Here is a 144,179-nt window from a genome sequence, read left to right as displayed (position 1 = left end):
ATCATACCTCTCCTAAGTTTCTTGAGGACAGAGATTTTATTTCCTTTTATACCTCTTTATCCTTATCACCTATACTTGCTTTGCATAGAGTGGGTGCTTGATACATGTGGGTGGGGTTAAATTGAATCCATATATATATTGGAATGGCAGTTTAGAGATTCCAAAGCATTTCAAACCTTTTTTTTTTGCTATTTAAGTCAATTCTGAGAAGGAGTCACATCATGGGCCACCATGTCCATTTTAAAAATGAAGGACCTGAATGACATTCAAGTCAATATTTTCAACTAATTAAAGGCAGAATCAGGACTAGAGCACATGTGATCAGACTCCTCATCTTATATTTCCTCTACCACATCATGGAGATAACTAGCTAATGCAAAGCACATACCCACATAGACACACACAGACACTAAATGAGGCTCATAATATATCAATACATAAAGTCATGCCTCAATCACAAGAGATCAGGATATTATTGCTCCCTTTCTCTTCCTAGTGTTCATTTTAGCCTCCTTTCATCTAGATGCAATCTTGAGGATTGGAAGAAAGCTGAGAAGTTCTTGTTGTAGTAGGGTGAGTCAGTATAGTCACTGACCTGTCCCTTCCAAATCATGGGTAATTGCCCCAGTTTGCCCAGTTTTGGTTTGATTATATCTGTAGTATTTTTGCCTACTTTAGAAAGGAGTTAAGCATTCTTAGTTTAGGCTAGAAGTATAATGGGAAATAGCAGATTCATTACACCAGGGAAGAGCAATCTATTAACCAATTATCACCTACCAAACACATTAGCACTGATTAATTTACCAGAATAACCCAGGCCCTTAGGACATGGAAAACAGGACAGGTAAAATTGGATGGAGAAAGGGGAGAAGGGGGAGGAAGAGAATGAGAAGGAGGAGAGAAGATGAGGAGGGCAGAAATCAAATGCCCATATTTCACAGTATTGCTTTGTGTTCCTTTTTTTTTTTTTAGGTTTTTGCAAGGCAAATGGGGTTAAATGGCTTGTCCAAGGCCACACAGCCAGGTAATTATTAAGTGTCTGAGACTGGATTTGAACCCAGGTACTCCTGACTCCAGGGCTGGCGCTTTATCCACTGCGCCACCTAGCCGCCCTTTGTGTTCCTATTTCTAACATCTGTTATATGAAATTGTCTCTGAGTGAAGTTGGCACCAGACTTGTGGAATTTAGTTGTCAAATTGAAAAGAAAAATGATTCTGTTTCAAACATATTTTAAAGTACTTCATTTTATTTTTTTATTAATTTTGCATTAAAACATTCTTTTTTATATTTGAGTTGATGCAAAATGTATGAGTATTTAAATTCAGGCTAATAAATGATAAATTATTTAAGCATGATCTTTTGAAAATCTTATTCTGATATCAGCTTTTTAAAATGCCAGCATTTGAATAGGCAAATTCCAACTTTCCTAAGAAGAATCTTTCCCCCAAATAGGCAAAAGTCTTTACCCAAATGAATAATATGTGAAATCTGCATGAAAGCAAAATGTTACAGTAGGCAACCTTGCTGTTGGCTTCTCTCTAACCACTCCTTCTCCACCTACTCCTCGTTGTTTTTTTTTTTTATGAAGCAAAAAACCAACTAGACTCTCCTCTCCTCCAAATCCAATTCAAATCCCAAACAGGTAAACTTCATGCATGGTTTCATATTCAACATTCTATCACATTTTATAGACAATGTAGCTTTTAAAGTTCAGAACAGATTATAAACTCCTTTTTTTTTGTCTGTTTTTTTGCTTTTTGTAAGGCAATGGGGTTAAGTGACTTGCCCAGTCATACAGCTAGGTAATTATTAAGTGTATGAGGCCAAATTTGAACTCAGCTCCTCCTGACTCCAGGGCTGGCACTCTATCCACTGTGCCACCTAGCTGTCCCAGATTATAAACTCTTAGATTTAAAACTTTAAAGGCATTTAGAAGTCATCTAATCCCAACCCCTCATTTTACAGATGAGGAAATTAAGGTCTAGGGAGAGTAAGCTATTTACAGAAGGTAGCAGAGATAACAAGTGTCAGTAGTGGGATTCCATCTCAGACACTATTTACATTAGTCTGGACCATTCACTTAACCTCTTTGAGCTTCAATTCCTCATCTGTAAATGGAAAAAAAAATAATCACAATTATCTCAGAGGGTTGTTGTATGGATCAAATAAAATAGAATGAATAAAGAATTTTGCAAATCTTAAAGCTCAGATGAATAGCTATGATGATGATGATGATGATGAGAATGGTAGTGAGAATGGTGATGATGAGGGAGTTTCTTCAAAGGAAATTCTCTCCTTCAGTGAAAGCACAGGTCTAGATATTACCATATAATTGCCAACCTTGGTTCATTTTCCCTAACTTGGATCTTTCTTCTTTCTCCTTTCTGCTTCTCCTTGCCTCCTCTGTCCTTTCATTTTTTCCTTATATTCCTACTTTCCTTTTTTAGACCTTATTGTACCCACCCACCCTTTCTTTCTCCTGAAACTGGTGACAGATTGAAAGACAAATCAATGCAGAGAGATAGCATATATAGGACACAGGGTAGCGGTTGTCTCTATTTGCCATTGCTGGAAAATGTACCTTCAAGGTTAGTATTTGTTTCTTTGATTTAAAAATGTATTGGTTTTGTTGGATTATTTTTTGTTGGGGATGTGTCAGTGTATTTGCAAGGGACTGTTTTTGTTTTGTTTTGTTTTACTCTTAGGAAAGACAGTAATGGTGAGGTGGGGGAGAGAGAGAGAGAGAGAGAGAGAGAGAGAGAGAGAGAGAGAGAGAGAGAGAGAGAAACACATTTTCCTTTTTGCTGTACTCCATGTTGCCTGAGGCCTATTTATCTCCCTTCACACTATGGGGCCTCTTTTCCAACTCTTTGTAAACCTTAAAGTACTATATACATGTGAGCTATTATTATTGTTACCTAATATGGAGAAGTTATTTATGATGAGAATTTCAGGTCAAGCAGGAAAGGAGAGTTTTGCTGGTGGGGTATATTCTGGGGGCAGGTTGAACCTTGCAAAGTGATGTTCTTCAGATTACACCATATAGATAGATATCTGTTTTGCTTCAGCCCAGGGTCATTGACCTCTCTTCTCTAGCTATCTCTATCTTACCCTAAGGTGTTCTTTAACTATTTCTATGCCAAGAATATATTAAAAGAACATGTTCTTTTTTAAAATGCATAAATCTTTTATATATATACATATATGTATATATATATATAATATATATATATATATATAATATATATATATATATATATTCCTAATCCTTTCTGAACTTTCATTTCCTAAAGCAATCAAAGAAGGGGTTAGAGTCAGAGAGCCTTTTCAAAAGCTTAGACTGTTCCTTTATTCATGTGTGACCTTGGGTAAGTCACAACCAATCTAGTTTTCTCATTAATAAAATGAAGGCATTGGATTAGACAAACTCCAAGTTCTCTTTAAGTTCTAAATTTATGATTCCATTATTTTATTGTAGCCCTTAAGGATATCACAGAAGGCAGTTGGCCATATCTTCCCCTCAGTATTCCAGAGACAACCAGAAGAGTATTTGGGGATTTTCAAAACTAACAGTTTTAAGTCTCCACTATCATTTAATCAGTAAACATCCATTTGTTTTAACAAATGGCTATTTACTGAGAGGACATAGCAAGAAAAAATGTTACAAAGCATTTCCCATAAGATGAGGGGCACACCATTCTCTCTACCACTTTGGTCTTAGGGAATAAGCAGGCTTCAACATACTCCAACTACTTAAATCAGAGAAATATCAAGTGACTTTTTTAAGTGATCTTTGTAGGCACACCCAGTTCTGACTCAGCGCCAGTCACAAGCTTTTCTTTGCCAAGAAATAGTCACCAATTAACTATACATGATCTAGAGTGGAGAACAGGACCCTTAATTACCCATGACTGAGAGCAGGTTTATCTAACCTCCATGTAGGGCATCATAGCAGGCAAAATAGTGCATACTCAAAGCCCCTTGGCCACCCCCTCACCCCCACTATACTGTGATCTATTCTAGCAAAAAATATGTGATCCTGGAACCATAATAATCATCATCATCATCATCATCATCACCAAGTCTTCTTTTCTTTACTTTTAAAATAGTTATTCTGAGGTCATCTGCTGAGTGACCTGACATGGGAATATTAGAAACTATTGATATTATACTTAGTATAGAGAAGTCATGGTTCCTTCCTCTAGTTTGGCTTCTTCTGGCTCTTAACTGTCTTCTGTTGTCCTCTCCCAGCACATCTTTTGTACTTTCTCACCTCCCTTTACTCCAGGAGAACAGTAATCATAACAGAAGTGCTGGCAAGCAGGTTCTGTAGTGCAGTTTTAAGTATGTTTAATTTCAAAAGGAAACATGTGGAGGAGAAGTAGCTCAGTCACTGTCCTTGGTCATGTGTAAGGTCATCAAGGAAAGATAGTGTGTCAGAATACTGGATTTGGCTTTAAGAAGATCTGAGTTCAAATCTCACTTCTAATTTCTCCTAGTTGTATAGCCATAATCTTTCTGAATCTGAGTTTCCTCCTCTGTTAAAAGAGGATAATAATATATGTAACATTCATCTCATGGGTTATTGTGAGGCCTAGTTGAGCTTATGTATGTAAAATACTTAGCAAACTTTAAAGGGCTATGCACATGTTGATTGTTATTTTAATTATAGAGTAAGAAAAATTTCAAATGGAGCAGCATCGTCTTTTACATTTTAAATATTCAATAAATATTTGTTAATAAATTGAGTCATAGAAAACTGGAGAAGGGACCTATCTCTCTGAGGCAAGATGGGATTAGAATCTTGAAAACAAACTTTGTTCAATAACAGGACAAACAAATAGTGCAGTGAGATCCAACTGAGTAATTCATTCAGCTCTGGCAAAAGTACAAGGTCATTTAATTGAGGCTTCTTGAAAATAGCTCGACGAGACTCCCCATGACATACTGCCATCTGGTGGAGCAGGGTTTGTTGATCAACTTTCCAAGTCTTGGCTCTCTGAATTGTAACATATGCTCATTCGATATTTCCTGCTGATTTTTCTGATGCCTGTCCAACTATCCAGGAGATGAAGGCAGACAGGACTAGATTTCTGCAAAATCGTGAAGTAGGTAAAGTTTGTTTCTGGCATTTTCCCAGTTCCCCAGTTTTTCAACCATCTTTTCCCCCCAGCCCATCTCCCATTTACTGGAAGTCTTTCTCTTTTATCCTATTCCCATTAATGCCTTTGAAATGTCATTTTAAGGTGTTATATCTTTCAGTTGTAGCTTGACTTTAATAAGATACTCTTTTTTTGTTTTTTTTTCAAGGTAATAGGGTTAAGTGATTTGTCCAAGGTCACACAGCTAGGTGATTATTAAGTGTCTGAGGTCAAATTTGAACTCAGGTCCTCCTGACTCCAGGGCCAGTGCTCTATCCATTGTGCCACCTAGCTGCCCCAAAAGACATCACATTTACCACTTAACCATTCCTATCACAAAATTCTGTGGTGCTAGACAAGTGATAAAGTGGAAGGCAAGATACACTGGGAACTATAGCCACAACCCACCAGGTGGCCTAGGCCATAGGGTTATTTATCCACAGAGCAGCAAAAGGATAGGTGCTTTATCCACTGGGCCTCCTAGCCCCCCCATAAAATGCTCTTAAAGATCAAAAAAGCCTTCAAGACTTACTGTATTGAATTTCAATAAACAGCAAGGACTACAAGTCTTTCCATAACAATTCTTTAATTGATGCAAAAATATTCAGGGCAAAACCCTGTCTAGAAATCTCTATAGTTCACAAATATGGGAGCCCCAAAGGAACAAAAGACAAGCAGTATTGCTTAGCAAAAAGAGCACCAGACTTGGAATCAGAAAGGACTTGAATTCTACCAGAAATTTGTGAACCTGGAAAACCCACTTCAACTTTCTAAGCTCAGTTTCCTCATCTAAAAATGTAGATAAAACAGGGAGCAGACATGGTAGAGAAAAGGCAATATCTCACCTGAGCTCCTCCCAAAACCTCTCTGAACATTTGAAAAGAATGTATGAGACAATTCTTGGAGCAGCAGAACCCACAAAAGGACAGGATAAAATAATTTTCCAAAGACAACTTAGAAGATTGACATGGAAAGCCTATTGTATGGGAGTGAGAGTGAAACATAGTCCAGTGCAGGCTGTGCCAGCAAAGGCACAGCATAGACACTGTGCCAGTAAACCAGGAGCAGATCTTAGGAGCCACCGAAACAGAGTGGCAGCAACTTTTTCTGGAGCTTTCAGTCAATAAATGGTAAGGGGGTTGAACAACCAATTAGAAGATTGTAGGAGTCTCTTTGCTGGTACTGGGGGCAGGACTTTGCTGCTTTGCCCACACTCAGAGCTAGCTGGAAGTCTTGAGTGGCAGTCTCAGGATAAGGAAGAACACCAGCACATTAGAGCTTGTAGGTCACAGTGGAGTAGAGTCCCTTGTCATAGTTCCAAGAAAGAAAAGAGTGTTTGTGATTACTCATAGATCAGAGTAATACGATACCAGATATAAACATATTATAAAACATCAATCATTAAAACTGGTATTAGTTAAGAAACAGAATTATGGATCAATGGAATAGATTAAGTGCAAAAGAACAGTAGTAAATGACTATAATAATCTACTATTCGATAAACCCCAAACTCCAGCTTATCCAGCTGGGATAAGAACTCACTCTTTGATTAAAAATTGCTGAAAAATCTGGAAGATAGTATGGCATAAACTAGGCATAGAACAACCTTTCATATCCTATATCAAGATGAGGTCGAAATGGGTCCAGTATTTAATCATAAAAAATGATATCATAAGTCAACTAGGAGAACAAGAAATAGTTTATTTGTCAGATCTATAGAAAAGGGTGCAGTTTATGATCAAAGAAGAGCTACAGAACATTATAAAATGAAAAATGGATAATTTTGATTACATTAAATTGAAAAATTTTGAACAAATAAAACTAAGATGAAAAGAAATGCAATTTCTTATAGAAATAATTTTTATAGCTAGTATTTCTGATAAGGATTCATTGCTAAAACATATAGAGTAAAATTTATAAAAATTCAAGTCATTCCCCAATTGATAAATGGTCAAAGGATATGAATAGGCAATTCTCAGATGAAGAAATTAAATCCATCTATAGTCATATGATTAGAGATTATTAAAAATGCAAATTAAAAGAACTCTGAGATACCAACTCACTCTGATCAGATTGGTCAATATGACAGAAAAGGAAAATGATCAGTGTTGGAGGGGATGAGGAAAACTGGTATACTAATGCATTGCTGATGGAGTTGTGAACTAAACCAATCTTTCTGGAGAGCTATTTGGAATTTCATCCAAACTGCAATAAAACTGTGTAAATCCTTTGATCCAGCCAAACTACTACTAGGTCTGAATTCCAAAGAGATCACAAAAAGAGTAAAAAATCCTTTTGTACAAAAGTATTTATAGCAGCTCTTTCAGTTTTTTTTTTTGTAAGGCAAATGGGGTTAAGTGGTTTGCCTAAGGCCACACAGTTAGGTAATTATTAAGTGTCTGAGGCTGGACTTGAATTCAGGTACTCCTGACTCCAGGGCCAGTGCTCTATCCACTGTGCCACCTAGCTGCCCCCTATAGCAGCTCTTTTAACAGTGGCAAAGAATTGAAAATCAAGAGGATGTCCATTAATTGAGGAAAGGCTAAACAAATTGTGGTTTGTGAATGTGATGGAGTACTATTGTTTTGTTAGAAATCATGAGGGATGAGACTTCAAAAAGCCTGTAAAGATTTGCATGAACTAATGCTGAGTGAAGTGAGAAGAACCAGAAGAATATTGTACACATTAATAACAACATTGTGTGATGATCAACTACGGTGGACTTGCTCATTTCAGCTATGAGATAATAATAATCAAATACAATTCTGAATAATCAAAGACAATTCTAAAGGATTTGTGATGGAAAATATCATCCACATTCAGAGAAGGGATTATGGAGTCTGAATGTGGACCAAAGCTAACTATTTTTAATTTTTTAAATTTTTTTTATGTTTTATTGTTTTATTTTCCTCTCATGGTTATTTCCCCTCTTGATTTGATTCCTCTTTCACAACATGATTATCATGGATATATGTTTAACATAGTTTTGCACATATAACCTCTATTAGATTGCTTTTTATTAGGGGGAAGGGAAGGGAGAGTGAGAGAAAAATGTGAAATTGAAAACCTGAAAAATGATTGTTGAAAGTTATCTTTGCTTGTAGTTAGAAGAATAAATAAATATAGAAAAATAAAATAAAATAGTGATTAAAAAAGCATTGGTCTGCCTGGATTTATGATTAAATAGTCTAGGTATCATCTTTCAAGAGATTATCAAGGAAAATTGTCCTAATATGGTGAAAAAGAAATGGAAAGAATCCACCAATCACCTCCTGAATGAGATCCCAAAATGAAAACTCCCAGGAATATTATAACCTAATTTCAGAACTCCCATGACAAGGAGAAAATATTGCAAGCAGCCAGAAGGAAACAAAGAATTCAAGTATCATGGAAACTCAGTTGAGATAACACAAGATTTAATAGATTCTACATTAAAGGATAAGAGGTCTTGGATATGATATTCTGGAGGACATTGAAGCTAGGATTACGACCAAAAATCACCTACCCAGCAAAGCTGAGTATAAGTCTTCAGGGGGGGGAAAGTGGATATTCAATGAAATAGACAATTTTCAAGCATTCTTGATGAAAACACCAGAGATGAATAGAAAATTTGACTTTTAAAAACAAGGCTCAAGAGAAACATAAAACAAACAGGAAAGAAGAACAATAAAGGACTTAATAAGATTAAACTGATTACATTCCTACCAGGGAAGATGATACTTGCAGATCACAAGAATTTTCTCATTATTAGGGCAATTAGAAGGAATACATATTCAAAGACAGAGGGCATAGCTATGAATTGAATAGGAAGGAATGATATCTAAAAAAAATAAAATTAAGGGGTGAGAGAAAAAAAAGAAAGGGAAAGGGATATTGGGGTAAATCATCTGACACAAAAGAGTCAAGAAATAACATTTACAGAGGAGAGGAAGATGGGAAACATGAAAAGAACTGAGTGAGCCTTATCCTTATTGGAATTGACTCAGAGGGAATAACACATACAATCAATTGAGTATAAAATTCCATCTTACCTAAGAAAGTAGAAAAGAGGAGGGAATAAGAGATAGGGGATGGATAGAAGAGAGGGAAGGGAGTACTCACAGTAACTATAATAATAACTTTTGAACCCAAGAAATCCAAATTAAAATTGAGATATTATTACAATATAAAATCATGTTTTTACCTAAGTATGAAAATTCTGAATATAAAATTATCATACAATATATAATAAATGCAGATATTTTATGTGTGACATTTTGCAAAGAGTGAAAGAAGTAATTCAGGAAGAACTCATATGTACTATTATTTGCAAGACTTCATATTAAATGTCTTTATCTTCCAATTGAATATTGGAATGCTATTGAATATCAATAGCATTTTAAGTTACAATTTGGAAGTTGTCTTGTATAATATGATAATTTAATGTAAACTTAATTTAGATTTGGACTTTTCTTATTTGAATAAAAGCTTTCAAACTTTAGCTGAACTCTAGACAAACATAAACTTAAATCTGGTTCTGCACTGAATTTATTCCTCGATCTGGATTTATAGTAAAAATGCTTGCTCACTGACATATCTGGTAGAAAATGATAGGAGAATTTTATAAACTGTCTTTCTGAGAGGTGGAAATTCATTTTTCATTTTTAACCACCTAGCCAACTGATAAAAATGAGTAGCTTGTTTTGAAATATAATAATATATTTATTTTTCTTCTGACTGATAATTAAATGATAAATTCATTTAAACTTAAATTGTATATATTACTTTTTAATTTTTTTTACATAAAACTAACCTTTATAAGGAAAGAATTCCATTAGAAATAACTTTCTTGTTTTCTATTACAGATGCACTATTTTTATTCTTACAGAAACTCTACAGAATGACTGACCACTATTGTCAGTCAATTAATTTGAAAATCCCCCAATTGGAAAGACTAACATAAGTTAAGAATAAGTTTAAATCAGAAAATATTCTTAAAACTGCAATGAGAGGCAATGTAAAGATTTTTTAACAGAAAGTTGATGATGGTCCATGTTTGTTTCAAGATGACTTGTAATATGAATGCTCAGTGATTATAGTTTTCATACAGCCTGATATTTATGCAACAGAAATGTTCTGTTCAGAACATCTTGGTGATTACATAGCTGATTAATTATGAATATAGAGTAACAGAGTAAATGAGGGAGCTACTTTAGTTCAGTGTTCATAACAGAAATGAGTGTGTGCGTTTGTGTGTGTGTGTGTGTGTGTGTGTGTGTGTGTAATGTGCTTATCTATTAGAAATTGGTTTGTGCACTAAGGTCAAATCTTTGTGGCAGTTTGGCAACAATTTGATGGCAGGTTGGAAAACTGCAAGAACATGTTAAGATTTGATCAGAAGTGGTCAGAATTTGATGAAATAGCTAGACAAAAACTAAAACAATTGTGAGTATGATTATGATGGTTTTAACTTCTTGAAGAAACAAACCAATATTGCGTGTTGTCACAGACAAAAATATTTGTAGCTTAATTGGGCAATTATTTACTAAGATATCATTTTAGAATTTTCAGATGATGGTCTTGTGAACTATTATTTTGAAATCACTGGATTGGATAATTTCAAGATTACCTTCTTGGGGGCAGCCCTGGAGTCAGGAGGATCTTAGTTCAAATCCAGCATCAGACACTTAATAATTGCCTAGCTGTGCGACCAGGGGCAAGTCACTTAGCCCCATTGCCTTAAATAAATTTTTCAAAAAAGGTTACCTTCCAACTCTAATAATCATCTAAAATAAGAATGTTATGGATATAATTTCCTTAGATTTTAGCAAAGCCTATGGTAAATGTTATTCTTTTGGAAAGAATGGAGAGGATATCTAGATGATAATAAAATCAACTGGATTCAGAACTGGTTAGGTAGGTCCTTATGGCAGAAGGTCTCCTATAGAGAGCCTCAGAGAACTGTGCTGAGTCCTATGCTATCTAGCATTTTTATAAATGATTTTGATAAATTCATACATAGAATGCTCATAAAATATGCAAATGACATAAATCTGGGAAAGATAACTCCTGAACTAGGTCCAAGGTGAGAGCATTGACTTGAATCTAATAAGATGAAATTCAGTAGGGACAAATGTAAATTCTTACATTTGGGCACAACAAATCATCTTTATAAAGAAAGGATATGGGGAAGTTTTAATTATTTATTATAGTAGACTATGAGTTCAGTGGGATGTGGTAGACCATAAAGTTAATGCCATCTTGGGCTGCATCATCCAAAATAAATTGGTGATAACTCCTTTATATTCAGCTCTCATCAGACCTCCTCTGGGACATTAAATTTAATTCTGGGCACCATAGTTTGGAAAGTGTCCAGAGTGAGGCAAACAGGATAGTGAAGGGCCTTGATTTCATTTGGTATGTGAATTGCTAGAAGGAAGTAAAGAGTACCAGTCTGAAGAGAAAATCCAAGGGGGAAGCAATAGTTATGCTTAAGTATTTAACAAATTTTCATGTAGAAGAGGGATGAGGTTTGTTATGTTTAATCTTCTAGAGTGGAACTAGGAGCAATAAATGTAAACTGTAAAGATATAAACATAGGCTTGATGCCAGGAAATGTTTCACTTCCTAATAATGAGTTTAAGAAAAGTGCAATGGACTTACTGGGGAAATGGTGGTCTCCCTGTCTTTGGAGCTGCTAAACAACTGCTTGTCAATTATACTATAGTATAGATTACATCTGGGTATGGATACCTAGATAGCTGCTTAAGTAACTTACAAATCTCAGATTCTTTGATTTGATTCTATCTATAAGAGATCAAACTGAGATTTTTGACATAGTATAAAACTAATCATCAAACCACTACATTTTTTTCTAGTAGAATAAATTTGCTAACTTTTACCCATAGAAGTGGAAAATTTAAGTTATTTCTCTCTTCACAGGCAAAAAACTGGAAGATAATAGAACATTGAATTTAACACTAATGTTCAACTCGAAAATTGCTTTATAACTCTCAGAGCTTTCAAAAAGACCAGCTTATTGTGAAAATACATGACATTCCTAGCCCCCAAAGTAGATCTCCAAGTCTTCAGCATAGAAATGTGTTGAACCCATGGGAGCTGATGAGATCACTTAAAAAAGAAAATAAGGGGCAAGGACAAATCATGCACCTATGCATAAGAAGAGGACATGGATGACATCAGAAGAGAAGGAATGACCAAATGGGTAGGAGAAAAATTATGACAGAGAGATAAAAGACACACACACACACACACACACACACACACACACACACACAAACGCACAGGAGACCATTTGCCCTCTCTGTTCTGTCTTCTCTTCCTCCTCATCTTCTCAAAATCTTTGACATTACCTCAAACTTTTCCCTTTTTTCCTTCAGTCTCTGATAATGAGATTATTCTTCACCTCAACAGGGTCAGTTCCTCTCTATGTTTGCCTTCCATCTCTTTCCTGCTGTTTAATGGACTTCTTTCTCTATCACCCCGTTCCTCTTTCCAATCTTTAGTCACTCCCTGTCTACTTATCTACTACCAAAAGACCTGCCTAAGTTTTCTCCTCCTTAAAAAACATTTATTAGACTCTATTGTCCTCTCAAGCTATCATGCCATATCTGTCTCTCACTCTCAAACTCCTAGAAAAGGCTATTTATATGCCTTACCTCTACTTTCTTTCTTTCCACTCACTTTTTAAATTTTTTTTGCAATTAGACTTCTGACCTTATTATTCAATTAAATATGTAAAGCATCTTGTTAATTGATTGATTAGTTGGTTAATGATAGATTTGGCCTTCTTAGAATGGGACTTATATCTTTTTCAGTAGTTTACACAATAGAGGGAGCTATTGCACCAGCAGAAGTGAATAAAGAGTTGAATTCTTGCCAAGGAAACTTGACTACTGTACCAGTTTTCTCAAAATTCTTTCCTTGAGCTCCAAAGGGTGTAAAATTGCATGTATGAGGGTATCAGCAACAATAATCAAAATTTACCAGTTATCATTTATTTCATTTCTCTTTTTCCAATTTGATAAGCTTTTATTATATTGCCTATTGTGTGCAAAATATTATATTAGCCTCTGGGAATAGTGCAACCAAAAAAATCTATGTCCTCAAGAAACTTACATTCTAAAGGAATAGAATAAAAATAAATACATAAATAGAAGGAAATACAAATTATATACAAAGTATTGCAAGGTAATTTTGAGAGGAAGAGTGATATTAACTATTGTTTCTTCACTTAAAATTCTCTAGAAACCCTGCAGCCTATGCCATGATAACTTCTTCCCTCTTTAATGACAGAAGTGGCAGTGAATGCTCCTCTTTTCAGATGTGATATTACAAAGAAATCCATCTTTGAGCTTTATACATTGTTTTTTATCTTCCTCCACAGGGTAATTTTTCTTTCTCTTTTTTGACTATTCTATTAGGAAACTAAGACTTTGAATTATTGGGTAGAGAGAGCTAAATTTAATTCAATAAACTATTAGTAATTAACTACAGTGATCTATATTTGTCTACACGTAGCACTCCTGATTTTCCTCTTACCTCTACTTTCTTCCTCAAGTACTGGATTTCACACAAGGCAAGTACCCCTATGGTCTCTCCTTCTGATTGGCTGGTTCCTCTCAGAGCCTCCATTTGAAGGAGAAAGCTCAGCCTAACCATGTCTTCATTCTTCTCTTGGCAGCACTCTTGACTCTGCTTTATTTGTCTTCCAATCATTGCCTGGAAACATAGTAAGCACTTAATAAAGTTTACTATGTTCAAGACTTGGTTGTCTTGCCTGAGAATTAGTACCAGTGGCCAGTCCTCTGTTTAGATTTTATTGTTTTTAAAATTCATTTGACTTTGTAGAGAAAAAAATCCATCTTTTATAGCAAAGATTCTTAATCTGGGGCCCAAAGATCCAAATTTGAAAGAGTTTGGATGTGGAAAAAATATGTCTTTATTTTCACTAGTCTTTAACTGAAACAGAATTTCTTTCAATTATGAATCCATAGGCTTTACTTCTTATGAAAGAGGTCCATGACACACAAAAAGGTTAATAACTTCTGATTTAAAGGTTACCTTCCAACATCATTTGTTTAATTCATATGGAGATATGCCATACAGGGTAGCTAGATGGTGAAACAGGTAGAGCATTGATCCTGAAGTCAGCAGGATCTGTGTTTAAATTTAGCCTCAGATACTTACTAACTGTGTGACCATGGACAAGTCACTTAACCCTGACTGCTTCATATTTAGGGTCATCTCCTGTCCTCCTGATTCATATCTGACCACTGGGCCCAGATGGCTCTAGAGGAGAAAATGAGTACAGTGACTTAGCACAGCACCTCCTCATCAAATCCAATTCATATACTTGCCATGGCTTTACCTCCACATCATCATAGTCTTCTTCCAGAATGAAGGACAAACATCATCATCATCATCATGGACCTGGAGTCAATTACTTTAATTACATTAACTATGTATCATGATTAAGCAACAATCTCTCTGAATTTTGGTTTCTATATCTATAAAATAACAATAATACCTACACTGTCCCACAGGTTTGTAGTGAGACTTAAATGGCATAATGTAAATGACTTTCTTAACTTGGAGACATTTTGAAAATGTCTCTTTAGATACAAATAAAACAGATCTGAAGTAGATTATTTAGCAGATTTCAACACAACTGTACATCTTCTTTAAACACAAGTCATTCATTCATTTATTAAATATTTATGATATGCCAAACATTGTGCTAAGCACTTGAGAGTCAAAGAAAGACAAAAAAAATCCCAGTTCTTGAAGTACTCACAATCTAATGAGAGTGAGATAACATGTGCACAACTATAAACAAACAATCTACAAGAAAAATGGAATTAATCAAAAGAGGGAAGGCACTAGTATTGGGTTGGGGAGTCAGGAAAGGTTTCCTGTTGAAGGTTTAAGGTAACTTTGCTCAAATATCTAAGTGCCTGCATTAACTCCTTAAATCTTATTAGATAAGTCTTAGACTGGTGATTGAGAATTACTCCAAAGGACTGATAACATGAAAAAATGTAGCAATAGAACTTAAGGTAAAAACCCTTTATTACTTTAAGAACCTAGTTTCTAACATATTTCTTTTAAATATTTATTATTTATTTTATTAAATATTTCCTAAATTACATTAAAATTTTTAAATTTTTAGTCCCAAATTCTTCTCCTCTCCTCTCCTCCACTATTATTGAAAAAACAATCAATATGATATCAATTTTAAATATAAAGTCATGAAAATCATATTTCCATATCAGCCATGTAACAAAAGAATACATAAAACAAACAAGAAAATAAAGTGAAAAAAGAATTCTTCAATGTACATTCAGACAGAGTTCTTCAGATCTTTCTCTGAAAGTGTATAGTATTTTCATTCTGGGTCCATTGGAATTGTCTGATATCATTATCTTAATCTGAGTAGCTAATGAATTCAGTTGATCACTGTTACAATGTTGCTGCTGCTGTCTACAATGTTCTGTTTCTGTTCATTTCTGCTCACTTAGTATCAATTCATGTAAGACTTTCCAGGTTTTTCCCAAAATCATATAGTTTTGTCACAATATGATTCCATTACAATCATATACCACAACTTGTTCAGCCATCTCCCAACTGAGTGACATCCCCTCTGCCACCACAAAAAGAGATGCTATAAATATTTTTATACAAATAGGTCCTTTCTCCCTTTTTATTTCTTTGGGTTATACATCTAGCAGAGGTTTCTTTGGGTCAAAGGATATATAGATTACGTACTCATACACACCTTTGATGTCCATCTGAGCCACCTAACTCTCACCTGAGTCTACAAGAAATTGTAGCAAACACAACAGCCACACACCAGTAAGCCATTTCAGCAGGCAGACTAGTTGCGGGTAATTAAGAGATTCTCAACTCGGTGAGTAGTAGGGGATGTCTAACCCAAACATGTGAGGTTTTCCTCTGACAGAATGGACAGAAGAGAACAATTTGTTCTAATGGCCATGAAACCAGATGAAGCAGGTACTGTGAGGCCCTTGGAGCTTGGTTAGACAACAAAGATGCCAAGGTCATCCATTGCATCTAGAGTCATCACCTGTTGTCTTGACTCTTGTTGGATCATGATGACTTTGGAAGAGAGATTGAGGCTATTGACTTCTGACAGCTCTACCTCACTTAAATCCAATTTATGCAGGCAACAAAAGATATTACTCAAAAACATTTCTCAAAGTCCTGTGGTGACAGGCAAGTGACAAAGCAACAGGTGAAGATACACCGGGAGATTGTCACTTTCAGAAAAATGCCATACCACCATCATCAGTGCCTATGCTCCCACCATGACAACACTGATAAAATCAAAGAAAAATTTTATGAAGACCTAGAGACCCTTATCATCAATGTACCAAAAGAGGACAAGTCTATAATTCTGGGTGATTTTAATGCTAGAATAGGGTCAGATCACCAGACATGGCAAGGAGTCCTTGGGAGAAATGGAGCTGGAAACAACAATAATAATGACCACTTCCCACTAAAGACTTGTTCATCTGGGAAATCTTGGGAGCGTCGTCCACTATCCAGAACTTGGGCAAGCTTGCTATCATGAAATTGACATACAATACTGATGAACTTGGCATTTACTTAAATGCAATGAACTTCCTGGATGCACCCTCATGGCAAACATTGGCATCTAATAGACTATGTGACTGTAAGGAGAAGAGACAGACAGGATATGAGAGTGACAAATGAGATGTGTGGTACAGAGTGCTAAACTGAATTCAGACTCATACTCCTTAAGCTAAATATTCACATTCAACCAAAACAGTGATCCTAAGGCAAAATGACTACTAGAAGAATTAATGTCAAGAGATTGGAGTGTCTCTCTATGAGGGGAAACAGTTCATTGCTAACTTGGAGGGAAAACTGAGCTAACACACAGTTGGCAACAGTGGAGCAGAAAAAGAGTGGATAACTTACAGAGGTATGGTGTACAGCACTGCATTTGCTCATCTGGGCCAGAACACTCACAAACACCAAGTGGTTTGATAAAAAATGATGGGGAAACACAGAAGCTGCTAAATGAAAAGCAAGAACTTTGTAGGGTTTACTAGCAGGATAATTCATCTATTTCTAAGAAGACAGCATTTGATTCCATCAAAAGTAAAACACAAATGAAGCTTAGAGAGATGCAAGACTCTTGGCTCAGTAAGAAGGTAGATGAAACTCAACATTATACAGACAGTAGCAAACCAAAATGCTTTTATGATGCCCCAAAGGCTATTTATGAACCAAAGACATATGTTGCATCTCAATTACTTAGTATTAATGGATCCACATTGATTAATGATAGGGACATGATCCTAGAGAGATGGGCTGAACACTTCCCTAGTGTTCTTAACATACTATCAACAATCAATGCAGAAGCCATTGACTGTTTACTTCAAGTCAAGTCAATCAGTTCCTAGCTGAAATTACAAATGAAGAATAGGTTTTGAAGGCCCATTGGGCTCCTTTCAAGTGTCAAGGCACCTGGTGCTGATTCTATTCCAGCTGAGATCTACAAGGTAGGGGGTCCATTGCTCATTCAAAAACTGACTAAAATTTTCCAGATTATATGGCATGAAGTGGTTATCCCCCAAGAATTTAAGGATACCTGAATTATCCAAGGGAATACATTGCCCTGTGACATTCACAGGGGTATTTCTCCTTTAGTCATTGCTGGCAAGATTTTTCCCAGAATCCTTCTCAATAGGCTGATCCTTCACCTGTCACCTCCTTTAGAGCCAGTGTGGCTTCAGAAAGTGTTTGCTGCCCAGCAACTCCAGGAAAAATGCCAGGAACTGACAGAGGTCTGCATGTATAGATCTGACCAAGGTCTTTGATACCATCAGTCATGATGGTTTATGGAAAATTATGCAAAGTTCATCAGTACTGTATGTAAATTCCATGACAACATGCTTGCCCAAGTTCTGGATAGTGGAGGATGCTCTTGAGATGTCTCAGTCACCATTGGAGTGAAACAAGGATGTGTCCTTGTTCCCATACTTTTTAGAATGCTGTTTTCAGCCATGTTATCAAATGCTTTCACTGAAGATGAACATGACATCAAAGTCAGTTATTGTACTGATGGTAGATTCTTCAGTCATAAAAGGTTATAAGCCAAGACCAAAGTGGAGGTGGTGTTGGGGCATCATCTTCTGTTAGCAGATGGTTGTGCATTTAATGCAGCCTCTGAAGTTGAGATACAACAAAGTATGGGTCAATTCTTTGCTGCTTGTGCTGATTTTGTTCTAAAAATTTGTTCTAACAAGAAAACACAGGTGCTCCATCAGTCAGTACCATAACATCCATATGTGGAACCATTGATTACAACAAGTGGAGAAGTTTTGAGTACTTTGAACAAGTTCTCTTATCTTGGCAGTATCCTTTCCAGGGAGGTACACACTGGCAATGAGTTTGACACACATATTGCCAGAATTAGCTCAGTATTTGGGAGGTTCTAAAAGGAAGTAAAGAAGAGAGGAGGTATTAGACTGACTACCAAATTGAATGTCTACAGAGTCATTGTGCTGATCTCATTGCTATATGTCTGTGAAATCTGAACAATCTAAACAACCTACCAGTGACTTGTCAGGAAACTGAATAGTTTCCATTTAAATGATTTTAGGACGATTCTGAGGATCACTTGGTAGGAGAATATACCAGACACTGAGGTCCTTTCTTGAGCTAAACTGCCTACAGAGAGCTAAACTGCCTACAGCTAAACTTACTACAGAGAGTGCAACTACAAAGGGCAGGACACATTGTGGGAATGCCAGACATACTATGCTTGCCAAAAAAAAAACCTATTTTATGAAGAACTCACACAGGACAAGTGCTCACAAGGGGGTCAGAAGAAGCGTCTGATCCTGAAGGTCTCATTGAGGAACTTTAGAATTGATTGTACAGCATGAGACGTACTGGCACAGGACTGCCCAGTATGGTGTTCCCTCTTTAGTGAGGGTGCAACATTATATGAGTAAGTCAGAATTGAAATAATTCAAAGGAAATGTGATATACATAAGTTTAAAGTATCCACCCCAAGTATTCTCATGGACTATTTGTGCCCAACCTGTGGTAGAGCATTCAGAACTCATACTGATCTGATCAGCTACAATTGGACACACTGTAATTTGTCTCAAGCATAGTGATATCATTTTTGTCTTCTCCAATAACAAAGGACAAGAACCAGTTCTTGTGTTTGAAACACATTCACACTTCCACCTGGAGTATATATTAGTGTGCTCATTTTTCCATATCCCCTCCAGTATCATAATATTCCTTTTCTGTCATGTTAACCAAACTGATAGATGGGAGGCATATCTCAGAATTGTTTTATTTTGCATTTCTCTAATCATTGGAGGATTTTTTCAGGTGACTATTGATAAATTTAATTTCCTCAACTGACAAATACTTGTTTATATCCTTTGACAATTTGTCAATTGAGGAATGGCTCTTATTTTCATAAATTTGACTCCATTTCTATATATTTGAGAAATGAAGCCTTTTTTTCAGAGAAATTTATGGTAAAAATTCCCCCAGTTTCCTGTTTTCCTTCTAATTTTGACTGCATTGATTTTGTTTGTACAAAAGCTTTTTTTAATTTTATATAGTCAAAATTATTCATTTTACTTCCCATGATTCAATCTCTTTGTTATAAAGTCTTTTCTTATCCACAGATTTGATAATCTTTTTTCCTTGTTCCCCTAATTTATTTATGATAGTATCTTTTATGTCTAAATCATTTATCCATTTTGACCTTATTTTGGAATACAGTGTGAGATGAAGACCTCTGCCTGGTTTCTATCAAACTGCTTTACAGTTTTCCCAGTAATTTTTGTCAAATGGGGTGATTTTTTGCCCCACAGGCTCAAATTCTTGCATTTTTCAAACACAAGATAATTTACTACTATTTGTGTTTTTAATATATTCCACTGCTCACTCTATTTCTTAGGCAGTACCAGATTGTTTTCATGATTACTGCTTTGTAATGTAGCTTGAAATCTGGTACTATTAGTAATAGATATTATTAAATAATTTCCACTAACCTCCTACTTTGATGACTCATTGTGACTAATGGAGGACTAAGAGTACTACCAAGGCTTGTCAGGTCCTAATAAGTGGAAATATTCAAGGAGGGGCATAGAAACTAACTGACAGCTGAGGACTAAACTGGTTCAGTTTGGCAAGGTTGGCCACTAGGTGATGAATTTTTTTTTAATCCTAGTAGTTCCAAGACTTTTAGAATGTATAATCTGTATTGGTGAAAGGAATAGTTATAATAATGAAAACATGGATCTTTTAAATTATTGAAGTATTCCTTAACCAAAAAATCCTTTTATGTTCTAGATAGATAAAGTAGTGCTGTGACATCAAACTCAAATGAAAACTAGGAGTCATTATTCCAAAAATAAGTTTCCCTGTTAGCCAGAATGACTTCATTTTAAAATGTAATATTTTTAATATTTAAAATGTAACCATTTTATAGATGAGAAAATTGAGACTTAGTGTAAATGATTTAAATGGGGGAGTTTCACAATAAATATAAAAAATCTGAATTCAAACTTATGATTACAAATAATGCTTTCTATCTATTATACCACACTTCCTATAGGATGCTCTAGGAGTGGAGTGGAGGGTGGCTCAAGGAAGACTAGTACCTCTGATATGAGGGCTGTTGAATCTTTTTAAGACTGTGTCTTTGAGGTCCACCTGAGTCACCTAACCCTCACCAGTAGCTCCAAGAAGATATAGCATACACAGAGGCCATACTCTGGTAAATTGTTTCAGCAGGGAGGCTAACCCAGGTTGGGGGTAACTGAAGGAGTCTCAAACTCATCAGTGAGTTGGGGGGGGGTAGTGTCCACCCCAAACAGGTGAAGTCTTCCACTGGTGGAATGGGCAGATGAGAATATTTCATCCAACAGCCATGAAGGCAAATGACACAGGTGTTGTGGAACACTTAGAGCTTGATTAGATATCAAAGACATCAAGGTCATCCACTGCATCTAGAGCCATCACCAGTTGTCTTGACTCTATCTTGCCACTGGATCATGATGACTTTGGAAGAGAGTGAGATCAACAGCTTCATGCAGCTCTGTCTTACTTGAATCCAATTCACACATGCACCAAAAGACATCACTCTTTTTTTAAATTTAAGGCAATGGAGTTAAGTGACTTGCCCAAGGTCACATAACTAGGCAACTATTAAGCATCTGAGGTCACATTTGAACTCAGGTCCTCCTGACTCCTGGGCCAGTGCTCTATCCACTGTGCAACCTAGCCCCAAAAGACATCACATTTAACACTTAACCATTCCTATCACAAAATTCTGTGGTGCTAGGCAAGTGATAAAGTGGAGGGCAAGGATACACTGGGAGCTATAGCCACAACCCAGCACCTAGGTGGCCTAGGCCATAGGGTCATTTATCCACAAAGCAGCAAAGGGATTTGGTACCTCCTCAGTGACTGAGCAGCCCTTTTTAGGATGACACTGCTCACCTACTGATATGAGGAAGGGGCTAGAAAAGATGCCCTAAAAATTGTTTGTTTACTCAACCCTGGCTTGATTACTGTGGCAGGTGGGGATTCCCTAGTGCAGTCAAGACACAAAAATATCTACAAAAAACTTCTTCAAAGAAGATTCCACTTACCATCAGATCATGGAATGTGTGCACACACATAGACAACAGAAGACCCAATAGACCTAAAAGACAAACTGCACTTGTTGCAAGAGAACTCAGCAGGTATCATGTCCAAATAGCAGTCCTAAGTGAAACAAGGCTGGAAAATTTACCTTATTGAAGTTGGAGTTGGATACATGTTGTTCTAAAGAGACCACAATGAAGGGGAATGCTGTGAAACTGGGGTAGATTTTGAAATCAAAACTAATCTAGTCAACAAGTTAGAATACTTAACAAAAAGAGTGAATTACAGATTCATTATAATGAGATTGTCACTCTCAGGAAACATCATGCTACCATCATTAGTGACTATGCTCCCACCAGGTAGAACCCTGATAAAGTCAAAGAAAAATTTTATGAAAACCTGGAGACCCTTTCATCAATGTACCAAAAGAGGAGAAACTGATCATTCTGAGTGACTTTAATGCTAGAGTAAGCTCAGAGTACCAGACATAGTAAGGAGTCCTTGGGAGGAATGGAGTTGGAAATAGTAATAGCAATGGTCACCTACTACTGAAGACTTATGCATTTCATGACCTTTTCATCACAAACACTATCTTCTGGATGAAAAACTTCCTGGATGAAACCTCCTAGTAACACTGGCACTATTAGACTATGCGATTGTAAGGAGAAGAGACAGAAAGGATGTGTGAATGACAAAGGCAATGTGTGGTGCAAAGTGTTGGACTGATTACAGAACTTATCCTATCTAAGCTAAATACTCACTTTCAACTGAAGGGGTGACCCCAAGGCAAAATGACCACCAGAAGAATGTATGTGAAGAGATGAGAATGTCTCTCTGAGCAGGAGTAGTTTTTTGGCTAACTGGGAGGGAAAAATGAACCAAGACACAGTTGGCAACAGTGGAGCAGAAAAAGAGTGGGCAACTTTAAGAGATTTGGTGTATAGCACTGCATTTGCTCATCTATGTCAGAACACTCACAAACATCATCAAGACTGGTTTGATGAAAATTATGGGGAAATACAGAAGCTGCTAAATGAAAAAACAAGAACTCCACAGGGTTTACCAGCAGGATAATTCATCCATTTCTAAGAAGGCAGCATTTAATCCCATCAAAAGTAAAATACAAACTAAACATAGAGAGATGTAGGACTCTTGGTTTAGTAAGAAGGCAGATGAATCTCAGTTTTATGCAGATAATATCAATCCAAAGTGCTTTTGTGATACCCTGAAAGCAATTTATGGACCAAAGACCTATGATGCATCTCAACTACTCAGTGTTGATGGAGTCACATTGATTAATGACAGGGACATGAACCCTGAGAGATGAGCTGAACTTCCATAGGGTTCTTAACAAACTATCATCAATCAATTCAAAAGTCATTGACCTCAAGTTTAAGTCAATCAGTCCCTAGTTGAAGTTTCAACTGAAGAAAAGGTTTTGAATACCATTAGGTTCCTTTCAAGTAGCAAAACACTTGATGCTGATTCTATTCCAGCTGAGATCTACAAGGTGGGGGAGCCATTGCCCATCCAAAAGTTGACTAAAATTTTCCAGGTTATATGGCACGAAGAGGTTATCCCCCAAGAATTCAGGGATGCCTCTATTGTCCATTTCCCTAACAGTAAAGGAAATAGTTGTGACAACTCAGTGATGTTTCTCTTTTAGTTATTGGTAAGATTCTTGCCAGATTCCTTCTCAATACACTGATCCTTCACCTGTAAGTTGATCACCTCTCTGAGAGCCAACTTGGCTTCAGGAAGGGTAGAGAAGCAGTAGTTATGGTGTTTGTTGCCCAACAACTCCAGGAAAAGTGGCAGAAACAGAACAGAGATCTGTATACGTTTGGAAATCTGACCAAGGTCTTTGATATCCTCAGTTGCTAGGGCTTATGGAAAATTATGTCAAAATTTGGTTTCCAAGAGAAGTTCATCAGTATTGTACATCAGTTCTATGACATCATGCTTGCCCAAGTTCTGGATAGTGGAGGATGCTCTTGAGATTTCCTAGTCACCAATGGAGTGAAACAAGGATGTGTCCTTGTTCCCATATTTTTTAGCATACTGTTTTCAGTCATGTTATTAAATGCTTTCACTGAAGATGAACATGGCATCAAGGTCAGCTTTTGCTCTGATGGTAGATTCTTCAACTTGAAAAGGCTACAAGCCAAGACCAAAGTGGAAGTAGTGTTGGTGCATGTTCTTCTATTTGCAGATGATTGTGTATTTAAGGCAGCTTCTGATGTTGAGATGCAACAAAGTATGGATCAATTCTTTGCTGCTTTGTGCTCATTTTGTTCTAACAATTATCAACAAGAAAACACAGGTGCTCCATCTATCAGCATCACACCATCCATTGGTTAGATCAAATAAAAAAGTTTTGAGTATTGTGGGCAAGTTCATTTACCTTGGCAGTGTCCTTTCCAGGGAGGTACACATTGACAATGAGGTTGACACACACACATTGCCAGAGCTAGCTGAAGGTCTACAGAGTCCTTGTGCTGACCTCATTGCTGTATGCCTGTGAAACCTGAACAATCTACTAGCACCATGTCAGGAAACTGAATTGCTTCCATTTAAATTGTCTTTGGAAAGGGGCAGTTAGGTGGCATAGTGGATAGAGCACTGGTCCTGGAGTCAGGAGTTCCTGAGTTCATATCCAGCCTCAGACACTTAATAATTACCTAGCTGTGTGGCCTTGGGCAAGCCACTTAACCCCATTTGCCTTGCAAAAACCTAAAATAAATAAATAAATAAATAAATAAATAAATAAATAAATAAACAATCAAACAAATAAATAAATAGTCTTTGGAAGCTTCTGAAGATCAAATTGCAGGAGAAGATACCAGACACTGGGGTTCATTCTCAAGTTAAACTGCCAAGCATTCCAATATTACTACAGAGAGTGCAACTACAATGGACTGCATACATTGTTAGAATGCTAGGATAAGCTTGCCAAAAATACTATTTTATAGAGAACGCACATAGGGCAAGCCCTCACAAGGGAGTCAGAAGGAGCCAAGACACCCTGAAGATCTCTTGAATGAATTTTAGAATTCATTTTACAGCAAGGGATGTCCAGCCTGGTATGCCTTTATTGGAAAGGAAACTGGGCTCTGTGAGGAAGGCAGAATTGAAGAACCCAGAGGAAATGTGTCATACATAAGTTTAGAATAAGCACCCCAGCTATTCACATGGGCTATTTATGCCTGACCTTAGAAGAGTATTCTGAGTTCATATTGGTCTGATAAATCACAGTCAGACACACTGAAATTTGTCTCAAACATAATCATGTCATTTTGGTCTTTTTTGATAATGAAGGAACCAACCAACCAACTTGCATTTGAAAGCATAGGAAAAGAGGACCTGGTAGGTCAGGAGATTCTCAAACCCTCATCATCAGGGACAAGTAGAGGTTTATGGTTTCCTTTGCTGTGAGAATACCAGGATTATCAAGATCTTTCTTTCTGTTGCTGTTACTCTGTACCACTGGAATTGACATTGCTAACAGAATCTTTCCTTCTAGGGGATGCCCACTAAGGCCTCAGGAAATGAGATCAATAGAGAACTAGTTGGGAATTTTAAAAAAGAGTAGATGGATCACTGAGAAGGATAGGAGGAAGGAGGGGAAAGTTGAGAGTACTTGTTGGAGGAAAAGGAGAATGAAAAAATGTTATTGGATTTAGGGACTTAAATTAACTATTTCTTAGATCCAGATCAGAAAATATGAAGGGCACAGCAGAGAGGGTAGTTATAGTAGAAGGTCATTCTTTGGAATGGGGGGGATACACACAGAAATACATGGATAGATTATAATAATATAACTAATAATAATAATAATAACAACAAGAGCTAGCAGCACTAAGGAGTGCTGGGTCTGGAATCAGAAAGACAAGTCCTCCTGAGTTCAAATCCTACCTCAGATACTTAGTAGCTATATGACCTTGAGCAAGTCACAACCCTATTTGCCTCAGTTTCATCATCTCCAAAATGAATTGAAGAAAGAAATGGTAAACCACTGCAATATTTTGCCAATAAAATCCAAATAGGGTCACAAAGAGTTAGACACAGCTGAAATGACTCAACAACAACAACAACAATGATGCTATGTTTATATAACATTTTAAGGTTTTCATAGCACTTTCCAAACATCTTATTTCATTCTCACAACTGTAAGAGGTAGGTAATGTGATTATTATTTCCATTTGTAGATTAAGAAACTGAGGCAGGCAGAGTTTAAATGACTTGACTAGGGTCATACAGCTAGGAAGAGGAATATATTTTATCTTTATGTCTAGTAGGGGATAATCTCTTGTTCAGCAAAGGAAGGCAAATTGTATTCACAAATTTTTGTTGCTGTTCAGTTTCAGTAATGTCTGACTCTTTGTGACTCCATTTGGGGTTTTCTTGGCAAAAATATTGGAGTTGTTTGCCATTTCCTTCTCTAGCTCATTTTACAAATGAAGAAACTAAAGTAAATACAGGAGAAAATAAAACATTTAAAATTTTTTTTATTGTATTTAAGAGGTGCTATAGTGCTGGTGAAACCCAGACCCATGTAGTTTCAATATATATATAAATATATATATATATATATATATATATATTTGATCCATTTATAATCATCCTATCCCTTGCCCAAATTCTGAAAAGATTATCTCATTGGTGAAATATAATTTGTAGACTCAATTCAGCAATCAATTGAGCACTTTAGAAACCTTTGGGTTGAGCATTTGATGACAAAAATTAAATTGGTATCTAAGCAGGTTCTAGCACAGTAATCGCCAAGCACTTTTAGCCACCCCAAAAGTACTGATGTCCAGGATGTTCTCCACTCATTCTCACTCCTAATCCTAAGGAGGCTAGAGATTTCCCATGAGCTTTAACATGGTGCAGTTCTCTCCTCTCTGACCTTCAGGTGGTGATATTATTCAAACCATAAGTAATTTGTGAATATGAGCAGCTAGGTAATGCAGTGATTAGAATGTAGGAATTGAAATCAGGGTTCCATGATTCCAGGTATTCTAAGTAGCTGCCTTAGTTATAAGGGACAGATGCCTCAGAAAGTAAAAGACTGACTGTAACTGATCAGTTAGGTTTTTAGATCACCAGTCTTGAATAGAGCTCATGTTACTAAAGCATCCTGATAATAACTCCTGTGGTCTTTCTTATATAGCTTTAGTACCAAGAATTTCTAGGAAAAAGTCAAGGAGATTAGTGATTGAGATTTTAAAAAAAGGAAGGAATTTGGGGGAAATGTATCATGCTAGAAGAGTTCTGCAATCTTCTTCTGACACTTGGGCAGTGTTGGCAGTGAAAACCTAGTCAATCCATGTCTTGTAGGAGAAAATTTCATTCATATAGTTACTGGAATAAGAAAGGTCAAAATGAAAAAATGCTCTATAGGAGGAGTCAACCATGGAGGACACTTTTATGAGAGTTTAGCATTAGGTAAAATTTATCTGTAGAACATTTTGATCATTATAATCATACTGATTTCCCAAAATACCCTAAATAGTGTGGATATTGACTCAATGAGAAATGATTCCATGAAAGGAAAACCCCAAAGATAAATGCTTTGCCAGTTCCACATGGGAAAAATGGGGAGAGGACAGAATTTTTGTGTTTTGACTTGATGTTTGGGTTGTTGTTGCCAGATCTGAGAAGGATCACATGAACCAGATAAAATACCAAAGTTGGGTGTATTGATACTTTTTAGCTTATTTCTACTATTCTTTTAATTTATATATATTATGCTTTTTAAGTGAGTTAAGTAGGGTAGAAATAAAGGTCAAGAGCTTGTAAAATGGAGCTCATACCTTTAGATTTGATGGAATAACACACAAATATAAACCCTAGACCAATGACACAAGGGGAAAGAGCCAATGAGCCCTCTGAGAGATAGAGAACACTTACTAGTTACTCCCACATCACCAGTAGTGTTACAAGTGTGCATGGCAGGTGGGATGGACATTTGATAGCATCTGGTCCTGAATACTGAATATGGCCCAAGCATTGATCATAGGTTACCTAACTGTTACGGAAACATCTTGAAAATTACCAAGACTTCTTTTTATTTGTGGTTACCTCTTAAGAAGAAAATGGCAGGCATTACCTTTGAGAACCAGAACTTGCTAGAAATCTCTTATCAGGAGTGGACAAACTAGCTATGATCATAATTATGATGCCACCATTGATATTCTATTGGGACAGATAGATCTTATGAGAATATATTCAAATACATATCAAAAGGGGAGTGTATTTTATCTTTATGTATCTACAAGGGGACAATCTCTTGTTCAGCAAAGCAAGGCAAATTTATCCCCCAATTTTTGTTATTCAGTCATTTCAGTAATGCCAGACTTTTTGGGACTTCACTTGTGGTTTTCTTGGCAAAAACATTGGAGTGGTTGCCATTTCCTTCTCTAGTTCATTTTACAAATGAGACAACTAATGCAAACAGAGTTTTGTGACTTGCCCAGGTTCACACAGTTAGTAGGTATTTGAGACTTGAACTCAAATCTTCATGTTTTCAAATCCTACATTCTATCCCCTGCATCACCTAGCTGCCCATCTTCACAAATTAGTAAGGTTTGAATGATATCACTACATGAAAATGTCACTTCCCATACTCTTGATTTCAGGCTGAAGGTCAGAGAGGAGAGAACTGGTTTGTGGGAAATTTCTATCCTCCTTAGGATTAGGAGTGAGGATGAGTAGGGAACATCCTGGACATTGGTACTTAGATAATTTTCTGGATTGCCTAATATTGTTGTGTCATTTAGAATTTAATTTTTAAAAGTGTTTGGTGATTAGTGTGCTAGGATCTGCTTAGATATCAGTTTATTTTTTTCCTAGTGTCACCAAGTGCTCAACCCTAAGATTTCTAAAATATTCAAATGACTGTTGTATTAAGTTTACAGATTATATTCCACCAGTGAGATAATCTTTCTTGAATTGGAGCAGGGGATAGGATGATGATGATGATGATACATATATTGAAACTACCTGGGTCTGGGCTTCATCCACACTATAGCATCTATTAAATATAATAAATTTTTAAAAAATATTTTATTTTCTACCCAATTACATATAGCAGCAATCTTTAACATTCTGTTTTTTGAAGTTCTGAGTTCCAAATTCTTCCCTTCATCACTCCTTTCCTCTGTCCCTGATATGTTAATCTGATATAGGTTATAAATGTGTAGACATATAAAACATCTCCAAATTAGGGGAAGAAAACTAAACAAAAAAGAAAGAAAATGAAAAATATTAAGCTTTGCTCTGTATTCAGATGCCATTAGTTCTTTCTCTGGAGGTGGACAGTATGTTTCATCATGAGACATTTGGGATTATCTTGGATCATTATATGATTAAAAATAGCTGTCATTCAGTTGTTAAGTGCACAGCATTGCTGTTAATGTTCTCCTGGTTCTATATACCTCATTCTGTATCAGTTCATGTAAATCTTTCTAGAAACATAGCAATTTTTTTTACCCACAATTCATATTGGATTTCCAAAGGTTGACTGAATGGCTCTTACATTTCCTGAGAAAAGACTGGGGTACCCAGTTACTGAGGACCCTCCAAACATTGAAAAGAACGTTTATTTTATTATCCCTGACAATGCATATAAAAGCCTTTTCTCTTTTTTTTTTGAGACAGATCCTTTGGAGGCTTCCTTGAATCAAAACTTAACTGAAGTAGAGGCTGATTCACCTGCCAACTGATTACAACTTTCACCAATTGGCTTCAATGGAAAGACATTAATTGCACTTGTAATTTTTGAGTTGCTTGATATAAAGGTTGTACTAGAGATCTGGAGGCAACCATGTACCTTGTAAAAGTCTTTTATTTTTGGTTTTTATTACAAGGCAATGGGGTTAAGTGACTTGCCCAAGGTCACACAGCTAGGTAATTATTAAGTGTCTGAGGTCATATTTGAACTCAGGTTCTCCTGACTCCAAGACTGGTGCTCTATCCACTATGCCATCTAGCTGCCCCCTCAAAGTCTTTTATTTTTGGTTTTTATTACAAGGCAATGGGGTTAAGTGGCTTGCCCAAGGCCACACAGCTAGGTAATTATTAAGTGTCTGAGACCAGATTTGAACCCAGGTACTCCTGACTTCAGGGCTGGTGCTTTATCCACTACGCCACCTAGCCGTTCCCCCCCCCCAAAAGTCTTTAAAATTTTTTTTTAATTTTTTACAATTTTCCCCTAATCTTGCTTCCCTCCTCCCACAGAAGGCAGTATACTAGTCTTTACATTGTTTCCATGATATACATTGATCCAAGTTGAATGTGATGAGAGAGAGATCATATCCCTAAGGAAGAAAAATAAAGTATTGTACCTGATTGTTGCACTAATGGAATGGGCAAGTCCATCACTGTTGGTCATCACCTCTATGCTGTTGCCAGGGTGCACAATGTTCCTCTGGTTCTGCTTATCTTGCTCAGCATCAGTACATGCAAATCTCTCTGGGTTTCCCTAAATTCCCACCCCTCCTGGCCTCCAGCAGAATATCCTGTACATATACCACATTTTGTTAAGCCATTCCCCAATTCAAGGACATTTATGTCAAATTCCAATTCTTTGCTACCACAAACAGAGCTACCATGAATATTCTTGTATAAGTGATTTTTTAATACATTACTAAAATATTCTTGTTTAAGAGTAAACATAATACCCCTCCCCCCCCAAAATATAGACCCTCATGAGAAATAAAGGAAAGGAAAGGGGGAAAATGTGTTTCAGTTTGTGTTCTGATACCATCAGCTCTGTCTCTGGTGGATTACATTCTTTATAATAAGTCCATCATAAAAGTTTACTTCCATATTTTTGCACTGCTGCTGTTGCTGATTGTAATTTCCTCCATTCATTCCTCCCCACTACCATATATTATATTTTCTCTCTCCTTTCACTTTGTCCCTCTTCTAAAATGTACTGTAGGGTGACTGAGTAGTGGAATGATCACCGGCCCTGGGGCCAAGAGGCCCCGAGCCCACATACCACCCTTGAGACCCAGCAACCACCTGGTCCCATGGTCCTGGACAGGCCACCCAATCAAAAAAGAAAATGTGTTATATCTGACTGTTCTCTCCTATGATCTACCCTCTCCTCTATCACCCACACCCCCCTTCCCCTTTTTCCCCCTTCTCTCTTTTTTACTCTAGATGTCTATACCCTATTGAGTATGTATGCTGTTTCCTCTCTGAGCCATTTCTAATGGGAGTGAAGGTTTCCTCATTTCCCCTCACCTTCCCCCTTCCCATATCATTGCAAAAGCTCATTGTAAAAAAATAAAATAAATTATCTTTTATATGAAATATCTTGGCCTATTCCACCTCTCCTTTCTCTTATTCCCAGTGCATTTCCCTTTTAGCCATTAACTCTATTTTTTAGGTGTTTTTTAAAATGTTTTTTAGCATTTTTTTCTCTCTCTTTATCTAAACAAAAATACACTTACAGCATGCAGGTTAAATTAAAACTATATATGGCGTCTTCCCCAAACCAATTATCTTTGAATGTATCTTCACGCACTGAAATTAAGCCAATGTATTCCACAGGTAGATTTAGACTCTTTTGTCATCTCATGTCAAATTTAGAGTTACACACAGTAGTAGTGAGTCAGTAATCTTAAATTATGCAAATAATTTAACTGATCACTATGAATAAATATTATTCTTTTATATCACTGAGTTTTTCTTCTAAACCATTTAACAAGACGATTCAGTGGAACATAAAAAATAAAAACCACTCCAAAAATGGTATACTGCAAAATGAATTAGCACTGCATCAGGGTCCTAGAGGCTGAAAACATTCATTTACAAAAAGTAAATGTTCTGTTCCACTGATCTACTGCAGCAGAACCGAAGAGTGGTTCCTTTTAAAAATTTTAGATTTAATTCTTGGTAAACTTTGCAAAAGGTTTATAATTAGAAATTTAAAAATTATTAAGATATAGGTGTTTGTTTTTTGTAAGGCAAATGAGGTTAAGTGGCTTGCCCAAGGCCACACAACTAGGCAATTATTACGTGTCTGAGGTTAGATTTGAACTCAGGTCCTCCTGACTCCAGGGCCTGTGCTCTATCCACTGCGCCATGTAGCTGCCCTTCATTAACTCCAGTTTTACAATATATTATATCTTTGGATTCAGTTCTCTCCTATGCTTCATCTATAAAAGTTCCTTCTACCTGTTCTATTAAATGAGAAGTTTCATATGAGTATTATCAGTATCATTTTTCTATGCAGAAATACATGCAGTTCATCATCATTAAATCCCTCATATTTTACCCTTCTCCTCTGCTCTCTATGCTTCAGCTGAAGTCCTGTACTTCAGCTCTGGTCATTTCAACAGGAACAGTTGAAATGCCCCTGGTTCATTGAAAGTCCATCTTTTCCCCTGGAAGAGGATGTTCAGTTTTGCTGGATAGTTGATTCTTGGTTGCATTCCAAGCTCTTTTGCCTTCTGCAATATTAAATTCCAAGTCTTATGAACTCTTAATGTAGTTGCTGCTAAGTCCTGTGTGATCCTGACTACAGTTCCACAATATTTGAATCGTGTCCTTCTGGCTGCTTGTAGTATTTTCTCTTTGACTTTGGAGTTCTGGAACTTGGCTATAATATTCCTGTTGGTTTTATTTTTTGCATCTCTTTCTGGGGGACATCTGTGAATTCTCTCAATTTCTATTTTGCCCTCTGCTTCTAGGATATCAGGGCAATTTTCCTATAGGATTTTTTTAAAAAAAATGAGGTCAAGGCTCTTTTCCTGATCATGACTTTCAGGTATCCCAATAATTTTTAAATTATCTTTCCTGATTCTGTTTTCCAGATCAGTTGTTTTTTCAATGAGATATTTCACATTTTCTTCTAATTTTTTATTCTTTTGGTGTTAAAGTATTATGTCTTGACTTCTTGTAAAGTCATCAGCTTCCTTTAGCTCCATTCTATATCTGAAGGATTTGTTTTCCTCAGAGAGCTTTCTTATCTCCTTTTCCATCTGGCCAATTCTGCTTTTTAAAGCATTCTTCTCCTCAATAACCTTTTGAACTGTTTTATCCATTTGGCCTATGCTGGTTTTAACATGTTATTTTCTTCAGCATTTTTTTTTTTGATTTTCCTTGACTAAGCTGCTGACTTCATTTTTGTGTTTTTCCTGCATCTCTCACATTTCTTTTCCCAATTTTTCTCCTATCTCCCTTACTTGATTTTCAAAATCTTTTTTGAGCCTTGTCACTGTCTGAGCCCAACTTCCATTTTTCATGGAGTCTTTAGATGCAGGAACTTGTACTTCCTCATCTTCAGCTTGAGTATTTTGATCCTTCTTGGGATCATAGACAATGTATTTATCAATGATGTTCCTCTTTTTTCTCTGTTTACTCATTTCTCCAGCCTGTGCCTCTCAAAGTCTTAATCCATAAGAATTGGTTTAATTGAAAAAGTTGTATCTTATTAGGTTGTCATGAAACAAGGTAATTATTATTTTTGCTGTTTAGCTAGTCATAATCAGCAGAGGTTAGTAGGCAGGAAAGTTCTTAGCTATAGTTCTTTTTTGGGGTAAGTTGAAGTGGTACTAAACTTAAGAGACAAAATGTAGCAGGATCACTTTGATTCAATTTTAGCCTAACAAGCTGGGGAAGTGAGGACCACAAATTTAATCCAGCTGTTCTACTTGTTCAACATTTTTTTTTTACTAGTGACTTGAAGGGTTTCCTACCTCTTGCCAGAGAGGTATTGAAATACAGGTATATAGTCATGTATTTATAGATATTGCCAATGTGTTGATTTTTTTATACTTGAATATATTTATTGGCAACTAGAGGGGACTTCTATCTGAGATATTTATGTATATATTTAGCAACTAGAGAGGACTTCTATCTAGGATATTTGTGTGTGTTTGTGTGTATGAGTGTGTGAGTGTGTATGTGTATGTGTGTGTGAGTGTGTATGTAACAGAATTAATGAGTAATGAGAGATACAAATGAAAAAAGAAAGAAGTAAAATCACAAGGGGATATAGATGAGTAGGGTAATTTTGTTTCTGTTGTATTAATATATACTTTAAAAACTATAAGTTAATTTCATATGTAGCCCTCTTTGCTGAAAAATTTATGTGGATTGATGCTTATTAAAATCATAATAAAATAATGATAGATGCATGTATAGATGATATGATTATTAAATTTGCAGATAACCTAAGGCTGGGAAGGATACCTGATACATTGAAAGATAGAATTGGAATCCAAAAGGATCTCATCTGACTAGAATTATGGTCCAACTTTAATGCAATGAAATTGAATATGGGTAGACATAAAGTAGCCTATGCTCAGCCATATGCAGGTCAATGCTTGAGGCAATTATTTACTTTAATGAACATTTTACAAGCCCACACATATACTTTTATCAGATCAAACTTGATGACCATGAATTGAAAGCAAGGAAAGAAGTGGAAAAACCGGATAAAAACAGGGAATTGAATCATGCAATAAAACCCTCTTGAATTGATCAAAAAACAACTGCCTCCCCCTCATAGATTCCCAGTGAACTACTCTGTATCCTCAATTCTGTAGGGAGGAGGTTATACCAGTCACCTATGGGAAACTGCTAAAGAACTCATAACAGCTCTAGAGAATGCTGATATTCTCTGAAAAGAAATTGAATGATCTCTAAAACCTTGAGTAGGTTTTAAAGAGGGCTGCTTTTCTACAGGAAACAAAAAAAGGTGGCAGAACAGAGAAGAGAATTGCCAAAATTTTATTATCTTTTTTTTACCTTACCCACCCCTTCTTTAATTCCAAATTTCTTCCTTCATAAGGCTTTCTATCTAGTCCCTTTCAAGGATACTTGAAAAGTACGGCATCCAGAGAAAGGGAAATTCTATAGAAAGGCAGCTAGGTGGAAGGGGCAGTTAAGTAACACAGTGGATGGAGCACTAACCTTGGAATCAGGAGATCAGAGGTTCAAATACAGCCTCAGACACTTGATACTGTCTAGCTGTATCCAGGGCCATCTCCAGTTGTCCTGATTCATATCTGGTCACTGGATCCAGATGACTCCAAAGGAGAAAATGAGGCTGGTGACTCAGCATAGTACCCTCTCACTCAAATCCACTTCATGTGCTTGTCATGATATTACCTACCTGATGCCATGGTTTTCTTTGAAAATGAAGGATAAGTGTCAAAACCAAAACCAAAAACCAACCAATGTAGGGATATACAGAGTCAAAGAGTTTGATAAAAAGAGCATTAATCCCCTGCTATGGAGCCAGGATTCCCCTAGGACTGAAGTCATCTATCAGGAACTGAGATGAACTTTATAATGGAGGTGTGGTAAGGAGAGGTCGAGTGCACCAGTTCTCCTGGGTTCAGCAATGGTTCTTATTGTTAGACTAACGTTTTATATAAATGGGGCTATTTGACAAGATGATCTCTATAGCTTTTATGTGAACTATATCTTTTTTTTTTTGCAAGGCAATGGGGTTAAGTGGCTTGCCCAAGATCACACAGCTAGGTAATTATTAAGTGTTTGAGGCCTGATTTGAACTCAGGTACTCCTGACTCTGGGGACGGTGCTCTATCCACTGCACCACCTAGCCGCCCCTTATGTGAACTATTTCAAGAAGTAGTATCTGTTTTTCAAAATTACTCTAGCAATTCATGCTGAAAACAGTTCAAGTGATATCTGATAAGTTTGAAAACTAACAATATTCTAGTATTTGGAGATTATCACTCAATGACATGAGCTATCAACACACATGAAAGTGTCTTAATGCAAATGGTATTTATTTTGGAGGCAGAAGACCAGGGATTGAATTTCACTGTTTGCTTTTTACTACCCATGTCACTTTTGGCTAACCTTGTTGGGACTCAATTTTCTTATTTGTAAAATGAGGGGGTTGGAGTTGGTTGATTTCTAAGCTCTTCTAGTTCTAACATTTCTCTGATCTTAAGATCCTGAGAGATAGCACATTCCTATTATCAACCTATATAACAGCATATTCCTGGTAGTGTAGTCATTTTGCCAGTAGAGGGTGACATGATGCCATGGTTTTGGAACAGTAAAGCCATTCCATCCATTGGAGGGCAGTGATAGCCACATTGATGTGGCACAACTCAGAAAAGCTGAAGCTAAATCTTGAATCCTGTTCTTGTTTCTGCAGTACCTCAAGCACAAAATGGGGTTGAGATGCAGAACCTGAGTGATATTTGTAAAGATATTGAAAACGGAAAAACTCCTCCTTGAAATGTAGCTATTGTCCATATACTATAGCATTATCAGTTCAATTGATCTCCATATAAAACTCTCATTGATTTTTTTTAGGTTTTTGCAAGGCAAATAGGGTTAAGTGGCTTGCCCAAGGCCACACAGCTAGGTAATTATTAAGTGTCTGAGACCAGATTTGAACCTAGGTACTCTAGGGCTGGTGCTTTATCCGCTGTGCCACCTAGCCACCCTCTCATTGATTTTTAACAGAACACAGAGACTGGCTATATATAGCTAATCTACTATCCAAAGTTCTATGAAATTTAAGGTAGACAATCTAAAAGGAACAAGCTTGCATCCCTAAAGCTGAACTCATCACCATCGACAAGCAATTACTAAGTATTTACTTAATATTAAAAAAATAGTAAGTAAAGTACCAGACAAGTTTTATAATTTTATTTGTTTATAATTTTTAAGAGATTAGAACCCTCAAAATTAGGCACTATTAGTCATGCAGTAGTTTTTTATTAAGGAGAATAAAATCCTGTCCACACATTGGGCTCTTCCTACTTGGAGGATGCCAGGCAAGAACTTGAGATTTTCTTATGGATCTTTTAAAAAAATTCCTGTAAAATCACTTTACTGGGCCTGCAGGAGGGGCACAGAGTGTGGCAGTATGATCAAACAACAGAACATCTTACCTAAATTAATGGTAGAACTGGAACAGTTAAGCCATGTCCACAATACCTTATTCCCATCCTCTATCCAATATGCAATTATTTTGTTTACGCATCCCTAGATCTTAGTTCTAGTTTAGGCTCCCCTTCCCTAAAGGGAAGTCTGCATACTCTTTTAGCTAAACCCTGCTTTTACTCTCCCATCCTCATCAAGATTGAACTCATCCTCCTTAGTATGAGTTATCTTGGATTATCTATCCTTATGACTGTAATTTCAGTCTTGATTGATACTCAATTTCCACAAAACTTAAACCCTTTCCACTTTTCCTTTTCTTCTTCTTATCTATAAAATTTGATTTTGATGCATCCTTCAGTGGAACTCAGAGATATTTTATTTTCTAGAAGAGTCAGAGCTGTACTTCTTATTTATCAGTTCATAGTAAACCTTTCCGACAATTGAACTATCCTCATTTAATGAGTAAAGGTAGGCAAAAAGTAGCTAGGTTTTGGAGTGGATAGAATGCTGGCTTTGGAATCAGGAAGATTTGAGTTCACATCATGCCTCAGACACTTAGTTCTGACACTCAGTATCCTCCTCTGTAACTGGAGGCTTTAATACCTACTTACAGTGTTGTTGTGAGGATCAGTGGAGGTGATATATGTAAAGTACTTGGAAAACCTTAAAGTGCTATATAAATATTAATATTTACAGTTTTACTATCATTGCATAAAAGATAAGGCAATGAGGCATGTGTAGCAATGGAATGGGGGTGATTACTGCAAAGCATAACAAAAATGTGGACCATTCATCTGAAACAATAATGATTTATAAACTTTAGGCTGCTGTTTTCACTCTAAATCTATGCCCGGGTTGACAAAGATATAAAAAATACCAGGAGGTCAATTGTGTATTCCTTGAGCTCTGTAAAAGGTATTCTTTAGGCTAAAAAGTAGATATTCTAAATCAGGGGTGTCCAACATTTTAGCTTTTCTGGGTCCAACAAAAGCCCCCTTAAGTACCACATACAGAACTGAAATGGAAATTCTTCTTCCAATTTCTTAGTTCAGAAATATAAAGGCCTCTATCTCCTTCTAACTCTCTAAGCAAAACTGATTTATTTGAAAAGAAAACCCTTTCAAAATAGAATTTCCAGTTCAAGCATGAGAATGTTAATGAAGTAATTAAAATGGGGTAATAAGACAAGGCAATTGGGCTAGAATCTTTATTTCAGAACTCCTCCCTGGGCATTAATTTCTTTCTGGGTGATACTCCCTCTCAGTCTCATGTTGACTGAGTAAGTAATGAGTTGATACTCACACTGTGATGCTGTGGAAAGAATGCTGCCTTTGGAGACAGAGGGTTTGAGTTTCAGTCTCAGATCTGTCACATATGTGACTTTGGAAAAGTCACTTGGACCTCAGGTTTTATTTTTTTTATCTGTAAAAGAAAAGGCTCTAAGCACTCTTCCAACTCTAAAAGTATGTTATGATCTTTTATGTCCTTTGAAAGTATTAAGTTAAAAAAATCTCTAGAAGTAGGAAAATCTATACTGATTTGGGCAGGGGTGTGTCTCCTTTTTGCAAAGGTTATGCTATGTTCCTAAAAAGACCCATATAAATGGGGTTTGATTGCACAGAAAAGCCAATGAATTCTCTCAGGAGAGTGTTGATTGGTTACTTCTGGGCTGCTATTTACATTGTTTTTTTAGCATTTATGGGGCACTGTTCCTGATTTGGACTTGATGCTGACTGGCATGGGTCTTGGCTGCCCAGTTGTTTCCAAGTCTGCATCCAACAAACACATGGTTATTCTTGGGGCACAGATATTCCATCATCACCCCCTCCTCCTCACATTCTGGATCTAAGAATCAACTGAGCACTTTCCAATGTTAATTTGCTAAATTACATAGTCTTCCTTGGGAGATTCATTCTGGAGGTGTCTCTACTCTCATTGTAACAGCACAGTCAGAAGAAAAGCAAAAAACGGAATAAACAAGTTGTTTTGTCTACATAAGTATCTGATCAATCTTTTATTTTTTCTTAAACTAATTTGACTGAATTTTTATTATGCTGACTGAGATGACCAGATTTTTTGGCAGCTTATATAAATTTGACCCAGGAGACTAAATATTGGCCTGAGATAGTGAGATAGTCAGAACAGAATTGGCCCTCGAATTGAAGATTCTCTGCTTACCATGAACTTTGTATTGGCCTTTCATTTAGTTGATTTTAAAAGGCTTTATAAATTTTAGCATCTATGTAATCTTCTGAATACATGGAAGAAAAATCTGTATTCCTTGAGATCTGTGAAAGGGATTCTTTAGGCTACAAAGTAAATATTCTAAATCAGCGGTGTCCAACATTTTAGCTTTTCTGGGTCCAACAAAAACCCCTTAAGGACAACATACAAAATTCAATATACATCCATGAATAAAATACAATTGACAAACACAACAAATGAAATGCCCCCCCCCTTGATTGGACCTGGTGGATTGGACACACCTATACTAAACAAACTGGGGAAAATGGCATTAATTATTCAGAGAGTGGAGACAATCATTGGGAAGCATAACCTGTACTAGATTTATAATCATGAAATCTGGAATTCAAATCCCAGCTCTGCTATTTGGGATCTTAAACTTAGAGATGGGAGGGATCTTCTTAAAGATCTTCTAGTTTGGTCCCCTCATTTTACAGGTGTGGTCAATGTGGCCTAGAGAGATTAAGTGATTTTTCCAAGGTCACACAAGTGCTAAGTGGCAGAGGTGGGATTCAAACTCACATTCTTTGATTCCAAATTTAGTACATTCCACTGCACTAAACTCCAATAAGTCACTTAATATCTTAGGCTTCAATTTTCTCATCTGTAAAATGAGGATCTCTAAAGTACAATCCAACTCTAAAGTCTGAGAATAATTCAATCCAAATGACCTTTTTAACTTAATTATTTATCTATTTTAAGTAAGAGTGTCTAGGATCTGAACTATTGAGAGAATTCCTTTGATTATCTGGGCTTTGCGTGTATAGAAACAGCCATAATTTGTGTTCATGCTGCAATAACAGGCAAACCAATGTTTATTTTCTCTGACAGTGATTTAAAGGAGTCATACAATTCTCAGAAAGATTAAGATTATGTAGGAAATGTCATATTTTAGCTGATGGTTTATTCTTTTAAAAGCAAAAATAACCTATTCCTGTTTCTTTAAATGACTTTTTTATTTTTCTTGCTTTAATCACATTCATTTGTAAATTTATTTTACTTACTCTCTACCCAGGAAGCCATTGATTGTGTAACCTACCTTTTGAGGTACAGCAATACCAAGATATACAACAATTAAAACAAAAGGTTTCTTTTAAAATTCTGTTCTCTCTCTCTCTCTCTCTCTCTCTCTCTGTGTGTGTGTGTGTGTGTTCTAGCATTTGTTCATAAAGAATTCTGGGAAGAAGACAAGAGAAAAAGATGTGCAGAATTTAAAAAGGATGGATACATGCTCCAACTTGAGTAAGAGAAGCATGTGGAATGACTTGTTTCTTCCCTAGCACTTTCATCCAGAAGGACTGAGGCCTGATGACCACAGAGATATGTAGCTGCCAGTGTCAATTCAGTATCGATGGACTATATTAATTCAGACAACCTCTCCCAGAAGCTATTCCTTCTCTGCTCACTCCTCCCTCCCAAGAGCTTGCTTAGAGGAAGGTACAGATTATCCACCCCTTTCCAGTATCCCAACCAGGAAATCCTCCTCTGGTTCCCCCAATTCAAATGAATCTCTGACTGTTACACTTTCACTGTGAAGATCAGCTACAATCCCTTCTCTCCCCTACCCTTCTAATGAGTTTTATGTTAGCTCTCTCAATTTTTTTGTTACATTTCATCTTCTTTGATGTATGTATGCAACTATTTTTGGTATACTAATCTTGACTATGTGATCATATGGAGAATACTAGAGGTGATAGTGGTGAGAGAAAAAGTCAGTCTGAAATGAACATAATGGATTCACTCAGTACACAGTTTAGGCTGTAGCCTCTGGGGCTAAAGATGCCAGAAAAAAGACGAATTGTTCCAATCCATCCTCAGCATTTACCACATTCGAAACTGACCCATGATGATAAATGTGAGAAGGAAATAAAGACCAGAGAGAGTTTTATAATCTAACCTGCATTCATCTCAGATGAAATATGAGTCCTAAAGTATAACCAAGAATAAAAAGAGAAAGGCAAGAGAGTGCATGATCTTTCCTGAGTTCTCTGCTCTTGGACTTGACCTTCTCCATTTAATTATATATAGATTCAGCTTCATTATAGTTGTTTAAAAAATTAAAATATATAGATAAAAAAGCAGTTCAACAAAACTAGCTCACACATCAACCACATCTGATAGTATTTGCAGCATTCCACCCTCAGAGTTCCCACCTCTGTGAAGAAGAGAGGAATTTGCATTTTATCTTCTCTGGGATCCTCTGGGATCTTACTTGGTCATTATAATCATACAACATCCAGATTTTATTTGTAATTTTCATTATTTATGGTGGTTTTCTAGTTCTATTTGTATCATTTTGCATCAATTCATATGTCTTCCCATGTTTTTTGAAATTCTTCATGCCCTTTACTTCTTATACTATGGTAATAATTCAATTGCCTTCATATGATTCAACTTTTTCTATTTCTCTACTTTATTTTCAGTTTTTTCTTACTATGAAAATGCTTCTGTGAATATTTCAATGTTTGTAAGATTCATTTTGTTTTTGCCTCCTTGTCTAATACTGGGTTATCTGAGTAAATGGATATTATAGATGTTTTTAAAATTTCTATTTGCCTCATTTTTCTTTTTTTTTTTTTAAAGATTTTATTTATTTTGAATTTTACAACTTTTCCCCTAATCTTACTTCCCTCCCCCCAGAAAGCAATTCGTCAGCCTTTGCATTGTTTCTATGGTATACATTGATCCAAATTGAATGTGATGAGAGAGAAAAGTCATATCCTTAAGGAAGAAACATAAAGTATAAGAGATAAGAAGATCAGACAATACCATATCAGGTTTTTTTTTTTCTAAATTTAAGGTAAAAGTCCTTGGTCTTGTTGAAACTCCACAGTTGTTTCTCTGAATGCAGATGGTATTCTCCATTGCAGAGAGTCCCAAATTGTCCCTGATTGTTGCACTGATGGGATAAGTGAGTCCATCAAGGTTGATTGTAGTCCTCATGTTGCTGTTAAGATGTATAGTGGTTTTCTGGTTCTGCTCATCTCACTCAGCATCAGTTCATGCAAATTCCTCCAGGCTTCCCTGAATTCCCATCCTTCCTAGTTTCTAATAGAACAAGTGTTCCATGACATACATATACCACAGTTTGCTAAGCCATCCCCCAATTGAAGGACATTTACTTGATTTCCAATTCTTTGCCACCACAAACAGGGCTGCTATGAATATTTTTGTACAAGTGATGTTTTTACCCTTTTTCATCATCTCTTCAGGGTATAGACCCAGTAGTAGTATTACTGGATCAAAGGGTATGCACATTTTTGTTGCCCTTTGGGTGTAGTTCCAAATTTCTCTCCAGAAAGGTTGGATGAGTTCACAGCTCCACCTTCCAACAATGATCATTATCCTTTCTGGTCATATTGGCCAGTCTGAGAGGTGTGAGGTGGTACCTCAGAGAAGATTTAATTTGCATCTCTCTAATAAGTAATGATTTAGAGCAATTTTTCATATGACTATGGATTGCTTTGATCTCTTCATCTGTAAATTGTCTTTGCATATCCTTTGATCATTTTGTCAATTGGGGAATGGCTTTTTTTAAAAATTTGATTCAGTTCTCTATATAATTTAGAAATAAGTCCTTTGTCAGAAACATTAGTTGTAAAGATTGTTTCCAAGTTTACTGCATTTCTTTTGATCTTGGTTACAGTGGTTTTGTCTGTGCAAAAGCTTTTTAATTTAATGTAATCAAAATCATCTAGTTTGTATTTAGTGTTCCCCATCTCTTCCTTAGTCATAAACTGCTTCCCTTTCCATAGATCTGACAGGTAAACTAGTCCTTGATCTTCTATTTTGCTTATAGTATTGGGTTTTTTAATGTCTAAATCCTGTATCCATTTGGATCTTATCTTGGTATAGGGTGTGAGGTGTTGGTCTAATCTGTGTCTTCCATATTAACTTCCAATTTTCCCAGAAGTTTTTATCGAAGTGCCTCATTTTTCTTGTCTGTAAAATGGGGATAATAATAGCACCTACCCTGAAGGGTTGTTGTGAAACACTTCACATGTTGCTTGGCACATAAAAGGTACAATATAAATATTAATTATCATTGCTATTGCAATTATTATAAGTATCATTATAGTATAATTGAGGATAAATTAATAAGGGTTCAGTCTTTTTTAACACTTTTTTAATTTTTTTCCAGTTACATGCAAAGATAATTTTCAACCTCATCCATTTGCAAGTTTATGAGTTCCATATTTTTCTACCACCCTCCCTTCCCCTCCTTTCATGATAGTGAACAATCTGGCAAAAGCTGTACACATGCAACCATGCTTAACATATTTTCATAGTAGTCATGTTGTGAAAGAGGAATTAAAACAAAGGAGAAAACATAAGCAAGAAAAAAAAATAATAGAAATTTTTAAAAGTGAACATAGTATGCTTTGTTCTGCATTCAGACTCCATAGTTTTTTTCTTGATATGGATAGCATTTTCCAAAACAGGTCTCTCAGGGTTGTCCTTGAACACTGAAATGTTGAGAGGAACTGCATCCATCATAAATGATCATCTCACAGTGATGCCATTAATGTATACAATGTTCTCTTGGTTCTCCTCATTTTATTCAACATCATCTCATGCAAGACTTTCCAGGCTGCTGACCCCTCATGATTTCTTATAGGACAATAGTATTCCATAACATTCATATGACATAATTTGTTCAATCATTTCCCAAGTAATGAATATCCCCTCAACTTATAATTCTTTGCTACTACAAAAAGAGCTGATATAAATATTTTTGTACTTGAAGGTTTTTTCAAGGACCTTTGGAGGATGCAGCAATATTTTCTGCTTGTTTCTAATACAAACACCTGAAGACTTTTGAAAGCCAGTTTCTAACCATGAGCTGTTTAGGGAACCAGTGCCATATGATGACAAAAAAGGTCTGATTTACTGTGGAGCCAGAAGACCTAATAATTTAGAAGTTGGTGAAGTAGAGTTCAGTGTACTTACAAAAAAGTTTTATCTGCCCCCTTTTCAGTCTCTTTCCTTGCATCTGTGATGAGATAGGACTGTTTTGAGATGGTTTTGAGGGTTGGGTAGTGGAGGGGTATCAATCCTGTCTTTACCAGGCCATAGTGTTTATAAAATAGCTGCTTCTGTTTCTTTGTGGTTATTTTTTCATTACTTTAGACCAATGTATGCTCCAAGGTGGACTTGTGTAATCATCAACCTTGTGAGTTTAAGGAGACTTATGGGGTTCCATCAGCAACCAGCATGTACAGCAGAGACAATTGAAAGCAATAGCCACAGATATTTGGAGATGACTGAACAGGTGAGATGGATGTCTGGAGAGATTGCAGGGTGGCAAACTGAACAGACTTCCCTAGAAAATTCTAGTCCTAGAAGTAGAAGCACAGTAGCTTCTACTTCTAGCTTCATTATAATAGGGGTCTTCCCCTAACTTGGCAGGGAAGGAGAAAAGACCAGTGTCAATGGAGTAGCTAGACCAAGTGGAGAAGAGCCTGACCCAAAGGCACAGGAGTAGCCTTGTCCAACAGTAATTAATCAACAAGACAGAGAGCTCCATCTAAGCGGTACTTCATGAGGACTTCAGGAAGGGAGAAAAATACTTTCAGAACTATGAGTTAAGAGGTATCCCTTGGTTACACATGTTTTCAATGTTCTATTACCATTGTATTTCAAATTTAAGTCCACTATTCCTAGGAAACTAGTCTAGACAAGGAGAAAGTGTGCTCCATATTTGGGGGGATATGTTTTGTAACTCTTTTTAGTACATTCTTAGTAAATCTCTTTTCTATAAGAATGAATTCAATTGGTTACTTGATAACAGAGAATATAGTGCCAGGGATTCAAGAGCTATAATATAAATTGCAACCTCTTAACACCCTGAGAAGAGTAGTAGTCAGATGTAATCTTAAAACATCATCCTGGTCTAAATAGGAGTTGAGAGGAACCCCATAGCAGTTGCCACAGTAGTACAATTCTAAATTGCTTTCCAGAAGGGTTGAATTGCTTCATATCACTACTAAAAGGATACTATAGTGGTTGGCAAAGAATTGCCCAAAGCAGGATGTACAAAAATAGGTGGAAGGCCATATTTGACTTGTAGGTCTTAGTTTGCTGATATTTGGTTTTGCCTATCTTTTCATATCCTCTCCAGCATCTACTACATTCATCTTTTGTTATCTTGGTCAGTTTGTCATTTTGTTTAATATTTTCTTCATATTCATAATTTGGAACAGTCATTCCTATGTCGTAAATAGTTTACCATTCTACATTTAGAATGATTTGTCATACATTTTTACCATTTATCCACTTGACTATGAGTCTTGGTCTTATATATTTATGTTAATTATTTTATGTCTTGACTGTTAGACTTCTATCAGATATATTTGAGACAAAGATTTTCCCTAAGCTATAATTTTCCTTCTTGTACTATCTCATAAATTTTCCCTTTAAAAGTCATGTATGTGTGCACAAATACATATATATTTATATGAAATCAAAATTATATATTTCTTCTTTTGTGATCTTTATTCTTTGTTTAGGTAGGGATTCTTACCCTACCTATAATTGTGAATTTTTTCCCTTTTTTTTAATGGTCTGACTTTTTATGTCCTGGTTGGATATACACCTTGGATTTATTGCGTATATGGTTTAAAATGTTATTCTAAACCTACCTTTTGCCATGCTGTTTTTTAGCTTTCCCTTCACTTTTTGTTAGAAATAGAAATTCTTCCCTAAGTAATTTATATTCTAGGATTTATAGAATATGGAACTATTGAGTTTGTTTCTGACTTTTTCTCATTCATTCTATTGATTGACTCCTCAATTTGTTTTTAGCCAATACTAAATAGTCTTTTGATCAGTAATTTATAATAGGAGTGGGGTAGAGGAATAAGCAATCATGTAGTACTATCTGTCAAGTACCATATTAATTGTTTTTACTAGTATTATTTCATTTGATCTTCACAACAACCCTGGGAGGTAAGTGCTATTATTATTTTCATTTTACAATTGAAGAAACTGAGGCAGACAGCGGTTAAGAGATTTGTTCAGGATCACAAAGATTTGGGACTAGGGTTGAATTTAGAACTTCTGAACTCCAGGCCCAGAATTCTATCTACTGTGTTACTAGTTGCAAGATTGTAATTTGAGGTCTAGATGTGCTATTGCTTATAGCCAATACTTTAAAAGGGTTTTTATTAATTTTTTTATATCATTTAGATTTGCTCCTATTTCCTTCCCTCTTTCGTCACCAAAGAATTATGCCTCAAAACAAAGAAATCAAAGTAAAGAGAAAACAAAATTCAGCAAAGCCAATCAACACATCAAAAAATTTTGATTTTTTCATACAATGATCAACAACTCCTTGACCCCAATCACTATAAAGGAGTGGAGAATGTCTCCCATATATTTTAGGGTCAGACTTGTGCTTGTAATGCCACAACATTCACTATGGATTGTTTTGTGGTTGTTCTTTCCATTTTTATTTATGTTGTTTTCCTGGCTTGACTTGCTAAACTTTATTTCAGTTTATATAAGTCCCTATTTCTCTGTAACTGTCATTTTTACTTAAGCACAGTTATATTCCATTACAGATATGTACCACAATTTGTTTAGTCATTCTTCTTTCAAGCCTATTCCTTTTCAACAGACACTTTTGAAGTACTTTTTTTTTTTAGGTCTTTTTGCAAGGCAAATGAGGTTAAGTGGCTTGCCCAAGGCCACACAGCTAGGAAATTATTAAGTGTCTGAGGTCGCATTTGAACTCAGGTACTCCTGACTCCAGGGTTGGTGCTTTATCCACTATGCCATCTAGCTACCCCCTTGAAACATATTTATTGAGAAAATTCTAAATGGGGTTACAAAGAACCAGACATAATAACTGAGAAACAATGAGGGTCATACCCTCTTGAAGTACTTTCTATGTGCAAATTAAAATGTCAAGTATTGAGAGTGTTATGAGGCTGACCACGTTCATGTGAAGGGATTATTACACTTGTCCTTATCTAAGATTGAAATAAGGAAAATCATGAAAATTAATATTGTCCTGTGAAGCCTCAAGCAGGTTACCTGACAGTTATGCTTTTTTTATTCCCTCCTTCATTTCTTGAGAAGGAATAGTCATTCTTTAGAATTCTTTTTAACAGGCAAAGTTTTATAGCTTATTATCTTTTCCCCCCTCCCTCTTTTCCTATTTCTTTCTTCACTCTTCAATCATTATGGGAAAAATATATTTTAAATATGTATTAGCTCTTATCCCTTGTCTAGGGCAACTAGGTGGCAAGGTGGATACAGTGCCAGCCTGGAGTAAAGAAGACTCATCTTTCTGAGCTTAAATCCAGCCTCAGACACTTATAAGCTGTGTGAGTCACTTAATCTTGTTTGCCTCAGTTTCCTCATCTGTAAAATAAGCTGAAGAAGGAAATGGCCAAACACTGAAGCAGCTTTATTTTATTTTATTTTTTTGTTTTTGCAAGGCAATGGGGTTAAGTGACTTGTTCCAGGTCACACAGCTAGGTAATTATTAAGTATCTGAGGCCAAATTTGAACTCAGGTCCTCCTGACTCCAGGGCCAGTGCTCTATCCACTGCACCATCTAGCTACCCCCTTGAAGCATATTTATTGAGAAAATTCTAAATGGGGTTACAAAGAACCAGACATAATAACTGAGAAACAATGAGGGTCATACCCTCTTTCTTGCAAAATGTCTATCTGGTGAAAGTTGAACTCATTATTTTCTTTTTTTTTTTTTATTAAACTGAAATACAAAAACAAGAAAAACATTGTCATGTGCATAGCAAAACATGAGAGAATTCATAATATAAAGCAATAAATTTGCATTTCAAGAAAGCCTATAGGGGAGGCTAGGTGGCGTAGTGGATAGAGCACTGGCCTTGGAGTCAGGAGTACCTGGGTTCGAATCCGGTCTCAGACACTTAATAATTACCTAGCTGTGTGGCCTTGGGCAAGCCTCTTAACCCCATTTGCCTTGCAAAAACCTAAAAAAAAAGCCTATGTAATAAATACTATACATTGTGTTTAAAATTGTCCATCTTTGCTTCTCTGTAGATTTTTTCTGTTTTGTGTTGTACTCTTTTAACTTTTTTCCCCTTCCCTCTAGGTTACAATTAAATGTAGATATATACATATATATATATATATGTATGTATATATGCTTACACATACACACAATCATACATACACATATACATATATACCTATATATATACATACACATAATTACATATACATATTCATAGAGAACCCATTACTTTAAAAGGATTATAGATTTAGTCAATCAATGACTCATCAGTCAGTCATTAAACATTTATTAGGCACTTACTATGAGCTAGACAATGAGTTAAACACTAGAGATAAAAAGGTAAAAACAAGTATGTGATATGTGTGCATATATACATCTGTAAATATGTATTTATAGAAGGACATAGACAGAGATGGAAAGGAATCTAAGATAGGAAGGCACCAGTAGCTGGAGGTAAGGGAAGGGCCTCCTACAGACAGTAAGATTTGAGATTCTTGAAGGAAGCTAGGGGACCTAAGAGATAGAGGTGAGAGGACACAGCACCCCAAGTATGAGGACAGCTGATACCTAGGAATAGTGGAGAGACCAGCCAATGTAGCAAGATTATTAGAACAGTAGGGGAGCTTTCCTGGCATCCTAGCATATTTGATAATTGTTTTACTTTCTTGCCTAGAATTAATAGAACCAAGAAATTTCTTTAATCATAAAAGGCTCCTTATATACATATCATTTTTCTTTCTTGTGCTCAAAACGCAAATTGATTCCATGACTGTTTCCATATGCCAGTAAAGATAGAGTATGTTCTTATCATTGACAGTATCATGATGCTAATGATCTTTTGTTATCTTTAAAAAGATATCTTTTAAAAGTTACAGCATGACTAATTTGCCTGTTGTTAAGTGAGGACTCTGAAGAAAGGTGTCCTGAATCAAGCCGTATATCAAACTCTGATCCTGGATTTGAGAACACTGTTGGAATTATTGCTATTTTTTTTAAAGCAAGAAAAGTTTTGGATGACACATAATCCAGAAAGTACTGATGATCCTCTGTTAGTATTTTCACCAGTGAACATTGTTTACATAGGAAGAATTATAAATAAAGCAGTCTTCTAAGCTTATTTAGGTACAATGATAGACAAGTACAGATGTGCTGAGTTTGTAGCATTAGATGCCAGATGTTAATCGGCAATTAGGAATGACCTTCAGTCACCATTATTTCATAGAATCATCAAATCACGGCATTTTAAAAGAAGGAGGGGGAATATTTCATTTAAATCTGTTTTATTTATGAATGCTTTGGAAGTCAAGGGATTTATCTAATTAACAGGTCAAAAGGTAAGCCTTTTGAGAGATTTCTAATTAATTAACTAATTGTTCATTTTGAATGTTTTGGGCATAATTTTAAATTTAGTTCTTACTGGCTCTAGACCCAGTGCTCTATCCACTTGATCTCAAGCTGACGAATTATAACCTGGAAGTGCTATTACTTGTGCCTAATTTTCCTATTTTAAAAAAAAATTGAGAAAGACTTCTTAGGGATTCTACACTGCCTACATTGGGGTTTTAGGTTGGCTTGAGGTTTCAAATGATGAAAGGAATGAATTCTATGTAGGATTACACTTTTATAGCAAGAAGGGACATTAGAAGTCATTAAGTTAAGTCATCTGATCTTACGGGTTAAAAAATCAAAACCCAGATGGAAAGATAATGTACTAAGTTCATACATTTATGCATAGTTGAACACAGTTCGTTTGACTCCAAATCTGGCCCAACAAAGCCTGCTCTTAGCGAACCACATGATTTCTTTGGATCTTTTTTTAAAGCTGCTGTGTTATTTTATAAATGTCTTGCTAATCAAGAGCTAAATGTATTCAAATCCTAAAGCAAAGGACCCCTACTAAAATTTCACCAACTACTTCATCTTGGCAGAAGGAGACCCTGGATTCTTACAAACAAAACAAAACAAAATAAAAAACTAATCCATTCTCAGCATAATGTAGCTATTAGAGATGCTAAAGAGCAGGAGAGGTTTCAAGCCCCAAATATTGTGTGCTTTTACGACTTTTCTGAGATTCAGTACTGCAAGACTGGCAATCTGTTGATTATTTTGGTCATTGGAACTTAATAAGGCATGATGGAAGTTGGCATCTCTGTCAGTGGTGAAAGTACCTATTCTGAAAAAATAACACATTTTTCAAATTGTTGAAGAAACAGCAAATGACTAAATTCATACATAACCCTGAAGCAATAGTGTTCTCTCCTCTGTTTTTGCCACAGAATGAAACTGGCTCACCTAGCATATGAAACATAGCAACAACAATGTTACTCTCTATCTCCCCACCTTATACTCCCACAGCAGCCTGGTTAAGGAGTGAGTTGCTAAATTTTAGGACCCCCAGTTTTCCAGGTAGGGAAGCTGAAGTGCACAGCAATCATGTGATTTGAGCAAGCTGCATGATTTTGGCAAAATAACTATAAGAGATAATGCCACGGCATCTAGATTTAACATGTTGTATGTTTTTTTTTAAGTTCTAGCAGACACTTCTAGATGTTTGAAAATGTGGGTGATTGAATTTTGATGGAATTATTCCAATGACAGTTTGCTGTTATTAAGACAACATCTTTTTCCCATCTTTTTGATTTCATGCTTTATCTTCTTAGAAGTTTCTTTGAGAAAGAATAGCATGAATACCTATCCAAACATAGGGTCCTCAATTTAGAGCTGGGAAGGAATTTAGAAATCATCATCTAGTCTAATATTCCATTTTGCAGATGAAATAAAATCCTACAGAGATAGTATGACTTGCCCAAAATCAAAGTTGAAGCCAGGGGTGAAGCTCTGGTGTTTTGCTTCCAAATTAGGCATTCTTTGTACTTCAACTCTCCAGTATATTCAGTGCCTCTCAGTTATGTAAATTGCACTTCTGCCTTCTCCAAAAATACCAGTCATAAAGAGTTGTGAAAGCAACAGTATTTTTTTATGTGCATAAATAAATTTTTCATCACTAAAAATAGACAAACTTCCTTGCCACTTTGATTAATTCTGAGTTTTATGATCTTGTTACAGAAAAGCTCAAAAGCCAGAGAAGTGTGTCATACTCTCTTCTCTCCCAAGAATAATTACACATTACCCTTTCCCCTTTAGTTTGTTGGGAAAGCAAAAGTCAATGACTTGAATGAAAACCAATAATTTTTTTTTTAGAACTTGGGGTGTATTTCAATTTTCTTTCCTTGGAGAGGAGGTGGTTGGAATATTCATTTATTTAACTTACGTACTATCCTCATCCTCTGAGAGCACATTTTTTAAAGGATTTGAGTTTACAGATGAACATACAATTTAATGATTCAATAAAATATCTACACATAAAATAAAATAGTCTTTGGGAAAGCTGGATTTGCTAAGCTATTTACACCATTGCTATTTTATTTCTATTTGTTTGATTTAACATTTACTCTAACTATCCTTTTTGTAGTTGGCCTCAGAATATGACAAGATGGTGAATCTTGTGATCTTTAGTCTCCACTCTCCACTCTTTGAAATTTTTAGTCCAAGCATTTTGTAAAATGTTCCCTACTTCACCCTGACTGGGTTCTGCACCCTCATCTCCCATACCTCCCATGGCAAAAACAGGAGTCAACTTGGGAAGCAGATCACCTGATCTCCCTTTAGTGAGAGCTTGCTTAGACCAGGCAGAACTTTCTCATCATGCTTGTTTTTGGGGATGTGTTCCAAAGGCACCACCAGGGCAGTCATTGGAAGCTGGGAAGTGTCTCTGTGGTTCCAACAGCTGTAAAAGGTTTGAGTCCCCTTGGCAGATGTTTGCTGTCCCGACCACTTCATTAATGTTGGAAACAAAACCCCTGATTATACTCTACCAAAGTTATCCCTGCATGATTGGCATCTAGAGTGTGCTTCATGAGACAGAAACCTTATTACTGCTTAAAAGGAGAGAAGGGAGAAGGGATGTTGAAAAGAAGGAGCAGGAGACAAGGGAGGAAAAAGGTACAGATAAAGTATTCTTGCTGAGAAAAAGACACACCAGAGCAAATCTAATAATGAAAACAGCTCAGTTCTATTTGAGAAAAGATGGTAACTTGAGTACCACCTTATGAACTATTTCCCTATCCCTTGATCAGAAGCCCAGGAATAGAGTCAGAATGCCTCTTCTTCTCTTGCTATTTTAAAATAAAGTACTAAATTTTAGAAAAACTAATACAGAGAGTGGAACAAAATTGATAAATATTTTTTCCTTGGGGAAAAGATAGGAGAGAAGTGAGAACAAGGAATAAATGGGGGAAGAATTTTTAGTAAGTTTGGAGAACACCATTCTCCTTGATGTGTATATTCTACCTTCCTTCCAAATCTTTCCCTACCCTCCTCTCTCCTCTCCTCCCATCCAAAAACACAGGCAACAATCTCCAGGGAGAATAAAATTTCAGTTATAGCTTTAAGAAGACAAAAGAAGAAGGAAGAGAAAGAAGAAAGGAGAAAGGAGACAGGAGGAAGAAAGAGGAAAGTGAAGGGAGGAGAGAGTCCAGATAAGACAGGTGGTAGACAGCAAAGGATGTAATAGAAAGAGGAGGGTGGAAGAAGGAAAGAAGAGAAAGAAGTGGAAGATGAAAGGAAAGAAAATCCCGGTAAACAACAGAAAGAAATAGGACAATAAAGGAGTCAGGAGACAGAGGGAAGAGAAGTAGTAGTAGGGAGAATGGAATAAGAGGGAGATAAAGAATGGAAGAGGTGATGGGAAGAAATGAATGAAAATGGAGGAAAAATGAATGAATGAAAATAAAAAAGAAGAGAAGCAACGAAGAGAAAGGTTCAGAAAAAAAGGAATGAAGAAAAGGAAAAAAGGAAAGAAAGGAGGCAAAAGAAAAGAAGAAGACACCAAAGAAAAAATAGAATGGAAGAGAAAAAGAGATTAGGGCCCAGGGAGGAAAAGAAGGTGATAGTGCTGAACTTCTGGGTAGATACTCTTCGCTGTAAAAAAAAAAGTTGAAATTTTGATTTGTCCTGCCTGAGGCAATATGTTTGAAGATCTAAATTTAACCGGAAACCTAGTTTAGGTACTGGTTTGGATTCAGATTCTCTGTTATGGTTCCTAGTTCGCAGCAGTGTTGGGATAGACCTAAGAAAAGGCACAGCTGAGAAACTTTCTGGTCTGGAGTTTTCTGAAAGCAAATGGATTGTTCGTGGGACACAGACACTGTGAGACGAGCGACATTTTAACCTTTTGCTGCATCCAGTCGTTCACCTATAGCTCTAACCAAACACTCATGCACGATCTAGAGAGGTTCTGTTCCTTGGTCAGTGGTTTCGAACCACTACCGCTAGCTCTGCGCAAGCCCCGAGGTTATTCAGTATTTCCTCAGCTGAGGAAACCCTTGGGAAGAGAATCCTGTCCAAGGTTCTAAGTAGCAGGTGCCCTGACCCAAGAATTGGGTTGGTTTAAAATGGAAGGAAGGGCCGTAGTCCAAGAAGTCTCACCACATCCCTAGGGAATGCAGCATATGAAGAGTTTTATTATTTAGGAGTACAGGTTGCCCCGCGGGGCTCTCCAGCTTTGTTAGTACTTTGCGAACGACATAATTTATTGGAACAGAATATGAGAAATAATGATTGCAAACAGGGAAAAGAACAAAATGAAACATAGCACCCATCAAAATCTTACAGAAACATCAAACTTTCTATTTTAAACGGACCTCTCAGTTTTCCTCTCTCTATGGTCTCCTTGCTCTTTTAATGTCTTAAAAAAAATTGTCAGTTGCCTCTTTTTCTTTCCATGCTGTTAGTTCATTCATTAATCAGTCTATATTATTGTAGTCTGCTAGTTTATTCGTCAACCTATTTTAATGTTCTTCTATTAATATATCAGGAAGCTTGCATTACTATTTGTCCATTAATTTAGTCTTCAATCTGCAATTAATCAATCTATATAGTGGTGTCTGCTCTGATCCGCATTGTTTCACGAAGATTAAGAGTGGAAAGTAATAGTAAACTTTTCTCAACTCCGGGTGGGTGAATCAGAAACCGAGACTCTTAATTTGTGTTTCCGTCCTTGTCTTAAACGGCTCCTGAAGGGGGGATCGCGTTGAGGAAGGAGGAAGGGCAAAGAGGTGCTCCGACTCCGCTTTGCGCAAATGACAATTTAAGCAAGACCCACTAGAGATCTGCTTTTGGTGTGTGTGTGTGTGTGTGTGTGTGTGTGTGTGTGTGTGTGTGTGTGTAATAAAATCATTACTCGAAACACCCCAAACCGATAAAGGGGTTGAATTACTAATAATTTTTTTAAAGAAAAAAGAAAGACAATTTTTCTTAACTCTGGATATCTTTACCTGCAGCAAAATAAAAGCAAATCTAATTTAATGTGTGAGGTAAGTAAGGCAATGGAAGAATATATTCTGTGCAGCCCTCAGAAGCCGAAGCCTGGAGAAAACCCCCAGAAGTCAGCTTGAGATAGCTCATCTCTCACCAATTTCCAAGTGAGAGAGAAGCGAAAAATATGCTATAATGTACATGTATTTTTGCTTTAAAAAAAAGACACCAAACTATACATTTCTGGTGTTTTCTATTTTCTTCTACTTACATCAAAGGTTAGAGGAAGGACACGGGGGGGGGGGGGCGATAGGAGAGGAAAGCGAAAAGTTTGAGTATCTTTGTAAAATGTTCCTACCCTAAAAAACCCCAACATCTTCCCTGGATTCAGCGCAGGGTCTGCGCGGGATGGAAACGGGATGCTGGGGGTGGGGAGGGGAGGGAGAAGAAAAATTGAGCATTTCTTTGGAAAACTCCTTCAGTCGCAGCAAGAGCGGGGCTGGCTCTTCAAACTGCTCGCCTCCAGACCTCTAAATAGTGACAGTTTAACAGAGAAATTTCGCAGTCTCTAAGCTTAGCTCTTGGTTACTGGCTTTCCCTACCCCTCACCTCCCATCCTCCTCCTCCAAAGTTCCCGGAATCTCAGAGGAATATGAGAATTCCTTCTAGTGACTAGTAAAAGGAAAGACAAGCCCTGGCCGCTCGCCTCTGTGGCTGGCTGTCTGCAGATAGAAGAAACTGGCTTTCGCAGGGCGAAATGGTCAGAGGCGCAGTATGGGACTTGGGGCGACGATTCGCTTCCTGGACTTTTCCTTAAAGGTATTATATTTAAGGCTACTGGGGAAAGCGCGCGTGGACATAAATGCACACACATAGACACAGATGCACACAGACACACCTGGCGTTTCTCCCAGGAGGGGGAGGAGAATTTAAAAAAAGTGCTAGCTATATAAATATCTTAAAATAGAGAGACTCGGGGAGAAGAAAAGATTGAGAAAGACAGAGAAGGGAGGAGAGAAAAGGGAGGGCGGAGAGAGACAGTGACTGAGGGATCCAGAGAATCCTGGAGATGGGTGGGGGGTAATTAGCTGGCGTTAGCTGGCTGGCCCTCCCCACGGGGCTGCTCCGAGCAGCGACACAATGCAGCTGAGCCAGGCAGCGCAGGAAGCGCGCCGTGATTGACAGCTGCGCTGTCCCGGGAAGATGCTTATCGGCCGGTGTGTGTAGGAGAGAGGGATAGCGCGCGGGCGCTGCACGGTCCCCGCAGTGCGCGCCGAGCTCCAGCGCTGCGCTGCTCCGCCTGTCTGCTCTGCTTCGGGCCTCCTAGAGGAGGTGGGGGTCTGGCCCCTCAGCCCCCGCCCCTGGCGGCCGGAAGACGCTCCCGCCGCACCCGCAGTCCGGCTTGGCGCTCTGGGGAGCGGTGCTCCGGCCGGCTGGCCGCTCGCTCCACCCGGGCTCACCATGCATTGCCACGCCGAGCTGAGGCTGAGCTCACCCGGCCAGCTCAAAGCAGCCAGGCGGCGCTACAAGACTTTCATGATCGACGAGATCCTCTCCAAGGAGACCTGCGATTACTTTGAGAAACTTTCCCTCTATTCTGTGTGCCCTTCACTCATCGTCCGACCCAAACCCCTGCATTCCTGTACTGGTAAGACCTCTTAGGACCTTTCCTATTGTCGATTTTATGCTCTCCATCGAAGCGTTAGACAGAGAGGGGTCCGAGGAGAGTGTCTCCTTTTCCCCTGCAAGAGGTCAAAACTCTCCTGTCTTGGTGAATTTGAGGGTAGGACTTGAAGGGAGCAGGAAATGAGCCCATTAATCGGGCTGGCTGGAAATCATTCCAAAACGTTACTTCCCTGGGAATAGGTCCCTTAAGCGTCGTCGGCTAATAAACCGAAGGGAATTAGGACTTCCTCATCCCCTGGACTTTCAGATTGAAGGTTTGAGGGCTTCTTAAAGTATTTTCAACTTCTGACATCAAATCTTGGTTTCTATGCCTCAAGACACCGATTATAATTCGAGCTCGTTACCATTCACTTTAAGATTTACCTAGCCCCTTGCTTTTGCCCTTAGGAACCTGTCAAATTAATCCTTCTGTTTCCATGATCGACCAAATCCAGAATCCGCCGAACTAGGTTTAGGATGACTTTGCTGTGAGGAAGTTAATGTGAGTTAACTGATTGCGGTGTGTGGATTCGGATTTGTTTCGCCTAGGGCAAGTCGTTTTAAAAAGTTCATATTTGATTTTTCTGTCTTCCCAAGAATCGAAGATAATGAAAGACACTAGTTGAACTTATACACACGCATATGTCTGTATTGAAAAAAGGCAGATTTATGTTGTTCAATTTCAAAGATGTTTAAAGGAACATGAACGTTAGTTGAAGTTCTACTAAATAATATTGTCTTGGTCTCGGTGTAATTTCATTCCATGTATCAGTAAATACAGCTAGAGATGACCACAGAAATTCCAACACTCCTCCAAACCGAACAATTCATTTGGATATTCCTTTTTTGTTGCCGAAAAGAAGATACAATGTGAATTAAATCGTTTATACAGGCAAAGGAAAGAGTGGAGCAATTATTCGATACATTTGTCAAAACAACTGTGATTTTTCAGGTCAAACCTAACTCCTAGTGCCCCCTGCTTAGAGACATATTTCTGTTTTATCAGTTTGGGGCAATCGATGAATATCTGACAAATATTATTAAGCTCTGTCATAAAGCAGTTTATTACATGACTTCTATAGAAGCATGCTAATATACAAATGATACATAAAATGAGTGTTGGGCCTGTCTTCCATCACTGGAATCATAAGAAGTTTGTAGTGTAAATAAGACAGCAAGCAGAATTCTATATAGCTATCCAATCATCATTCAAAATGTATCAATTTTATCTCTACTGTGGTAGATGAACTACATTAGACATGGGACATATACTCAAATGTTTTAATTTCTTTCTAAATTGGAAAAAAATGGAAAGTTCCGTATTAGAAAGTAGATAAATAATTATCAGGAGCAAAATCTGAGAAGAGGAACCTTCTTAAACTCTTTGGCCAGGTAATCCTTAAGCTCTTTGGTCTGGTAAGATTTGTGTTAGGAACAATTTTGAATATAATTAGGTATTTGTTATACCAATGAAATTGCATTTCAAAGAAAATAGAGAGGGCAAATTTTAATAACAACCTCTGGGTGTACCAGGATCTTCCTTGGAGAATCAAGACAGTTTTCTGTCATCTCCAAGGCTCAACTGGAACAAGAAACAATTTCGGGGACTTTGCCTGTATTTTGACTTGATACATAATTATTTTTGGCTTACAGAGGCCAAGGAATTGGATTATTTCAGAGAGTTCACCAGCACACAAACTGGCAAGATTATAGAGGAAAATAGCCCACATGTGCTATTTGCCCCTTCTTTCCCCACTTCCAAATGAGTTAACTTTGAGGAAACTTTGATTATCAGTTTTTAGGGCTAAGAAATTCCTTCTTGTATTGCAACAGGGGAAATAAATGACTCCTGTGTCCTTTTGTAAGTGTTTGCATTGCATTTTCAGTGTATCTGACTCTTAATCCTGTGTTTTCAGTAGTTTAGTTACTTTACTTGGGGGGAGTGGGGTGGGAGGGTGAATTACAAGTGTCTTAGTCCATCAAGTCAGCTCTTTGAGACATGAAGTTGTTATTGGTTAAGGGTTGTGACTTCTCTTAAAAGAGATTTGTCTGTTGGAAACTGGGGTCTGCCAAGGGAATTAAATTTATAACAACTGACTACAGTGGTCCACACTTTCAGATCCTAAGCCCTCAGTGGGTTTACAATTACAGTTAAAGCCTTCCCTGCATTAGATCATGGGAATCCAACTAATGACTACTCAATAGTTTTGCAAATACCACATTTTCAAAGCATTTTTTTGTTGCCTTTAGCAGTTAAGATGCAAATCTCAAATCTTAGACTGGATGAGCCTAATCCCCCTTTGATTGAAAGAGGCCACAATAAAACACTGACAGCCGCACTGAAAATATGATTTTGTTTTGCTAGAGTATTTTGCAGATAAAGATATTTCACACTCTTGGTGGAACCAATGCACTCAGGAGCTCAGATGGACAGCCTTAGTTGCTTTTCAAATAAAAATTGAAAAACTATAGTAGCCACATCATTTATAGGTTGGTAGTTGGAAGATGAACAAATTTCTTTCTGGTAGCAGTTTTTAAAACTTATAGTAGTAAATAGGATAAGTGTATTGGTTAGAATGGAGCCAAAGAGCTATAGCAATTAAGAAGTTCCCCTTAGCCAGTCAAACTGTTTAGACTTCATAAACTCCAGCATCAGACTCTGGTGCCTCTTCTCATCTTGTTGCCTCTTCTCAAGCAAAAGGATTGGTATTCACATAAACTGACAAATGGAAATATTTTCATCAGCCAAATACTTATTGGTCAGTAATTTCTTAGGTTCTCTAAAACTGTCCTTAAAATGTTCTTTTCAATTGCAGATGTGATGCCCTATAACTTGTACAACGTTCTTGAAATTCAGAAACCTTAATTCTTTTTAGGTTTGCTAGAAAACTGCTCCTCAAACCTGAAACTGAGTTTGAGATAGGAAAGCCTTGCCTTATTTAAATTAAACTCAAGAAACCAGATAATGGACATTTTCATGGCATTCTCCCCCCCCCACCACCACCACCGCAAAAACTTTTTTATTTCCATGAATAATTTGTCATATTCATTTTTGTGAAGGTTGGGAGAGTGAGTTATATATTTGACTTGTGATAGACCATTTAAGTTGGTGTTATCTCAGTGATTTCAATTTTGAATGCTGTATTCAGTGATTTCTTCTGGAGGTTACAAGATTGACAAGTGACTGAAACTACAAAGCAAATTGGAATTTGTGATGTCAAATAATGCTTAAATGAAGGGAATATCACTTTTTGTTGTTGTTGTTACAATTTTGTGGGCAGAAGAACAGTCATAGGAAATTGTACTTTTTAGGACTGTCCTCCATTCTAATTCTGTCCTCTCTGCAGCCTTTACTAACCAAGTTCCATAGGCCTGGAATGGACTGTCTTTCCCTCCCCAACGAAGCATTTTCTTTCTTTTTAAAACCTCTGAAATATCCTCTCTTCCCCAATTGATCTAATTTCCCTCAAATTTCATTTAAATAAGTACAATAGAATCTTATAAGTATCTGGCACTTAAGACTTGCAAAAAATTCACACGAATTCCATATGTTTTATCATTTGATCATGATATATCATCAGAGTACTGTGTCTCTGCTTTTCCTTTGTTATCACATTTGATTTTATATCAGTTACTCATATACATGTGCCAACCCTCCTTTCAGACCCTCAAGCTTCTTGAGATAAGTTTTTTGTCATATCTATCTTTGCACCATCAGTAGCACAATGCCTTTACACATAGCGAGTGACTAATAAATTCTTTAAATGGAATGAAATCCAATTTATTTGTATTCTATAGAATTGTTATCTACTGAATATCATAATCTATTGAAACATCTTTCTAATTGGAATCATCAGCAATAAAATTACGTTTATGCAGCACTTTACATTATCTCATTAACCTCATAATAACCCAGTGAAGTAGATACTTCAATATCCTTATCTCCATTTTACAGATGAGAAACTGACCCTAGAAATGTTGGTGGTGGTTAAGTGAAGCAGTGAATAGAATGCTGGGTCTGGAGTCAGGAAGACTTAGGTTCCTGAGTTCAAATCTCTCTTCAGATACTTGCTCGGCAAATCACTAAACCCTCTTTGCCTCAGTTCTTCATCTATAGAAATGAACTGGAGAAGAAAAATAACAAATCACTTAAATATCTTTGCCAAGAAAACATCAAATGGGGTCAAGAAGAATTGGATACCACTGAACAACAACCATGGAGATGTTAGTTTTAATTGACCTGCCCAAAGATACACAGTAAATGTTCAAAGCTGATGAGTTTAGAACTATTTAAGGCCAAGAGACTCCCTCAGAAGCCAGATCATCTCTAATAGTCTTGCTTCCTATAAGTCAGTCCCTGGAATGGAACAATTCTAGTGAAGGCAAATGAAAAGGATAAAGGTCCTTACACAGCTTACCCCTCACTATAAAAGACATAAATGGGCAACTCACACCTCTATCATTTTGTTGGTAGGTATGGTCCTTTTTGATATCAAAGGACTAGTAGTAGTAATTGATTTGCCCAAAGATACTTAGTAAGTGTTCATAGTAGACAAGTCTTCCTTGATGATGTCTAATGCTCTGATATTAAGCCAAACTTATCTCTTGCACTTCAGGAAATTTAGAGAGTAAATGCAGGAATTCTTTCATATTTACTTCACAGGAACAATCATTTGAGATGCTTGGTTTTAGTGTTCCTAGACCTAGAGAATTTATATCCAACTAGCAAACAAATTTATTGTACAAGTTACATGCATAGTAGTGATATATATATATATATATATATCACTACTATATAATATATATATATATATATATATATATATATATATATACTTCCTCCCAGATGATATAGGAAGTATCTACTTTTATGATATATATCACTACTATATACATATACATATATATATATATATATATGTATATGTTGACTTCCTCCCAGATGATATGGGAAGTATCTACTTTTATGTGCTCATTTTACCATAAGAATTTTTCTTCTGTGCTATTACCTGACTGTTTTGGGGTTTGGGGTTTTTTTTTTTGCCCCTCTTCCTTTACTTTACAGTGCCACAACAGACTTTGATGTTCCTGGTATTTTCTTCCCCAACCACAGTCACTAATTTTCACCTTGGAACAATGTCATCTAGAATGAGACATTTACAGTAGGTCTAATTTACCACAAGGGAAGAGGACACAGGAGGATAGGGTGAATCTCCATGGCACAATCATGGAGTTTCTCACTCGATGCTGTTGATCTCTAAAATTCTGGTTAAGATCTTGTTGGCAGCACTGTTGACATCTCTGACCGTAATTCCCCTTCCTGATTCCTGACCCCTGACCCCTCCCCACCTCATTCCTGGGTTGGGTCTGGGTGATTTTCTTAATGGTAGATAATTTACTTCCCTAAGTGTCCAAAGATCCATCTCTTGGGAGGGGGTGATGATATAGAATTCTCACACCATTTCCTTTTGCTGTTTGCTGTCAAAATCCTTAGAGAACCTCAAAAGGACAGCATGCTTGCTTCAAGATTGCATTCAGAGAAGTCAGAGAAGTTGTGAGACTGAATTTCTATTCTGTTCCCTGGCCAGGGAATGAAAGCTTCCGTACTGGAAGATCTAGGTCTGAACATTGGCAAGGAAAAAAATCCCTAATCCGGATTGGGTTCCTCAAAAGGAAATGGGGTGATGGAGCTAGCCTGTTTTGAAAAGTGTCTCAGCTGCTCTAGACCCTTGAATTGCTAGCAACTCACACTACAGCAGCCACAAATGACTTGGGATTGGGTAAATTCTATTCCCACTGCTCAGTCTCTGGGTATTGGGAAAGATTGCAGTGGGGGTGGCAATAGTGGGTGGGGGAATGTGCTCCCAGAATGTCTCCAACTGTAATTTTGAATATCTTTCTCCCTAAATACATTGTTAATTTGGTGTTTAGGACTGCTTACTGGCCTTAATGTTACAGGATCTTATATTTCAGGAGCTTTATGGGTTAGAGAGGCTTTTGTGGGCTGACTTTGGGAACCTAACCCCATATGTAACACTTGATACAGGAAAATTCCTTCCCAGTTTCAAACAACCTACTTATAAGGGTACCTTGGATTCTCAGACCACTTACGAGCTTGGGTATTCAGACATGATCTCAGTCCTGCATAAGACTATGTTTTAAATATTCCACTGAAAATGACAGTTACCACTCACTCCCTGTAACTTTCAACAGCTCCATCACTAAAAATCTAGAAGAACTGAACCAAATATAAATTTCAGAACAGAAAGGAGGTTAAAGATCATTATAACCGATGACCTCAGATAGAGAATTATATTTCTTAAGGTGTCAAAATTGTGGGGGGTTTTTGGAAGGGGCGGGGGCAAGAATCAATTCAACCTTGTAGTTTATCCATGTGGAGAATTCCTATTGAAGAAATACCCCTGCTGATGCTGATCCACAACTGAATTCTAATTTAAGATTTTTACAAAGTTGCCCTTGGCACTAACAGATTAAGGAATGGTCACATAGCTACTGTACAGTCGAAGTAAGCCTGCAACCCATGTCTTGTCTATAAGTCTGGCATTCTTGCCACTTTGAGTCTTTCATGTGACTTCTCTCACAGTTGTTTCAAAGATCAAAGATCAAATGTTTTGGTTTATATCCAGTGCTTCACAAACCTCAAAGTGTAATACATATATGATCTATTATTTGGTGGTAGTGGTTATAATAAATATCTCACTCTGAATCTATATCACCACCCTTTCCCTCATCATATGTATTTTAATGGTCAGGGATGGACAAAGGTAGACCCATCTTAATCACCCAAGACTTGGGAAGTAATGGTGGTGGTATAATAAACCAGGCCAGTCACATTCAGGGTAGAGCCAGTCAACCCATTTAGTGGGAGATATGGGGAAGGGTTATTTCATATTCATGGCATTGGGAACATGTTATCCTCCAAGCACAAGGAAAGAGTACATTCCTTAGTTTGGTATTTCTTGTGTTTTTCTGTCTTAAAGAATATGCCCACCTGGAATGTAAAATGAAATGAGGTGAAGGAGTGGGTATCTTCTTTGGGAGTGAAAGGACCTTTGCTACCCTCTCAATAAGTAAACTCTAGATTTGACTAAAACCTTTCCCATTGCCAGGGAACTTGAGAAACGGATACTGGAATGTTAATGAAGAAATGTAAAAGGGGTCTTGGAAAATGATGATTATTAACCATCATTTGTATTTTGACCAGGGGCAAATAGACTTTTATAGTACTTCTCCAGTTGCCATTTCAAGAGTACAGAAACCGAGGGGTGGAGAGCATATGTTAGGTCCAAGTCTTCGAAGGCCAGGGAACAAATCACAAAAAAGAACTAGGACTTTTGGGGCAGAATTCTTCTGAGGCTCATAGGAAACCTCTCTGTTGTATGATCTGTAGAATCCCTAGTCTAAGAGTCTCTAAGGAATTTCTTATTACTATAATCTCTTTTCCTTTGGTTCAACTGAGTTTTATTGATAGCCTGTCTTTCCTTGGCTCTGATTCTCATCTCCAACCCCCAAGGTTAGGCAGGAAATATTTAAATTTACAAGCTTAAAATTACTTTCTAAATTTCTATGGTCCCATAAGTCATCAGTTCAGTGAATAATTATTCTAGTATATATATATATATATATATATATATATATATATATATATCCTATATGCTAGTACTCATGTTGATCAGATGGTCATTTGGATCATTCATATTTTCCTACTTGATCTTAAATCCCTTTTCTGTCTCTTTAGTTTACAGGTAGATTAGCTGGGGAAGTAGTAAGACTGGCTACAAGTCTAAAATCCCATCAGGATCACTGAAACCCCTTTAGGGTGGACTTTAGGACCGACAAAAATAACAAGGAAGACACTGACAGTTTAATACCTAGTATGTACACATGTGATATTTTTCTCCAGACTGCACCTATGGGGGTATGTTACCCATGAAGTAATCATGTTAACCTCAATATTGTGAAATTGTGGGTAATGATTTAGATGGGGGTGAATTTCCTTGTAAATAAACCAGGGGTGTCCTTGACATTTGTACCTTTTCCTTGGCGATTTGAGTTTCAGTCACAGAGCTAAAAGTGTTAGGTCTGACAAATCATACCTTCTCTCCCCCCCAACCCCCCAACAGGGCATAGACTCAACAAAAACTTTTGGTTAATTGAAAGGATTAATTAAAGTAATATCTGCCCAGAGATAAATTAATTTGAAAGATTTCAGTAAAACAAAACAAAACAAAATGACAAATTTTCTTTTGAACTCGGAAGTCCCTGAACTTCAGCCAGATAACCTCTGACACCTCTGAATAGTTCTGGAGCCACTGGAGACTTAGCCTTGGAACTTCCTTCTTATACACATAGAAAAGGCATAGACCCAGCAAAGAAAAATCTTTTGTTTTGCACAGAAAGGTTGCAGGCTCTTTAAGAGTGGGGCTCTGTCCAGCACATAACATTTCTGGAATAAAAAAGTTAAGTTAGAAGCTTTCAAGAGCAAAGGATACATTGTTCCCCTTGAAATTGAGGGTGGAAGTGGAAGAACATTTCCACTTCCAGAAAAGCCCAGAGGCCTCTGTTGTCAAGTTCCTCAAGTTTTAACAAGCACAAGTGATGGCTTATAATTTCTGTTGTCTCCATTTGGTTGAACAGCCATAGCAAATGTTCACCATGGTGGTGAGGAGGGGGGCCGAGTTCCTGCAGAGAAGTAGGTGGAACTCTGGGGTTTTAGATGAGAACAGAGCTTGTAAATGAGAGCTGAAAGTTATGAACAAATTATAGATCTTCATGTTCAATTGTATATTATGCTGAGTTTTGGTGATGAGTGGATTGTCACCACTGGTGTGTTTTGGAATGGATTCATTTCATTGTGATCCCAGAGACACAGTTTCCCAGAGTTCCTTAAACTACCTGGGCATCAGATACTGAGAAGGCAATTTTATTCAAAAAGAGGACTATATGACAAAGCCAGAAAACTCATCCAGTCCCCCCTAAACCATGCAAATGGAGTCAATTCCTCTTGGAAACAAAATCACTGGATCAACAGAATCACTGGGGGTCAGTTTTCAATCTTGTTTGGGTCTGACTCAATTCCAGTTCCCTGTGAAATTGTAATGGATCCTTTCTTCTCAGTATGGAATGTTAGGAAAGAAATCAGAATTTGTATGGCAAAGAACCTGGTTGCAATTTCTGTTAGTATTCATCAGGTAATTCAATGAATTAAAATTAACCCTCTGGTTTCAAACTCATTAGCTAATTTTTTAAAGTACCAACCACAGCAAACCCACAGGGTTTTATTTTTACAACTGCCTAATAATATTTTTGGAGGGGTATTTGTGATGAAAGTCTTGTAAATTATAAATGCTCCAAATAAAAACATAATTAATTTTTTCATTATAAAGACTAATTAATCATCATTAAGGCTTTTTATATAGCAATTTAATTTCACAAAAATGGAAACTTGGCACACATTTAAGAAAGAAAGCAACACACCTAGATAGATATCGGGAACTGGACTAATTACATTTGGGCTGGGATTGAATCTTAAATGATTGTTGTTGTAAAAGAGACAGAGATGACAGAAAGCCCAACTCTGTAATCACTTTGGAAAGTCGCTAGTTTCTTTTATGCTGATTGAAATTGAATATGAGGTGGGGAGTGGCAATTCTGAGCATTAGATGATGTACAAGTACATTTGAAATGGGTCCTTGCCAATCACCAATTGCATCTGGTGGCATTGCTGTTTGCGCAAACGGACAGCTATATATGCTTCCTGACTTCAGTGGCAGGGTTCATAAAGATGAACACAGCCTTCTTATAAGGAAAGGTCAAGACGTGGCTTGAACCAAAGCCAGCCTGAGACTCTGAACACCAATTTTAGAATGGTTGGAGTCTAGGCACAGAGGACTTTGCAATGAATACTCCCTCAGACTGTGGCTGCGGAGAGACAGGGAGTTGTAATGCCCTGATGCCCTATGAGCATTACTTCTTGATTCTAGTTCAAATGCTACAAACCAATAACTATGCTGATATATTTTTAGGAGGGTATGTATGTGCAATTGGGAGTTCTTTGCAATATGCAGAGGTTTTGGGAAAAGATGCTACCTCACTGAGCTAGTTAAAGAAAAAACAAGGATTCTCCTATTGGGATCTCTAAATTGGCTGCTGCCTGGATAAGTAGAACTTTTGACCATTGTGGAATATTAAAAAGTACCCCTGCTGTTTGATTTAGCTCTACCCAGATTGTCTCTTTCCTCTTTTATTTTCATCATTCACAGATCACTTATGACCTGTGGGGAAACATTGGAGTAATCTTGTGTCACTATGAGATCACGGGAGTGTTTCCATTTCAGGAAATACCTACTGGAAACCTGGCTGCAAATGTCAATTCACTCCTTATCCCTCACTCCCTACCATCACTGTGATCTTTTTACTTTATAACTGTTGTCTATTATGCCTACTATGCCTTACTCAGAAGAAGTAAGCAAAAAAGTGTGCTCCTTATAGTTTTATTTAGAAACTCAATTTAGGCAGCATCTTTTGGAGTTGGCTTTATAAAACTTCCACTAACAAGGCAGAAAATTCTATTATTGTGCCTCTCTCTCATCTTGGGGTAATAGCCCAGACTAATGGTTCTCATAGTGTGGTTTGGGGTGTCTGGAGGTCCTAGATACACTTGGAGATCCATAGGTCATACTTAGTTTTATAATAATATTAAAAACTTTTAAGTTTCTAATATAGTAAATGTAATAGAAGCCACAAAAACAAAAGTTCTTTAGGGAGTCCTCAGTACTTTTTAAGCAGGAAGGGGTCCTGAATTAAGAAAGTTTGAGCTCCACTGGCCCAAAGATGGAGTTTGCTTCCCATATTGACCCTGATAGGGAATTGTTGTCATATAAGAAATGTTACCAGCATCCCATATCTCAAAGTCATCAGGCAGATAAATTAAGTAATGTTCTGAGAAAAAAATAATGAACTCAGTCTATTTCCAAAGCCAATTCATGTTTTAATGAGTTAATACTAACCTCAGAGCCTCAATTTAAGGTACTCCATTAGAGAACTGAGGTAAAATTATATACTAAGAGACTTCCAAGTTTCAATGAATATCTTTGTCTTATGAATTAGTTAATGGTTTTCTTAAACATTTCTTGGCCCTGCAAGGAAAATCAGTCAATACACACTCTCTTATAAATCAGTCAATATGTACTCTCTTATTCATTTATAATTTGGGAACTTTATACACTGAAAGATATATTACATACAAATACAAGTTCTCATTGGCCTTAGTAAAATCCTGCCTCCCTCCCTCTCCCAGTTTGGTAAATGATCTTTGCTCATCTTGGTTGATTTCTGATCTCCTAATTCATGAGTTTAGTGTATGAGTTAATGCCATCTTTGAATTGAATACCTGGAATAGGATTATTTTGCAACCAATTGTTTTTCTCCCAAAATATGCAATCATCTGGTCACTTGAGGACTTCATCTCTCTTTCTGATAATTTAAAAGTTCTAAATGAATTGTCTGACAGTGGGGGCAAGACAAATCTATTTTTTGATTGCCTCATGTTTTAACAAGTATTCGACAAATATGGTCATACCCTAGCCTTGTCTTTGACCCAACATGAATGTTGGCATTGACACTATAAAATAAAAAAAAATTATTGTTATTAGAGATGATTGTGGTTAAGAGTAAAAGGAGCTAAAATATAATTAGTGATAACATTGATATATAAAACTGCAGTTATGCTTTTCTTTGCTAATGTTGATTTGATAATTAGCTTAAAAAGCAAATATAAGTGAAATTTTAAATGTTAAGGAGGATTAGTAATTAGTAATAGAAAAGGCATGATGGTTCTTTTAATTAGTGGCAAGTCTGCTCCTTTGGTGAAGTCTCAATCTGTAGGATTTTTCTGGTTACACCAATATGAATTGGAATCCATCCATATTTCCTTGTCCTGGATCATTCTTGTCCCTGAGCTTTCATATATCTTCATAGAAGATCTACCCAATGTGGTTTGGGTCTTTTATATTTTGTGATAAAAGTGCCAACCCTGGCTGTATAATGTTATTGCTTGCTTTTGCCACTTGGGAATGTATAGAACAGGGCGTTTGTTGCTTGAAATGCAAAACCTTATTGCTGTTAATTTCCCACGGCTTGGAGAACTGAATATAACTAGCAATGGATAGGTTCCATTACTCTCTGGTTTTATTTGATGGTGTGTCTTTTATTTTTCCAGGGGAAAAATAAGAAATTTGCAGATTTTATAGCTGGAGGGGTCCTTAGAAAGCATATTGACATTATAAATATAATTTTGGCAGAAGTTGAATATCGATTTAGTAGAAGACTGTATTTTCCTTTGTAAAGCTTTGCACAAAATAAAATCAATTAAATGTTGCTGCAACTAGGACAGATGAAATGTTCACAAGATAAATTTTTGGTGACAAGCAGTCACCCTGAGATAGCATTGTGGTTTATTTGTTCTCTTTATATTTATATAAAAAGAAAAATATATTTGTTATATATGTACTTGTTACCTCTTTCACTATCTTTGTCTTTTGAATTAGTTAATGGTTTTCTTAAAAAATTTCTTGGTCCTGAAAGGAAAATTAGTCAATACACACTCTCATTATGTTTATCTAATATATTTGTTATATACTCCTTCACATAGTCCCCAAAATATATTTGTTTTATACTCCTTCACAAGCTCATTGACCCATTCTTTGTATTTGTATCTCTAGTAACTGGTATAGTGCCTAGGAAATAGTAGGTACTTACTAAATGTTGGTTGGTTGAAGCACTATCTGAAATAGTACATGGAACTTTAGGCTTGAAATTAGGAGAACTGGGTTTGACTCCAACTATGGGCAAATTGTTTTCTCAGAGCTTCAGTTTCTTATTTGTTAAATTCATATAACAATTGCACAACCTAACTTCACAAGATTGTTGTGAGAAAAGCATTTTTCAAACCTTAAAGAACTATATAAATATCAATTATTTTAAATTGCTATTATTCTCAAAGTTGGAAGTGACCATAAAGATTAACTTGTCCAACCCCCCCTCATTTTACATGTGTGGAAAGACACTAAGACTCTAAGTTAAATGACTTGATCAGGGTTACACAGGTAAGAAATAGCAGAAATCCACAAAATCTGTCTTTTCATTGACTAGCCCTGAAGCCTTGAGCAGCCCTTCTCATCTCTTATCTCTTTCTTGACTTTCCTGTTTTCTTCAAGAATCAGTTAAAATCTTCCCTTCTGCAACAGATTTTTCTTGACCCCCCCCCCCCCCATTGTGGTGTCTTCCCTTAAAGATTGATTATTTTCTAGTGGCAGCTAGGTGGTGAAGTGTGGAAAGAGCACCAGCCCTGGAGTCAGGAGGACCTGAATTCAAATCCAGCCTCATATACTCAGGCAAATGATCTTGGGCAAGTCTATTGACTTCCAAAAAACCCCAAAACAAACAGATTACTTTCTAATTGTACTATTTAAATCCTGTGTGTGTGTGTGTGTGTGTGTGTGTGTGTGTGTGTGCCCACACACATTTGTATATATGCTTATTTGTTGACTCCAAGGACCTAGATTATTTTTTTTTTTGCCTTTCTTTGTATTTTCAGGGTTTAGCATTTATGGCACACAATCGGCACTCAATTAGTACTTGTGGATGATGATAACCAAGCTGTCCCCTCAAAAATAACAGTCACAGCTGATTGGAATTAATGTCTGGAGTTAGAACTGGTCAAATCTACCATGATTTGAGGTCTGGTGGCTCTGCTTTGGTGTAGCAATGGGATAGAACTTTGGATATTGGTTGTGGGGTTGTCAAGATCTTTCAACTGGATCCAATTCTATTGTACTTAGAGATAAAATCCCTTTGTCCCTTTATAGTACATGTATTAAATCTCATTTCATATAATTTTTAAAAATATAATTGGGAGTTTTGAAGGAAAAGAAGGTTCTGAAAATAGATGATTTTGATTTCTTCAAGATGAGAGATAGTGTTGTTCATTTGTTTAAGTTGTGTCCAACTCTTTATGACCCTATTTGGGTTTTTTTAGGCAAAGGTGCTACTTTGGTTTATCATTTCCTTTTCAAACTCATTTTACAAATGAGTAAATTGAGTTAAATAGGGTGAGGCCACAGGCAACTCGTGTCTGAGACAAGATTTCAATTCAAGAAGGTAAATCTTCCTAACTCCAGGACCACTGCTTTATCCAGTGTACCATCTAGCTGTCCTGCAGGGTATTAGTGGGATTTAGATCTTTTTCGGGTGGTTTGGTTAAAATTTCGCTCTGACATTTTCCTTTTAAATGGGAAGGATGGAGATGTATTCCATAAAGGTTTGGGGTCTAGGCTCTATTCTTTTTATAAACAAACTCACAAAATGAGTAATGAAGTCATACAGAGGAAATCATTGATTATGTACCTGAGGGAAGGGGAGAGAAAAAGCAGCTGGTAGAAGATAGATTATTAGGCCCCAGAGTAGATTCTTAGTCTTCAGTTGCACTGAAATTCTGCAAACCTTCCCTTTTTTTTTATCAGCAACTTTAAAACCTAGTTTTGTTTTTATTTCAAAAGAAAGGAGAAAAAGCTACCTTGGACTCTCCTAATAAATGAACATTTATTCTATATCCTAAAATACCACTAAGATGCCATTAAATTTCTATCATTTTTTTTTGCTAAACTTTTCTTTTTACAATAGCCAAAAGATATGAACATATTTAACTACTGAATTAATTTTGAATATCTGATAACTCAGGGCAGACTTTGACTCTCCTTACCTGTTTTGGAAGGAACTTTTGGAAGTCATTTTGGACTCCTTGCTTAGGGAATTAGAATTTATTATAAGGTAGGAATATCTTTTTGGTGCTTAAAGTTTTATTTTAGCTTTAAAGAGTCTCCAAAATTGTTTTCATTTTGAGGAACTTAGTAGAAAGGGTTTGCCATTGAGGTCGACATATCTTGGGGGGGGGGGAGTATTATCTATTGCATAAAAAGAGGGTTTAGTGAATATTGTGGGTGTATATAGGTTCCTTTTAAACCTGTTTATTTACCCTCATGGTGAGCCCATTTTGTAGGTTTTGCAAACTTTACAGATAGAAAGAACCTGGTTCAGTCTGATCTTCTTACTTTGTTTTTATACCATTGATTTATAACTCTTAATATTTATCCTTTACTATATTCCCAAACTAAACCTTCCATGTTACAAAAAAAAAATTTTTTTAAACAAAATGACTAAATAAAGTGACTGAGTCTAAGAGTAGTATATAACATTCTTCTCTAGCAGTACCCTTTTCTCAGGGCTAAGGAAAGAGAGGTAATGAATTATCTGTTCTCTGGGACCATTGGTGGCTTTCCATTTACTCTATTTGGCATTCTTTTCAACTCCTTTTTATAGTTCAGAAAACCTATTTTAGGAGATGTGAAATGTACCACATATGAACCGAGTCCACTCTACTTTCCTCCTCCCTGTCCTTCATTCGAGTTTCAGCATATTTTAGAAGCTTCTTTGGAATCAAGGTTTTTCCTCTCTATATGTTAAAAAGGGAGAAAAATGGGATGGCAAGAGGATGATCGGTGTTCCAACGATCTTTGTTTGATGTGTTTGTTTAAAGAAATGAGTCTTGCCAAAGATAGGTGAGACCAAATATTCCATTCTTAATATCAGCCACATTACAATTCCATTGTACTGAAAGCTGAGATTTAGACTTTGTTTCCATGATGCTTTATGCTTATACATCCAAAGTGGGGGAGGTGTTGATTTTGCTGATTTTTACCCTGGTCATACCACACCTGGAGTATTCTGACCAGTTTTGGATGCAACATTTGAAGGACTTCTAGGAGCTGAAGATTATACAGAATGAGGTGACTAGAGTGGTAAAACCACAACAGCAACAGGTCTGTATGAGACTTAATTGAAGAAACTGAGGATATTTGACTTGAAGGGAAGACTTGGTTTTAATATGGTTTCTGTCTTTAAATTTTTGGAAGGTTTTCTTTTGGAAGAAAAATCAGACTAGTTTTGCCTGGGCTAAGGGGGTCAAAATAGGATCAATAATTTGAAATTAAAGGAGGCAGATTTTTAACTCAATGTAATAATTAGAGTTCTTCAAAAATAGTGAATCCATTGTTACTGGAAATGAACAAGTGGAGTTATCATGAAAATCTTTCAGATATAGTTTAACAGATAATAGAGTTTAATTTGAATATTGAACTAGAGAACTTCAAATATAAAGTGAAAAGAGTTCTGAATTTGGATTGAGAAAGCCTGAGTTCAAATCCTATCTCAGGACACTTACTAGCTGTGTCAATTATAAGTCATGTAACTTTTCAGAGTTTCAGTTTTCTATTTATAAAATGGGTATAATCACATTATTCATTACCTACCTACTCACCATACTAAATTATTTCAAGGAAAGTACTTTTCAAATCTTAAAGTTCTGTGCAGTTGTGTGTTATTATTATTGCCATTATTATCGATCTGTTCAGTGATAGAAATGTGTCAGACCAGTTGGTTAGTGCAATGAAAATTCTAGAATATTCCCATTTATTTGTAATCATTATTTAAAAGTTTTTCAGTTGACAAAGAGTTTTTACACACAGTTCTTGAGGTGGTTGTTGCAAATATTCTAACCCTATTTTACAGATAAGGAAACATGTTTAGAGTGGCTTAAGTAACTTGCTAAACTTTGCAGGTCTAATCAGTGGTGCTAGGACTAGGACCCATGTCTTCTGGCTATAGGTCAGTGATTTTCCTACTATATTAATCCCCACCTTAGAGCATTACCAAATCAGGCAATTACATGGTGCCATAATATGGATGACAATGTATTATAAACCCTTAATTGAATAATTCAAAGGAATAAACATTATTCCAGTACAAAATGTCATTTTCTTTTATGTTTGCAAATTTATTTTTTTTATTTTTTTATTTTTTAGGTTTTTTGCAAGGCAAATGGGGTTAAGTGGCTTGTCCAAGGCCACACAGCTAGGTAATTATTAAGTGTCTGAGACCGGATTTGAACTCAGGGACTCCTGACTCCAGGGCCGGTGCTTTATCTACTGCGCCACCTAGCCATCTCTGCAAATTTAGTTTTGACCTGACTTCTACTCCCTTATTCTCTCCTCTCCCAAAATGTTTCAATATCTATTTTTTAGATGCAGTGGAGTTTGGTGATGGGAAATTTGATTGAGGCTGTCTGTCATAGAGTAGAAGGATCTAGACTAGGTATCAATGGTGAGAATTTATCTTTTTTTTGGATCACTGAGAGAAAAGAATAAAATTCAGTCAATATCACTTTTTTTTCACAATCAGACAATGTGGAAACAGGTTACAGGAGGAAAGGTTGCTTAATCCATTCTAAGCTCTGGTTCTGGGGAGGAAGGGAGTTATGAAAGAAGCCCCTATTTTATAAGCTTCTAAATTGCAAGACCTGGGATACCTGTAATAAGCAGGTGATAAATCTGACTGACAGTTCTATTTAAAAGTAATGATGGATGGTGGTAGGTGAGGAAATAATTATCTGAACTTAGGCCCTTTGTGGACTTACAGTTGTACTCAACTAAACATTGCTATCTGAGGGAATTATAAATATACTATTTTTAAATTTTCCCAACAAGGTGAAGATTGTCTCTCCTTTTAGGTGTTCAAGAAATAGCTTAGGTGCCCAGCAGAGAGGGTAGCTGAAAAATTGTGGGTCTTTATCTGTTTACATTATTTACTAACGTTTATAAGACTTTATCCTTGTTCCAATAGTGACCCATTTATTTATTTATTTTAAAAGTTTTTTTAATGATGGCTGGGTGTTTTTTTAATAATTCAAACATTTTCTAAAGAATGCCCCCTCCTTCCTCTGAAACTTCATAATACACAAGTTTAAACAAAACAAACCAATACACAGACTGAAAATGCATTATTTCTATTTCTATAGTTTACTACCTCTCTGCTGGGAAGTAGGAGACATGTTTTACTATTGATTCTCTGAACTCACAATTTGACATGTTCTGAGTCTTTCCATGTTTTTCCTTAAATTATTTTGGTCATATAAATTGATGTCTTGCTTCCTTAACTCTGCATCATTTCATATATTTTTGTAAAAGATTCTGTGAATCCTTCAAATTAGCCATTTTTGTTATCCCAGTCATTTTCCAATTACATTCACATACCATTTTGTTAAGTTGTGCCATAATTGGTAAATATTTGTTTTTGGTCCAGATCTTTGTTAGTACAAAAAGTTCTGCTAGAGTGTAGTTTTACTCCTCAGTATTCTTGACTAGATTCAGCCCTTTCAGGGAGAGATTGGAAGAGACTGGAAGTAGTCAAGGAAGGAAGAGTGGCAGTTTAAAGTTACCAGCAGAAAGTAGTCTTTATCAGAGGTGTAACTGAACAACTGATGTCATCATCTATGATCCTGGGAGCCAGAAAAATATGAATTAGAAGAGAGAGCTGTTGGACATGAAAAATGGATAGAGATATGAGTTCCCTTTGAACTTACTGAGGAATTTAACCTCCAACCTAAGATGTTTAAGTGAGAAACAGTCTGATGCATATGAAAAGAGGAAAAAGGGTAATTAAGCAAGTTCAACTTACATGAGGAATTGGGAAAAGAACAACATATAGTTTAGCAAGAGGCAGATAATTTTGGGTGTTAGCAATTTTATTCCCTACTAGAAAAACAGAACAGAAAAACATGAGAATGGGATATTTCTTTTTTGGAAATCTGTGCTGTGAGTACGTGCTTATTATCACAGGCGTTCCTGGTAAGTGACAGCCACCAATGATCTCTGGTTAGGCAATGACTTTGCTTAGAATGCATGCAGTCTAATTACCTTATATATTATTGATGCATTAAGGAATTTCATCAGCCAGCTTCACAAAAGATCATTATTATTGTAATATCATAACATGATAATAGCAATGAGGCAGTATTTGCATTTTGTATACTACTTATATAATCTTTTTGTGGTGCATATTGTATGGACTTGCTCTATGGAAGTAGTATGGGATGGTGGAAAAAACAAGAGAGTAATAGAAGGCATTGTCTTCCTTTTCCAGTGGGTCATACATTGACTCATTCTATGACCATGAATGTAATTTTTACTTTTTTTTTCTGGGTAAATCCCTGATTTTCAGCATTGATTTGCCTCTTCTGGGTGTTGGGAAAGGTTGACTGATTAATGAATGTTAGTTTAATGGTTTTAAATTATAAAAGCATGAGATAAATGCAAAGTATGAATGGGAGGGTGGCTATGTAGCACAAAGTGAACTATACTTGCCTATTACCATGTTTTTGTAGGCAGCTGATTTGAAGGAAGCAGGGCTACACAATTATGAAATTTAGCATGACTATGAACCACAAGACATGTCATTCTAGGACAAACAAGCTTGCTCCATTACAGGCCAGGGTTTGGTTCTTTATCTTATGACACACTTGAAACTTGTGGGAGTCACTGAGGGATTTTTCAGGGTCTCTTGAAGCAAGACCAGACTCATGTTTCTGCTCTATCACTCAATTAAAACTCTTTTAAGAAGCAATATGAAACTTTTAGAGAGACTGTAAGTTGAGAAAAATATGAGAACTCAGTTATTGAAATTAGGATGCCCTCTTGGGAGAGAGAGGTTATCTCTTGATCTTTTGACCCTTCTTCCTCTTCCCCAGAGGATGGGTGGGGTTGACAGCTGATAGAGATGGGGAAAACTCTAATTGAATGCCATTTTTCAATTTGGAATTTGGATGATGACCTGAGGTTCTTTTTACTTTACTTTGATTGGTTTGCCCACTCCTAGAAATAAGAGAGTTGTGCAATTATTCCAGCCCAACCCAAACAGGCTTGTAGAGGTGGATGCAATCTTTTTTTTTTTTAATTATTTCAGGAGGACATTCTACCAGTGGAACACATGTCCATATGTGCCTTTTGAAACCTGAAGCCTTCATGTTTCTCCAAGCTTTGTCACCTGGTCTTTCAGGAAAGATTGATCAGGATTCTCTCAAGTGCCCAATTTCTCTTCACTAGGTACTCAAGAAGACAGTGCATGCTTTTGATGTTGCTAAGAGACCACTTATCCACCAATGGAGCCCATCAAGCTAGAGGACGTCTAAGGTTCTTTTAGACTTTGAATTCTTAATCATTATTTTTTTTAAACACTAGAAGAAATACCTTGAAGGGGGTAGCTAGGTAGAACAGTGAAAAGTGCACTGGATCTGGAGTTAGAAGAATCTGAGTTAAAATTTGACCTCAGAAACTTAATACTTACTTAGCTGTGTGACCTTGGATAAGTCACTTAACCTCATTGTCTTGCAAATGGAATGGTGGGCAAACCAAAAAAAAAATACTTTGAAGAACCAAGTCATATCAGTTGACAAAGTACATTAAAAGAAAATAAGGCAAACACAATAAAAGATAGTAGAATGAAAGTCTTTATTTAAAAGTATGATTATATTATTTTTGCATCAACTGATATACCTGGCCCTTTTAGATATTTGAATATAATTGGTTTCCCTTGCAAAATTCTATCTATTTTATTTTATGTCTTTTAAAAAGATGTCTGAGAAAGATTCCCATGACCAAAAACAGATAAGAGAGCTATTATACTGATTCTGCCTTCTAGAGTCAGCAGTCTTCTTGGTGGAGGATGGAAAAGGAAGAGAAACTTAAAAAAAGCAGTTTGAGGGACAAGTTTGTGGAAGAGAGGGGAATAATATTTGGTTTCTACAAAGCAAATGCATTTGAAGATATAATTTATATGTTTCCTGAATTAATCCCAAGGAAATGATTCAACCTTTCTCTCCCTTCCCTCCCTCCATGACATAATATAAAAGAGGTTTAGAAGAGAATCCTGAACCTTCTTCACTCAGTCCATAGCTGCATAAATGCCTTATCCTGTCACTGTGATAGACTTAGAGGTTTCTTATCTATCAATTCAGTAAGCATTAGAACAAACAGAAACCAAAGTAGGGTAGAGATAGGGGTGTATAAAAGTGGTAGCTTCATCCTTTTCCTAGTATTGAACTCCTTGGAGATAGCTTGAAAACACTTATTGATGGATTACAATGATTTCTTTTCTTATTACTACTGATTTGTTTTACCTTCTGTTATTAGACAGACATAGGCTGTTACAGTCCAGCAGACCAGAGAGTTAGATGATCAATGGAGAGAGAGAGAATGAGGTTGGAATAATTTTAAGAAAAACATCCTTTCCTCCAAGCAAATTCAGAGACTGTTCCACAAATTCAGCCCCAGAGGAAAGTCTTCACTCTAAGAGTACAAAGTGAGTGGATGACAAGAACCCAGGTTGTCTGTCATGCAGCTCAGTACCTTGTCCATTAGATTTCATTGTCTTTAGTTCAGAGGAAGAATTTGAGTAATTAATAAGACTTTTTTTTGTTTGTTTTTAGGTTTTTGCAAGGCAAATGGGGTTAAGTGGCTTGCCCAAGGCCACACAGCTAGGCAATTACTAAGTGTCTGAGACCGGATTTGAACCCAGGTACTTCTGACTCCAAGGCCGGTGCTTTATCCACTACGTCACACGTCACCTAGCCACCCCATTAATAAGACTTTTAAAGTCTTCTCCCCCCATAAAAAGGTCATTCTTATTTTTGTCAAATATTAATACATCCTCTTGAAGTTAGATGGTAGGTTTTATTTTTAAGCAACTTCAGTTTGTTGGTATATATTTTGATCTTTTTTCCTGATTAAATTTGCAGCTGTATCAGGAACTGAGTGATAACTGAACTATATGCTATTTTATAAAATTAATAGAATCAGTTATTCTTATTACTTGAAATTGTGTGGTGAAACATGCCAATTTCACAGTTAGCATATATAATCATTTTACCAAAATATGTACATGTATTTTTTTGTTTTTTTTTTTTTACAAGGCAATGGGGTTAAGTGACATGCCCAAGGTCCCACAGCTAGGTAATTATTAAATGTCTGAGGCTGGATTTAACTTAGGTCCTCCTGACTCCAGGAGTGGTACTGCCATGTACATATATTTTAATGTTTATTTTTTTCTACTTAGAATGTGAACTGTGGTTTTCTTTAAAATAGAAATTAAACTGTGTTATCCAAATGGACATGAGAAAATTTAAAACTTAGCATTAGAGAATTTAGCAATCTCAGTTTTCAACTTTATTCATAGATTGAAAAAACTACAAGCTTTTCTGCTTTTTTTAAAATTTAGAGTAGTTTTTAGGCCTACTTATTAAACAATCTTTATGAAGAGTGCTAGTCTATATTTAAAAAATCATAGAGATATCTCTGAATCTTAATGTATCTGAAGTTTTAATTGCATTTTTTAAATAAAATGTGGTTAACAAAAACCACCCTCAATTTTTTAAAAAGGCAACTTAAAAGTTTTTAAAAAGTTTTCTACCTTGTATAGCCAGTGGGGAGGGGGGAAGGGATGTTAAAAATGTCATTCCTCTGAAGTTATCTGGGAAACATCCAAACTGTGCTGAGACCAAACCCTTGGCAGTGTGCTCTCTTAGGGAACCTTTATTTAGTTCACACAGACTGGTTTCTGGCATTGACAATATTTGCATTGTATTACAACCTAGCTACTGCCAGTGGTGTTAGAAGACAAGCTCAAAACTTGAAAGATCCTGCTGTAAAATCAACAGAGAATGGCCCAGACTTCTCCCCTAGCATCTTGTCCACTTCTAGTCCTCTTCTTATTGGGGTGGGGGTGGGGGGTTCCCATCTTAAGAAAACATTAGAGAATCTTAATGAGGTCCTTTGAATTTGGTTATGTCTGTGGGCAGCAGATTCCTTGCATTTAATGAGAGGAAGGTTATTTGCTCTAAGAATTTCCCCCTGACCTCTCCCATCCGTTCTCTCCAATGTCATCTAGTCCAATGCCATCCCAAACCCTGATCTTGAAATAGCAATGATTCATTATGAAAAGTGTGCGTATGAAAATTAATAAATCTACCCTTCCAGATCTTTATGAGTTTTACTTACCTCTTATAAATTTCCAAAGAATATGTATAGAATATTTCTTAAAGGAGACTGTTCATAAGCTTCTAAAGACAGATATCTATTTCCAGGCCAAAATGTACCAATTCATGTTAAAACTTAATGCTCTTTAGGGAGATTGCAGTTGTTTAGTTTAATTGATGAAGAGAATGCCCATACATGAACATAGTACATAGAGACATCCTAAAAGTATGTAAAGCAGCTTCCTGGACTTTTGAAAAGACTCATTACTAGCAACAGATTTTGTCTTTTTTATGTTGGTAGTGTCATCTATTTTGTTGTTATAGTGGATCATATAAAAAAAAGAAAAATGAGATCTACTATTTTAAAATTATGAAATAAATCTTACACTGTTTTATAGGAATGACTGGTATTAGGAGATTCCTTTCCCTTTCTTTGACTTCACAAAAACCAGATATTTGATGCTTGCACAGATATATTTAGGAAAACCATCTTTCCATAGAGTGATTTCTATTTTTCCATTGACAACCAATAATAATAAAAGTTGACATTTATTCAGTACTTTGTGTCAGGCTAATATTTTTCAAAGATTATCTAATTTGATCCTCTCAACAACCCTGGGAGGTAGGTGATGATGTTATTAAATGGAAGGAGACAGAGATAAAATAATTTGTTCAGAGTCACAGGGCCACTAAGCATCTGAGGTGAGATTTGATCTCAATTCTTCCTGACTCCAGTCCCAGTTCTGTGTCCATTGTGATAGTTAATTTATGTTTTTCATAGAAAAGAAAATAATACCTTAGTAAACCCAATAGAAATCTTCTTGTAATTGTATTTATCTTATAAGTTCTAATTTGTATATGCTATCTTCCATTCGAATGTAAGCTTCTCGAGGACAAGATCTATTTTTTTTTCTTTTTCCTTGTATATCTCACACTATGGTGGCTCTAAAATGTTTATTGATTGATTTATGGCCAGTCTCATAGTATGCTGAGCATTTCTCTACCTTTTGGAAATTATATTTTCAGACTTTTCTTATTCATTATGTTGTAGCAATTTTGTTGAATCACCTTCAGCTGTTGTCCTATTTCTGAGTGACCTTCCAAGGCCATAGAAACATTTCCCATTATGTATCATTAATGTGTGACTGAACTGAAATAGCTTATTCTAGGAGATGACTTTTTCATTATTTCTTCCATGTAGAGAACTCTCCCATTGAGGAAATGCCTCCAACAATGATGTCCAAAATTTCTTCTACAATTAATAGTTTTAACCTTCTGGGGCACAGCAAGAAAATGTGACTTATCCATGGTCACACAGTCAGAATATGTTAGAAGTAGTACCTGAAATCAGGTCTATCTGATTCTTGAAGAAAAATATCTGTCAAGCAATCCAGCATAATCTCTGTAACTAGTTACATTGTATAATGTACACCTATCCTCAGTAGCCTCAAGTTCCGGGGGTTTTTGTAAAGTGAATTGTCTATTCATCAGTTTTCTAAGTTCATTTTGAATAATGGGGAATGATGATGACTTTTTAATAAGTCCACATCTCTGACATTTAGCAGTATGATCAGATGGGGATAAGGAATTTCATTAGAGAATATTTTTTAATCCAAGGAGGATACTAGTCACTAAGGGGACTTGGGGCTTGGAAATGTCTTGCAGACTTCATTTGTGTCTCCCAAACCCCAAGGATTTTCAACTGTTTTATCTAGTGTCATTAGCACCACTAAATCTTTACACCTTAGTGTAAAGTAGAGAGGAGAGGAGAGGAATTGCCTTAGGTGAAGTCTTCTAAAACTCTGTCTGTATCTAGGCAAATTGAGTGCTTCATCAAAACCAGAACCTTTCCCAGGGTGTCCTTACTCCTCTCTCTCAGTAATATCCCTTTTTGTGATATTTTCTTGTTTGTTTTTTTTTTGTTTGTTTTAGGTTTTTGCAAGGCAAATGGAGTTAAGTGGCTTGCCCAAGGCTACACAGCTAGGTAATTATTAAGTGTCTGAGATCAGATTTGAACCCAGGTACTCCTGACTCCAGGGCTGGTGCTTTATTTACTGCGCCACCTAGCTGCCCCGATATTTTCAATGGTAAAAAAGAGCTCAAGGATGAGATGTGTAATGGTTAAGTAAGCTAACTGCTTATCACACACATTATACTAAAGCTATGGTAGTAACATTCAAATATTCAGTTTGACCAATGGGAGTCTTCCACTGAGGCATTTCCCCTCCTTCCACTCCTTGATAGGTCAGGACCTGTGTTTGGATTATAAATCAACTAAATGACTGACTTTACCCTAATAAGGATTTTTTAAAGAACAAGTTGAACCCTATTAACAAAAAGGTTAAACCATGGAAAGGACCAACTAGTTGGTGACAAGACCTGAAAAACTGTAAAAACTCAACTTCACAGAGACCCCGTGAAATTGTTCAGTCATCCACTGATCAACAGTCTGCAAGATGGAGAGTGACCTAAAGATGCGAGTATCTCCAGAGCCAGGTGAGCTGGAGATGGGAAGGCTAAGGGAGAAAGAGCCACCATCAGATGAGATGCATGATCAAATACTCACCTTCTCTGCTACATGAGTAGTATCCTACCAAAGGAGCCATGTGAAACAAGATGATCCCATGTCCTCCTACATGTGGTTTATTTTCTTGCCATTATCCTTCATTTCAGAAGTGATCTAACTTTTCCAGTTCAGTTATGAGTAGGGTGAAAAGTATGTAAAACAGGAGCATTGTTCTTGTTGCTTCTGTGCTTGATAAGGTTTATGAGATAAAGCATAGCAACTGTAAAATTTTCAGGACTCTAGAGGTGATAGGTGTTACAATAATGTGTGCCTTTCATTTTCAAAGAAGACCATGATATCAGGGAGGTGATGCCATGTCAAGCACATGAACTGGGCTTGAGTGAGGGGGGTACTGTGCTAAGTCACCAGCCTCACTGTCTCCTCCAGGGCTATCTGGGTCCAATGGCACATATGAATCAGGACAACTGGAGATGGCTCTGGATGCAGGGCAATCATGGATAAGTGACTTGCCCAAGGTCACACAACTAATTATCAAGGTTCTGAGCCTAGATTGGAACTCTTATCCTCCTGAATCCAAGGTCAGTGCTCTATCCACTGCAGCACCTTGCTGCCCAGGTATTATAAGAAAATGAATGAATGGAACTTGCTATTCAGTGCCTCTCTTATCAGCACTGTGATATCTTGCACACAGTAAGTTCACATTAGCAATCATGGACAGCACCCATCATTCCTCATGGAAGAAATGAAGTGAATCAATGCACCCAAAGCATAAATAATAGATCTGGAAGATCAATTCTTTCTTATGCTTTTATTATTATTTATTTTTCCAATTATATGTAAAGATAATTTTTAACATTCATTTTTGGAAAAGTTTCTTCCTCTTACCTCTCTTCCCCAATCCTAGGATAGCAAGTAATCTGATATAGGAGATACTTGCATAATTGTGTTACATATTTCCATTAATCAAGCTTTGAATAAAGGATCAAAACAAAAAGCAGAATTCCATGAGAAGGAAAAAGCAAAAAAATAAATTTAAAAATGTAAAAATAGTATGCTTTGATCTGCATTCAGAATTCATAGTTCTGTCTTTGGATGTGGATGGAATTTTCCATTGCAGGTCTTTTATAATTGCCTTTGCTATATTGCTGAGAAGAGCTAAGTCAATCATAGTTGATCATCACAGTGTATTGCTGGAAAGGTGCATGATGTTCTCCTTTTCCACTTAGCATCATTTCATGTAAGTCTTTCCAGATTTTTCTGAAATCTGCCTGCTCATCATTTCTTACAGAGCAATAATAGTTCATTCCTCAGTTGATGGGTATCCCTTCAATTTCCAATTCTTTGCCACAACAAAAAGAGCTTCTGTGAGTATACCTGTACATGGGAGTCTTTCCTCTTTGTTTGTGATCTCTCTGGGATACAGACTTAGTAGTGATATTTCTGGATCAAAAAGTATTGCCAAGTTTTATTTCCCTTTGAGTAGAGTTCCAAATTGATCTCCAGAATCATTGGATCAGTTCATAACTCCACCATCAGTGCATTAGTGTCACAATTTTCCCACATCCCCTTCAACATTTAGCATTTCCCTTTTCTGTTATATTAGCCAATGTGATAGGTATGAGGTATCTCTGATTTTTTAAATTTATGTTTCTCTAATTAATAGTGAAAGAGTATTTTTTCATATGACTATAGACATCTTTAATTTCTTTATCTGAAAATTGCCTACTCATATCCTTTGATCAATTGGAGAATAATTTGTATTTTTATAAATTTGACTCAGTTCTCTCTATATATATTTTTAGAATTGAGGCCTTTATCAGAAACACTGGCTGTAAAAATTTTTCCAAGCTTTCTGCTTTCCTTCTAATCTTGCTTGTATTGATTTTGTTTGTGCAAAACTTTTCAATTTAATGTAGTCAAAATTATCCATTTTGCATTTAATAATGTTTTCTGTTTCTTTTTTGATCATAAATTCATAAATTCTCCTTCTCTCCAAGGATCTGATATAAATAATTCCTTGTTCTGAAAGAGCAATTCTTATAACTCTTGGTTCTTCCCTTGGTGGATGGAAGTTTTGTAGATTAATATAGTTGTGATTCTTTGAACTTTAAGAAAAACAAATATGGTTACAGTTTTAACTGTCAGAGATCAACTAGGCTTTAAATTTTTCATGATTAGTGATATTATTATAGGCAAGATAATCTTATAAATGAAAAATTAAATTGTATTTAGACTTACTGTGAAGAATGAGTTTCATTTTTTATAAAAATTGCTAGAATGCTTGAAGAATAATCTATCAGTATAATATCCCTATTTCTTTGTGCAAGGCCCTGAGGTTACAAAAGAGTAGGAAAATCACTGGCTTAGAAATAAGAAGCTATAATTTCAAATTCTGCTTCTGATGTTTATTATTTCTGTAATAGTGGTTAAATCACCTGACTCACCTGAGTCTTGGTTTAATTGTCAATACAATTAAGGAATTGGATTAGAATAATGGGTTCTTAACTTGACATCCTTGCACTTTTAAAAACTTTTTGTTAACTATTTCAGTATAATTTGCATCCTTTAAATACTGTATCTTTTACTTTATGCATTTAAGAAGACTATAGCTAGGTAATTATTACCTACAGCTAGGTAATTATTAAATATCTGAGGCTGGATTTGAACTCAGTTCCTCCTGACACCAGGGCTGGTGCACTATCCACTGTACCACCTAATCACCCTTTAAAAAAGACTATTAGGAGAAGTCCATAGACTTCCTCAAACTGCTAAAGGAATCTGTGACCCCAGAATGTTTAAAAACCCCTGGTCTAGATGGTTTCTGAGTTCCCTTGAAGCTCTACATCTATGAGCTTTGATAAACACTTATTTTATTTTTGGATAACATTTTTATATTTACAAAACACTTTCCTCACAATAAATCTGTGAAGCAAGCTTTAGAAATATCCCCATTTTACAGATGAGGAAATAGACTGAAAGACTGTGGCTCAACCAAGGTCATATAACTAGTAAGTATTACAGTCTGAATTTGAAAATAGATCAATTCTGATTTTAAGTCCTGTATCCCTTTTACAGGATGCTTGAGGAAAGGATGTAGTTTCTGCCCTCATGGAAATTAGAGTCTGTGAGACAGATAAGTACAGATACAAATAAATTTCTTCAGTGAATTTAAGGGTAATCATAAAGTCCTTTAATTTCAACCTTTTTTTGAAAATATCTGTAACAATAGCAATGATAACTATCATTTTATGACACTTCACATTTACTTTTTATTTCATTCTCATCTGATCTTAGGTAGCTAGGTGGCTTAGGGGACAGAATTCAGAACCTGGGGTCAGGGATACCAGAGTTCAAATATGGTCTCTGACATTTACTAGCTATGTGACCCTGGACAAGTGACTACCTCTATTTGCCTCAGTTTTCTCATACTTCCCAGGTGAAGATCAAATGAGATAATACTTGCAAAATGCTTATAAATGTTTCTTTTCTTCTTGTGAAGAAAGATAGTAACAGTTGAATCCATTCCTTGCTATAGTAAATAAAAATACATGAATTAACTATGTTTTGGTTAGTTGAGGTCCTTTCAGTGCTGTTATATACTGATTATTCAAGGAAACATTATACAGTCCTATAAAGGTAGTTGTAATAAGAATCAGATTAGATTTCCTGGAATCCTGCAATACCTACTTTTGAACATTGTTCTGAATAAATCCACAATAACCACATGATTCCTTGTATCCTGGAAGTAGAGTACAAAACATTCAACTTCAGTGAAGTTTCCCATGTGTTTGAGATCTGGTTAAGAGATTTACAAGTGAAATTATTTCATTATTGGGACTTGAAGGATCAAGTTGTTTTATCCAGAGCACAGATGAGAAGGCTCCTTGCTGCTCCTGGTGTATAATTCTCATTTTGTTGCAGGTGCTTAACTGATTTGGGTGAGCTGTTCACACCTCTTTCTGCTCATTTTCTTTCTGGATTAAGAGGGTTCATGCTTCTTGATAAAGAGACCTGTGTTTTTATGAATTATTATGTTACTATGAGACATAGATCTGAAATAAGCAGATGAGGGAAGAGTGTAAGATCTGGCAGTCAGATGACCTGAGTTCAAATGTGACTCAATATTTTAATTCCCATACATATCACTGGGCAGGTAACCTCCCTAGATGTCAGTCTTTTTTTTTTTTTGTTTGTTTGTTTTTGTTAAGTTTTTGCAAGGCAAATGGGGTTAAGTGGCTTGCCCAAGGCCACACAGCTAGGTAATTATTAAGTGTCTGAGACCGGATTTGAACCCAGGTACTCCTGACTCCAGGGCCCGTGCTCTATCCACTCCGCCACCTAGCCACCCCAGATGTCAATGTCTTCTTTTGTAAAATGAGGGTTGAACATTGGAATAGATTAGGGACATCTAAAGTTACTTGCACTTCTAAATGAATGATCTTTTGTGGTCCATGGCAAAACATTTTTAGTCTATATTAAAGCATCAATGAGATTAGAATTTTGCTTATGTCTTTGCATTCCAAGTGTTCATAGTATAGTGCCTGTCCTGTAGACTGAAAGACAGCTTCTGGTATTTATATAGATATTTTTGTAGCAGCCATGCTCAGACATCTATTTTGTTTGTAGACTCTTATCTCAGCTTTGGAAATTCAATGTGGGGAGAAAACCCATGATATTTGTATTTTTGTTTAAAGCCTGGTTCCTATCAGCAAAACTCAAGTTTGATTTTGACTTTAGATTGGAAAAACTAAAGGTTACACGGATGCTCAGGACCCCAACCAAGCTGGCTGCTGGGCTATTTGTCCTGGAGTGTCTAAGAAAACAAACTTTCCCAGTTTGTTTAGCAGTAAAACACTTCAAAAAATGCGATTCTTCACTTCACTGAGAATCACTTATAGAGCAGGTGTTGATGTACATTGATAAAGGAAAATTCCTCTTTACATCAGATGTCAGAAATCTGATTCAAAGTAATTTGTTGTACAATATATGTGTTGTACATATTGTGTCTCCCTGAAGAACATTCACTTTCTTGAGTTTACTATTTCTTTTGTGTTTTTGTATAATTTAGCACTGTGCCTGGTCCATTGTAAGTGCCTAATAAATGCTTGTTGAATTGAAATGCCAATTGAGTGAGGATGACATGAAGCTCAGAACAGTCTTATAGATTTCTTAAGTCTCTTATGTTTGCCAGTGGCCAAGACTGTATTATCTGGTGGGAATAGCATACATCTAATTCAGTGAAAACTGCCATGAACATTCTACATTAATGATATTCTATCATTTTAAGATTTGTTAACACTTTGGTTTGTTCATTTTTGTATTTGTTTAGTGGTGGGGAGCCTCCACTTTCCCTTTTGGTCTTCCTTTCCCCCCATATCTCTTCCTTGTAGTTTTTGGTCAGTGGGGGTGTTTTCATGGGTGGAGGAAATCCTTTTTAATATATATATATATATATATACATATATATATATATATATATATATATATATATATATATATATATATATATATATACTCTCTCTCTCTCTCTCTTCCTTCCAAGCTTTCTTCTTTTCATTCTTCATTTTATTTCTTTCTAGTTTTCTTCCTTTCTTCTTTCTTCTTTTTTCCTTTCTCCTTTCTTCTTTTTTCCTTTCTCCTTTCTTTCTTTCTTTCTTTCCTTTCTTTCTTTCTTTCTTTCTTTCTTTCTTTCTTTCTTTCTTTCTTTCTTTCTTTCTTTCTTTCTTTCTTTCTTTCTTTCCTTCCTTCCTTCCTTCCTTCCTTCCTTTGTACCTTCTTTTCTTTCCATCTCCCTCCCTTCTTTCTTTCCTTTTCTTTTCCTTCCTTCCTGTCCACAGTGCCTGACTTGGATGTCTTACTATGAATCCAAAGAGACCCAAACCTAGCCAATGACTTGTGCTCCTACCTTAGAATATCCTTGATTGTATCTACCTTAGTGGATCCTTGAGATTTCATTCTAATGGTAACTGTAGAGAAGCATGGAAAGTTGAAGGGATTAAGGAAGATGTAGTTAGAATTTTAATAATCAGAGAGACTGATTCAGTTTTTACCTACTAACTCACTGAATTTCCACCATAAGGAAGAGCCTAGGGATTGGAAAAGCAGAGCATAGACCCAGTAAACCCCAAAATCTTACTTAAGTAGATTATATCCTTCTTGGAAATCATCTGGCACCTTTCCACTGACATTTAAATTAACCTGAAAATATTGCAGGGCAGAGGAGGGGAAGGAGGGACATGAGAGACACAGTTTTACCTTTGCCCAACATGAATTCTCTTTTGCTTTCTTCCCTGACTACTCTTGCCACATCCACAAGTAAGCCAAGGTGGCTTGGGGGGGGGGAGGCATTAGGCACACAATGCACCATTCAGAGGTCACAACAGCACTGTTGTCTCCTGTGCCAAGCTAAATGATGCTAGAAGTAAATGTCATTCCACAATCCTGCTCCAGGTATTCAGAAGTATCTGGAGAAGTACAGGATATAACATTAGGTAGAGAGAGGGTTAAAGTTAAGATGAATTCCTCTATCTTTTCCTTCTGCCCTCAGTGATAGTAAAGAAAAAGTGCTCGGCATGCAACTCCCTTCCAAATTCACCTTTGAACTTCTACGACTTCATTCAATATATTGAAGTTTCAGTTTCTTGGCCCCAAAAATGAGAACAATACTACCTCATCCATGTTATTAATATGGGGTAAGAAACCTGGTAGGAAATATTTTCTTACTTAGGAGCCAAGCTACTGTTTCATGCTTCACTCCTCGGAAAAACACAAAGCCTTTCCATTTGGTGGAAGCAATGAAAGGAGGCCTCTAACAGGTGCCATTGTAAGCTCTCTGGGTCCTGTTGAGATTCAGAGGCCATCAGTCCTGTTTTGATCTTGACTCAGATGGAAAGCTTTAGTGGAGAACTCTCAAGGGCTGAGAAGGGGATTCTTTGATCTCTGCTCTGCCCTAATAGGCAGAACACTCTTCTCTGTTTCCTCTAAGGACAAAAATAAACAGAGCGGCTGGGTTTGAGAACAGCTGCATAAACAATACAATTTGGAGGGATGCAAACAATGCATGGGTTATATATGCATCCACACATGTATATTTCTTCATCCAGACTTTTGCATCCTTTGTGATTATCATTTAATTCAAGGAAGACCTTTCAGCTGAGGAAGTGAAACTGTCCCTAAAACTCAAATGAGTTTGAAGTCTTGGATCACTAAACTTGGAAAGTTCTGCCTCTTTGGCCCTCTATTTAAGATGTCTGAAGTCTTAATCTGGTTTGTGTCACATCATTCCACTGAAACAGTTCCATCAAAAAATGACTAGTAATCTAATGACCAAATCCATTGGTTCTCTGTATCTTTTGACATTGTTGCCTCCATCTACTTGCAGCTTCAGAAATGCCATCCCCTCATGGTTTCTATTTCTAATTCTCTATATATTCTTTCTCTAACTCTTTGATGGCTTCCTCACATCTTAATGCCTTGATGAGGATATTCCTTAAGTGTCTGTCCTCTGCTTTCTTCTCTTTGAAGTTTCTTCCTTGGTAATTTAATTCATTTCCATATCTTCAGCTATAACCTCCATGTGTATGACTTGCAAATCTCTGTCCTAATTTCTTTTCTGATCCCCAAAGTACATTTCCAACTCAACTAGGATTTCCCTCTAGCACTTCAAATTCAACCTCCCTAAACTTGGTTTTCTTCTTAAGTATTTTTTGATGGTAACACCAACATCTGCTCTGTTTCTCCTGTTTTAAACACTGATATCTTTGACATTTCTCTTTCCCATAAGTCTCATCTACATTCAATTACCAAGGCCTATGAAATCTGCTTCTGCAATATTGCTTATATCTGTGTCTTTCTCTCTATAATCACCTGGTTAATTATAATAGACTCCTGATAGGTCTTACCATTACTACCTCATCACCTCTAATTCATTCTTTTTTTTTTTTGCAAGGCAAATGGCGTTAAGTGGCTTGCCCAAGGCCACACAGCTAGGTAATTATTAAGTGTCTGAGGCTGGTACTCCTGACTCCAGGGCCGGTGCTTTATCCACTGTGCCACCTAGCTGCCCCCAATTCATTCTTAATATTGATAGCTGAGACAGGAAGACCTGAATTCAAATTCAGCCTCAGGAATTTGCTGATTATATGACCTTGGAAAGTCACTTAATCTCTATTTCAGTTTTCTCAGCTGTGAAATGGGGATAATAGACTCCACCTTCAACTAGGTGGCTAGTGTATACAGTACTGTGCTTGGCTTGAAAAAAGACTGATCATCATGAATTTAAATCCTGTCTCAGATACTTAATAGCTTTGTGACCCTGAGCAAGGTACTTAACCCTGTTTACCTCCATTTTCTCATCTGTAGAATGAACTGCAGAAAGAGATAGCAAATCATTCCAGAATTTTTGCCAAGAAAATACCAAAATAAGATCAGAGTGGCAGGCATGACTGAAAAGATGTCAGGATCTAATGAGATACTACCTGTAAGGCACATAATAGGTGCTTAATAATGCTTAACAAAAAAAAGTTGTCAGTGGATTAATTCTTGATTATACTTCTCACTTGCTCAGAATTTTTCAGTGACTCTCTATTGCCTCCGAAAAAAAGTAAAAACTTCTTTGCTTGACATTCCAGGCTAGCTACAGCCCAGCACTTTTCCAGTGGTATGTCATAAGATCAATCATGGTCTTTATTTCTGTCCTAAATTAGAATACTCTCTTGCTTCCCTAACCACTACCCCCAGGTATCCTTTATTCTTCATTTTTGTTTATGCTCTTCCTTAAACTTGAGATGGTTTCCTTTCCCTTCTTGAAGTGTTGAATTTTTAACAATCCTTTATAAAGCACAGTGCAGGTATCACCTTATCAAGGTGATACTCTAATTGGTAGCAACTTTCCCCTTCTAACCTTCCCTAACTTTTTATTTTCTAACTGTTTGACTGTATTTTCATTTTTCCCTCTACTTTTTAATTTTTTTGTTTTATTTTCACTTAATAGGCATTAATTTTCTCTCCTCAGCACCCCTCAAATTTAAAAGAAAAAATAAAATTTAAAAACATTACCTTACAACAAATATGGATAATCAAGCAAAACACATTCCCACTTTATTTATGCCCCAAAATGTGTCTTATTCTACATCTTGAATCCATGGCTTTTCTTTCAAGAAGTGGATTATATAGTTTGTTGTGGTTACTCATTACATTGATCAGAGATCTTAATTATTTCAAAGTTGTTTGTCTTTATGATGTTGTTACTGTATAAATTGTTCTCTTGGTGCTTATTATTTTACTTTGTATTGATTCATATACATTTCCCCAATTCTCTAAACCCGTTCTTTTTATTTTTATGGCACAATAGTGTTACATAGGAAAGGTGGAAGGAACCATGTATTTGTAAGTACCTACTGTTTGCAAGATAATGTATGAAATGCTTTATTTAACCCATTTGATTCAGTATACTATAACTGTTTAGCCATTTCTCAATTGACTGCTCTTTGGTTTCCATTTCTTTGCCACTACAAAAAAAATTTGCTTTAAGTATTTTTATGCATTTGAGTCATTTTCCTCTTTGTGTGGGGTATAAACTTAGGAATGTTGTTGCTGTATCAAAGGATGCATCATCTAGTTATGTCTTAGACAGGTTTCCACATTGCTTTCCAAAATGACTAGACCAGATCACCCCCCCCCCCACAATTAATGTATCTGTTCCCCTGAAGTCCCTCCAACAGTTGTCATTTCCCCTTTTTGTCATTTTTATCTATCTATCTATCTATCTATCTATCTATCTATCTATCTATCTATCTATCATCTATCTATCTATTGGTGTGAGTTGCCTATTATTATTAATAAATGTTTTTTAGTTCTTTCAAGTATTCCTCATATGATATTTTACCAAAACTTTCATCATGATTATCCTCATTCAAACTCAAATTCTCTAAAAATGTGGTGCTTAAAACTGGTTATGCTCCTTCCAGATGAGGTATTACTGGTACAAAATAAGGGATTATCTTTCTGGAATTAATTTAGATTACATTAATTGGCTATATCTTACTGTTGACTGATATTGAGTTAACTCCAACCACAATCACCGGGTCTTTCCCTCATGAATTAAAATTGACCAGATGCCTTTAATGTTTTTTTTTAATTTAACCATCTAATCAATAATTATTTTTTTAAATTAAATGCAAGACTTTACAGTTATCCCAGTTGGATGTCTCACTGGTTTGGTCCCAGATTACCCACCTCCTGAGATCTTTTTGAGTTTTAATCTGTTATAAAACATTAACTTTCCTCCCTATATCTCTGATTTCTATGAAATTTAACAAACATACTTTCAATATCTTTATTAAAAAATTTTAATAGGATAGGCTGCATTATGAGAAGTTGGAATAATTAAATACATTATCATTTAAGAGGAGGAAAAACTCAAAAGTATGAATTGGAAAGGACTTGGAGTAATTCTTAGAAGGGGTGAAACCTGAGCTGGGTTTTGATGAATGGTCAAAAATTCAGTGGAGTAAATAATAGAGAATAGTATAAAAAAACCTCACATTTTTCTAGTACTTTACAGAAGATGCTGTGAAAAAAAGTTGTTACTCATTTTCTAGATGTGGGGGCAAGGTCAGAGAGGTTAGGTGACTTGCCCAGGGTTACATAACTAACCATTACTGCAAGATTCAAACTCAAATGACCCAGCTCTAATTTTGGCATTTTTCCCTGGTACCATCTTGCATAATAGGGTAAATTAAAACAACATAGTGGGATAGATCTTATAGATCTGCTCCAGTGCATGGCTTATATTGAAGATTAGTGTGGAAAAGTAGTTTGGGTACAAATGGTAGCCTTGAGGTTTGGATTTTGTTTTACCTTTTGATGAGCCCTGAACTATTTTTGAACTTAGGAGTAATATGATGAAAGTGGTGCTGTTGTTAAAATAATCTGGAGAAAACCTGAAGAATAGATTGGAATGAGGGAGAAAATGGAGGTTGGCAACACATTTGGGGATATGTTGTAATAACTTAGACATTAAATGTCTTAAGTAGTGGGATTGGAAAGGGTACTGGGAATGGAAAGAAAGGGACAAATGTACAGTCCCAAATATTGGTCCTTGCGACTCTGTTTATATCTTAATACTTTTATTCTTATCATTTGTTCAGTCTCATCTGATAATCATATAGGATCTTAACCTTCAGAAGGGTTTTTGCTCATAGCAGCTCTATGAAGAAGACAAGATAAAATATTATTCTTCCAGAGAGCAGAATTAGAAACAAGTGGTAGAGTTGTGAAGTTGTAAATTTCAGCATGAAAAAAACCCCCAAAACAAACAAAATCAAAAATCTTGAACTTTTTTTATTATCCAAAAAGGTGACCAGAGAAACACAATAACTACATTCCAACCTTCTCAGCCATATGCAATTTTAATAAGAATAATATGCATAAAAAACAAAGACTTCCTTAATGAGGTTAATAGAAGGGAACAGGCAGGCTTTGGCAAGTGAACTCTATTCCAAGAGAGCATTATCTTCATCCTTCCATAACTGACTAAAGTCTAGAAAGAATACAAGATCCTACTGTCTATTGATTAAAAAAACATTTGATTCAGTAGAGCAAATTATTCCACAGAGGCAGTTTAAAGGTGCTTTTCCTATAAGTGTGCATTTCCCAATTAACCTTATTGGAGCTTCTGATTATTTATATCAAAAAAAAGCATAAAATAGGAAGACACTCTTGTGAAAGTTGTTCAATATTGTCATGGATGTGATTCAAGGCAGGGTTAAGAAGCAGTGTGGTTGTATATATATTAGGAGAATCAGAAAGTTCTGGATTTGAATTTTAAACTTTCTGAACATGTTTCCTTATCTGTACACTAGGGATAATAATAGCTCCTCCCTAGCAAAATTAATATGAGACTTAAATTAGATAAATGTATGTAATGCATTTTACAAATCTCATAAGTGTTCTATAACTCAATCCCTCCTCCTCCTACTTCTCTTCTTTTTAAATCCTGTGTTTATATGTGTGTGTGTGTATGTATATATATAAAATATACATACTACATTCAAATGTAGGCATATATATATAGTAGTATATCTATGGTAAAACTGAATTAATACGAACAGTTTGAAATATGCAAATAGTGTGACTAAAATGTTTGTTCTCTTTGACCCATTTTAGAAGGCTTATACCCAAGGTGACCATTTGATAAGAAGAAAATCTGCATCTATAAAAAAATTTATAGTAATAATCTCTGTGACATTAAACAGTTAGAAGTAGATGCTAATTATTTGGGAAATGGTTAAACAAATTGAGGTACATAAGTGCAATAGAATATTACTGTGCTGTAATTAACAATGTATATGATGAATACAGAAAAGCATGGAAAACTGTATAGAATCTAATGCAAAGTAAAGTAAGCAGAGCCAAGAAATAGTATCCACAATGACTGTGACAACATAAATGGAAAGAACAAATGCTGAACCATCAGAAGTCAATGCTATAAAATTACAAAGAACAAACATGGCTCTAAGGAAGCAATAAGAGGAGACACTTCCACCTCACCCCTTTACAAAAATGGAAAGTCAAGGGATGCTGCACATTGCACATATTTTCAGAAAAATTTTGATGTATTGATAAATTTCCTATTTTTTCTTTAAAATAATATTTGTTTTTTGGGGTGGTGCTCTGGGAAGGATACTGGGAGAAATTTTGATGATAAAAAAACAAACCAAAATGTCAATAAAAATTTATTTTTAAAAAGTATGATTGAAAAAGAGTTCAATACACTATTGCTCTCTTAGAAACCAGGAGGGATAGAAATTCAGGGAAGCCTGGAAGGATTTACATGAACTAATGCTGAGCAAGATGAGCAGAACCAGAACATTGTACACCCTAACAGCAATATGGGAGTGATGATCAACCTTGAAGGACCTCCTCATTCCATCAGTGCAACAACCAGGGACAATTTTTGGCTTATCTACAATGGAGAATACCATCTGTATCCAGAGAAAGAATTATGGACTTTGAACAAAGACCAAAGACCTTCAAATTAGGGGAAAAAACCATTATCTTATTATGTAATTTTACTTTCTCATATTTTATTTTTCATCCTTAAGGATTTGATTTCTCTGTCATCATATTCAACTGAGATCAATGTATAACATGGAACCAATGGGAAGACTAACAGAATGCCTTCTGTGGGGGGTGGGGGGAGGGAAGCAAGAATGGGGGAAAAATTGTAAAACAAAATAAATAAAATCCTTCAAAAAAAGGGAAAAGAATTCAATGTAACTAATGAAAGAGTTTTTTATACTCCTCTGGTATCCTCATCTTGTTAAGAGAATATGAAGTCGATCTCCAGGTTAGGTGCATTTATGAGAGGGCATGGATAATTTCAGATCTATTGATCTAGGGATAATCTTCCTGACAACTGGAACTATACAAAAGTAGAATGTGAGGCCATAGGATCCGAAACAGATTTGGAACTGAAGAAGACCTTAAAAGTCAGCTGGTACTATCTCTTATTTAAGTGGAGAAAAAAGATTTAGAGAAGAGGAAGTCTACCTAGGTAACTGACCTGCCCAAGATCACAGAGGGGAAGTAGCAGTTCTGGGCTACAAGCTCAAATTTAAGATCAACATTCTTTTCTGCTGTAACATGAATTCTTGAGGAAACCTCTTGCTTTCTTGCTTGCTTTCTTCTTTTTCTTCCTTCAATTAGGGTTAAGTGATTTGCCTAGGGTCACTCAGCTAATCAGCTTCAGAGATCTGATTTGAATTCAGCTCCTCCTAACTCCAGAACCAGTGTGCCACCTATTTGCTCCTCTCGAGAGATCTTTTTTTTTTAGTTTTTTTTTGCAAGGCAAATGGGTTTAAGTGGCTTGCCCAAGGCCACACAGCTAGGTAATTATTAAGTGTCTGAGGTCAGATTTGAACCCAGGTACTCCTGACTCCAGGGCTGGTGCTTTATCCACTGTGCCACCTAGCTGCCCCTTGAGAGGTCTTAAGGCAGCTATCTCTTGCCTCACTGCTTAGCTAGCCTTAATTATTGAATGGGTATTACCTAGAAAGACCTTAGCTTAAAAAGGCCAAAAATCTCTTATTGAATTTTGAACCATCATCAATCATTCCCACTGTGTCTTACACTGGACTTTGAAAACTCTTGAAGAATGAAACTGGTGACTGCACAGCTCTGCCTCACTTAAATCCAATTCACTTGCAAATTGAGACATCACCCTCCTGATGTCAAGGATCCTCTTAGAGAACCAAGGGCCAACAATAAGGCAAAGGCTAGGTATCTGAGTGGTTGAGGATACTCAGGTACATATTAAATTAGATGATCTCAGATGTTCCTTCTGAATCTGTGATCCTCTCATCCTTTAACAGATTACAAAAGTGAGATGTATAGAATTGAAATAACTTCCTCAAAGTAACATCTTTAGAGAGCAACAGAGATAGAATTTGACCCTAGTTTTAAGACTTCATGTCTAATATTATTTCCATTTTACCTCATCGACCCTGCCCACATGGCCTTTTCTATAATGTCATATCAATAGGGCACCAATTCTTGTATGGCTCCCTCTGTTGCTTCTACCATAGTATTTTGCATAATTGGGCTTCATGGAATGTTTATTGTGATCTCTGTGAAAAGGCAAATCACAGAAATTGTGATGTTCAGTTATTTATCTCCAATGAATTGTACTATTGTTAGTAGTTTTTGTTCAAATTTGATTATGACACCATTTGGGATTTTCTTGGCAAAGATAATGAAGTATTTTCCCCATTTTCTCCTCCAGCTCATTTGCAGAAAAAAAAAACTGAGGCAAATAGGGTTAAGTGACTAGCCCAGGGTCACACCTCTAGGAAGAGTCTGAGATCAGATTTGAACTCAGGAAAATGACTCTTACTGACTTCAGACCTGATGAACTACCCAGTGTGCCACCTACCTGCCCGATGCATTGTATGGATACTACATAATAATTCTTGTATCTGTTCTACAACCTAGATTTACTTGCATTTTCCTGGGTGTCATCTGAATTCTCACATTGAATCTTTTGCTCACAGAAAAACCTCTGTTAACCTACTCTGAACATTTTCACCATCTCCATAACCTGGAAATCTCCACCTGCTCACCTCTGACTGACTTCCTGGGGTTCCTTTGGGTCTTGACTAAAATCCCATCTTCTTTAAGAAGCCTTTCCTGCTCTTCCTTAATCTCAGAGCCTTCCCATTGAGATGATCTACTTCAGATTTATCCAGCATATGCCTTATATATGTGCTTTTTTTTTGACATGTTCTCCCTCCCCATTCATATGTGAATCTCTCAAGGGCAAGGACCTTTTATTACATCTTTAACACTTTGCAGAATGCCTGGAAACATAGTAGATGCTTAATAATGGTTCATTTGACTTACAAAATTCCTCTAGGCATCAAGATTCTAAGCAACCATAGCTAAATTGCTGAGATCATTGGTTATAACTTTTATGTGAAATGCATTTTCCTTCCCTTCTAACAGCTCTCCCCACTCTGAGATGGACCAGATGCTTGCAAACCAGTTCCCAGATTAGAGATCATTGGATCCTATAATCTTTTGGCTCTTTTAGATAGCTAAATTGTATCCAAGAAGAGAACTTATCCTGTCCTTCATCACATGAGATATGCTTGGGAAGGACATTTATCAAGACAGAACTGAAAAAATCCACCACCCCCTCTTCTTCCTACCCTTCTGGTTTTTTAAAAAAAGCCACCCTGCAATTTAAAATAAGTTTGCTGAAGCCAAAGATGTCCCTGGATGTTTCTTAAGTGGGTTGGTGGCTTGGGTCCCAGTAATTTCTCTCCATCTTCCAAATGATGTGGCTCCTTGGAACTCTTTCCTTAGTTTCTCAGGGACTGGCATGGCCTGGGATCATAATTCCCCAGAGTCTCAGACAGACTTTTCCCTGACCCCCCACAAAGGCTGGCATGTCTTCACAGAAGTAATTTTTTAAAATATCTTTTAGTTTTTGACCCTCACACAAAAGCTTTGGCTAAATAGGTCACTTAGAATCTGGGCACTTGAAATAGGTTGGCAGATAATAAGTTTTTAAATTCCCATAGCCACTTTGAGTATGACCTGGCACTGGGGTGGCAAAAGGGTATTTGCCTTATTTAAATTTTCATACTCTGATGGTTTTATGCTCAATTGCTTTAGTTTACAGATTTTTTAGGAACCATGAGTTTAGATTCTATAAAATTTTACCAGTCTTAGATGAATGAAATTTAATGAGTATAAAAAAAGGGATTGCATAGAGAAAATGAATGTTTAGACTGTCTAAGTGGAAGACCACTGGGTGAAGAGCCCAAGGCTGGCTACTCAACTTTTTAAAGTCTCAGTTTCCTCATTTGTATTGCCTATCTCAATGGGGTCTTATAAGGATCGAATGAAATCATTTATATTAAAACTTTTTATAAACTGCAAATTTTGATGTACATTAAACTGTAATTTTTTTTCTTTTGAGAGGTAAGTCAGAAACAGTGGAATAATTATAGTTTGATTGCAAAGCTATATGGCAGGATGAGATACCATCTTACCGAAACTCTCAGAAACTTCTCAAGAGAAATAGGTATTTGATGTAAGCTAATTAGTGAATATTTTTAAGTTTAGCTGTAATGCATGGTGATTTCTGAAACAGGACAATCAGAATAATAAAGAATTGGTTCACCAACATTGTTTGGAATCATTTCATGGAAGTCTCTATTGACTAAAGCCCTATTTTGCATTTGGCCCTAGAAAAGTAACATAACTTACCTTCCTGACCTTAATAGCATCTTCTTATACTATGGATGCTAAAACTACTAACAACCTGCTTCTACCTCTGTGTATATAAGATTTCCATAAAGATTTTGGCTAAGTGAAATTTGGCTGCTGTCTGGACCTATTTTTGAATGCCTTCAAAAATATCCAAGGAAGAATGTCTATTTTGTATCTTTTCTTTTTTCCTTAATAAAGACATTACAACACAGCTGGGTTCTGAGAGTTCCCCTTGATTTTTGTGTGCAGAAAATTAACACAGACAGAATAGGTAAAGAACACACTGTGCCAGCTTGTACAGAAGTTGTGTTCCCTAGGACAGATGGGGCTACTTCCCTAGCAGCTTTCATTATTTCTTCTGGGATTTGCATTGACAAAAGGAAAGGCAGATTTAACTAAGTAGGGCTGAACTCTACAGATGCTGCTTTGGGCAGAAGTAGGAGACTTAGGTGAATATCCAAGGACTGGAAAAGGCTAAAATCCCAGATAGAGGGACATGAAGGACTGAACAGCAGCCACATCCTTCCTGGATCATTCCTTCTTCTCAGATTCCAGAAAGCTACTTTTGTATCTTAAAAGAGACCCTTTCACAAGAAGATTCCAAATCAAGCAATACAGTTACTGGTCAGAGATGAGTGACTTCTATTTCCAGACTATGAAGATGAAGTGGGATGGAAATGAACTCTACTGAAATTGTGACACTCTACCTCCTTGTGCTAAAAGTAGGAAAGAACTGCTTCAGGATGGGTCATCCAACTCTGGTGCTTCTCCAGAGTCACCCTAGTCTGAAGTTTTGTCTGTCAGATGTATATAAAATGGTACACTGATCATTACTCTGAAACCTTTCATAGTATTACCATTTCTCATGAAGTTGCAGAATTTTTTTCTAGAATCATTCTTCTTGGGTTTTGAGTCTACCCTTAGTTACATGATTTCCTGAGTTTTTGTTGCCTTTATTGTTATCATCTTGGTAAAATTGAAAGTTCACAGTGCATAACATTTTCCTTTTAGTGGTTGCAGAATTTATTTTTCTATGAGACAGGGGTCCTCTTTTCAGAAGTCATTGGAGAAAAGGATTCCTTGTTATCCCTTTCATCACCTCTTGCATTTATTGGGGAAGTAGGGTGAAGGAGAGAAATATATATTAGGAAAAACATAGTATGGAATAAATTCTCTAGGGATGGTGGGTGCACATGTTGCTAATCTTATAATAATACTGTTCTAACCATCCCTTGGAGGATGGGGGGAAATGAGTAACTTGTATGCAAAAAATGTAGCCAAGACAAGGGACATTTAGTTACAGGCTGGAGTGGTTTGCCTTTGTGACTTTCCTCAGTTCTTTAGACTTTGTTATAAAGGTTGTATTTATCTACTGAGTGTTCTATAGGCAGAATACATATTTTTGTTTTTTTTCATTTTTCTTAACAGGTGGGAAGAATCTGTTTGCTCTACTCTATATGAGCTAATGGGGCAACGAAGTCAGGAGGACCTGAATTCAAATTTAATCTTAGATACTTATTAATCATATGACCTTGAACAAGTCATTTAACCCTGATTGTCTCACATCCAAGATCATCTCCAGTCATCCTGATTCATATCTGACCACTAGACCCAGATGACTCCAGAAGGGAAAATGAAACTGATGACTTAGCACAGCACACTCTTCCCCCCCCCCCCACATTCAAATCCAATTCATTTGCTTGTCATAGTGTTTCCCTCTTTATTTCTTATTTCATCATCCAAACCCCCCATATTTGGACATTCTGACTTTTTTTTGTCATGGAATCACTGGTCTAGAGCTGGAAGGAATATCAGAAGCCATCTAGTCAAACCCTCTCATTTTATAGATTAAGAGAATGAAGCCTAACTGTTGCTCCAAAGGTCATACAAATTGCCTCAGAAGAGGAATTTGACTCTAGATCCAATGACTTTCAGCATCAAGTATTTTTTCTACTGTACCACATTTCCAACCCTAGTCAGTTTTACTTTGCTGTTTCTGTCTTATGGAATTTGAGATAGGGAACTTTTAAGGAAGCAATGCTAGGAATGACCATGGCCTTGACTGAGATAAAAATGACACAGGTGGGCATACTCATGCCTAGAAAAGCTACTTACTAAGGTAAGCTGGGTTTGACTTTGTCTCAGGGCATTATATTTAGAGGGCACTGATGGCATATATAACTATTTAGAAGCATAGAAACAACAAAGCTTTTCCCTGATTAGCAAGAGTAATTAGTCAAAATATTTCTTTGTCTTTCCTTCAGCCCTGAGAAACTTGTTACTCTCTTATGCTATCCTCCCTTCTCTTTCACACCGAATTTATCTTTACATTTGAGGACTATTTCCTATCTATTTGTGATCCTTGCCCTTTCTGAAAAAGTTTATAGTTGTATAGCCACACATACAACCTGGTTATGATGAAGGAAATGACAGATTTTTGTTTAGATTCATACATTCTCTATAAGAATGAATAATTGGAAGGAAAGTTTTCAGAAAGTGCCTTTCCATGGCCTTGGAATAGTGGGAAGAGTTTGAAGGATTTGGGGATAATTTAACCTCTTACTATCCCTTAAAATTTTATTAAATAGATTAACATTTTGTTAGAAAATAAACTCAGGGTCAAGGTAGTGGGGATCAGTATTTTAATATTAGAAACTGTGTCTCTACCCTATATTCAACTTGTGTGTCCAAACATTTATTTCTGCATTCCCCATGCAAAAAAGCCTCTTTATTGACAACTAGTGAGTCTGATTAATAATTATGATTATGATATTATAATAATTGGTGTTCATATACTGCTTTAAGGTTTGCAAATCACAACACATTTGATTCTCACAAAAACCTGTGAGGTAGGTGCTGTTGTTTTACCCAGAGAGGTAAAATGACTTGCCTAAGGTTTCATAGCTATGTGTCTGAGGCTGGATCTGAATTCAACTTCTGAATATTCTCTAGCTCCTTACTGGGTAAATAATATGCAGGAGGAAAAGAAACATTTGAAGACAAATAATACAGAACATTTTGGAAACCTATCTAAGGAATTGGTATGAAGAAGTGGAAAGAACTACATCTAGAATTCTAAAATTCAGAAGAACTGGGTTCTAGTCTACTGTTTTGGGGGGTTCTACTTTGGAGTGACTGCATGCTCTTAGGCAAGTCATTGACTCTGTCTCTATTTCTGTTTCCTCATCTTAGACTACTTTAGTTAGGATGTGAACACACATTCATACACTTATAGAGAAGTAGTCAAAGGATATAAAAAAAAGAGTTTTCAAAAGAATTGCAAATTTTAGCAACTACCTGAAATAATGATACAATCAGAATTAATAAAAGAAATGAAAATCAAAGATTTTACCTCATGCTCAGCTGATGGCAAGATGACAAAACATGGAAATAATCAATGTTGGGAGGATTTTAGAAAGACCAAGTATACTAATAAACTATTAGTAGAGCTGTGGAAAGCAATATAGAATCTTATAAATAAAGAGACTAAAATGCTTATACACTTGATTCAGAGATTTCACTGTGGATATACTCCAAGAAGTTCATTAAGAAAAAAGAAAAATCCCAAATACACCAAAATATTTAGAGTAGCACTTTTTTAAGCAAAGAATTGGAATGCCCATTGATTGGAGAATGGCTAAACAGATTGTGTTGTGTGAATATCATAGACTATTATTATCTGTTAATAAATAAAGGGTAAGATAAATGAACTAATACAAAATTAAATAAGAAGAGTAAAAAATACACACAATGGCTACAGTAATGTAAATAGAAAGGACTATTACCATAGAACAATCAGAACTGAATATTAAAGAACAAATTTCACCCACCAAAAGGAAGTATGAGAAGATATGTCACTTAACTCCTTTGCAGAAGTGGGGTCCATGGAGCATTGCATATAGCCATCAGTTATTATTTTGATGTTTTACATTTTGCTGAATTTCATCCCCTTTCTCTTAAAAAGAAATTTTTTTTATTATAATGGATGTTTTATGAGAGGGCAGAGGAGATATACAGGACCAAATATAGGAGATATGAAAACAAAAGATACCAATAAAAATCTTATTTTTCAGAAGGTTTCCCTAATAAGGAACAGTGCTGACTGCCACTTTCTTGAAATATTCTGCTTTCTTTGTCATCAACAAACTACCCTCTGAATATTCTCTTACCTCTTCAGTTATTTCCCCTGGTTTCCTACACTTAATTCTTTCATCTTCTGCAAATTTAGTTGTACTCCATTTCCTTGTACTTAATCTTTTATTTATCTTGCTACATTCTCTCTCCCTTAGAGAGTTCATTTATTCTTAGGACTTGAACTAACATCAGTTAGCTGATAACTCTGAAATCTTGATGTTGAGATCTGAACTCTTTCTCAAATCCTAGTTTAGTTTCCTAATGGACTACTGTTATCATCACTTGGATGTGATCTTGTTTCCTCAAACTCCATATATTCAAACCAGACTTGTAATCTTTTAAAAATTTGTAGTTCTCTCTCTCTCTCTCTCTCTCTCTCTCTCTCTCTCTCTCTCTCTCTCTCTCCTCATCCTTTCCCTTTATTGTCCTCCCCTTTATGTACAATCACTCACTGCACCCTAGTTATTGTTCTGTTGAATTATCTCCTATTTGTCTTTACCTCACCCCCTTTCTCAGTGTCACTACTCATTACTCTAATAAATTCAAGATTATTATGGTAGTTTCCTATCTCTTTCAATTCATTTTATACACTTCTGTCAAATTAATCTTTGCTACAAATTATCTTCACATTCATAAACCTCAAAAAGTTCCTCATTATTTACAGATGTGAAGTTAGCCCAGTGGTAATAGAAAAAAATCTATCATTTTTCTGGGCCCCAGGGTTCTCATCTTTAAAATGAAGTATAAGAAAACAGTCAAAGGACCCTTTCAGTTCTATGATTGTGATTAACCATCAAACTTCTTAAATTGACATTCACTTTGGTTCTTGCTTATCTTTATATGCATCACCACCATTACTACTGCCACCATCAGCTGCTCTTCCTCCTCTTTCTTTCCTTTCTCCTCCTCCTTACTCTCCTGCAATTTAAGTCTGGGAGGCTGTTGCATATGAAATTTTGCTTCAAGAAGAGATAGCTTTTTTGTTGAGGCCTTGGTCACTTCAAGGTTTGTGTTTTGAGATATACATGTATATGTGATAGATGAACTTGGTTTTTAGGGATACTACATTTACCATATTACACTGGGTAAACAATTATTTACACATTTTCATTTATCTACAAAAATATGATATTTAAAATTTTATTGTATAACTAGGAAAATTTGTGGCACATTAATGTGCTATAGCATACCCTTTAAGTATTATTTTAGTCACATTTTTTTATCTCTTTGCCTCCTCCACTAAAAATTTATGCCATCTGAACTCCTGAGTATTTTTGTTATTGTTTTTCACCTTCAGAAGGCCACCATCAATTTTGCCCCACCCTCCATGTTTGATGCATCCCTTCCTTTGGGAAGTTTTTCCTCATTTCATTTGCCCATAGTGATTTTCATCTTGTCACTTATTTTATATTCCTTTTTTTAAAGGTTTTTGCAAGGCAATGGGGTTAAGTGGCTTGCCTAAGTCCACACAGCTAGGTAATTATTAAGTGTCTGAGGCCAGATTTGAACTTAGGTACTCCTGAATCCAGGGCTGGTGCTCTATCCACTGTGCCACCTAGCCGTCCTTATTTTGTATTCCTAAGATACCTTGTTATGTGAGTGTATAATGTCTAGATGAAAAGCCTAGACTGTGAATCCCTGAAGGTCAGGAACCCTAAATATTTTTATGTCTTTTATGTATTTATTGTATTTTCTGACTCTAAATCCATTATTCTTTCTAAATACATTTAAATTAATAAACTTTTAGAAAGGCTAGTAAAATTCCAACTGTCATTATAGTTCTTCTACCAGTGCTTCATTCTAGAATGGAAGTGCCCCTGGGTTCTTTTTTATTAATATTTTATTTTTTCTAATTATATACAATAGTAGCTTTCACCTATCATTTTTGTAAGGGTTTGAATGTTACAATTTTCCCCCACCCTCTCTTCCCTCCCTCTCCCCCTCCCCACAGAAGGCAGTCTGATAATCTTTCCACGCTATACATTTATCAAAATTGAATGTGTTGAGAGAGAAATTATATCCTTGAGGAGAAAATAAAATATTAGATGTATTATGTAGTGCATAAGACAGTACATAAGATAGTACATAAGACACTTTTTAAAAACAATTGGTCTTGATTTCCAATTCTTTGCTACCACAAACAGGACTGCTTTAAATATTTTTGTACAAGTGATGTTTTTACCCTTTTTCACAATCTCTTCAGGAGTGACCCTAGGTTCTTAAAGGATGTGCTGGTGAATATAAGCTCTGAAAAGTCTGAGAATACTCTAAAGACTTGGAGTATAGGCAGGGCCACTCCTTGGGTGTTGTGGGGTCTCAGTAATATAAATGTGTGTGTTCAAGGAGAGGGAGATAACTTTATTAAAAATGTTATTAAATTCACAAACCCATGTGAAGTATGTCAATTTATTGATGAACTCAGAATAATTAGCTTAAACAGCATCCAACTTTTTAAAAAATATTTTATTATTATTATTGTTTTAGGTTTTTGCAAGGCAAATGGGGTTAAGTGGCTTGCTCAAGGCCACACAAATAGGTAATTATTAAGTGTCTGAGGCCAGGTTTGAACTCAGGTACTCCTGACTCCAGGGCTGGTACTCTATCCACTACGCCACCTAGCCACCCCATGCCACCTGGCCGCCCCTTTGCCACCTAACTGCCCTCAACTTTTCATAAAAATATTGTAATCTAATACTTAAGAAGTATTGTGAAGGATCTAGATGGTTCTTTGGATAGAGTGCTAGGACACTCTCATGTCAGGAAGACATGAGTTTAGATGTGGCCTCAGATACTAGCTGTATGACCCTGGACAAGTCACTTAACCTCTGCCTTAATCCAGTGGAAAAGGAAATGGCAAATCATTCCAGTATCTTGGCCAATAAAACACCATGGATAGAACTGATCAGCTATGGTTCACAGGGACATGAAGAGTAGGACACAATTGAGTAATTAAGCAACAACCACAACAACAAATTGTTATTTAAATCACAGTGTGTGTGAAGTCAATATAACTGTCTAAAGTTGGTTTGCTTCTGCAGTCCATATAATCAGTCTTGTTACAATTTTGAGTCACATGTACAACCATTGATGGAAGCATTTAAAGGAATTAATATTTCCACCTATCTTTCCAGCTATTTACAACACTATTCTTGAGATATTCCAGGAAAATAGTATACACTGTGATGTCACCTCACTTCTACTTTACAATCCTACAATCCCCTGAAAACACCAGAAATATTCAAAGCTTCATTTTCACTATTTTCAATATCATTCAGTGACTGATATCCAGAAGTTAGAATACAGTGAACATTCAATGTTATTCCCCAATAATGCATTTCAAGAAAAACAGAAAATATTACCCTTTTTGCAAAAGCATGTATCAAAGTATAAAACACAGTGAATAGAAACCTTTATCTATTTTGCCATGGGTTTTTTTTTTTTTAGGTTTTTGCAAGGCAATGGGGTTAAGTGGCTTGCCCAAGGCCACACAGCTAGGTAATTTAAGTGTCTGAGGTCAGGTTTGAACTCAGGTACTCCTGCCTCCAGGGTTGGTGCTCTGTCCACTGCACCACCTAGCTTCTTATTTTGTCATCTTTTGAGTGAAATAAAAAGAATCCCTAATAAAAGACCCAGCTAATTATATTAGTTTCATGAAATGGATAATTTTAAAGAAAATTTTTGTGATCCCTTAAAAGTTTAAATTATTATTTTAAAAATAGTTGTTTCATTGGCAGAACAAATAATCTAGATAAAGGAATTGTGATACTGTCTTTACATTTCATAGTGCCCTATTTCTAAAGACTCAGATAAAATAATAGTCTTTTCTGAAGTTAAATAAGAATCACTTTGTATTAAATATACATAATATATCACAATTACTATTTAAGAAAATTAAACCAAGTAGAACTTATGTTTTAATTGCTGAAACAAATTTATGTTAAAATTTGCAGTTTACCTTAGTTTCTTCCACTCTTACTTATGACAGTTTAAACATGCACATATAAATGCATAAATATAAAATTAAAAGATTCTGGTCTATCCACAAATTATGTGTTTTTGAATGAAAGTAACATAATAGAAGGCATTATCTTCTATATATAGCATTTCTAAGCAAGAATTCCTTCCTGGCACTTCTCAGAAAATGTGTGTTTTTTCACATTCTCACCCCCCCCAAACAGTTGCAAAATCAGGGGAAAGTATGATAATTCTCCTTTCAGAATAAAGGTTAATAATCAACACAGAGATGTTACTGGTTACTGACATCAAGTTTAAAAGCAAGAACAGGAAATGCTGACAACATAGTCGAAGGTTAAGGTTGACATTTCCAGGAACTGGGACAGGAATATGTATGACCGAAGTGGCCGCAATTTAATCAGTTGGTCTTGCTTGTAACTGTTGCCATGTTTTAGGATTGTGTTCATGACCCTGTCTGCCGCTAACAGTGAAACCTTCTTGCAAATAAAATAAATATTATTAAGTTTCTATGCATTGTATACTTTATATAAGTCCTTTGAGGGGTGTTCTAAGAAGTAACACATTTTGCAACCAAAGCAAATGCTTAAATTGGCAATTTCAACAAGTAATATATTGTGTAGAGCTGTTAACCTTGCCTAGGAGATATGAATATTAACTAACATTACTCGAGTATCACTCAATAATGTTTGCTTTCTTTAGGGTTTGAATTTTTGCTATAGACAAACTAAATGTTTGTTAATTGTTATATAACTGTTTAATATTCATAATAATTTTAATGTTTAATATTACATTCATTAATTTATTCAAATATTTAATATTCATAATAATGACTAGAATAGAAAGAATTTCTATTGGAAGCATTTTAAGAAAGATAAAGGAAATCAGCTCACTGACAAAAAATTTTAAATCATTGTCATTATCTTGACTTATAATAATAAACCATTTATTTATTATCTTTTGTTTTTTACAGAAAATTTCTGAAACTTTTAGTATAACTGTCACAGAAAAGTGATTTACTGTTTATTACTATGGTTACTCTATTTTTTAAAAACATAAAATGTTTTGAAAAATATCTCTTGGGAATGTGGAAACACTTAGTCCTATAAACTATGATGAGATAGTGTACACTTTAATGGCAACCATTATTTGCCCCTTCTTTAGACTAGAGAGTTTTTAAACTTAAGCTTATATACAGTCATAAATTTATTATTGAGATATATTTTATGAACAATTTTTTTTAAAATAGTGGCTTCTTTTGTGAATTTTAAAGAATTTAGGTAAGTCACCCATAATTTTAAGAGCCAATGAAGGACATATTAGAAATTGTTAAAAGTAAATATAGGAAATCAAAACAGCTCCTCAGAACATTGGATGTATGCTAAGCAGTATTTATTTCAATATAGTATGTCATCTTGTCTACTTTCTCTGTGTCTTTGCATAAGCTCCACCTCATTCCTGGAATTCTCTTCTTCTTTACCACCACCTGTTGACTTAGTCAGCTAGGTGACTCAGTAGATAGAATTCTGGACCTGAAGTCAGGAAGACCTGATTTTAAATCCAGCCTCAGAGACTTACTGATTGTGTGACCCTGGGTAAATCACTTAACCCTATTTCCTCATCCTGTAAAATGAGTTAAAGAAGGAAATGCAAACTATTCCAGTGCCTTTGCCCAAGGAAACCCTGTAAGAAGTCATGAAGAGTTGAACACAACTAAACATCAACAAACACAGTGACTTGCTCTCCCTTCTTCCTCTCTCTCTTCTCCCTTCTCCTTTGAACTTCAACTTACTATCTTCTCATAAAGGATTTTCTTGATTTCCTCAGTTATTATCCTTATTCCAACTCAATGCATATTTATTTTGTATATAACCTCTATTTACCTATCTCTGAGCATATTGATTCCTCCTAGTAAAATCTAAGCTCTTTGAAGGAAGAATTATCTCACTTTTGTAATGCAACACACACACACACACACACACACACACACACACACACACACACACACTGCAAAGATACAAGCATGGAGATTTCCAGTTATCCCATGTACACAAATAACTATAACGCTGCTTAGGCTGTAACAAGTTCAAAATCACGATACAAAGAACTCAAGAAAAATTTAAGTTATTGGGCAAGCCACTTAATCCTGTTTGCCTTGCAAAAAAAAAAAACTTAAAAAAAGAGAAAAATTTAAGTGAGAGAGTACTTATCACAAGAGAATCAAGAAACAAGATGGCTTCGAAGTTAGGAAGATGGAAATTTACATCTGACCACACAGAGGTTGTGTGACTCTGGGCAAATCAACTCTTCTCAGTGATCTCTGAAATCTATATTTGCTGAGAAGAAGCCTGCCTGAGGGGAATTTAATCACTTTGGAGCTAGCTCCCTATATCATTCAAGTCCCTATTTTAGAGAGAGAATTTTTTTTAGGTTTTTTTTTTTTTTTTTTTTTTGCAAGGCAATGGGGTTAATAACACAGGTACTCCTGACTCCAGGGCCGGTGCTCTATCCACTGTGCCACCTAGCCACCCCATCAAGTCCCTATTTTAAAGATGATTACTTTGGTTAACATAAAAATGTTCACTGACTTGTGTATCTTTAAATTAAGTAGCTAAAGCAATTCACATGCTTGGCTAACTTCATACATCAAAGTAACTGAATAACTTATCAAAGAGACAAATATTATTTATAAGTTTATTTGCCAAGATGTGCACATTTTTTTAAATAAGGAAGCATATTTATTCACACTGTTTTCACCAAAAAATTAATATTTTAATGAGAGTAAAAAGGGTTTTGTACCATTTATAAAGTATTTTGAAATGACTTATTTTACCTTTAGCTTTTCATATCTATTTTTGTGTATGTTTCATAATATTTTAATGCAGAGCATATTTATAATTTGTAAATAATTTTTATATCAAAATGCTTTAGAGCACATTTGTGTAGGGTCTGAGAATTTAAGTGACTTGCTTATAATCATATAATTAGCATATAGTGGAGTGATCTGCTGTAATCAAGCTGATTCTCGCTAGCTCCTTACATTGAGCTAAAATTGGGTTCCTCACAGATTACATCAAATATTTCTAGTCCCACATATCGTCCTCCCAAGGAACAGAAAATGAAAAAAATGTACTTCTAAATTGAAATTGACTATTTCTGGTTTCAAAGTTGGTGACTGAGATCTAGCTTGAGATCTAGTCTAATTTGGTATAGTGAAGAGAGCACTGCATTTAGAGTTAGGAAGCTCTCAATTCCAATCCCGACTCAGATAATTTCTGGCTTTGTGATCCTGGGCAAGTCACTTAATTCTTTTCATCCTTAACTCTTTTAAAAGCAAATTTTCCTCATCTGTAAAATGGGGACAATAATAACATCTACTTCCACAATCAAGTGTTACTCTCAAGGGTCTAAATCTGGACCCAAGGGCTCAGGGACAGTGAAAAAGTCTCCTGTCCCTACTCTGAAATTTAAAAATTTTTTGTGGTTCCTGAGGCAGGCCCACTTGCCCTAGTGTGAGGGAGTATAGGTCCAGTAAAAGGCATGCCTATCATCTAAAGATCAACTTGGCTAAGAATGGAAAGACCCCCATTGGGCTACTAGGTTGGACTCCAGGTGAGGCATTTTTTTTTTCATTCATAGAAATTTGTCAAGACCATTCACAAAATATAGAGGGGTTATATTCTGCATCAGTGAATGTAACGTCTGCCTGTCATAGATTGATGAAGTTTTAGGGAGACTGATAAAGACCCTAAATTGATTTGTAAAGTTGGCTTATTTCATTTTGCACCATGTATCTTGGCTTGGTGTGTGAGAGTTTAATTTTTTTAATTATTTAATTTATTTTTCAACCACATGAAAAGATAGTTTTCAACAATAATTTTATGTAAGATTTTGAGTTTTGTGTTTTTCTTCCTCCCTCCTTCTCAGTCTAACATAGGTTATACATGTACAAGCATGCTTGTGTTTAAATATTTTTATTGTCCTGGTTGGCTATGATGGGACAGAGCTCAACTCCTTGTTTCAAAGTATTATGACACTTTGAGTAAGTGATATAGACAGTTAGGTAATATAGCAAATAGAGTGTGGGACCTGGAGTAAGGAAGACCTGAATTCAAATGTAGCCTCAGGGAATTGATCAACAGTTATTAAACATTTACTGTGTGTCAGTCCCCATGCTAAGTATTGAGGACATAAAAAGAAGGAAAAGACAATCCCTGCCCTCAAGGAACTTACAATTTAATTAACTGTGTAATACTGAGCAAATCATCTATCCTGTCCCAGCCTCAGTTTTCCAGCTATAAATGGAAATAATAGCACTTATATCACAAGAAAGTTGTGAGGAGTAAATGAAATCATATTTATAAATAGAGCTTTGCAAACCTTAAAGCACTACATATAAATACTGGCTGCTCTTCTGTTATAAGTAGATGGCATCATGCTGTCTTGCTGCCTTCATTTTAATGGATGTCTCAAACTCCTTTTACAGAATTTTTTTTATTTGTAGCCGCTTTGTCACATCTCTCTTTGCCCCTTGTTTGCAAGGCCTCCCTACGCATTTGAACTTTTATTTGATAGAATAGTGATTCCAGGGCCTACATCAGGACAATTTCATGATTTCCAATTCCATGTGGATACTGGGGGAAATTCATTCCGTATGTTTCTGATTCATTTACACTTAACTCATCAAAATGTTTTCTTCACTTTATGAGCCAGTCAATAGCCAAGAATTCTTACTGAATTCTTTGAGTTGGCCTCTTAAAATATTTTCAATTTTACTTATACACACAAAGCCAGAGTTTGGAAAGATTGAGTTTACTCCAACCATTGGTTACAATGAGGTTAAGTGGCCAAATATGAACTATTCCCTCTCTCTCTCCTTCATTCTCCCTAACCCCTTTCTCTTTCTCACACAATTACTTGAGTCTCTATGAGAAACCTTGTCTGTCTTATTTCCTATTTCCAGAGCTCACTTCTAATACAAGATAAAAGCACGTTACCCACATAATTTATGCACATAAACTCTGACTCTGGATCTGCATTGGTGTTCAACCAATTCTTTTGTCCCTTTTTAGCTGAGGCCCTGATTGTGGATTCTCAAGATAGGTTTCTGGAGTTTTTTGTTTAATGTTGCTCTGAAATTATCAAATTATTTTTAGTAGAATCATAACTTTCCTTATAAAGGGGTAAGGAAGAAGGTTGTGACATCAGTGACGCTCTCTTGCTGTAGACAACCACCATCTTTTCCTGCTTTGGTGAAGGCTCTGATTTGCCATGGAAACTGGCAGACCCTGGGGCTGTTGAAATTTTGCTTCACATGAGAAAGTAGAGATAGCTGGGAGAGAGATACACACAAAGTTCACTAGTCAGCAGCCCTCTTTGTGGGAAACTGTTCCCAAGTACTTTTATTCTATGCCTCCAAGCACCAGGCAACCAAGATGGAGTTGTGATTTGTAAACTTGGGAGCTTGTATCTATAGGAACAGTTATGTATGTGTGTGAACGTGCTTGTTCGTTCCCACATGCGCATGGATCAGCTGAACTGTTTCTATTTATTTATGCCTCTGTGTGATTTCAGTGTAGATTTTTTCCCCTTATGTATCTCTTTATCTATCTGCACCTGTGTCTTTGTGTGTATTTGTGTCTTACATGTGTTGTTTGGAAGCTTTTTGTAAGATATATAGGCCAGGAATTCTTAATACATAAATCCTTCGAGTTGGAAACTTAGAGATACTTATCCATTCAAACCTTTGGCATTTGCCTGTCTCAACCGGAAATGGGAGTATATTTTAGGGGTTGGTTTTTTGGAGGAGGGGTGGGAAAGAGGCTCTAAGGAGGCTTGTCAGAGCACATCTACCCTTTGGGAGCCTTGTTTCTTTGTAAAGTGTGCTGGGACAATCACTGCTGGAGGAGAAGGGCATGAGGCCTTTCTCCTTTAGGAAGGAAAGGCTATATAACTGATCAGGTGAATAAAAAGTTTTAATGTCTGACCTCGGTATGTATAGCTACACTCTTGTTCAGGCATATAAACTTTATGTATAGTTTCTAAAAATAGTGAGGAAGAACCTCTGGAACCCTCCAAAATTCCCTCCAAACAATTAGAAAACTGTCATAGAATTGGTTTGGGAAGAGGGATATAGCTTGATAGCCTGGCAGGAAAAGTCTGTCTCAGTGGAATGGGAAGAGAGAGAGAGAGAGAGAGAGGAGAGAGAGAGAGAGAGCCAGAGAGAGAGAGAGAGAGAGAGAGAGAGAGAGAGAGAGAGAGAGAGAGAGAGAGAGCAGCCTCAGTCAGTGTCACAGCAGGGGGCCTGCAGCAGGACTCCAAAGTTGGGGTAATCCCCCAGCAAGGCCTCATCCTGCTGCAGGCTACCAGACCTCTAGACAAGTGAGCCACAAATATCTATATAAAAGTCTCATTTCTCAAATATATAGACAATGGAGTGAAATTTACAGAAGTAGAAGTCACTTCCCAATTGATAAGTATTCAAAGGAATATGAACAGGCTATTTTCAGACAAAGAAATCAAACCTATCTATAGCCATATGAAAAAATGCTCTAAACTACTGATCAGAGAAATACAAATTAAAACAACTTTGGGGTACCACCTCATTCCTAGAGTGGCTCAAATGACAAGAAAGAAACGTTTTGGATATTGGAGGGGATTGAGGGAACATTGGAACATTAATGCAATGTTGGTAGAGTTGTGAACCAGGAAAACATTATACACAGTAACAATCATATTGTTCAAAGAAGAGCTATGAATAACAATTATTCTCAGCAACACAATGATCCAAGACCTCCCAAAGTTCTAATGGTAAAGCATACTATCTACCTCCAGAGGAAGAACTGATATAATTGACTGAATCATGCTATTTTAAATTTTCTTTCTTTCATTTTTAATTCAAATCTTCATATATATATATATATATATATATATATATATATATATATATATGGTTGCTAACTGTTTCAGAGTGGGGGGGAAAGGAGGGAGGGAGGGATAGAACTTGTTTTAAAATTTTCTTTAAATGTTAAAGCCTGAAAATATTCTGATTAACTTATGAAATTTGTATCTGATGACTTGATTAAATGGAAAAAACCAATCCATTCTAATCCAGCAAGGTTTTCATGTATAGCACTATATTAGGTTCTAGGCATATAAAGAAAGAATGGAAAGCAACTTTGTAATCATGGTGCTTACATTCTTCTCTACTTCTGCTGTATAATGCTTGAACATATTACTTATGACTATGGTCAAGACATAAACCTCTCAGAAGCATAGACTTCTTATTTCTAAAATGGGGATGCTGTTGTTCAATAACATTGCCATTCTATCTTAGAATTTGTGTTAGACAAGAGGAAAGCTAGTCATAGTTGACATTGTAACCTAGATTTTGGGAAATCAGATTTCAATGGATTTACAGAAAGAATAGGTAGCACCCTTTGGACTGAAATGCTGTAGGGCTATCACAGTATAAGAAGGCAGAGAAACTCTTAAGAAATTCTGAAAACTTAAAAAGTAAAATTTTCCTTATGAAAAGGAAAAACATGGAATTGTCTTCAAGAGACTTATATAGATTCGCTTTTTTACTAATTTAGATTTTAAAAACATACAAAAGATGGAAAATTTTTAAACAGAAGATCAATGTTGAAGTAGGACCCCAAGTCAAAGTAGTTAGAAGATAAAGGATAATAGAGAGGTGGAGCTAATAATGATTCATTATTTTACTTACATTTTCTTTGCCAAGGACAATGATCTTTTAATTGTAAAGTACAAAACAAGACTGACTAACAAGGAGTTAATATTAATTATCTTGCTAATTAACTTGCATAGGAGGTCATATAGCTGTCCTTGATTACTTTAATACATCAGGTCTAGATAAATGATATATTCCAGAATTCTGGAAGAATTGATGTGTGAGCCTGATAAATCTTTGTGATTTTGAAAAGGTAGTGGAAAATGAGAGAAGTATAACTAGATTAGAGAAGAGAAAATTTCATCCTGACTTAAGAAGAATGGAAATTATATTAGCAAACTATTTGAGCCCAGTGAAATTTATCTTAATTCTTGGCAAATTTCTAGAATGTATTAAAGGGATGTTTAATGAGCATCTGGAAAAGGAGGCAGTGATCACAGAGCCAGTTACAGCTTCATTAAGGTCATTTCAGACTAGACCTGTTTCCATTTTTGTAGAAAGTAACCAGATGATAAACTAGGAGAATGCTATAGATATGGTTTACTCAGATTTTAACAAAGCCTTTTGACAGTTTTTTGTGTTCTAGTAGATGAAATGATGAGATGTGGTGATAGAACAATTAGGTGTACTATTCAAAACTGGTAGAATGGACAGACCCAGAGAGTAGTCATTCATGGCTTAATGCTGACTTGGAAAAAAAAAAAACAAAACTTCAGTGGAGATGGCTCGGTAGCACAGTGGATAAGAGTGCCAAACCTGGAGTCAGAAAGACATTTCATTGTATTCAAATTTGGCCTCAGACACTAGGTGTGTGATCCTGGGCAAGTCATTTAACCCTATTTGCCTTAGTTTCTGCATCCATTAAATGAGTTGAGAAGAAAATAGCAAATCACTTTTGTATCTTTGCTTTATTTTATTTTAAGTAATAGAGGTTAATGAGCTGCCTGCCATCACAAAGCTAGTCAAATATCTAAAGCTGGATTTAAATTCGGATCTTCCTGAGTCCAAGATGAATCACTATACACTATGCCTCTTAGCCTTCTCTCTTTGCCAAGAAAACCCCAAATGGGATCATGAGAGTCAATTTTGGTGGAATATGTGACCCTCAAATTTTTAATGTTTTGTCCAGTGACTCAAAGACTTCTGTAACATTTTTATTCAATTTTCAGATTTTATTCAATTTTCTACCTTTTGTACAAAGGTAGAAAAATTAAGTAAAATGCTGGATAACAGAAATAGAATCCCAAAAGATCTCATTATACTGAAAGCTTTGAACAAATCTAATAATAAAATGAAACTAGATAGGACAAATTTAAAGTCAGGAGTATAGGGAGGCATTTATTAACAATTATAGCCTTTTAAAAGTGGAATGAACTGCTGATTTCCCTGGAGCAGAGACTAGATAACCACTTGTTGGGTAGGTTGCAGAGACATTTTCTGTTTGAGTAGGAATTAGACTAGAATGATTGCTGAGATTCCTTCTAATTCTGAGGTTCTATGTTCTATGAAAACAGTTATTGGAAAATCCATTCAATATAGTTTATTTATTTCCATGTTTATAATTCTTTTGGCAACTAAAAGCATATGCTAATTTAACCTGAGGTGTCCAAATTTTATGATAATGATTGCTATTTTTCAGTAAGAAATAGTGTTAAAATTTCACATGTACATGAGAATAGTACAAGGTTGTAGTTCCAAGTCAGTCAGTATTTTAACAGTGACAATCCTTGGGCACAGGATCTCATTTAAGCCAACTTATGAATATCCTTCCTAATATAAACAGGAACTGAGTTAAGAAACTTGGTAATAGTTTTTAATATTCATAATTCCTTAGAACAAGTTTGGATGTTAGTCTCAGAATACATATTTCTGTACAGTTCTAACTTAAGGCCTAAGAGTAATACAGTTAAATAGAGCAAAAAATAAAGTAGGACAAGAAGTCACAGAGTCCAAAGTACATTTCTTTTTCCTTCCGATTTCCAATTACCATATTAGCCTCTGAGAATAGTCTTCCCATTTTCATTATTTCAAAAATCAATGAATCTTTATTCCTCTCAATTTATTTTGTCTAATTCTTTAGAATAATACTTTGGTATTATTGGTATGGCACTACTTGGTATATTGGTATGGCACTAAATCTATCAGAATTTTTTACACAATAGTGTTATTTCTATTATATCAACAAGGCTTAACCATCAGCAATTACTCCCTCTCTAGTAATCTAAGTTTTTATTTTAAAGAGTGTTTTATAGCTATGTTCATATAACTTCTATGTCTTGAACCATCAAGATTTTATGTATTCAAGGGTCATTTTGAATGACACTTCTATTTTGGTATATTACCCTTCAAAACTCAGCAGGAACATACAGGTGAATGATTTTTTTGTAGATTTATTAGATTATTAAAATTATTGTTTCAGTTGGTTTTCTTTTACTTGAATTTTCGGAGTTCGCTTAACTAAATCTTCTTAAAAGGATAAAAGGATCTGCATAAAAGGATTATTTTTTCTTTGTTTATGTCTATTCCTTCAGTTTTTTAAATCTTATCTTACTGAAGATTTCTAGAACTAATGATGACCGTGAAAATAAACTTGGGTCCTGTTTATATTATTCTTTTGACCCCTGAGCTTCTTGGAAGAGCTTCTAGTGCTTCTCCACTACATATAAAAGGAAAATCCATTTGGTCTTAGGTTGTTTAATATTTTTAATGTAAATGTGTGCTGTAATTTGTTTTTGCATCTCATTTTTCAATTTTTGAATTAACTTTTTGAAGGTGTTTATCCATTGTCTAGTTATATGGAAAACTGCCTCTTCTTGTCCTTATGATCCTTTTGGTAACCCTGCTTCTGCCTTTCCATTTTGTCTCCTAGGCTCCCCTTCTCTTCGGGCATACCCTCTTCTGTCTGTGATCACCAGACAGCCTCCTGTTATCTCCCATCTGGTTCCTGCCGCTCCTCGAATTGCCCAGGCCTTGTCATGTCACCCAACTACAGAGGCTACCTCTGATGCTCCAGCCAGTGAAGCCCCAGTCAGCAGCGAGTCTGAGACTGAACAGCCAACTCCCAGATTGAAAAAACCCCGTCGTAGCCGAACCATCTTCACAGAGCTGCAACTCATGGGATTAGAGAAAAAGTTTCAGAAGCAGAAATACTTATCCACACCAGACAGGTAAGTTCATGGGAAATGGAGATGGCAGCTTTACAGATTTAAGGTCAGAAGGGGAGGAAGAGTTCCCCCAAACCCTTTGCATGAGTAGTTCATTAATTAATAATATTATTAGCTATAAATCAATTAATAATATTCTATTTAGAAAGGAGAATCCTTTTCTAGAAAAACCCTTATAGTTTCTGACATCCTCAATGAACTAGCTTCTGGTCTGTGCTAAGGATTTTCATATAATTCTGCTCTTTGCTAAATGATAGGAATTAGAGTAAATAATCTCCAAGATTCCTTCTGGGTCTAAAGTTCTGTGAGTCTCTGCGCCAATGATAGGATTATATTCCATAACTCATATGATCACAGAGAGCTAAGGGGACTGTCACTAAAGTCTGTACTTGCCAGAAGTCCCCTCAGCTGTTTCCCATTGTATGTGGTTACCTCAGTAGAACAATCACTTATTCATTTTTCCCTTAGACTATAGGCTCTGACAGTATCTTCCTCTCTGCCCCTATTTGGTGGTGGTGGTGGGGTGTTATTCAGAAAACTGGAAATACTAAGATGGCAGTTGTCTTAGTGAGCTGGTCAAGGCCTCTGGTTGGAATCTGAGCAGGTCCTGGAATTGGTGGCTAGGGTCTTTTGTGCCATTCTGTAAGTGGCAATCTTGGCTTGGAGAAATCACATCCATTTTCTTTACTAAGTATCCTGACTGTTAAATGACATTTATTCATCTAGAGATCAAGGGAAAGATATACATCAGTCTTTTGGGGGAATCTCAAAGTCCTTGTTTCCCCTTTTTGTCAATATCACCCCCTGAATTAAAAAGGTCTATAACAGCAGTCTGTAAACTTGTTTTATTTAATATTTTGAGATTTATTTCAATATAATTTATTTCCTTTGTAATCTTGTGATTTATTTTATATACTTCTGGGGGGAAGGAGCCCAGGAACTTCACTCACCTGTCAAGGGGGTGAAGATTTCCTGGTTTAGAGACATCAGTGAGTTTTAGCATTCAGAGGAATCATCTAATCATATAGCTGGACTCCTTCCCTTTATGGGTGTAAAAACTGAGACCGGTCAAAGACCTGAAGGTGATAAGAAGTAGGGCTAGGGTTTGACCCAAAGTTTTCTGAAATCAAATCTAGTGCATTTTTTATTCTATCACGGAGAAAGGCAGTAAAACTCTAATGTGTCTATTAAGTTCTGCGGGAACTGTTTGAGTCAAAGGTTTCATTGACTTAAGGAAGTTGGGGATTAGCTGTAGATTTTTACACTTTCTCCCTGTGACCCCAATCTTCAGTGCAGCATTAGGAGCCATCTACTTTGCAGGTAAGTGAAATGGGCAATATTATTTAATTACATGATGTGTTTAAAGGATTTTAAAATGAATAGGTAAAACCAACTACTAATTTCAGACCAATTAAAAAAAAAAGTCAGAGAAGCTTTTCCATAGTTCCTAAAAACCCTTCCTGGGGCCTCAGATACCTGCCCAGGCATCTCTCAGCTACTACAGAGACCTGCACAGGATTGGTTCTTTTGCCTGGGGAGGTGGACACCATCTGGCAGGCACCCGGAGTTGCTGCCTTAATCTGCCATCATGGATGTTCCTCACCTCTCTACGTGACTGAGGCTATGAGCAATCACTCCTCCCTGAGCTCTCTCCCTCTTCCTCTCTGTTTGTTTCTCTGGTTTCCTAGGCAATCTCATTTAGGTAAATGTGCAGGGGAGAGAGAAGTTGTAATGATGGCAGGTAGGGAAAGAGAGGAGATTACAGAGAAGCATGTTTCTTTAGTCAGGAATGAATTAAAGATGCATATTTCCCAGATGAGCTAATGCAGTTTGGTAACCAGTGGCAGATCTGTGAACTAAAGCTTCCATTGACTAATAGACCTGATGACCTCAAGTGGACTGAGTTACAAAGAGAATTGGAGGAGATGGAAAGGACCTGACTTCAGGGAAGACTAGAGAGACTAATAGACCAGAGGGATTGCATATTGAGTCTCAGAATCATTGCTGAATTGATGTTCAGGACACAGTTCACCTACATAGGAGGAAAGGGCTAAGTCAATTGGCATTAGGAATTTGTTAGACTTCAGTCTTTTGATCACTTTCAATAAAATTTTCTGCCTTTTAGCAGCCCCAGCATGGGAATTGGTGAATTGGAATGGAGATTTAAGAAAAATTGACTCTGAATTCAAAATAATCAGTTCTATATTTTGCTTTTAGAGATTTTGGTTATGGCCAGGACTCAGTAGAACAGGGTTGGTTAGCAAAAGGAATAGAACTGATAAAAGAGATAACTTTGGTTTCTCTAGTGAAAAGAGGTTATTTCGAAATGCAGAATCCTAGAGTACTGAATTATAGAGTATCAGAATTTGAACTACAAGGGGCACATCCCCTTAAAGACTTAGTGGTTCAGTCATGACAAAACTGGATCTCAGAAGTTGTGAAGTGACTTGCCAAAGATTCCTTAAGTAAATAGCAAAGGAAGGAACCAATAATAAGGCGATATACTTAGTGCTAGAGGAACATTCAAGACTAAAGATCTGAAAGAGAAGTCTAGGATAGCAAGAGAACCATAGAATTGTTGAATTAGAAGGGATCTCTGTGAGTTACCTAATCTCAGCAGTTAATTAACAACACATGAAAAGAATTTCCATTATAACACCCCTGGCAAATGGTCATCCTCTACTTGAAGGACCCCCAAGGTAATGGAATTTACCACCTTTTAATGTAATCCATTCCAGTTTAGGAGAGCTTCAACTTAAGGGATGTTTTCCTGATCTCAAGCCTCTTTTCAATTCCCACTGCTTTTGATTTTGCCATTTGGAGCCAAACTGAAAAAAAAAATCATAGCTTTTCTGCACCCGACAGTCTTTCAACATCTCAAAGAAAGTTATAATGTCTCGCCCAAGTCTTTTCTTCTTCTGACTAAATACCCAGTTTTTTTCAAGTCTATCAGAAGTTATTCATTGAGTATCAACTGTATACACAGCTTGAGGTAGGTCATGAGATATGAATCTGGTTCCCTGTCTTCAAGGAGCTTACATTTTTAACTAGAAACTGAATTGACACATATGAATGCAAATTAAAAACAATCTATCATGTTGCCTTTAAGAACAATAGGAATTTAAGAAAAGGAAAGACTGATATGGGTTGGTATAGTAAGGGAATATTTCTTGGATAGGTGTGACTTGAACTGGATCTTAAAGAATGCATAAAATTTATATAGGAAATTTATGGCCTTTTATTTTATTTACAATTTAGATGTTCAAGCAAAGCTGTCACCTTAGAATACCAGAGATGAAAAAAGTCAGGAGGAAAACTGTAATGAAGGAACGGAGATGCCTTCCAACTTTCCCCCTAGTCAATTTGGGAATGAGTATCTCTTCTCATTCTCTAGGCCAGGGGTCCTTTACCTTTCCAAGGATTCTGTGTATATATTTCAGAGGGTTTCATCAACTTTGATAGAAAAAACACATCTTGATTTTCATTAGCTTTTAGTTTCCTCTGTAATCCTCTGTATTTTGTTTCATATATTTAAAATATTATTATGAGAAGTCCTTAGGCCTCACCAGACTGCCAAGGTGGTCCAATGATAGACACAAGGTAAAGAACCTTTGATCTAGGCATTCACATTTATGGGACATTTTTCTGGAAGGGCTAGTATTGGCTATTGTGGGAGAGAGGGCTGGAGTGAACCATGAAAGACTCCATTACTTCCTGCTTTCCTTTTCCCATTATCTCATTATACCTCTATGTCCTTTCCCTTCTAGGCTGGACCTTGCTCAGTCTTTGGGACTCACTCAACTCCAAGTAAAAACTTGGTATCAAAATCGCAGAATGAAATGGAAGAAAATGGTAAAAAATATTTTTTTTCATAATTTCATTTCAGTTGTTGGAAATATTATCAAATTTTGTGATGTTGGGAAAATCATTTAGCTTCTGGTTTAGTTTCCATTTTTTTATTTTTTTTTTAGTTTTTGAAAGGCAATGGGGTTAAGTGGCTTGCCCAAGGCCACATGGCTAGGTAATTATTAAGGGTCTGAAGCCGGATTTGAACTCAGGTACTCCTGACTCCAGAGCCGGTGCTCTATCCACTGTACCACCTAGCCGCCTAGTTTCATCAATTATGAAATGAGTATGTGGTATGCAGCATGATCTCTAAAGTTCATTTCAGCTCTGAAACTAGAATTCTCTCAAATTTGGTTGGATGGAACTTCTGGAAATCTTGCCTCTGGAGAATAGTATGGTCATGAGATTTATAGTTAGATGGAAACTTGGAGATCATTAATTCTAATCTCTTTATTGCAATATGAAGATACTGAGACTTCCTAATCTATAAAATAAAGTAACTTTGTGACCTGAGGTCACAAAAGAAAGCTGGGATTTAAATCTGGTTTTTTCTAACTTCAAATCTAGTTCCCTTTCCCATCATTTCCCATTATTTCCAATTCTCATTCCAATATTATTTAATATAAGGGTGGCCTTGGATAAAGAGAAATATATAGACCCACTTATTTCTCTTTTTAACAATATCATCTCCACATGACATTCTTATCATTCCATAAACAAGAGGAATAACATAAATAGAGAGAATAACTGGAATGGTAGATCCTTACAAGAGCCTTTCCAAACACATTGTCTTCTAAGGCAGTCTTTTTCTATGGGGAAGGAGTAGGTGTAGGAACAGGATTTAAATGGAATTAGAACCAACCCCAAAATACTGCCCTCTAACTTTTCTTCCCAGAAAGGGCAGTGTTTGTTTCCCTTTAAGCCACTGTACAAAGAGTTGGTTGCTCTTTGGGGCAACTGGAACCTGAGAATGATTTATAAAAGATAGATTTTTTTTTTAAAGATAGATTCTTTAAGTGAAGATCCTACTGATGAAGCATAAACAAAATGAGATACAGACTCAAATACAAACATATATCCTTTTAATAAATCAATGAATGGATATTTTATTCTGTTCTATACCCTGTGATAAATGACTATTCTAATAACTCATATTTACATAATACTTTAAGAGGCAGCATAGCATGGTAAATAGTGGGAAAGATCTAGGAAGACTTGAGAATCAGGAAGAGCTGGGTTCAAGTCCTCTCTCTGACACATACTGACTAGGTCCTGCTGGGCAAGTCACTTAATCTTTCAGTGATCCCAGGAATTTCTTTAAATCACAAAGAAGCTGTTGTTTTACATCCACAGAAGAAGGAACTAATAGTTTCCTGTCCCAGTGAAATCAGGTCAAAATATATCTTTAACCATGTAACTTTACAGAAGGTTCCTGTCTCTTTGGAGAAATAAGAAATAGGAAATGATTAGTGAATAAAACAGGACAATGTATAATTGTATATGTATAATTAGGTGTTACATTGTTCTTCAGAGAAGGGAGAGACCAAAGTGGGCTGGGGTAGTCAGGGAATACTTCCTGTAGGAGTATATGATCTGGGCTTTGAAGGATGGGTAGAATCCGGATAAGTGAAGGGGAAAAGGGTGGGAATGTGAACATACCATGCGTGTTCCCAAGGGTGAGACTGTATAGGGCACAGGGACAGGGAGGAGACTGGAGTGACTAATGGTAACTACTTTAAGATCAACAGAGTGTGGGAGGTCTAGTAGGGCTGTCTTCAGTAGCCTCTGATAATTGTGTCAAGGTAGCAGAACAAGGTTGTCCCGGATGAGGAATCTCCATAACTCTTGCCAGTCCTTGGCAATATGGGGAGTAAGCAGGTCCTGAATCTCATCAGAGACAGTAGAAGAGCATCTGGGGCAGGAAATGATTGGTACTTGACTCCATGCTCTACTTCTTAACTATATTCTTCTCATATCCAATTCTCTTGTCTTACAAATGATGATAATGAGTTCCCAAAAGGCCAACTGTTTTGCCAGGGTTATACAACAAATTGATGATGTTTGTCCTTCCTGAAGGAGATACCATGATATGTATGTGAACTGCATTTGAATGGAGTGCTGTGCTAAATCACCAGCCTCACTTTCTCTTCTGAAGCCATCTGGATCCAGATATGATTCAGGATGACTGAAAATACCCTGGATGTGAGTCATTCAGAGTTAGGTTACTTGTCAAGGTCATACAGTGAGTAAGTGTTATGTTTCTGTGGTAATATTTGAACTCAGGTCCCCTGACTCTAGGGTTGGTACACTATCCACTGCACCACCTAGAAAATTAGTGACAGAAGCAGTACCAGAACTCAGATCTCTTATTTTACTCCCAGCAGAGTATTTCCTCAATAATTCATTCCCTCATGCTCATCTTATCCCATAGTTCTGACTGTCAGTGTCACATTGTTGATTTCTCTCTGTCTTCATTCTTGCAACCTTTCAATATTCTTACAAACTTTTCTGCAGTTCTTGAAGTCAAATATATTCAGAATTAAGGTTAACCTTAGGTTGGACAAGGACCTGGGCTTGGAGTCAGGAAGATCTGAGTTCAAATCCTGTCTCACTAGTCTTGTGTCTGCCCCAGTTTCCTCATTTATAAAGGGAAAATAATAATAGCACATATCTCTTAAAGTTGTGAGGACAATAAGGGGATAATATTTGAGAGGCATTTTGTAAACATTAAAACATCGTATAAATGTTAACTAATGATAATGTCTAACATTTATATAGCACTTATGAAGCATATATCTATATCCATGTGTATATACTGATATAGCTTTATTCATATGTATATACATGTGTGTGTGTGTTTGTGTGTGTGAGAGAGAGAGAGAGAGAGAGAGAGAGAGAGAGAGCCAGGCACATTCCTAGCTACTTTATAATTATCTCCTTTGTTTCACAACAATCCTGGGAGGTAGGTGCTATTATTTACACCATTTTACAGATGAGGAAACTAAGGCAAAAAGAGGTGAGTGATTTACTCAGTGTCACACAGCTAGGACATGTCTGAGGCTGAATTTTAATTCAGGTTTTCCTGACCCCAGGCACAGCATTCTATCCTCTGTGACCCTAACTGCTTCATATTATTTTTATTATTATTATTATTATGTCCCATTTCTTTGAGTGTTGGCAATTTCATAATTTTTTTATATTTAAACCATCTCCTGAGCTCATTGCTTTCACTCATAGAGGACTTAGTCTGGCTTTACCTATTAGTTCAAGGTTTTGAAACTCAGACCCTTTTCTTTTGATGGTTATTTAGCAATATGGAGAAACCACTTATGTTGCAGTCATAAATAGAACAAGAAATCACTCAAGTAAATTACCACATAGGGACCATTTTAATAATAGACCAATGGAGAGAGTACCTCCTGATCCTGGAGTCAGGGAGACCTGGGTTCAAATCCAACTTTAGAAATTTACTAGCTGTGTGATCCTGGGCAAGTCACTTAGCGTCTATTTGCCTCTGTTTCTTCATCTGTAAAATGGGGGTAAAATCAATAACACCTCTCTCTCCTTTATTGTGAGGATTAAAAGAGATAATAATCTTAAAATACATGTCTGGCATATAGTAAGATATCTATAAATTTTAGTTATTATTATTAAAGTACTATAGAAATGCTAGTTATTATTACTACTAGGGAAGAATGGGAGTGAATTTGAGGAAGATTTATCCCTCCCTCTAACTCTTCACAGAAGCACCATATCTAGCACATAGTAGGGGCTTAATAATTGCTTATTTGCCTCCTTCTTTCTTACTGAGAATCTGGGGCCCCTGTCCTTCTTATATACTTTTATTCTCTTCTTCTTCTTCCCTGGAATGTCCCAGAAAAGTTTAGATGAATGCACTGAAGCATATTCATACCTAGAGAATTTTGGACCACTTTGAGTACAAATTCTTGAAAACTTCAGCACACCTACTTTAATCTCATTAGTGCAAACTAAGCTACTGGGCAGGAAAAGAAAAAAACAAAAAGATAATTGAGCAATAAAGATATCTCAGAGGCAAGTGCCCTAATTGGAACTGGAAAAAGATTAGTACTTGGTTCTCAGTTACTCATACCACTGCCAAAGGCTGAGTTGCCAGTTTGCCAAAATGAGATAGCATCTCTAACTAGTTTTTACTGGTCATCATTGGTAAACCATAGCGGTTGAGTAAATTTCACCTTGCATCTTAGATGCTAGACTCATTCTATTACTCTTGGATTTTGCTCCAAAAATATTCACAGAATGTTGCAATAGATTGCAAGTGCATCATTGTTCCAAAGATCCAGATGGGACTGTCAGCCCCTCATAATTCACTGAATGTGTTGGTAAGTGTTTAGAAAAATAGTACAACTTCTGACAACTATGCTATTCTTCCAGTAATTATGGATCTAGAACATGGAATTAAAATCTAAGTACCAGAAAGAGAATAAAGTCAGAGAATCTAAATTGGAAGGTACTACTCAACATTCTCAACAAGTTACCCTTGGAAGGGAAATTTTCTGAGCTTTTGGAGACCCATAGAAACAAATCAGAGTTGACTTTAGATTTCCAGGGATCCTGTTTCATCTTTAACTAAGAACTCTACTAATATAATAAATGATGGCCATCAGTTCACCAGTTTCATTCATATGCATTTTCAGCCATATTTATGACCTAGTGGGGAGTCTTAGCTTCAGCAAAAAAAATCTCTCTATTACCCATATGTGGCAATGCTGAAGGAGGAGAGTTGCTTACTCTGGATAATTTGATTGTGTTCTCTGGTTTTGAAAAATCACTCAACAATTACATTCAGTGATGCAGAACATTTTTGGGGCAATACTGACATGAGAAAAGTGTCCCCTTTTCATGAAGGGGGAGCAGGAACAGTTAAAGCAAATGCCTCTAAAGTCACACAAAAAAGCAATGCTATAAATCCTATACCTAAAAATGAAGAGGAAGATAACCTGAAAGATTTATCGAGTCCAGTCCTTGGTTTCTTTGGAAAATTTCATACCAATCACCTTGATAAGGTCACAAAAAGCCAAGTTCTTTGCATGCAAAGAGAGTAGTTTGACTTCAATCTGACATCAGAACAGGAATGTCTAATGGAAGAAGTCAATGGACTTGCCAGGTGTTTTTCCTGAGAGCTTGGGAGAGGTGTGTGACCCAGCCCACATTCAATGGTAGAGGCCACTCCTGACCCTGGGGACTTAAATTGGCACAAGTAATGACTGTTGGCCATCAGGAGGGGGGAGGGGGCATTGACTGAGTGTCAACAAAGGTTCATTTGAATATGCAGTACTGGGTGTGGGGTGGTGGGGGTGAGATAATTGCAGTTTCAGGTGTGCTGAGAGGCAGGGGGCCAGAGGTCGAGTGCCTGAAGCTGCAGAAGAGGATAGTTATCTCCTAATTATTACCACTCATGAATGTTTGATTCCATTTAGAAAATGGTTTGATTGTTGTTGGGCTTTTCCCCCCTCAAAGAAGGAAAAAGGCCAGGTTAGGTTGATCCAAGCTGTGTGGGTGGTGTTCACTAATTGCCTGGGCTGGACTTTCTTTTGCCAATTAGGTTGCTTCTTTAGACCTGCCCTTTTATAACTTGATTGTTATACTGGGCAACTTAATTTTGTATAACCCCTTTCATAGTGAGTGGAACTGCTTTCAACACAAACTCCACCTTGGCGCACCATATCCTCCCCAGGCAGGGGCTTTCGAAAGCAAGCCTGAAATCAGGATCAGATATTGACTTTAGTGGAAATACATCCACAGACTTCTCCCTAAAGGGAGATCCTGTCAGTACAAATGCCTTATTAAAGATTGTCTTTGCTTTGACGATGGAGGAAGCTTGAAAAAGGACTCATTCAGGCTAGAACTGTCAGTCTGACAAATTCAATCTGTTATTACAGTTCAGCAATCTGAAGACTCAGTGCTCTTTCTGTGGGGTGGATTCATAAAATCCATTTGGAGAAGAGGATAAAGTCAGATATGTGACTTCATCAGTGGAGTAACTTTCTCTCATCATCGACGAAGAGTGACAAATTGTCCATATCTGAGTTTCATGAGCCCCAACAGCTCTGATGTTTCCAAGAGTTTCAGATCATAAGTAGAGTTGCTTTCAACACAAATTCCACCTTGGTACCATATAACTAACCTCCTTATTTTACAAGTAGAGAATGGAGAGGCTTAGGAATAGGGAGCATCTAGCTGGCAAAGTGGATGGAGCACCAGCCCTAGAATTGGGAGGATCTCATACACTTAGTGATTGCCTAGCTGTGTGATCTTGGGCAAATCACTTAACCCCACTGGCTTGCAAAAACCAAAAAAGAAAAAAAAAGAGAGGCTTAAGGAGCGATTGTAGAGTTTCATAATTGCAGAGAATCTCTAGGATATTTAGTCCAACCTGAATCCCAATGGTCAGATGTTACAATGACAGCCCCCCAAATGATCTAATCTAATCAGTCAGTCAATGGCCATCTTAAAACCCAACTATGTACCAGGTACTAGGGTGGGTACTAGAGATGTAAGACAAAAAAATGAAATCACCTCTACCTGCAAGGAGCAGACATTCTACTGGGAAGAGATATGTACATTATTCTCATCATCATCATCATCATTATATCTAGCATTTATATAATGCCAATTATGTGCCAAACTCTTTACAATTATTATATCATTTGTTCCTCACAACAATACTGGAAGGTGCTATTAGTATACTTATCTTATAGATGTGATAAGTGAGCCAGGCAGAAGTTGAGTGGCTTGCCCAGGGTCACACAGCTAGTCAGTGATTGAAGCTCTTTCTCCATTGTACCTCCTAGTTGCCTCTGATCTCTGTCCTCTTTCTCCCCCTCTCCAAAAAAATAACTAAAAAGTAAAGGAATAGGAGCTTATCTGTGAAACCTAGGCAGACTGGAAGGAAAGGTGACTTGAAAGAAAAAGGAAAGTTCAGAAGTAGGGTGAATTTGGAGAAAATGAAATCATGTTTTTGACATGATGATTTTGAGATTCCTATGGAATATACAATCTCTAATAGATTGATAAAACTTAACATGAGTTTCTTCTAGTCAGTGTAAATTTTGAGTTTTCTGAAGAATTTCTGAATTTTATGTTTCCATAGGAACTTTAATACTACAGAAAAAACTTTAATAAAAATTATTCTAGGAGATGTTAGTGATGAGAAAATATATTTGAGATGTGGGTGTGCAAAATCAGGGCAGGGAAATGAAGTGGTGCATATGATAAATGGTAAGAAGGCCAGTCTATAGTGTAAATTACATGGTGAGGAGTTATGAATGATAAATCAGGGAATGGAGGTTGAGTTCAGGTGATAAAGGATTTTAAATGCCAAACAAAGGGGTTTAAATTTGACCCTAGAAGTAATACAGTCATTGGAATTCATTTAATAGGGAGTCCCCTAGGAAGATCTTTACTTTTAGAAAAATCACCTTAACTTCTGAATGAAGGATAGATTGGAGAAAGGACCAATAGACCAGCCCAGAGATGATGAAGGTCCGAGTTGGTAGACAGAAGGGGACACCTGGGATCAATGTTGTGATGATAAAAGTAACAAGACTTGCCAAGTCCTAGAAATATGGAAGTCAGAAACAGGGGAAGGCATCAAGCACAACTCCATAGTTGTGAAACCTGAGTGACTTGGAAGCATGGGGGTACCCCTTGAAAGAAATCAGAAAGGCAAAAGTGGGGTGGATTTGGAGTAAAATTAATTTTATTTTTGACAATTGAATTTGATATTCCTATGGAATATGCCTTTAGAATCTCTAATAGACTGATGAAACTTATATGACTTTCTTCTAGTCAATTTAAACTTTGAGTTTTCTGAAGAATCTCTCAATTTATTTTCCCATAGGAAGTTTAATGCTACTGGGGAAAAAATGGTTTAAAGAGTCTTAGGAAACCAACTTCTCTTTACTTATTAAGTACTTCTTCACATCAATTCCCAAGAAAATTCATCAAACCACAAACATGTGAAGCCGATGTTCAAGTTTGCTCTGGGTTGCAGGTTTTGGGCAAAAATAATCATTTCATGGATTCATAGAATATTGAATCTGGAAGAGACCTAAGAGATCACTTAGTCCAATTCCCTTATTTTATTAAACAGGGAAACTGGAATTCAAGAGAAGAGAAATAACTTTTGCCAAATAATATCACCAGCTAGTTAAAATAAGTATTTGTGCCCTAAGAATGAATGGTAATACATTTGGTGATTAAATTAAATTAAATTAAATTAAAGAGTAAGCATGGGGTTCATTCACTAGAGGACTCAGGTAAGACCTGAATATGGAAACAATGGAAATATAATTCTATTAGCTATCCTTGGTGATCTAAGGCCACTTATTATGACTAAGCTTCTTGAGGGCAGGGATTGTCTTTTGACATTACTTTTTGGCTTCTCAGAACTTTGCAAGATTCCTTATGTTTACTGGGACCTCAATAAATATTAATCTATTGATAATCTACTCTGTAGGGTGTTCCAAAAGTCAATGCAGTTTTAAGATTTATTAACTTAAATATGCAGGAAATATGTATATGAAGATGCCAAGATTCATAAATTCACTCAACTTTTATGACAGAACCAGGATTCAAGTTTGAGCCCCATAACTCCAAGTTTGGCACACTTTCCAATGTGCTGTACTGATCAGTAGTGTTTAATGAATTGAATTCCCAAGATAGAGGTCTGATCATGCTACTCTACTACTGAAAAATCTTCAGTGCTTCTTTGTGGCTTCTAGGATAAAAATATAAATTTTTCAACCTGACATTTACCAGCTTCAGTTTTATTTGATGTTATCCTCCTTCCTTCTCCTTTCCAATTTCCTTCCTTCCCTTCTCTCCTTTCTTCCTTCCCTCCTTCCTTCCTTCTCTCTTCTCTCCTTTCCTTCTTTCCTTTCTTCCATATTCCTGTTTTGTCACAATCCAGCCCGGGTCAACTACTATTTCCTATATTTGGCATACCATCTTTCCTTCTCTCTGCCTCTGCGTTTCTTCTCCATCTCTTAGGATCCTTCTTTTTCTTCAAGGCTCAGATCAGGTACCACCTCCCATGGGAAGCTCTCATTGCCCCTTCATCCACAGTTCTTAGGGTTTTTCCTCTCTCAAATTATCTTTTTTTCATTTTTTTTACTTCTTTATTTGCTATGTTCCCCTCTCCTTCACCAAGAGAATATAACCTCTTTGAGGCAAAGACTATTCCATTTTTATCTTTGGGCCCTTGTTAGTTAACACCGTACTTTGTACATAGTAGTTGCTTAAGCTACATATTTATCAAATTGAACTTTTAGCACCTTAGTGACTGGAACACGTGAGAGCTCATTAACCTGATTACAACATCTTAATGACTATACTGTTTATCATTAATAACCCTAAGTTGTGGGCAGTTGTTGGCTCATGGTAATAATTAATTCAAATAATCCTATTAACAACACCATAATAGGATGCCTCAGAAGGAGAGTAGTATGGCCAGATTGGGAGTGGGGCTAACGGAGAGCTGCCAAAGATAATGTTATTGTCATAGGGCAAGACATTGTTCTTACAAGTCTCTAGTGAACACTCAGTTCAAAACAATTTATTTTAACATGACAATCAATTGAACACCTATTATATTCAATAAACATTTACTATGTGCGAAACACTGTGCTGGGGCTCGAAGTTAAAAAGGAATCTCAGTCATCAAGGAGTTACAGTCTATAGTACTCTGTAGTATAGTGTAATGATTATACTGGAGTAATTTGAGGATTTTGCCCCATTTCAAAATGATAGTCCTCCTTCCTATATTGCCTTATATTTCATCTATCTATAACTCTTTCTGGAACTCTGTAGGGGGTATATAACAAATTCAAGGACATATTTACTCAAGACATTACAATTTTGTCAGGAAAATGAATGGGTGAATTAGAAAGGAAAGATGTATATGAGCAAATGCTAAAATATGTGGTGTTAACAGTAGAAGCTGTAGGAATACAAAGGAAGAAAAATTTGATCTGGGCTAGAAAAGTTATACTCCATAGGAGTTGACTACAATTTCATCTTGAAGGACCCAGAATTGAGGACCCTTTTCATCAAAATTTTGGTGCTAACTCCTGGGATGGAGAGAGAGAGAGAGAGAGAGAGAGAGAGAGAGAGAGAGAGAGAGAGAGAGAGAGAGAGAGAGAGAGAGAGATTCTTTCATGTGACATTAAGGGTCCTTTATGATGTATCCCCACCTACTTTTCAACATTTTTTTCCTATTATTCCCCTTCATGAACTCTATATTCAAACCATTTTAGACTCCTAGGGGGTTCTTCAATCATTTAATGGTCCATATCATTTCTTGATGTAGTTGAGAGAGAGAGAGAGAGATTACCCATGTGTGGAATGGACTCTCTTTTCATCTCTTGTATCTCAAATTCTTATCTCCCTAAAAGACTTAGCTCAAGCATCCTGATTTCTCCCTCTCCTTATATTCACTTTATTAGTTTTATTTTCTGTGATTTGTTGAATTTCCTCACCTTGTATTTGAATTTGAATTTTAGTTAATCAGCAAAATGCAGCCGATGTCAGAGGTGGAATTCTACTATACTGTGTTACCTCTCACTGTATATATATATATATATATATGTATATATATATGTATATGAGTATGGGTATGGATATGGATATAGATATAGATATAGATAGATAGATATAAACTCTTTGATCTGAATCTGTTGGATTTTAAGTAGCTCTATCCCTCATATCACTTCTCCCCTTCTTCTCCAGGTTCTCAAAGGTGGACAGGAAGCTCCTACCAAACCCAAAGGACGTCCCAAGAAGAATTCCATCCCCACCTCAGAAGAGATAGAGGCTGAAGAGAAAATGAACAGTCAAGCTCAGAAGCAGGATGTGCTGGAGCTCACTCAGGAACACAAGAAACTGGAACCTCCAGAAGAACCTAAGTCATCCGATCTCCCTACAGAGGCCCTTGAGTCCTCCAGTAGCCAGTCCCAGGAGCTGCCACTGCCCTCTTCTGAAACCCTATCATCAAGCTAAAATTTTCCCTTACTTGGGAGGGGAGGGAGTGACTGAGGGTAAGAGGAAAGGAGGCAGGGGAAAGTAGGGAGAAAAAACTCACCAAAGAACTCATACCTGATGTGCCTGGGGAGGGAGAAGGCAGGCAAAATCCCTCCCTTCCTCCCAGAATGTTTTCATATCATCCTCAGCTTGCATGCACTTGAATGAAGACTTGTTTGTTTTAGGCCTTGTTCCTGTTGAAAGGGTGTGCTAGCCAAAGGGCTATCCAACTTGCCTAAGAAGAGAGGTCCCTGGGGATTTCTCACTGATACTATGGTTCTAATGGAGTTGGTTGGGGTACTCTGGCTGGATACAAGAAACTATCAAAGGTGTATGCTGAATCCTGGAACAAAGAGGGTGGATATCATAGCTCTTTTTCTCTATCAGCCCCAGGGCAGCCACCAATCAAAACAGAGATATGGAGGAACCCGGGCAGCTGCCAGTATCCTTGACGACCTAGCACTTATTTCTTGTAGGTTTTAAAAGAAAACATTTAAAATTTTTTGAGGGGAGGGGGAAGGGGCAGGGTGGGTCAGGGTTTAAGGGAATTCTGAATTATTAGAGTTGTTTCTGAAGAAAGTTCCTGTTTGTTTGTTTGATGTGTGCCTTTATACCAATTAAAGGGTGATAAGGTGACCCAAGAACATTTTTCCTATAGCCTTGCTCTAGGGGATGCCATCCCCAACAGCTCCAATTCAGATGTGTTAAGATAACTTTTATTTTTTAATTAAAAAATAATTGAATAGGATTGTGTGTTCATTGTCTTGGGGGGGGGGGACTTGACAAGGAATACTTAGCCCTTCCTAACAGTGAAAAGTTCAACCGGGGAGGCAATTGTTTAAGGGTAAATGCATGAACTAGAACAGGGCCTGTGTTCCAGTGATCTTTTTTATCCCTAGCCTCAAAATAGATTTAATACAAATAGGTTTCACTGAATCAAATGTAGTGATACCCCAAACCAGGTAGGAATCAGAAAATGTGCAATCTGGTCTCAGGGGGACTGAATATTCATTCCCAAATTCTTCAATGGATTAATCTATTGGCAGTAGATTGCCAGCCCCTGGTCTAGTGGGAGCAACACCATGATCCAGAAAGATGTGTGATGGAGAGCTCCTGAGACACAATCCCCATTTTATTCAACCCACTCAAGAAAGACCTTTATCAGCTTATGGAAAATCAGCTTATGTTTATTCCCTGCATTCTTGAATCCAACATGGGGTAATCAACATTTATGCTCTTTGAGGGGAGCTGGTGAGGATGACTTTCATACCAGGGGAAAGGATCTGCATGTTCCTGAGGCTCATATTCTTATGCATGCTTCCAATCTCCTATCATCTGACACCGTTTTCAGTTCTTGGCTCCCAGTTTTTGTAATTAAGGCATCTTAAAATCATTTCAATGGAACAGTTAATCTCTCAGAAATCTTCACTCACATTTTAAAAGTTCCTAGTTAGGAGACTTCCTCCCCTTCCACCTAGTCCTTTGGCCTTCCTGGCCATTATCTTATCCCAATCTTGCCTCATTTGGCGAAAAAAGAAAGCATAGAATGTTAACTAAGGCTCATTTGGTTGTTACTTTCAATGTGTGATCTTTGTCTAATGGCCAAGTACACTAATAAGAGCAGAAATGTAACACCCCTGGAGGAAATAAAGCCCAACTCTCAAACCAACAAACATTTAATAACTACAATGTGCAAAGCCAGATGCTAGGATACAAAGGTAAAAATATATTATCAAGATATTAAAAGAGTCAGAGGCAAAACTCTGCCTCACTAAGTAGCTCTCATGGAATAACATGGTTGAGAATTTTCGAAGACTGAAAAGAATTGGAGGGGTTTCAATTTGCAATGATGGAAGAAGTGCACTTGCTAGTAAAATTCAGCTCCCTCAAATGATCAATGAACCAGTCCATTTATTAAATGCCTATCATGTGACACTCACTGTGCTATGTGATGGAGGAACAAAAAGAGGCAAAAGATAATGCTTGTCTAAAAGGAGCTCACAATCTAACAGAGAAGAAAACATGCAAATAAATATATTCAAAGCAAGCTAGATACAGGATAAATGGAAAATAACGAGGGATGGCCATAGAATTAAGAAAATTAAAACTGGAGAAGAAGTAATAGTGGCCCAGATTCTAGGAGGTCTAAGAGCCTGAAAATATAGATATGTTTCCCTAACTTTGGTTACAAATAGGCACATAAATACATACATACACAATACATAAATTAAGTATCAAGTGCTTGATGAATTATGACACTGTGCTAAGTTCAGGTGATACAGATATAATCAAGTAAGATAGTTCTTGCTCTCAAGAAATTTATTCTAATTTCAATCAGTTCAGTTATTTTTCAGTTGTGATTGACTCTTTGTGATCCCATTTGGGGTTTTCTTGGCAAAGTTACTGGTGTGATTTGCTATTTCTTTCTCCAATTCATTTTAGAGATGAGAAAACTGAGGCCAACAGTTACTTAAGTTATTTAAGTAACTTGCTCAGAGTCACAGAGCTAGTGTCTGAGGCTAGATTTAAACTCAGGAAGATGAGTCTTCCTTGACAGCAGACCTAGTACTCTTACCCCACTTAACTGCCCAATATACATTCTAATGGGGGAAGACATTATTGAGGCAAAGTGTAAAGGAGAGCTGCATGGTATGGGGATGGCAGAGAGGTAGGATGGTAGCTTGTTTCCAGGAAAAAAAATTATGAAACAAAATAATGTATAGTAACACAGAGTTGAATCCAGACTAGGACCAATTGGTATTAAAAGTTTGCATGGCTCATTTTCTCTCTTCTTAACTATTTTGTTGTAACAACTGGCTCTCACAGACATAGAGCTGGATGGGACCTTAGACATCATCCAATCCTACTAACTTTACATTATAGATGAAGAAATTGTGGTTCAAAGATGAGAATTGTCCAAAGTCTTTCAGCTGAATACAATTTCTCTGATTCCCAAAATGACACCATCCTGCTTCCATTACTTCAGACTGTAATTCCATCGTGTATCAGACCTCATCCTGAGCAAAAGAATACATTGAGAAAGAATAATTTGTTGTTTAGTCATTCAGTTACATACAACTCTTCATTACTCCATTTGGGGTTTTCTTGACAAAGATACTGGAGTGGTTTTTATTGTCTTCTGAATATCATTTTATAGATGAATAGACTGAGGCAACAGGAATCAATGACTTTCCAAGGGTCACATGGTTAATAAATGAGGCTAAATTTGAACTCAGGTCTCCTTGGCTCCAAGTATGATGTTCTAGCTATTTTACCACTTAGCTGCCCTGAAAGAAAAATAGTTCATATATATATATATATATATATATATATATATATATATATATATATTTGAGTGTGTGTGTGTATGTGTGTGTGTATATATATATATATATATATATATATATATATATATATATGTATGTATATATGTCTGTGCTTTATAAAGTGTTTTATTCACATTGATTGGATTCTCCCTGGAGGATCTGCAGAATGATACAAAGAATTTTGCAAATGAGGTAAGTAGTAGGAACATCACTTCTAATTTGAAATAAAGAAAACTGAGCCTTAGAGAAATAAGAATGATTTTGCCCATGGTCACGGAATAATGATGTGACAGAGACAGGATTCAAACTTGGGTTTCTTGACTCCAAGTTCAACAACTTTCTAACAGATTGTACCATAGATTCCCAGATACAATTTCTCTCCATTTAGCTCATTCTCCCATTCCCCCTTCTTATTTCTTCTTCAGGAGCCTCCCTATAAGGATTTGTATTGCTCAGCCTAATGGAAGCTGCTCTATCCTGGCAGAATCACAGAATTTGAGTTAGAAGTGAATTGAGAGGTCACCTGGTAGGAATTCTCTTTTTTTAATTTTTAAAAAATTCTGAACTTTAATATTAAAAAATAAAATTTCAGTATCTAGAGAACATAAACACTTCACACTCTATACCAAGATAAGATCAAAATGGATACAGTATTTAGACATAAAAAACAATATTATAAGCAAACTAGGAGATCAAGGAATAGTTTACCTGTCAGATATATAGAAAGGGAAGCAGTTTATGACCAAGGAAGAGATGGAGAACATCATTAAAAACAAACTAGACAATTTTGATTACATTAAATTAAAAAGCTTTTACACAGACAAAACCACTCTAACCAAGATCAAAATAAGTATCATAAATCGGGAAACAATTTTTACAAACTAATATTTCTGACAAAGGACTCATTTCTAAAATATACAGAGAACTGAGTTGAATTTTTTAAAAAAGCAAGCCATTCTCCAATTGACAAATGGTCAAAGGATATGCAAAGGCAATTTACAGATGAGGAAATCAAAATGATCCATAGTCATATGAAAAATTGCTCTAAATCATTAATTATTAGAGAAATGCAAATTAAAGCATCTCTGAGGACCACCTCACATCTCTCAGACTGGCCAATATGACCAGAAAGGAAAATGATCAAAGTTGGGAGGGACGTGGGAAATCTGGGACACTAACACATTGTTGGTAGAGCTGTGAACTCATCCTACCTTTCTGGATATTTGGAATTACACCCAAAGGGCAACAAAAATGTGCATACCCTTTGATCCAGCAATACCACTACTGGGTCTACACCCTGAAGAGATTATGAAAAAGGGTAAAAACATCACTTGTACAAAAATATTCATAGCAGCCCTGGATATTAAATGAATATCCTTCAACTGAGGAATGATTTAACAAATTATGGTATATGTTTGCCAGGAAGGATGGGAATTCAGGGAAGCCTGGAAGGATTTGTATGCAGAACTAGAACATTGTACACCCCAACAGCAACATGGGAGTGATGATCAACCTTGATGGACTTGCTCATTCCATCAGTGCAACAATCAGGCACAATTTGGGGGTATCTGCGATGGACAATACCATCTGTACCCACAGAAAGAATTGTGGAGTTTGAACAAAGACCAAAGACTATTACCTTTAATTAAAAAAAAAATGTTATCTTATGTAATTTTGCTATCTCTTATACTTTATTTTTCTTCCTTAAGGATATTATTTCTCTCCATAGAAGCAATGTAAAGACTAACAGATTGCTTTCTGTGGGGGGTGGGGGGGGAGGGAAGCAAGATTAGGGGAAAAATTGTAAAATTCAAAATAAATAAAATCTTTCTAAAAAAGAATTTATATATATATATATATAATACATACTTTTATTTTTGTATATATATCTATATTTTTTTTCAAGGAAGTAGCATGAACTAGAGATTCAGGATTTTGTACAGAATGTTTTCTTTAGGAATTCTCCTAATAATCCACTCATAGCACATTCTTTCTAAGGATCTCAAAGCACTCTCTAATTCAGACATTGACCTTCTTCCCCTTGCCCGTTCCCTACAATGTAAAGAAGGCCAATTCACTCTTAGTTTTATAAAAGGAAAATTTAGGGTGAGGGAAGTGAACATCAAGAGCACTGCTAAGAACTAAACCCAGATGCTAACTGGCAGCAGAATACCATTCTTGAGCACCCAGGGCTGGCTGAGATCCTTGTTAGGCTTTTAGAGTTTGCTACCTCTTTGCCACTCCCATGTCAGCTTCCACCCTCACCCTAGGATTTAGAAGAGGTCTTCCTTGGGCTGTGGGAGATGACTCAGCAGACAGGAGCAGTTCTGACAGGCTTCCTAGTCCCCTTAAATTCCTTTGCTGCCTTCTTTGGATGTGATTGGCTCTGTGCGGGGGGGCAATGAAATTCTAGGATACACCATAAAATATAAAAAATGTTCTAGCTCAGTTGGTTGACAATGAAATAAATACTCTGGGTCATGGTGCCCTTGGCCTTGTTTATAAATGTCATGTGTCAAGAGTCATGGAGTTACAAGGAAAGGAATACTTTAGACCCAATTTGATTCAGACTATAAATGAAAAGCCAAGCTCTGAGTGTCATTAAGCATCCAAGTAGACTGAACTGACACTGGTTTGGCCTAAGACCCTGGAAACTATGTTTATATCTTACTTTCTCTTCCTTTTCTGATCTCCTTTGTGACCTTCCATCTCTGAACTCAGCACAATTTTGACCCACAGTCATCCTTGACTGGTTTTGAACCAAAACTGGACCCATCCTGAAGACCTTGTGAGCTGTTGACCTCAAGAAGTTTAGTGACTGATCAGTTCATATCTAAGGTTGTCTTCAGACTCTACATACCAAGGCCAAGTTAGTTTTATGCATCTAGACAAGTCATGTTTGATATTCAAGGACCAAAAATGGTTTGGGGTGGGGAGAAGGATTCTCATTCTAAATTCACAATCTATATGGGTGAGTTCACTGAATGACTGACACATTTCTATGTTGCTTGGTGTTGTATAGACATATCCTAAATCCCTAGCCTCTTTGGGTTGGAGATGACCCTCTCAAACGATAGGAATTATTGGAGTTAAAAGATTCTGAAGTAGACATTTCACCATATTGATCATTGGGTATCTATGGACTTTGTAGACCTTTGTATTTGTTAATGCTACTTATAATTCTCAAGGGTCTCTCTGCCAGAACCAAATATGATTTCCACACACTGTGAGAAACTCTGCCAGTTAAGTCAACCTGACTTCTATGTTCTTGTTGTCTTTTGAATACTAGACATCACCATTTATTCCTCCCTCTAGCTTTTCTTCCCATTCTTCCAGATCTCCACCCCCTTCGCCTCTATCCCAATGTCTAAGACAGCAATATGCCCACATATATTGAAAGGGGTGCTGGGGACTTGGGAGAATTTTTAGTATCTGCTTCAGATAATGAATTATCAATAAATAAAAGGATTTCTGAGCAACATGGAGGGTTGAATTTACATAACAAGAATCTGTAATAGATTTATAGATGATCCAGTCTCAGTATTTTTGTGACATCTCAAATCGAAGTTCAGTAGAAGGATTTCTGGAATTAAGAGTCCAAGGTCTTGGATTCAGATTTCAGCTATGCTAATTAGTACCTGTGTGACCATGGGTAAATTGCTTAACTTTGCTGTGTTTTGGTTTCCTTCTTCTTCTGTAAAATAAGAGAGTTGAACAAGGTCACTACAAGAGCCCTTTTAGAATTAAATCTAGAATGCTCTAGAATAATCCCTCATTTCCTACCCAATTATCCTATACCCATTTCCTCACCTCTATTAAAGTCACTTCCTCCAGGAAGACTTATCTATTCACCCCTGGTCTACTCTCTAAGCTGCTAATAAAATCACTAACTTATTCCATCATTTGGAGGTTCTCATAATGGTCCTGACATGCTTTTGGTAATAACATGTACTATTTTAGCTCCTTTAAGCTATATATTCCCAAAAGAACAAAGGTTCTTTGTCTAATTTGGCCTCTTATCTGAGAATCTAGTGACTTGTTAGACTGTACCCATGTCTGAGGTTCGATAGATGAGTAAGGAAAAGAGATTAATTCGGTGGCTGCAAAACTTTATAAACCTTGAAAGGCTTTAGAAATGTGAGTTTTTGCAGTTATTGTTATTTTCCTAAGCAAATTTCTTGGAGAAATCAAGGAAAAAGCTTTGGCTTTTCTATGCCTTAGTTGTCTTATCTATATAATGGGTATAATGACAATTCATTAGCAAAGAAGCTTGATATCTACCAATTTGAGAACCACTGTAACAATTAAAGTCACACTCCCTGTCAGCAGTCCTCAGAGCTGCCAACAGTTCTCTGGTCCAGCAAGGAAAATCAAAACAACCTAAATTCTCAATCTGTCACAACATGCCTCTTATCCAGTAGAAACAATGAGCTTCTGTTTTTCCTAGAGCACTCAGGGAGAAAGGACCTGGGTAGGGCACAGCAGAGGGCCTTGGTGATAGAAAATTGCTTGGCCAAATATGTTCCCTGCATTTTCAGAGGGTGTGACAGAGAGGTATTGAGGAGGAACAGTGGGAGGGTTTTCCTATAAAGGCAGGTGCTGCTTTGGTTTTGAGGTTTGCTGCTTAAGCATCTGATGGAAAAAGGAAAAAAAACCCTTTTTTTCTGGTCAGCTATTTGCCACAACAACAAAGAAAACATTTTTCTAGAACAGAATGGTTTGTGGCTGCTTAGGACTCTGGCAATTTAGGTTTGTTGGAGCCACTTAAGACTGAAAAGGACCTCAGAGTCATCTAACTCAACCCCTCTCATTTTATAGATTAGGAAACTGAGGCCAAAGAAACAAAGCAAATTTATCCAAGGCTGTATGATTAATAAATATCAGAGCCAAGAAGCATATCCTTATTTTCTAGATTCTAAATCCAAGTTTTCACTGTACCAATTGCATTGGATCAAAGTTGGGCAAAGGAAGAAGGATCAATTGACACAATCTTAAAAAGTAATATGAAGTAGCAGAGGGATTATGGGACAAAGAGAAAGGGAAAAGATGATAATTGAGCCTTGGCCATTACACTGAGCTCAGGAGCCCTCATGACAATATCATGAGGGAGAGCGGTGGCCAGTGACTAGACGACAATTGTTCCAGTTTGAAAATAGGGAAACCAGAAGTCAGAAGGCCTTGATTACATGGGTCAAGGGGGAGAGGAGAGAGAGAGAGAGAGAATAATTCCCAAATGTGCAAAAATAAATATATATATCTTAAAGTTTTTGGTTATAAGTTCTCCATTTCTTTGGATCATGCTCAGACGATCTCTGTCAGTTCCCAAAATTCAGAGCATATGTATATACACCCTTTTCCTGTTTCAGGTTATGCATTATTTATCTCTGAGTTGAATTCTACCAAATGGTTGCTTCATTAGAAAAACTGATGAAATTGCCACACCTGCAAAAAAAGGACAGTTTCTATCTGGCAGGTCTCTTGGAGGTGGCTTCCCAAAGAAAAGATATGAAACCATATATGGATAGAGAAAGAGTCCTTTTCTGCCCATATATATAAAATGGCAGGTCAGAGGTCTCTGGGCTCTGCTACTCAAGATGTGTATAGAATCACTATCTGTGAGCATTGGATGACTTTTTTTTTAAGGTTTTTGCAAGGCAAACAGGGTTAAGTGGCTTTCCCAAGGCCACACAGCTAGGTAATTATTAAGTGTCTGAGACCGGATTTGAACCCAGGTACTCCTGACTCCAAGGCCGGTGCTTTATACACTACACCACCTAGCTGCCCCTCACTGGATGACTTCTGCTTCCCTCCCTCTCCTGTGTTTGTAGTGGTAATGCAGAATCATTCTTTAAACAAGAAAATTTTGATATTAGGGAAGGTAAGAGAACAATAGTCCTGCTTCATGTTTGACTAGGCAAAGCAACTGTAGAGTTAATAAGCAATATTTTGTTCCAATAAGGCTTAAAGTATTAGAATTCAACTGACTTTACTGGTAGTGATATGTTACTATTCTACTCTATTCTAATCATTCTATGATTCATTGTTGTTTGGAATTCCCTTTACTATGTAGGAAGGAACTCGGTGTTTAATACCTGATTCATGTTTGTATATTGGTTATCTTTCTTTCTTTTTTACTTTCCTCTTTTATTGGACAAAACATTGTGAACAATGACTCCCACAAAGTACCAAATTATTTGAATTTGCAAAATTCAGAATTATGATATAAGTATAATGTGGTTGGGGTAGCACAGTGGATAGAATGCCAGGCCTCTTCCTGAGTTCAAATCCGGTCTCTGGCCTCAGATACTATATGACCCAGGACAAGTTACTTAACCTTGTTTACCTCAGTTTCCTTACCTGTAAAATAAACTGGAGAAGGAAATGACAAAGCACTCCAGAGTCTTTGACTAAAAAAAAAACAAAAAAAACCCCAAATAAGGTCATGCAGAGTTGAACATAACTGAAAGCTCTGACTAGCATCACCAAAAACAAACAATGACCATAGTTTTAGACCAATAGAACTATAGGGTATTCTGTCATTTTTGGGGATTCATTATTAGAGCCAATTGGGTCTTTGCTTTAATAACTCTATCAACAATCTTTGGGAATCCTAGGTAGTAAGTGGAATGAAATTTAATTCTCCCAATGAGAACTCAGGCAAGGCCAGAACAAAGCAATTGATATATAAACAATGAACTTGATGTACAATCTGGCAAGGTTTTGTACAGAGCTCAGTACTAACCTTTGAGAATGCTAGCAGAGACTGGATTTTGTTAATCTCCCACAGAGCTAGGCAGAACTCAAATAGACAAGTCTTTTGTTGAGCTTTACTAGGAATTCTGTGTATGTATGTATGTGTGTGTGTGTGTAATTTTTGGGGGGAGGGAGGGTAGGCAGGGAGGCAAAAATAATAGAATATTGCCTGCCCTCAAGTAGTTGTAGTTGAAAATCTAGTTGAAGCTGGGATAGAAAAGAGGGAACATGATTACTGCTTAAGCTCAATCTCTAATGAGATGGGATCAAATTCATTTATTGATTCACTAGATATCATTAAATACTTACAATATGTAAGTCACTAGATATCTATAAATCAAATTTAACTTTTTAATGAAGCCAGGAAACTGAGTTCTCCTGAGTCTTATTCTGTCTTTAACCCTGGGAAAGGATTAAAGTCCCATTCTAGACTCCTAGTACACCTGGAATAGTGATTAACACTGGAACAAAAGGTGTTTTCTACATTCACCTGGATATACCAGCTAATCCCAGATTGTCACCCAAATCCTGGGTGGAGGGTGGTGTGGGACAGGTACTAATATGCTTGTAATATAGTTTATAATCTGGGTGTGGATCTGGATGGAAAGGTGAATTGGCAATTAGTCCATTTCTGCCTCATTGACTTCTAGAGGCAGACCCTATTCATCTCAGTGAATTTGTCATCAGATGTAGTGATGTTTGCTCCTTCTCTTGCAAGCTGTTTCTTATTTGTTTTGTTTTGTTTTCTTCTTTTTAGTCATTTGTTCCTTTTTTTTGGTTCCTACTTCAAATTCTTGTATGACTAAATACTGTTGCTGGTGATAATCTAATATGGCCATTTCCTTGTTGGAATGTGATGGGGGTGGGGGGGGAGGCTGTATTTTAAGTCAGAAGATTTGTGTTTGAATTCCCAATAAATCATTTACTATCTGACCTTGAGGAAATGTCTTACCCTCCATGGTCCTCCATTCTCCATCTGTAAAATCAAGAAATTGGACTAACTACTCTGATAAGTTTTCCTGGGGGGGATGCAGGGGAGCAACTTGGTGGTTCAGTGGATAAAGGCTGGGCCTGGAGTCAGGAAGCTTGATCTCTCTGAGTTCAAATCTGACCTCAGATACTTAATAGGTGTGTAATCCTGGACAAGTCACTTAACCCTGTTTGTTTCACTTTCTTCATCTTTAAAATGAGCTGAAGAAGGAAATGGCAAATTATTCCATTATCTTTGTCAAGAAACCGCAAAATGGTGTCATGAAGAGTTGGGTATGATGAAAAACAAGATCATTTTTTAGCTCTAAACCCAAGATCTAAGACTCTATGTTCCCACTCTCCTCTTTGTTCCTCTCTCTAAACAAATCACAGCAGCAATGGCTCAGAAGATCAAGGTTGGATGGAAGGCAGCTGCGAGCAGGGTGATTATGAAGGGAAATTAGGTTTCTCACAATTCCCCTTCCTACCTGTGAACCAGGGCCATCTTTCCTGGTCTTGCCCTCTGAACTTTCTCCTCCCTCATTTGCTCTTTCCCCACTGTTTATTTATGTTTCAGATTTATTAGGAACATAGTTAAGAGCCCATTTAGAAAGTCTAACTGTCATCACTGACTGCTTTATGAATAGGATCATTCACTGACAAAACCCTTTAAACACTTTTTAAAAGCAGCGGAGAAAGGCGGGGTAACAAGAGGAGAGGAGGAAGAAATAGGGCCCCAGGTCAGCTTCTAGGCCAAAAACAACCGAAACCCAAGCTATGGCCTCTCCTGTGGTGGAGGAATGCAACAAGGGCTCTCGGAGTTCCCTTTAATTTACTCCTGTTCATCAAACTGCTTGTCATTTCTTCTGCAGGATTCTAGGGTCTAGAGTTCATTCCTTTGTCTTAGCAGCCTGAGAGCACAGCATTAAGGGACAGCCCAGGTTAGGCGGCTAGCCACCTGCTGGTAAAAGCTGCCAAGAACCTTCAGGCAAGTCAACTTGAGCACTTCCTCACTGCTTTGGGTTCTTGGATCAACTTCCTTGCTCTGACTGCTTCTCCCTTCCCTCCTTT

The 144,179-nt window shown here is 36.6% G+C and overlaps 1 protein-coding gene across 1 annotated transcript; it reads left to right on the top strand.

Moving 5' to 3' along the window:
- The first annotated feature begins 55,691 nt into the window (after positions 1 to 55,691).
- BARX2 (BARX homeobox 2) lies at positions 55,692 to 132,827 on the top strand. The gene is made up of 4 exons (XM_074216318.1): positions 55,692 to 55,925; positions 116,859 to 117,156; positions 120,921 to 121,005; positions 131,770 to 132,827. Exons 1-4 carry the CDS (start codon positions 55,739 to 55,741, stop codon positions 132,037 to 132,039), a joined length of 840 nt encoding a protein of 279 aa, XP_074072419.1. The 5' UTR covers positions 55,692 to 55,738; the 3' UTR covers positions 132,040 to 132,827.
- Positions 132,828 to 144,179: the final 11,352 nt, after the last annotated feature.

This window comes from Macrotis lagotis, chromosome 1 (assembly GCF_037893015.1).
Source record: "Macrotis lagotis isolate mMagLag1 chromosome 1, bilby.v1.9.chrom.fasta, whole genome shotgun sequence".
Lineage (NCBI taxonomy): Eukaryota > Metazoa > Chordata > Mammalia > Peramelemorphia > Peramelidae > Macrotis > Macrotis lagotis.
This window is presented reverse-complemented; position numbering and strand designations above follow the sequence as displayed.

Excerpts from the sequence above, each read along its gene's own strand:
- BARX2 (XM_074216318.1), top strand. The coding sequence starts at position 55,739 with ATGCATTGCCACGCCGAGCTGAGGCTGAGCTCACCCGGCCAGCTCAAA. Across the intron at positions 55,926-116,858 it reads ACCCCTGCATTCCTGTACTG|GCTCCCCTTCTCTTCGGGCA; the intron begins GTAAGACCTCTT and ends TTTGTCTCCTAG. Across the intron at positions 117,157-120,920 it reads TACTTATCCACACCAGACAG|GCTGGACCTTGCTCAGTCTT; the intron begins GTAAGTTCATGG and ends TTTCCCTTCTAG.